At 37.2% G+C, this 144,179-nt stretch overlaps 4 protein-coding genes and 1 non-coding gene across 9 annotated transcripts; 3 read left to right on the top strand and 2 right to left on the bottom strand.

The window, feature by feature from the left end:
• Nucleotides 1-29,445: 29,445 nt before the first annotated feature.
• Nucleotides 29,446-89,706, bottom strand: LOC149785761 (major egg antigen-like). Of its 4 annotated transcripts, none has more exons than XM_089979656.1 (2): nucleotides 89,416-89,706; nucleotides 29,446-35,133 (listed from the first exon to the last, which is right to left on the bottom strand). In XM_089979656.1, the coding sequence occupies exon 2, from the start codon at nucleotides 35,107-35,109 to the stop codon at nucleotides 33,991-33,993; it is 1,119 nt and encodes a 372-aa protein (XP_089835782.1). In that variant the 5' UTR covers nucleotides 35,110-35,133; nucleotides 89,416-89,706; the 3' UTR covers nucleotides 29,446-33,990. The 4 variants fall into 4 exon arrangements, with proteins under 4 accessions (XP_089835782.1, XP_089835781.1, XP_089835780.1 ...); XM_089979655.1 differs by lacking the exon at nucleotides 89,416-89,706 and adding an exon at nucleotides 55,078-55,207; XM_089979654.1 differs by lacking the exon at nucleotides 89,416-89,706 and adding an exon at nucleotides 51,471-51,629.
• Nucleotides 89,707-91,834: 2,128 nt separating this feature from the next.
• LOC149785760 (general transcription factor II-I repeat domain-containing protein 2-like) lies at nucleotides 91,835-92,578 on the bottom strand. Its single transcript, XM_089979929.1, has 2 exons — nucleotides 92,237-92,578; nucleotides 91,835-91,879 (listed from the first exon to the last, which is right to left on the bottom strand). The coding sequence occupies exons 1-2, from the start codon at nucleotides 92,576-92,578 to the stop codon at nucleotides 91,835-91,837; spliced, it is 387 nt and encodes a 128-aa protein (XP_089836055.1).
• Nucleotides 92,579-93,109: 531 nt separating this feature from the next.
• LOC149785758 (retinol dehydrogenase 7-like) lies at nucleotides 93,110-117,277 on the top strand. Of its 2 annotated transcripts, none has more exons than XM_089931238.1 (5): nucleotides 93,110-93,314; nucleotides 106,002-106,338; nucleotides 106,901-107,162; nucleotides 110,737-110,900; nucleotides 116,714-117,277. In XM_089931238.1, exons 1-5 carry the CDS (start codon nucleotides 93,294-93,296, stop codon nucleotides 116,929-116,931), a joined length of 1,002 nt encoding a protein of 333 aa, XP_089787364.1. In that variant the 5' UTR covers nucleotides 93,110-93,293; the 3' UTR covers nucleotides 116,932-117,277. The 2 variants fall into 2 exon arrangements, with proteins under 2 accessions (XP_089787364.1, XP_089787365.1); XM_089931239.1 differs by lacking the exon at nucleotides 93,110-93,314 and adding an exon at nucleotides 102,815-102,911 and having other exon boundaries at nucleotides 116,714-117,275.
• Nucleotides 93,896-93,967, top strand: Trnag-ucc (transfer RNA glycine (anticodon UCC)). Its single transcript has one exon. It is a non-coding gene; the product is annotated as a tRNA-Gly (tRNA).
• Nucleotides 117,278-133,404: 16,127 nt separating the features above from the next.
• Nucleotides 133,405-143,506, top strand: LOC149785757 (retinol dehydrogenase 7-like). The gene is made up of 5 exons (XM_089931237.1): nucleotides 133,405-133,543; nucleotides 135,997-136,330; nucleotides 136,918-137,179; nucleotides 141,801-141,964; nucleotides 143,056-143,506. Exons 2-5 carry the CDS (start codon nucleotides 136,000-136,002, stop codon nucleotides 143,271-143,273), a joined length of 975 nt encoding a protein of 324 aa, XP_089787363.1. The 5' UTR covers nucleotides 133,405-133,543; nucleotides 135,997-135,999; the 3' UTR covers nucleotides 143,274-143,506.
• Nucleotides 143,507-144,179: the final 673 nt, after the last annotated feature.

Below are 144,179 nucleotides of genomic sequence, written 5' to 3'. Positions count from 1 at the left end.
GAGGCAAAACTTTGCACTTGATCAAGCCTTCGTATTGTCGAATGTTTTTCAGGTCGATGTGTTCCGTCAGCAATTGCGGGTGCCCTACAGGAAAGCGACAATATTTGCACACGTAAGGATACAGGGAACACACGTCCAAGTATTTGATTTCTTCTCCTTTCTCTTCGTCGGCTTGGTACAGCAAACAGGTGGCATTGGTCCTTCCTCCGTACAAACTATCCCTCGGGTTCAGCGGGTCCATGAACTGGTAACTTTCCACGAGGCGTTTAAACTCGGGATCGGTTTTCATACGGTGATCGTACTCGTGTTCCCACATTTCCACCACTTGGTATCCTTCCTGTTCTAACTTTAGGCGTCGCTGACAAGTGTCCTGGTACAGGTCTTCCATGGTCCGTTGTAAAAACTGATTTTTAGTGTCACGGTCAGGGTAGCAGACGGGACATCCGTGAAATAAGCAGCCGTTAAACTCGTACACGATCTTGGGGTTTTCTAAGTCCCAGCCATCGACCGAATACGTTCCGATGGTCTTTTCGCCTCCTCCGTTGCGGGCATGCTGAATCCATTTGTCTTCCTTGTCGCACAAGTAATGTAACCAACGTAGGGCTTTGACCGAGTATTGACGTTTGACAAAGTGGGTCGTTTGAGGACTGATGACAGCCACAGTGTTTTCAGGCATGAATCGTTGGCGGTACACTAAGGAACACGCTTTGGCAATGGTGCAAGCTTCTTTCAAAGGATTGACCCCTCCGTGTTCCATGAACAGTTCTCGAAATTTTCCACAGCAACGTCGTAAAATGTCCACGTCGGAACGACAATACTTTAACATTTCTTCCTGAAAGTCGAAGGGGTCCGAGGCGTGAGCCTGGTACCAAGCGTAGAAATCTTCTCGTTGTTCGGTACGCATGTTGTCGGGGTCGTAATAGTGAGCCTCAGGCAAATGGGGTAGAACGGCATGTTGATTGGCTTCCGTATTGAAAAAGTGTGGAAAGTACCCTTTAGCCATTTCTGTCATTCCAAACGTTTTAGGCATTCGGCTGAAAGGCATGGCCAAGTAACTCATCGAATCTTTAAACTGTACTTGTCCCACTTGCATGAAAATAATTTTGGCTCCGTTCAAAGTCACTTTAGGACGTTCGGTGCCTTGTTCCGTATAGTATCTGAGAAGAAACTGTCCATCGTATCCGGAGAAATTGTGAGCCATCACCGTGGCATGACGATGACAATCTCCGTAACGTTCGATGTCCTCTTGGCTCCACGTCTTGTCGATGGGGTCTAAGACCCATTGGGCAAAATCGGCTAACGTGTTTGGTCCCCGAAAGATTTTTTCACGTCCTCCAGGAATCTTGCTGCAGTGAGGGCAATGACTGAAGATAGGTTCTTGAATGCACTTCTCGCACGCTCGATGAGCCACGCAGAAATTAGGAATGTGAATGCCGGTCTCTTGCATGCATTCGAAATCGAAAAAGATGAAATTGCCTTTCTTCTTGTGACCGTCCTCTTTCTCTGGTGGGGGTTGGTATTTTTGCACGTAGCATTGGTGTTCCAAGTCCACGATGTGGTGACAAATGTGACATTTTTTCTTTCCTCGACATACGTGTGCCTTGGCATTATTGGTAAGTATGCCTTGTCCACAGGTAGGGCACAATCTCAGGAGTTGACAAGCACATTTCTTCTGTGAACCTTGTGTTTTCAAATGTTGTTGGTAACAGGTAGGACTGACAAACGTGCGCAAACAAGTCGAACAAGGCACTGGTCCTTCGCTCAGACAGGGTGGACAGGCCAAACATCCTGGGCATTTCATTCCACAATGCTTGTGTTGCTCTCGATTGTTATAACCATAGTCACATTTCTCACAATAATAACCGTATCCCAGGAATCCAGTGATACTGGTAATGGTATCGAAATGATCATCGTGATGATAGACATGAATGTATTTTCCGTCCTTAAAATCTTGGCCTCGAAACAACAGAGTTCCACGCATTTCTTGAGGGTGCACTTTCAAGGTGTAGCGTGGAGCTAGGGCATCTTGCAATTTTTGCATCTCAGGAATGCCACAGGGTGTGTCTTTGGACAGTCCGGCTTGTTGTAACAGGAGTTCTGCTTCATTTCGTTGTTTGGCTCGGTCGGATTGTTGAATAGTTTTCCAGGTTCTTTTCCATTCTACCGTGTCGTTCTTGTTGGCATAGGTTCGTCCCACCACGATGGCACGGGCTAAACACATTTGGTCTTGAGGGTTGTTAATTCGGACGAGACTCTTTTTGGTGTTGCGAAGGTCGTCCACCAATAACATCTTTTTGCGTCCAGTCCCTTGAGGAGGAGAGACGTGGGCCATTTTCAGTGTGGCTTTACCATCGGTGATGTCAAACTGGTCATTAGATTGTTGCACCTGTTGTATCTTGTCCATGACTTTGGAAGGGGTCAGTTCTGCGGGTCTGCTAAACTCGATCCAAACAGGGGATTTCAAACCGTCGTGATCTATGGATAGTGTCAAGCGATCGTCTTCTTTGGGTTGACATTGTCGCTTGAGTGCGGTGAGGAAAGAATCCCACATCTCGGTGATAAACCCTTCTGCTTTCTCCAAGGGTACGTCGGCCTTGAAATCTTTAAACTTCACCGTGTAGGTGTAAGCCGTGGTTCTAAATTTTCTAGAGGAGCGCTTTTCCGTCTCTCGAATGGAATAGTACTTTTCAGGGTTGACTAAGGGTGGTGAACTTGGTTTAGAGGGTTCGGATTCTGGTTCACTCATGTCCTCTTCAAAATCACTGGCATGAATTTGTGCCAAGATTTCAGCCCTGGTACGAGGCGATAGATCACGTTTCTGCCTCTTACTTTCTTCTTCTTCTTCTTTCTTCTCGAATGAATGGGATCGTTTCATCTTGAGTGCAAAACGTCAAATGACTCAAGTTCAAACACCATAGACTAATTTATAGTCATGGCAAACCAGCGTATATAAAAAGGGTGTGTCTTGTCCTTTCACTATTCATTTCACTCTCAAACCGAGGAGAACGATGGAAGAGACTACCCAGATGGAACGTTTCGTCAGAGCTTTGCGAGGGGTCATTAGAAAATTCTCTTCAGACCAGCCGACGGACTACTCTCCTTCCTTTCGAGATAAGAGTCAGGATACTTGCTATATCTGTCAGAAGAAAGGGCATTGGTCTTCAGAGTGTCTAGACCGTCAAAAAAGAAAAAAAAACAGGGGCTAAAAAAGACAAAAGTCAAGATACCTGTTATTATTGTAAAGAAAAAGGACATTGGTCTCCAGATTGCCCAAAAAAGAAACAAGAGGAGTGAGAAGAAAAGAAGGATTCTTCAGAAGAAGAGAGGGATTCTTCGAAAGAAGAGAGGGATTCTTCAGAGGAAGAAGAGGAAGAAAGAAGACAATTCTATTTAAAAGAAGCAAAGAAACAGGAGAAGAAAAGAAGAAGGGAAGAAAATGAGGAAAAAACGGTGAAGAAATTCAAAAAACAGAGAGACTAAACAAGGAGAAAGAAGAAGTCAATGAACTTTTAATTAAAGTGTTCTGTGGTGAATTGTGAATTGGATTGTAAAAAATGGATAAAAGAATACATGAATGATATAAGGTAAGTGTCTTTGAGTTTTGATTTTAAAATAAGAAGCTACACTCACGCACTCATACACAGACACGTACTATAAGGGTAAAATGGGTGGGGTTTATTTTTGAGTTATTGGCAAATTGAAATTGTATTTCTTTTCGAGAAATGTGGGTGGCCCTGAAAAGGGCCTTTTTATTTTGGTGTAGGGGTGAGTTTAACCAATCAACTTTAACTGCCTTAAGCCTTTGCCACGGCCAAGGCCTACTTCTGATGATTGGGTTGAAATCACTAAGGGTGGTACGACAGGCTTAGTCACAGGGTTGGCGTGTTTAGCTCAGGAAGGTCGTATTCTCTTCGGTCGTGATAAAGAAGTCTGATACATTTGTTTCAGACTTCTTAACTCCGCTAAAATGTCCAACAGTACCGTAGCCGTTTGATTTTCACCCTCTTGTTTCTTTGCTGCTACTTCTTCTTGCTGTTATTGCTGTTGTTTTTTTCTTACCTCTTCTTGTTGCTGTTGCTGTTGCTGTAGGAGAAAAGCTTGTTCCGCTTCCTTTTGTCGTTGCATAAATTTCTCCAATTCTTCTTTCTGTCTCTGTCTAAAATTCTCCACTTGTGGTAATGAAGAAGGTAACGAAGGTTCCGGAACAAATTCTTGCGAGGTAAGAAAATCCACAAAATCCCAATGTACCTCTTCTGAAAGTAAGTACGGGTTCCCTTGGGCAGTCTCCCCTGCTGGTGCACCCCAATGGATCGTTTTCTGAGTTTCCGTCATGTTGAATCACTGTCGCATAGATTGACTGCACACAAGCGCTAGCGAATCTATATAGACCAACTGACGTCACAGACTACTCTCTTCGGATTGGATGCGGGCTGACTGAATTTTGTAACGCGTGTTTGGATTGGTGAATGAACTCAATCCGTTTCAATCCTGCCTCTACCTATAAATAAGCGCAGTTCAGTGCATTGATTCACTTGTTCTCGTCGCTTCAAGATGTGGACCGATGTGCAATCTTCTACGCTTGTGTCTTCCATGATGTTCCGGACGGACATACCCATGTATGTCCGATCCAAGTGGACCGTTGTCCACAGGACAAACACCAGCCTGTGGATACGTAGGATCTACGTAGAAAGACAAGGATGCCTGAAAAGAGTGCTGATTTACGGACCAACAGTGAGACGTAGCCTAAGGACAAGAAGAAGACCAATGCGGTACCATTTATGTTAATGAATACATTAACATAAACCCAAAGGCCCTTTTCAGGGCCAGCCATATTTCTCGAAAAGAGATAGCCTTTCCATTGCCTACCCCTTTTTAAAAAAATTTAAAAAAAAAATAATCCCATATTCAATTCCCCTTGACGCTATAAAGTCCCACCCTGTTTAAATTCCTTTGACGCTAAACCGTCCCACGATTTTTCTCCATGTTAATTTCCCTTGTCGCTAATCTGACCCACGATTTTTCTCCATGTTAAATTTCCCTTGACGCTAATCTGTCCCAGGGGTCTCTGTAATGCTAATTCCCATTGACGCTAATGTATCCCACCTTACTACTAACAGACTCGTTAGATTTGAACTAATTGCACAGGTGGTTAACACATTATTGGTACTTTTTATTGTCCATTAGCAAAAACGGGACTTGATTTGAAATAAGTACGGGCTAGCGTTTTGGTGAGTACTTAACATCCATGGCTGGCTTGCTGAGCACCTTTTTCCTCCTTTACCACGCCGCTCGGACAGAAAAATGAGTGTGTGGTGAGACTATTCCCACTCATGTTTAAAGCCTTTCCGTCAGGTTGTTAAGGACTAGTTAGTTCTACACCCGAGTGGCTAAATTTAAAAGTAGTCTGTGAGTACATAAAAGCCTGGGGGATCAGGCTCTCTTTCCTTCCCCAGGAGTAATTAAAAATCACGCGGTGCGTGATTAAACCAGTGATACATGCTCCATTGGAGCGAAAATCACTTTAATTCAAGTAAGCAAGCAAGAAAGTTCGGGTACCGTCTCTAGCACTCTTGATGACACCAACTGTCTGGGTTATTTTCTTTCTTGCAAGCCCCTATGTTCCACTTCTGTTTGTGATAATAACTTGTGATACTTCACATTTTCTAAAGTGGAAATCTTTACAAGCCGTACCAAATACAAAACTTATATGACTTGGGCTTTTGACACTTGCACAGACTCTTCACTTTATAAGTGTCACGAGAAAATTGTATATCCAATTTTTACCATTTTCCAAAACACGCACACACTTGCAGCTTGACCAGAAATATGTACATCTTGTTTTGTGGATAAGTCAAAGACAAGTGCAAACATATATAGGTAGTTATGAACGTTAGGAATATCCCCTCATTTGTTCAGAAATATCAAAGCTTTTATGTGCATTTTCCCTTTTCCACTCTATATCAGTGCTTAGATTTGTTCCAAAACAGAAAAAAGAAACGAAACAATTTTGAAGAAAAAAAACCCCTGAATTTTGAATTCAGATTTCTCTCTGTTTATAATTTTTTCAAGTTGATGGTGCATAACAGATTACATTCGCCTACCTTTCCAAAGTGAGAGACATTTCTTCACATGTCATTGCCTTTGTTAAATTCGGTTTCATTGGTTAGTTATCGTTAATCTTTAATTTTTTGATGCATTTCTTTTTGATAGAAGATTTAAGGCTTTCTAGTGTTGTAACGGTATTTATGTTGTTTAGTCTGTTGATGAAATTATCTATAGCAAAGTGCTTAAGATTTTTCAGGTTTTTTTTATTATTTCAAGCCCTACAAAAGGAGACCAAGTTTGTCTTGAAAGAGGATTGAAACTCTAAATTACACGCGCGTGAAGGTAAACATCGTTGTGTTCATTCTAATCATGCTTGCCGTATCTCTTTGTGTTTTAGAGGTCATATTTCTTCTTAAGTAAATACACGCATCAATAGACAGACAGATTGGGTCATCATCCTTGAGGTTCACTGTACTTTCGGTTCTTTACTTCATACAAACCCCAAATTTATTAGTTTGAAGGAAAAAAAAAGATAACATGCCCCTCAATACTGTAACACGTCTGTTCTGACTCTACCGATGTGAGTGTGAGTGTTTATGTTAAAATGTTTAAGTGAGATATAAAAAAATGGTCAGCTTGAAAACGCGAACCAATACTGTCACACTCAGTATTTTGATGTGGTAAGAAGAAATGGTACAATACACAAAGAGGGCTTGTAAGTTCACATTCCAGTTTGTCTGCACTGTAATGGTAACAACGCAAGAGCGTAGGGATTATTATGCCACACAGTCCTAGAACAAAACAATGCATCACCCGTTGTAAGCCATTTCATTGGCTATACTTATTTTCTTACCGCGTTCACTTCGAATTGACTTGAGTAGCTATTCACACAGTGACGAGAATGACCATGCTTTACTGGGTCTATCCTATAGGCGATTTATATAAAAAAATATTTTAAAAAATGAAACTAATGCACGAACAATCGTACCATGGGCGATCCCATGGAAATTGTGTCCGTCTTATTGCAAAATACATCAAAATTTAATTTAACCGTGCAGATCGCTAGAACAAACCTCTGATAATATACATTTTGAAAAGTGTTGTTTGACACGGATGGCCATTGTCGCTTGGTGTCTGCTTTCTTCTTCGAAAAGAGATCGTTTCGTCTTGACTATAAAAATTTAATTTGACTAAGTTTTACGCACTACTTGAACTCATAAATTTACGTTGTAGTTGTAAGCCGTCGTTCTCAGTTTTCTGGAAGTTCGTTTTTGCGTTTCTCAGATGTTTCATCTTACTGCAAAATTACATTTGACTAGGTTTCATACGCAGCAGGTCCCTGTATATAGGGAGAGTGTCTTAGCATCAGAGTATTCATTCCACTCTCAAACGATCAAGAAGATGGAAGAGTCAGCATAGATCGACCTGCTGGTCAAATATTTGCTAAAAGTCATACGAAAGCATAATTCACAGGCAAAAGTGGCAACAAAACTAACTCTTTTGGTCGTTGATTTGATTAGAGTCATACGAAAGTGTGTAAGTGCTGATGGAGTTTGCTGTATCTGCAAAGGTAAATGGGTATTTGTCTCCAGAATACCTGCTTCGTCTAAGAAAGAGAGACAAAAGTCAAGATGCCTAATATCGTTGTCGGGAGAAAGGACACTGGGATTCAGAGTGCCCTAAGAGAAAAGAGAAGAAACAGAAACAAGACGAAGACATGGAAATGGAAAAATTGACAATGTGAGCCGATGCGTTGGCCCTGATGTGAAATTTCATACTACCTTCTAAAAGAGAATAGACCAAAAGGAAAACGTAAGTGTCTCTTGGTCTTGACATTGTATAATAAGGATGGCGTGTTTTGTTTTTACTCACACTTTATGAAATTGTGCTCTTTCACCTCTCTCTATCCCTCTGGATCATGTTTTTGTTAGAATTGAAATGGAAGGATGTTTTCCTTCACGCACGCTCTTTAGGCATGCAAGTCGGTAAACAATAGTCAGTCTATTCATCCATCATTTTGTGTCTTGATGTTTCCTAAATCACACACTGATGCCATAAAATAACGGATCAAATGGGTTTTGTAGTGTTGGGGGTGGGGGTGGGGTGTAGGTGTTTGGCAGAGTTGGTCATTGCGGTGAGGGCTTAGGTGCTTTCAAAATACTTTTTCTTTTTCACTCTGTGTTGATGGAATATAATGGGTCATTTTCTTCACTCTCTGTTGATAGTATATATAAAGGGTTATTTCTTCCCTCTGTGTGGTTAGTATATTATGGCTTTTTCCTCTTCCCTCTTTGAGGATAGTGTTATTTATTTCTTCTTCCCTCTGCGTGGATTGTAGATATGGGGTTTATTTTTTTACATCTCACCTACGTGTAGATAGTAGGTATGGGATTTGTATTCTTCCTCTTCCATGTGTAGATAGTATATTTGGGGTTTGTATTATCTCCCTTCTGTGTTGATAGTATATTTGGGGTTTGTTTTTTCCTCTTCCCTGTGTGTGTGTGTGTGTGTGTGTGTTTGCTTACGTTGTGTAGATCGTATATTTGGTTGTATTTTTTCTTCTTCCTCCTGAGTGTGGATAGTATATTTGGGGTCTGTACGCGTTAGCGACGTTGTGTGGATAGTATATTTGGGGTTTTTATGCGTTAGCGACGTTGTGTGGATAGTATATTGGGGGTTTGAACGCGTTAGCGACGTTGTGTGGATAGTATATTTGGGGTTTGTATGCGTTAGCGTACGTTTGTATGGATAGTATATTTGAAATTTGTATGTGTTCGCGTACGTTTGTATGGATAATATATTTGGGGTTTGTATTCGTTCGCGTACGTTTGTGTGGATAGTATATTTGGGGTTTGTATGCGTTCGGGTACGCTTGTATGGATAGTATATTTGGTTTTGTTTTCCCTCTCTTCCGTGTGGATAGTATATTTTGGGTTTGTTTTCCTTCCCTTCCGTGTGGATAGTATATTTGGGGTTTGTACGCGTTAGCGTACGTTTGTATGGATAGTATATTTGGAATTTGTATGTGTTCGCGTACGTTTGTTTGGATAATATATTTGGGGTTTGTACGCGTTAGCGACGTTGTGTGGATAGTATATTTGGGGTTTGTATGCGTTCACGTACGTTTGTATGGATAGTATATTTGCGGTTTGTACGCGTTAGCGACGTTGTGTGGATATTATCTTTGGGGCTTGTAAGCGTTAGCGACGTTGTGTGGATAGTATATTTGGGGTTTGTATGCGTTCATGTACGTTTCTATGGATAGTATATTTGGGGTTTGTACGCGTTAGCGACGTTGTGTGGATAGTATATTTGGGGTTTGTTTGCGTTCGCGTACGTTTGTGTGGATAGTATATTTGGGGTTTGTATGCGTTCGCGTACGTTTGTATGGATAGTATATTTGGGGTTTGTACGCGTTAGCGACGTTGTGTGGATAGTATATTTTGGGTTTATAAGCGTTCTCGTACGTTTGTGTGGATAGTATATTTGGGGTTTGTATGCGTTCGTGTACGTTTGTGTGGATAGTATATTTGGGGTTTGTATGCCTTCGCGGACGTTTGTATGGATAGTATATTTGGGGTTTGTACGCGTTAGCGACGTTGTGTGGATAGTATATTTGGGGTTTGTATGCGTTCGTGTACGTTTGTATGGATAATATATTTGGGGTTTGTATGCGTTCGCGTACGTTTGTGTGGATAATATATTTGGGGTTTGCATGCGTTCGCGTACGTTTGTGTGGATAGTATATTTGGGGTGTGTATGCGTTCGCGTACGTTTGTGTGGATAGTATATTTGGGGTTGGTATGCGTTCGCGTACGTTTGTATGGATAGTATATTTGGAATTTGTATGTGTTCGCGTACGTTTGTGTGGATAATATATTTGGGGTTTGTACGCGTTAGCGACGTTGTGTGGATAGTATATTTGGGGTTTGTTTGCGTTCGCGTACGTTTGTGTGGATAGTATATTTGGGGTTTGTATGCGTTCGCGTACGTTTGTATGGATAGTATATTTGGGGTTTGTACGCGTTAGCGACGTTGTGTGGATAGTATATTTTGGGTTTATAAGCGTTCTCGTACGTTTGTGTGGATAGTATATTTGGGGTTTGTATGCGTTCGTGTACGTTTGTGTGGATAGTATATTTGGGGTTTGTATGCCTTCGCGGACGTTTGTATGGATAGTATATTTGGGGTTTGTACGCGTTAGCGACGTTGTGTGGATAGTATATTTGGGGTTTGTATGCGTTCGTGTACGTTTGTATGGATAATATATTTGGGGTTTGTATGCGTTCGCGTACGTTTGTGTGGATAATATATTTGGGGTTTGCATGCGTTCGCGTACGTTTGTGTGGATAGTATATTTGGGGTGTGTATGCGTTCGCGTACGTTTGTGTGGATAGTATATTTGGGGTTTGTATGCGTTCGCGTACGTTTGTATGGATAGTATATTTGGAATTTGTATGTGTTCGCGTACGTTTGTGTGGATAATATATTTGGGGTTTGTACGCGTTAGCGACGTTGTGTGGATAGTATATTTGGGGTTTGTATGCATTCGCGTACGTATGTATGGATAGTATATTTTAATTTTGGTTTTATTCTTCGATCTCTGTGTGTGTGTGTGTGTGTGTGTATTGGTCTCTGTTTGTCCCTATAAAACTCACTTTATCCCTATCAAATACACTCTACCTACCTACCTACAGTAGCGCGTATTCAGATCAGCCACTTCCAACACTGTTGTCATTTATCCCCTAGTGTTCAGTACAGTGACGTCACTGACTCTGGAAATTTTGAGACTATAAATATGGACTTGGGGTTTTCCACAGGTTGTAGCTATACATATGTACTAGAGTTCATAAACAGGATCGTCACTCAAGCTGAGGCTATAAAAAGATAGTGGGGTTTTCCAAAGGAATAACCCACAAGTTGTAGCTATAAATAGATAGTGAGATTTCATAGGAATTTCAGCTGATTATAGATACATGGGTGTTTATCCACGAGCGTCACACAAGTTGATATTGTAAGTAGTTACTAATTTTATCCATTTTAGTCTAAACCATTGTAACTTAATTTTCGGGGATATGTTTTAAATTATGGGACAATTTCGTCATTATAGCCTTACTTTTAGTCAAATCCATTTTGTTGTTGAGCTTTTCCTTGATTATAGCTATTGATAGCATCATTACAATTATGCAAATTTTTGAACACCCCAGCAAAATTTCAGGTCTCAGTAATGCTTTATATATAAATCTCAGGCTTTTACTAGTGTATGTCTGTCTCTGTCTCTGTTGTGTTTGGCCCTCTACCATTATTGTCCCTAGACAGGCCCACCATGTTAAATTCCTGTGTGTGTGTTATCCCTCTCCCCGTTCCCTTTCCATAGACCCATCAGATCAGGTCGGGACCTTATTAAAATAGGGTCCCGACCCTGTTCCATTTTCCCTTGTCGCTCAACAGTCCCAAAATATATTTCCCATGTTAATTTCCCCTTGTCGCTCAACAGTCCCAAAATAAATTTCTCAAGTTAATTTCCCTTGTCGCTATATAGTCCCAGGCGTTTTCGTAATGTTAAATTTCCCATTGTCGCTATATGGTCCCAGGGGGTTTTGTAATGCTAATTCCTATTGTCGCCAAATCGTCCCGATTCACTACTAGCAAATAGCCTACTGACCTTTACGAAACTTTGTCTTTCCTTCGAATCTCCTCTCTAAGTTTTACCGCCAAATTACGATGGGCTCTCTCCGAATAACCCTATATTGCTCATCGATCTTCTTAGGCGAGACTAAATTTCCGCTTGCTAGTTAGAAGCTATTATTCGGATCGATATTGCTTTCACACCTTCCGTCTTAATTCCTACTGGATGTCTCTTTGATTCGATCCAATCAAACTTAGCGGACAATGTCCTTCTCGCGATCTGTCCACGAGGGGGCGGATTTAGAACACGCCCTGTTTCACCCTCTATGTTCCTCTGATATTTGTAACACATGGGTGGGAAGTTGCTCGATCTAACGTCTGTGCCGATCCAAGATGCGGGACTTCTCTCCTGTCACGGTAACCCTGCATAAGAGATTAAATCTGGCCTGCTGCAATGTTTAGACAGCAACCATGGCTTGTACTAATAATTTAGTTTATACAAGACTTACGAACTGGGATGAACAAACGTGACTAAATATTATTATTATTATTATTATTATTATTATTATTATTATTATTATTATTATATATGAATAAATCCTGCGAAGCAATAGTAACATCACCACCGGTGTCAATTTGCATGGCAGATTCCTGTCCTTGAATTAAGACATTTGCTATGCAAGGTTTCGTTCTGGAATCAGTTCCGCCAAGTGATCCATCATATTCAGGATTATTTGGGGTTCTCTACCTACAAAACATTTTACTTGGCTCTGGGCATCGGTGCGAAGTGTGTCATCTTTAAACATGTTGCTTTTATTGCAGGAATTTGTCTCTGCTGTGAGGATTTATCCTACATCTTTCACATCTCCGCATGCCATCAGCATTGTAGCTCAATTTGAAATTCCTCCATAGTTGACTGGAACATGGTCTATTCGAAGCAAAAGTTTTGCTTTTTTTGTGGATTTTGAACTAAACTGGTATGGCACCTTTTCTTTAAATTTTATTCCATCAGCATTCAAACTTGAATTTACGTCTATCCCTCCCTGGATAAGAGGTTACTGTTCTTCCACGGCCTAATCTGTACAGATAAACTGATTGCATTCTCTAAATTAAGTTTGCTATCAAGTCGAAGTTTTTCTGCCAAGTGCGTGTCTCTCAGACCATTAACAAGTCTGTCTCGAATCAAAACAACTTTAAGAACACCAAAATTTTAGTATTGTGGTAGGCAGTGAAATGACGATACAAATGGATCGACGGAATCAACTTCGTCTTGTCGTCGCTTGTCAAATTTAGCTCTTTCGAAGATTATATTTCTTTTCGTGATGAAATGCTCCTCGAATTTCTCTCTTACAATTTCATATTTCTTTTCTTTTTTTTTGTCATCACCACCTGATGAAATTAATGAATCCACTTTGACCAAAGCTCTGAGTTAGAAAATTAAAAAAAAATTCTGGACTTGGAACATGGAATTTGTCTATTACTGGAAACTGTTTAGTAAATTAAATCTAAACTGTAACGTTCCATTTGTGAAAATGATTCGCAGATCGATTATATCCAACTAGCGTTTATAATCCACTACGTCTTAGGCAAATCCCACTTTTAACACCACGTTGTACGAGTGTTTAGGAATAAACACGAGACATCAACGACCCGGGAACGTTTCGTGCGTTCATGAAAGAACTACCTGATGACATCGATAATGTATATAACGAACGAAGTTCGAACACCGATGATGAGCTCTGACGTGTTTTCTCTTATTCACGAAATCAGCGTGTCGTTGCAAACACAGCCATGAGATTTACCTTGATGACCACAATCTCGTCAAAGAACAAGAATTCCACGTGGATTTTTCTACATCAATCACCGCGGATTTATCGCGCATACCCGAAACCGCGTTAGCATCGTTCGCGTCTATTAATTACATTTGGCCGTTTGGGGGCCTTTCCGCGAATAACTCGCTATTATTGTCAGAAGAGGACGGTCGAGAAGGTATCTGTAACGTTATTAGACTTCCCACTGGCGATACAACATTGATTTAGTCAATAAAGAGATCTGATGGAGAATTGTATTGATGACAGCCTAAGATTCTACAAATTTTCACACTCGAACACGAGCATATGCTGATCTCTGCCATCTCGCGCACAATACGCGGGTGATATTGCACAGTAGTCGATTAGCACAGTTCTCGGTTGTCCCGAAGATATATTGAAATTTCAGCAAACAAACCAATCGTATGTGCACTGCCTGGGGGAGGGGGTGCCATATCGTATCTCGCCAGACACTGTAAGGATTATCTCACCAATTCAGGTTAATGTAGCCAGTGATGCCATCATTGGGATTTACAAAAGCGAAGCTTCCAAAAGAGTAACCTGTAAGGTTACAAATTATTTCGGATTGCCTCGGATTATCCTTGGTACTTTGCTTTCGGTTACTCCAACTACTCCCATGTATCTTCCACGCCACAATCTCATTTTTGGCACACCGTCATTTTATCCTTGTGTACCAGGACGGGCACATATTGGACCTGCGCGGAGACACCTTGAAAAAAGCAACTGTCCGTAAAAATTAAACTTGATATAATGACACTCGTACTTAGACGCGTGATAGCCGTGAGTCTTATAAACGTGAGAAAACCCGTTTACGCGATATATCTAGCCGACATATTATGGAAATGTTTTCTGTCATATTGTCAAAGGATTGTTCATGGACCCCTGACTTCACGTGCTGCACCCCTCGCTAAAACAAGTTACAATGCGAGTCGTTTCTGCAAGTCGATTTAAACTTCTGGGATTGCAGATTTCCAGATCGACTACGACGATTAGTGACTCGAGCACCACAAAAAGCAGTAAAACTGTCATCATGCAGTGGGATCGTGCAATTATGAACGGTACGTAAAAGGTATTAGAGCAAACCAATAATGTATAAGCAGCAGGGAGGGCGAATCCGACATTTTGTCCAATCGTCATTTGGTTTAATTGATACTTTCTGCACTCAGCGGATCCGGTGTCGTCAGCGCCTGGTAAAAAAAAAAACGACGCGGTCGTCGGGGGATCGTCCAATCGTCATTTGGTTTAATTAATACCTTCTGCGCGTCGATCCCAGCGTCGTCAGCGTCCGGTAAAAAAGCGCGACGACCGCGTCGATGTCATTGCCCTCCCTGCTGCTAAGAGTTACAATGATCTTATAAACAGAGTGATCACTAACTCCTCCTCTTGTAGATCAATTAGGTTATTTGACTGATCGGTAAGTCTAAAATTAATTCTCGTTAAAAACCGATTATGGCATCGCATATAGACCGGATTAATCGGACTCTCAACGATTAAAAATCCCGGAGGGGCTGTTGGTGAAAATGAATAAAGGATATACCCCTGTTGAGCCTGATTTGATTGCTTGGTATCCACCTGGTAACTCCCTTCGATAACATCACACACTAGATTGATTGCTATCACCGATGCGATATTTACGTTGTATGGAGCAATATGCCTACCACCCTCTCCGTTATCGTGTCTGAGGATAGTTGATGGGGCGAGAAAATCATTAAGAGATTTTTTTAGTTCTGGTGCGTTGTATCCTGGAAACTTGAAATCGGGTAAATTGGCTTCTGTGATATTATACTCGGTTAGGAATTTTTGTTTATTATCATCGCTGTTAGCGGATATTGTTTTAACGATTCGTTCATTGATATATTCCATGTCTGATATAAGTTGGTTTAACACCTCAACGTGTTTTCGTGCTTTCGTTTTCCGTAGCTGTTCTAGTTGTGATTGGTAATTACGATTAATCTCGGCAAACGCACCAGTGATATCATTTAAACCAACTGTGACCACGGCGGACGATTCAGGAGTTTGCTTATACGGAAAATACCATTGCATGGTATTCCTGTTTTGAAATATAAACCTACTGGGTGATAACGCGCTTTTTATAATAGACAAATCATTTTGATAACTGGGATTAATCTCGTGATACGATTGCGCATTCGTGTGCAAGTCCGCGGGGATTTCATGAGGTGGATTCTCGGGCCATCCTAGTATGGTTCTTATTGAACTGTTATAAATATCAACCATATACCCCGGTGTGCTTATTTCAATCGTCGACGATAACGTCGGTTCATGAACCGTAATAGCTATTTTTGATTCCTTTGTGGTAATCGATTTTATCCTGCGTTGAAATTCTTTATTGATTTGTTCTATTTGGTATGACCCAGTTGGTATTGTAACCTCCTTCCAGTCTGGGGTCCCATTGGGTTTATTTGTCCATGCAAAAACCAGCGAGTTATTAGGTTGTTGTCCGTTAAATGCGTCCGCTCGGATATTAGGCCAACTGTGATATACTCGCAATTTTGCCAGCGCTATTTCCTTCACTGGAACCGGTGATGGGAAGTTTACACTGAATTCGGGTTTCGTTGATGTTATCGATATCATACTTGTTTGTACCGGAGTGGTGTTTTCCGCGATCCGTTGAAGTAATTGAAACCCTTCGGGGTTCAGCGACATTATTATTATTCGCTGTTTTTAGTGTTTAATTTCAACACCGAATCTTGTTTTAAGCCCATTGAAGTGGTTTCAGCGACGTGGTTTCCGGCTTCCAGTTGAAAATTTTCGATTTTTGACATCGCGGAGCCATACAACTGGACCATCGTGGAGAATTCAACATCGGATATGAACGAATTATCAATCGACAACGAGATCAACCCGGATAATTTCGAGTACGCGTCGGATACTATTTGATGTTTTACTGTATACTCGTTGAGTTTTTTCTGAGAACACGATGATATCTTTCTAGTGATTGCGTTGGCGACTCCAGCAATTGTTGTCGCCGCGGAGATAGCGATTGGAACGGCGATCGGGGCTATCATGGTCACCGTGGATAAAATGACACCGGTACCGGCTACTATACCGGACACCGAGTACACGGCCACGTCGATGGCGGTTATTTTACGACGGTATTTTTTTATTTTTGCGCGGTATTGTTTGGAAAGCGTTTTTAAGCTCGCGGAGAATTCTTTTGCGGTATCGAATCGATATTGATGTGACGTCGGTGATACCTCTGATTCAATTGCCTTGGTGGTCATTTTTATTTAAAAGAACTAGTGTCTTCAATTACTCACTTAGATCCACTACAAATTCCACATACCATGTAATGTTTGTCCTAAATAGACCGCTATCAACGGCTTTAATTATAAATCGTTCGGTTGCATCCTTGTCAACGATTGTTGATATTGTATTGTTAAACCCGGATGAACTCGACGATGATATACTGAACTGCATCGCTGAAATCAATGTCAATCGATAAATGCCCTTAACAGTTGCGGTGATATTTACTGTATTATTCGTAGGAGTCCAATCGAATGATCCATGCCGAATTGTGTATACTGCGTTGATGGCGTTTTCATGAGGGTTTTTTATTTTTTCGAGTTGCTCCATCATTCTAGGTAGTCTGTCTTTAATCACTGCAACATCAGTTTTGATCGTTCCTATTTCCCGTGTATTCTCGGTCACACTTTTTTTGTTCGCTGCAACATCAAGTTTGATTGTTCCTATTTCATATGTATTCCCGTCTATACTTTTTTTGTTCGCTGCAACATCAGTTTTGATTATTCCTATTCCCCGCCAATACGCATCTACATTTTTTTGTTCGCTTCAACATCAGTTTTGATCGTTTCTATTTCCCCTCCATACGCGTTTATACTTTTTCTGTTCGCTTCAACATCAAGTTTGATCGTTCCTATTTCCTGTGTATGTTCGTCTATATTCCTTTTGCTCGTCATAACATCAATTCTGATCGCTCCTATTTCCTGTGTATGCGCGTTTACCCTTCCTTTGTTCGCTTCAACATCAAGTTTGATTATTCTTATTCCCCCTGCATGCGAGTCTATATTCCTTTTGTTCGCTGCAACATCAGTTTTGATTGTTTTTATTTCCTGTCCATGCGCGTCTATATTTCCTCTGATCGATATAACATTTAATTTTTCCGCTTCAACACCAGTTTTGATTGTTTTAATTTCCCCTCCATACGCGTCTATATTCCTTTTGTTCGCTTCAACATCAGTTTTGATCGTTTCTATTTCCTCTCCATACGCGTCTATATTCCCCTTGTTCGCTGCAACATCAGTTTTGATCGTTCCTATTTCATATGTATTCCCGTCTATACTTTTTTTGTTCGCTGCAACATCACTTTTGATCGTTCCTATTTCCCCTCCATACGCGTCTATACTTTTTTTGTTCGCTGCAACATCAGTTTTGATTGTTTTTATTTCCCCTCCATACGCGTCTATACTTTTTTTGTTCGCTGCAACATCAGTTTTGATCGTTCCTATTTCCTGTCCATTCGCGTCTACATTATTCTTGTTCGCTGCAACATCAGTTTTGATTGTTTTTATTTTCTGTTCATACGCAGTGATATCATTTATAGTTGTTGTAATCTCATCCAGCTTGGTATTTTTTTTACCAAAGAATTTATCAAAGTTGTCATCGATCCTGTTAACATTTTTTCGTAACGTGTAAAATTGGCCCGACAGCGTTGTAAACTCCGAAATAGTATTTTTTATTGTTGCAAGATTCAGTTCGGTTACCGTCGGGGTCCCAAAAAAACTAGCGGTAGTGAGTTGTATATCGGTGACAGATTTTTTCACCTGCGTGTCAAGTTCGGTCACCGATCTATCTAACCTTATAAAACCGTCTTGGACTAATGTTACCCTATCCGTCACCGTCGACAGATGTTCACCCGGTTTGAGTCGTCCGTGGCTGGTATACAACGCGATAGCGTTCTCGGCGGCATCACGCTGTCGTGTTAAAACGTCATCCAGCGACACATTACTGGATTTCAATTTACCCTGGCGGTCTTGTAATACAACTATTTCACCTGGGTCAACACTTGTTAGGTTCAACGTCTCAGCGATTTCATCCTCGATTAGTTTTTTTATGTCATCGGTGGCGGGCGTTTCCGTGGATTTTTTCAGCGCCGAAATAGGTCGTCCCCAAATATCAATCATCGTTATTGTAAAAAAAACGGTGTTTTTAATTAACCCGCCGGGCCTCTACGACCCCACTAGTGTATTCGTTTACAACCACATGAGGTGGTTTCCGCGATGATGAAATCGCCGCGAGTACGTTCAATACCTCACGGCCACATATCGGTGGGTCACTTAATCGCTGTGTTGGCAGCGTGGAATAAAAAACCGGGGCTGAACACGCCCGGATATACCGCATGAACTCGTTCGGCGGGGCTAACCCGTATGAATCAAAATAGACGATCGCACGCGGATCAATCGCGTACGCAACCCAATGAGTTCCCGCTCCGGAGGACCCATCGAGGTTAATTATGCCGGTTTCAATATTCCTTGGTGCCGCCGGTAATTGATCCCTCATAAAAACACCTCTGAAGTTTTTTATCGCTAACGCGTCGGCGGCATCTATTAAATCAAAATTAGACATAGGAGTCATTAAACGGTTCCCGGTAGTCTTAGACCCTTTCCCGAATACCATGAATACGGGGTTCCCGGTAGTCTTAGACCCTTTCCGGCCACGGATCGTTTTTTTTTATAGCCTTTCCCGGTTGCCTTCTTTAATGCCATTCCCGCCGCGGTACCAACGGCTCCTAACGCCGCCGCCTTAGCCACTGCTGGTGCGGCCGCGGCAATCAACGCTGCAATCGCAGCTAACAGCGGAAATATTCCACCGGTCTTTTCCATGTTTTTAATCGCTGCGGCCGAAAAATCTATTTGAACGCCCTTTTTATTCTTCATCGCATCATTGAAATGTTTTATTTGACGCGCCGTCAACGATATCTTATGATTACCACCTACCATCTGCGACGGCTTCAGCGTTATTGTGGTTCCGCATTGTTTAGCCGACTTTGATCGTAATTTCTTGACTTGACCATCAGTTAGTGTAACACCGACAACACTATACGACATTTTATTGTAAACGCGTTTGTGTTTTCAATTACATGTTTTCCACTGGCGCATCAACGATTCTCATTCGTCCACCAACACCTTCTAGCAGCATTGATTTATCGCTGAGAATGACAGCAACCGCTCTATAATCAGCACCGCCCGGGGCTATACGAGCTCGGAAGTGTATATCAACGACGGATTGTCTCGTTAAATCAAGATGTTCCAAAGAAAAATAATAAATCGGATATAGGTTTTTAAAATCAAGTTGTGATATTTGCAAACCAGTGTCGACGTTTTGATCACGACCCATGTATGACAGCAATCGATGATACACACGTGCGATATGGTTGTCGCCGTAATTAAGCTGTATATCCTCGGATGGTTCCTGTTGTCCGTTTATTCTCAGCGAAACATCCCTGACTCCTAATTGATCAAATATCATATGGCTGCGTTCTTGATTACCCAATCGTTCCCTATTCTGTAGCGCTATGAATATATGACGCGGGGCTGAAACACCCTGTTTTGATGCCAAATGCCATGTAAATGTATCGGCGACGTTATCCTCTTTAGCATCAGTTGTTACCGCTAGCCAACTCAACAACGATTTTCCCCCCGTTCCATAAATGATAACAATCGTGCTTCCGTGGTAACTGATGGAGTCAACACCGGCATCCACAATGCTATTTTAGTTAAAACGACTTTACCGTTATCGACGCCAGCAGCCCGCCATATTGCATTGTTATCATCGCCCCTTCGCGTTAGCGCGATTGTATGCTTAGCCCCATAGATAACTTTTCTGACATTTCTACAAAATCCGAATATGTGATGGAGTGGAATCGCGCATGAAAACTGTCGGCGTTGTCCTTGCAACATCCCTACTCGTGCTGCGAATCCCATATTGTAATTATCGTTGATACTTTTTATAACAGTGAAATTAGCGCCTGGTCTTGCCCTGCGGTCTGGATTGGCTGCTTCAGCCTGTGGGTCAACTGCGGTATCTCTTTCCGCCAGCACGTTAATGTACTGAAGATGATCAGCGTTATTAGTGGTATCCTTTGCGAACATCATAGATGGGCCCGCCGATCTTGTATAATCATCCGAGTATCTCGCTAACCCAATTATCGTCGTTGCAACATCAACCTCGCGTTCTATTGATTCAATTTCTCGCCCGTCAATAAGATATCTGGCACTCTCAAATAACGCCATGATACCGTTGTTAACAAAGCCAACTCGAACACGATTGTCATTTGCGTATGGTGTATTAGCGGCAACATTTGTCACGAGTTCTCCCTCAATTTCGATAAACGCTTCACACGGCAAAAAGTATTTACTGGTATCTTGGACTTGAAGTTCAATTCGCGATCGTAGGTCGGCTTGTGGTGGTTGATAGGAATAAAATTGATAATCACGGACAGAATCATCCCTGCGCACTGGGGCATCCATATCAAACGCGGGATCAGCGGTTCGCGCAAACATTTTATTATTTATCATGTTGATGTTTTCAATTGCAATTCATCAACGTCGTTGGCGACTCCGCCATCCGCCGATGCGGCAACCAACGCGCTCATGAACGCGATAGCGGGGATTGGTCTTAAACAGAATTCAAAGAATTTACGACGAAAACGACGTTGATGAATTGCAATTGAAAACATCAACATGATAAATAATAAAATGTTTGCGCGAACCGCTGATCCCGCGTTTGATATGGATGCCCCAGTGCGCAGGGATGATTCTGTCCGTGATTATCAATTTTATTCCTATCAACCACCACAAGCCGACCTACGATCGCGAATTGAACTTCAAGTCCAAGATACCAGTAAATACTTTTTGCCGTGTGAAGCGTTTATCGAAATTGAGGGAGAACTCGTGACAAATGTTGCCGCTAATACACCATACGCAAATGACAATCGTGTTCGAGTTGGCTTTGTTAACAACGGTATCATGGCGTTATTTGAGAGTGCCAGATATCTTATTGACGGGCGAGAAATTGAATCAATAGAACGCGAGGTTGATGTTGCAACGACGATAATTGGGTTAGCGAGATACTCGGATGATTATACAAGATCGGCGGGCCCATCTATGATGTTCGCAAAGGATACCACTAATAACGCTGATCATCTTCAGTACATTAACGTGCTGGCGGAAAGAGATACCGCAGTTGACCCACAGGCTGAAGCAGCCAATCCAGACCGCAGGGCAAGACCAGGCGCTAATTTCACTGTTATAAAAAGTATCAACGATAATTACAATATGGGATTCGCAGCACGAGTAGGGATGTTGCAAGGACAACGCCGACAGTTTTCATGCGCGATTCCACTCCATCACATATTCGGATTTTGTAGAAATGTCAGAAAAGTTATCTATGGGGCTAAGCATACAATCGCGCTAACGCGAAGGGGCGATGATAACAATGCAATATGGCGGGCTGCTGGCGTCGATAACGGTAAAGTCGTTTTAACTAAAATAGCATTGTGGATGCCGGTGTTGACTCCATCAGTTACCACGGAAGCACGATTGTTATCATTTATGGAACGGGGGGAAAATCGTTGTTGAGTTGGCTAGCGGTAACAACTGATGCTAAAGAGGATAACGTCGCCGATACATTTACATGGCATTTGGCATCAAAACAGGGTGTTTCAGCCCCGCGTCATATATTCATAGCGCTACAGAATAGGGAACGATTGGGTAATCAAGAACGCAGCCATATGATATTTGATCAATTAGGAGTCAGGGATGTTTCGCTGAGAATAAACGGACAACAGGAACCATCCGAGGATATACAGCTTAATTACGGCGACAACCATATCGCACGTGTGTATCATCGATTGCTGTCATACATGGGTCGTGATCAAAACGTCGACACTGGTTTGCAAATATCACAACTTGATTTTAAAAACCTATATCCGATTTATTATTTTTCTTTGGAACATCTTGATTTAACGAGACAATCCGTCGTTGATATACACTTCCGAGCTCGTATAGCCCCGGGCGGTGCTGATTATAGAGCGGTTGCTGTCATTCTCAGCGATAAATCAATGCTGCTAGAAGGTGTTGGTGGACGAATGAGAATCGTTGATGCGCCAGTGGAAAACATGTAATTGAAAACACAAACGCGTTTACAATAAAATGTCGTATAGTGTTGTCGGTGTTACACTAACTGATGGTCAAGTCAAGAAATTACGATCAAAGTCGGCTAAACAATGCGGAACCACAATAACGCTGAAGCCGTCGCAGATGGTAGGTGGTAATCATAAGATATCGTTGACGGCGCGTCAAATAAAACATTTCAATGATGCGATGAAGAATAAAAAGGGCGTTCAAATAGATTTTTCGGCCGCAGCGATTAAAAACATGGAAAAGACCGGTGGAATATTTCCGCTGTTAGCTGCGATTGCAGCGTTGATTGCCGCGGCCGCACCAGCAGTGGCTAAGGCGGCGGCGTTAGGAGCCGTTGGTACCGCGGCGGGAATGGCATTGAAGAAGGCAACCGGGAAAGGCTATAAAAAAAAACGATCCGTGGCCGGAAAGGGTCTAAGACTACCGGGAACCCCGTATTCATGGTATTCGGGAAAGGGTCTAAGACTACCGGGAACCGTTTAATGACTCCTATGTCTAATTTTGATTTAATAGATGCCGCCGACGCGTTAGCGATAAAAAACTTCAGAGGTGTTTTTATGAGGGATCAATTACCGGCGGCACCAAGGAATATTGAAACCGGCATAATTAACCTCGATGGGTCCTCCGGAGCGGGAACTCATTGGGTTGCGTACGCGATTGATCCGCGTGCGATCGTCTATTTTGATTCATACGGGTTAGCCCCGCCGAACGAGTTCATGCGGTATATCCGGGCGTGTTCAGCCCCGGTTTTTTATTCCACGCTGCCAACACAGCGATTAAGTGACCCACCGATATGTGGCCGTGAGGTATTGAACGTACTCGCGGCGATTTCATCATCGCGGAAACCACCTCATGTGGTTGTAAACGAATACACTAGTGGGGTCGTAGAGGCCCGGCGGGTTAATTAAAAACACCGTTTTTTTTACAATAACGATGATTGATATTTGGGGACGACCTATTTCGGCGCTGAAAAAATCCACGGAAACGCCCGCCACCGATGACATAAAAAAACTAATCGAGGATGAAATCGCTGAGACGTTGAACCTAACAAGTGTTGACCCAGGTGAAATAGTTGTATTACAAGACCGCCAGGGTAAATTGAAATCCAGTAATGTGTCGCTGGATGACGTTTTAACACGACAGCGTGATGCCGCCGAGAACGCTATCGCGTTGTATACCAGCCACGGACGACTCAAACCGGGTGAACATCTGTCGACGGTGACGGATAGGGTAACATTAGTCCAAGACGGTTTTATAAGGTTAGATAGATCGGTGACCGAACTTGACACGCAGGTGAAAAAATCTGTCACCGATATACAACTCACTACCGCTAGTTTTTTTGGGACCCCGACGGTAACCGAACCGAATCTTGCAACAATAAAAAATACTATTTCGGAGTTTACAACGCTGTCGGGCCAATTTTACACGTTACGAAAAAATGTTAACAGGATCGATGACAACTTTGATAAATTCTTTGGTAAAAAAAATACCAAGCTGGATGAGATTACAACAACTATAAATGATATCACTGCGTATGAACAGAAAATAAAAACAATCAAAACTGATGTTGCAGCGAACAAGAATAATGTAGACGCGAATGGACAGGAAATAGGAACGATCAAAACTGATGTTGCAGCGAACAAAAAAAGTATAGACGCGTATGGAGGGGAAATAAAAACAATCAAAACTGATGTTGCAGCGAACAAAAAAAGTATAGACGCGTATGGAGGGGAAATAGGAACGATCAAAAGTGATGTTGCAGCGAACAAAAAAAGTATAGACGGGAATACATATGAAATAGGAACGATCAAAACTGATGTTGCAGCGAACAAGGGGAATATAGACGCGTATGGAGAGGAAATAGAAACGATCAAAACTGATGTTGAAGCGAACAAAAGGAATATAGACGCGTATGGAGGGGAAATTAAAACAATCAAAACTGGTGCTGAAGCGGAAAAATTAAATGTTATATCGATCAGAGGAAATATAGACGCGCATGGACAGGAAATAAAAACAATCAAAACTGATGTTGCAGCGAACAAAAGGAATATAGACTCGCATGCAGGGGGAATAAGAATAATCAAACTTGATGTTGAAGCGAACAAAGGAAGGGTAAACGCGCATACACAGGAAATAGGAGCGATCAGAATTGATGTTATGACGAGCAAAAGGAATATAGACGAACATACACAGGAAATAGGAACGATCAAACTTGATGTTGAAGCGAACAGAAAAAGTATAAACGCGTATGGAGGGGAAATAGAAACGATCAAAACTGATGTTGAAGCGAACAAAAAAAATGTAGATGCGTATTGGCGGGGAATAGGAATAATCAAAATTGATGTTGCAGCGAACAAAAAAAGTATAGACGGGAATACATATGAAATAGGAACAATCAAACTTGATGTTGCAGCGAACAAAAAAAGTATGACCGAGAATACACGGGAAATAGGAACGATCAAAACTGATGTTGCAGTGATTAAAGACAGACTACCTAGAATGATGGAGCAACTCGAAAAAATAAAAAACCCTCATGAAAACGCCATCAACGCAGTATACACAATTCGGCATGGATCATTCGATTGGACTCCTACGAATAATACAGTAAATATCACCGCAACTGTTAAGGGCATTTATCGATTGACATTGATTTCAGCGATGCAGTTCAGTATATCATCGTCGAGTTCATCCGGGTTTAACAATACAATATCAACAATCGTTGACAAGGATGCAACCGAACGATTTATAATTAAAGCCGTTGATAGCGGTCTATTTAGGACAAACATTACATGGTATGTGGAATTTGTAGTGGATCTAAGTGAGTAATTGAAGACACTAGTTCTTTTAAATAAAAATGACCACCAAGGCAATTGAATCAGAGGTATCACCGACGTCACATCAATATCGATTCGATACCGCAAAAGAATTCTCCGCGAGCTTAAAAACGCTTTCCAAACAATACCGCGCAAAAATAAAAAAATACCGTCGTAAAATAACCGCCATCGACGTGGCCGTGTACTCGGTGTCCGGTATAGTAGCCGGTACCGGTGTCATTTTATCCACGGTGACCATGATAGCCCCGATCGCCGTTCCAATCGCTATCTCCGCGGCGACAACAATTGCTGGAGTCGCCAACGCAATCACTAGAAAGATATCATCGTGTTCTCAGAAAAAACTCAACGAGTATACAGTAAAACATCAAATAGTATCCGACGCGTACTCGAAATTATCCGGGTTGATCTCGTTGTCGATTGATAATTCGTTCATATCCGATGTTGAATTCTCCACGATGGTCCAGTTGTATGGCTCCGCGATGTCAAAAATCGAAAATTTTCAACTGGAAGCCGGAAACCACGTCGCTGAAACCACTTCAATGGGCTTAAAACAAGATTCGGTGTTGAAATTAAACACTAAAAACAGCGAATAATAATAATGTCGCTGAACCCCGAAGGGTTTCAATTACTTCAACGGATCGCGGAAAACACCACTCCGGTACAAACAAGTATGATATCGATAACATCAACGAAACCCGAATTCAGTGTAAACTTCCCATCACCGGTTCCAGTGAAGGAAATAGCGCTGGCAAAATTGCGAGTATATCACAGTTGGCCTAATATCCGAGCGGACGCATTTAACGGACAACAACCTAATAACTCGCTGGTTTTTGCATGGACAAATAAACCCAATGGGACCCCAGACTGGAAGGAGGTTACAATACCAACTGGGTCATACCAAATAGAACAAATCAATAAAGAATTTCAACGCAGGATAAAATCGATTACCACAAAGGAATCAAAAATAGCTATTACGGTTCATGAACCGACGTTATCGTCGACGATTGAAATAAGCACACCGGGGTATGTGGTTGATATTTATAACAGTTCAATAAGAACCATACTAGGATGGCCCGAGAATCCACCTCATGAAATCCCCGCGGACTTGCACACGAATGCGCAATCGTATCACGAGATTAATCCCAGTTATCAAAATGATTTGTCTATTATAAAAAGCGCGTTATCACCCAGTAGGTTTATATTTCAAAACAGGAATACCATGCAATGGTATTTTCCGTATAAGCAAACTCCTGAATCGTCCGCCGTGGTCACAGTTGGTTTAAATGATATCACTGGTGCGTTTGCCGAGATTAATCGTAATTACCAATCACAACTAGAACAGCTACGGAAAACGAAAGCACGAAAACACGTTGAGGTGTTAAACCAACTTATATCAGACATGGAATATATCAATGAACGAATCGTTAAAACAATATCCGCTAACAGCGATGATAATAAACAAAAATTCCTAACCGAGTATAATATCACAGAAGCCAATTTACCCGAGTTCAAGTTTCCGGGATACAACGCACCAGAACTAAAAAAATCTCTTAATGATTTTCTCGCCCCATCAACTATCCTCAGACACGATAACGGAGAGGGTGGTAGGCATATTGCTCCATACAACGTAAATATCGCATCGGTGATAGCAATCAATCTAGTGTGTGATGTTATCGAAGGGAGTTACCAGGTGGATACCAAGCAATCAAATCAGGCTCAACAGGGGTATATCCTTTATTCATTTTCACCAACAGCCCCTCCGGGATTTTTAATCGTTGAGAGTCCGATTAATCCGGTCTATATGCGATGCCATAATCGGTTTTTAACGAGAATTAATTTTAGACTTACCGATCAGTCAAATAACCTAATTGATCTACAAGAGGAGGAGTTAGTGATCACTCTGTTTATAAGATCATTGTAACTCTTAGCAGCAGGGAGGGCAATGACATCGACGCGGTCGTCGCGCTTTTTTACCGGACGCTGACGACGCTGGCATCGACGCGCAGAAGGTATTAATTAAACCAAATGACGATTGGACGATCCCCCGACGACCGCGTCGTTTTTTTTTTTACCAGGCGTTGACGACACCGGATCCGCTGAGTGCAGAAAGTATCAATTAAACCAAATGACGATTGGACAAAATGTCGGATTCGCCCTCCCTGCTGCTGTATAAGTGAAAACAATGGTCCAGTTCAAACTTGCACCCAATAATGCATGAGGCACGGGCTCGCCTGTATTGGAAGATCGCTGCAAGGATGATTTTCGGTATTATTCGTACCCACTAGAGACCTCGAGAGCATTAAAATTAAAATTAAAGGCGCGTCAAGGTTTATATCTTTTCGTGTGATGCCTTCGTGGAAATCGAGTGAAAACGTGTAAAAGGGACCCGCCGCCAATACCAATATTGGATTTGTCAATAACGGTATCATGTATTGTTGCACAGCTTACGTTATTTCATCGGTGGAAAGGAAACTGAAGAAATTCTCGACAGCGTTGACATTACCGCAACGATTCTCAGATTCGCCATTTGTACGACCACGCGTGATCACCTGACCCGGCCTTGATGTTTATTAAAGATATGACTAATCACGAAAATCTGTCCACAACCTCAGTAACGCAGTGAATGTTGCAGATATACAAGCCGTATTCATTAACGCCAAAGTCAATTTTAACCCTGGATTCTCGCAGAATACCGCCAGCAATGCATATTGGCACCCTCTCGGTGTTGATGAAAGCCAATTTGTGTTGTCAAAATTGACATGGTGGATGCTTGCGTTAATTCCTTCGCTGACCACGGAAGACTGTTTGTTTTGGTTTATGTGGTTGGAACCATATCAACGCTGTTTTCAGTCGCGCTCATCACAGGCTCGGTACAAGGGACAGTTTACATGGCGGATAGGCACCAATGATGGTCTCGGCGCATCAAAACAAGTGTTCGTGGTGTTTAAAAGAGATACAAGTTGGGCTGACTATCAAGAGCGCATTCTAGTGCTATTTGGCAACTTAACAGTGTCTTTAGTTTCTTTTTTATGCGCGATTAAACGGTCATCAGGAAACCACACAAAAAATAGTTTTGCCTAACTATACAGACAATCCAATTCGTACGTGCAGATCTCAAGCTATGGTCGTAAATGCACAGTTATCAAAACGTTGACACGGGTCTACAGTTTTCACAGCAAGAATTCTCCACGTTACGTTATACACAATTTATTACTTATCGTTGGAATACCTGGATTTGTTCAGGCGGTCCGTGATCTACGTGTATTTTCAATTATGTATTACTGAATATGTTGGTTCCCCGTGTCCCCTAACACAGATGCATTGCTGTTATCCTCTCCGACAACACTCTATTGTTAAAAGGAGCAAGTGATCGAACGAGGATCATTGATGCCCTTGTGGAAAATTCTAAAATGAACAGCATAATTTGCAAATAATGTCATATCACGAAGTTAAGGTTGGCTTAGCAAAACCCAGCTCGAGTTGTTGCTAGCTGCGGCTCCTGCGGTTAGAAAACCAGATGTATTAGAGGCCGTTGGAACCGCGCTTCCGAGATGGCTTCGATAAATATTATCCAATATGTTGAGGGCGTAATAAATGAATGGCTTAAAAACAAAAATTGCTCGTGTGAAAATTAGGTCACAGTGACCTAGTTCTGCTGTTATAAACTGTAAACAATAGCTCGAAGTTAATGTCACTCTAAAATGTAATGTCTCGAATGTCAACGTCGGTGAACTGATAATTCGAGTACATGCGTTTCAGTCTTTCTTTGTTTTCGAGGGGCAGCTTTAAGATTTTCTATTTTTATGTCATTGATGACAAATTCTGAATATCTGCCTTTGAAACAAATTTATCTGGTTATATGTCGCTAACAAGTAGAAGTGTACTTCTAAGAAAAATAATCCCTAAGAATTATATTCCACAACTACACAATAAATAGCAATTTTATTTATAGGCATGTATCACCGACTTGTACAAAATACAGGCACATGTTCAAATACACGTTTAAGTTTGGACTTCATACAATAATAGTTAAGCATTGAGGCATTTCTGTTTTACATCATGGAGCTGCTATATATATATATATATATATATATATATATATATATATATATATATATATATATATATATATATAGCATACATACATACTTACATACATACATAGACACAGTGATGTATGTTGAAACATTTGTGATAGCATGCTATGGTCTGCCAACGGTCCATTATGATTCGTGCCCCACCAACGATTTTTAAAGTTTTTACCCGAATCAGTTACAATCTAGCTGATGATTATTTAAAACCCTTTAAACGTTTCATATATCAAATGAAACCCATTCCTTCAACGCAAACATTATTTTTTTTTTAATTTGGTAAAATAAAATCTTCAAAGACGAGCGCAGTGTTAAAGAAATGCTATTTTTTGTAGTCCAAGCATGCAACTCTAACTCGTCATTTAATTAGATCAGATTTTAAAAAAAAAAATAATTTGTATATTTTGTGTTGAACCTTCCACAATAATACGCTATGAATAGAAGTGTATTCACCATAAAAATATGCTTAATTCATATTTAGATGACATATATTGCATGCCAGCAATTTTATTAACATTTAAGCAGAATATTTCCTGTATACATTATTATTCATAGTAGTAGTATTGTTCTTGTTGCAAATACATTAAAAATAATTCCTAAATGCAAGTATAAACGTCTGATAAACATCAATTATTATTATTATTAACATTTATTTTAAAATCAGATTGAATATCTTAATACGATATCATAATAAAACATAGCCATTAATTTACAATATTATTTCTATTTTGATTCTGTATTTTAAGCGTAGTTGAACCAGTGATATTTTAAATGATGCTTAATTGTGAATTTTAAACAAATATTATAAAGCCGTCTTTCCTTTAGACATTATTTTGGAATGTGTGGCATGTAATGAAAACAAATGAGAGTCTATATTCTATTTACATAACATTTTATGATTCCGAGAGTTTCCCCACTTGTTTCGGAACGCTTATTATTTATTTATTTTGCTGGTTAAACGGCTTGTATCTTGCCTTTTATTTGTTTTACATGTGCGGGCATCCGCTTCACAAAATCGTGCACCATACGATGTATATTAGGCTATTCCATCTCTAAAAATAGCATTTCTTTAAAATTACACCATTGACAACTTTATTTTTCCAAATTAAAAAACAAAACAAAAACAACCTTTGCGCTGACGAAAAAAGGTCTGCTTTGAAATTGTAACGTTTAACGGGATTAAATGATCCTTACATTGTAGCTGTATCACTGTGCAAGGTAATTACTTTCGAATACCGGAGGTGATGTACGATTCATAATGGACTGGTAGCAGAATAAAGCTTACATTTAAAATAATTTATCAGGCAAATAGACTGTGAACATCGATAAAGCGTTACACCATCCTGCACTGTGGTATAGAATCCTTTTCTCGACACTACATGAGATGAACTTCAAATAATCATAACAATATCTTTCCGAAAAAGTCCTATTTATTTTTCTTTTGCATTCCTTGCCGTATTATTGAATCCAATGAATGCCATGGAGGGCCAGTCGCCATATTTTTTTTGTGTGTCAACCGTGCAAGCAAACGAGCAACTATAACCTACAAGAAAGATGAAAATATTGTTTTCTAAAATGGACCCGAATATCGCACTTCGTTTTATAAAGACTTATGTGCATCTGGCAATTCGTTTAGTTTTATTGCAAGTATCAACTACGACTATGACACACAATCTGTGAAAGCAACAGTGAAACCGAACACTGGAGCCTGGGCATATGTGAATCGTGTGCTCTCTTTGGTTTATGGCATAAACAATCGGTGGCTACATTTGTCATGTCAAGTGTCCGTGCTTGAGATTATTTAAACCCCGGTTCTACATTCAACGTAAACGAGTTATTTTCACATACGAATATAATATATATATAAGGTCCAACGACACATCTGCACAATCCCTGTAATATGGTGTGCGCGTAGAGGATTTTTTTAATATAAAAAAAGATGCATTTCTAAAGCACTGATTACTGAACTCTATATTGGCGATAAACATTTTCGATTGATCCAGTGACCAAGTCAAATTTGCGAACGGTAAGGAACTCGTCCAATATCTCAAGTAAATAATAAATTCCACGAACGATCTCTACATAGCCCGGTTTCCATAACCTCAATTTGACGCATCTCCACATTATCGAGTTTGTAGGAAATTTACTTGGGAAGTTTAGTTATTATGTTTTAAAATAAGCATTTATTTTGACAATAATGTACATGCAATTTTATTTGTACAGACAATTATGCACTTAAGTTCATCAGTCAAACACCTTTTGAAATTAGTTTGTGATACTTCAGTTTGGACCAGTCAACTTCAGCCAATGAATGCCATTACTATCAGGCGGAGTGGTTACAGCGTCCGCCTCGGAAGCGGGAGATCGTGGGTTCGAACCCCGGCCGAGTCATACCAAAGACTTACACAAATGGTACTAACAGCTGCCTCGCTAGGCGCTCAGCATTATGAGGTTAGTGTTAGGACTGGTCGGTCTGGTGTCAGGATAATGTGACTGGGTGGGACATGATGCTACTTGTCTGCGGCATGATGCCCCCGTGCTAGACATCACTTTAAACTGCCACACTGCAGACATCGTAGCGATATGACTGAAAAATTGTTAAAGCTACGTTAAAAATCCTAATCACACACACACACACACACACACACACACACACACACACTATCAGGCGGATGGATGAAGTGTAAGCGAGCGATTGCACGACTTTAAGTACACAAAAACCCAGAGCGGCCGATCAATACTGAAATCTGTAAGGATGATTAGATTTTCTTGGAAGCAAAAAATTTGTTTCACAGCCCCACTGTGCCGGATTACCCATTAAGCACGGTAAGCACGTGCTTAGGGCACCAAGTCAACAGAGGCACTAGAAACAATTCAAATCAATTGATGATAAAATTTCATGAATTATATATGACCATTTCGATCTGCATGTACGAGTATTTTAATTTGGAATGATGGCAACACTGTTATTTTCCCATCTTTTTAGCTTTTAATATACGTTTTGAGTTTCACATTTGGTGGTGGTGGGGCATAATATTTTCAGTGCATATGGCCCTGGAAGGCCTTAATCCGGCACTGCACACCATAATCACAAAGTTGAAGATAGCAAGGGAAACTATTGGTAGACAAAGGATCAGTCTATTACAATATTCATATTTTCATCATGATCTCCTTCCAGTCAACAATATACAATTAAAATGATTGACAACTTTGAACGGCAGGGTGTGAATTCAGATAAAACTACACCTTCAACAAACATGCTTGTTGCAAGGAATAGATGGGTGATTTTGATCAACACAATTCAGCGTTGTTGTTGTTGAAGTAAATCACGAATTTAATAATTTCATTAATGTAACGTCAGTAGCATACAATGCCGTCATGACGCCACTTATTTCAGTCTACTTACGCACATTCTATTTTATTTTCGTGGGCCGGTGTCACTAGCCTGGTATCCTGGCCAACCATTATGCTTCGCACAAGCATCATGGGAGTCCAGGGTACCAGGCTTCGGTGTCACTGCCTTTTCTCATGTACTGAGAAAAATATTTTTTTTTGCTCCAGTCATTCTATATGGCCCATCTTAACTGGTGAAAACGTTCTGTTTTTAACAAGGTAATTAAGTTCACAGCTCGAAGGATAATACCCTTTTACAAATAAAATGGTTGCCTTAGTTAAGAAAAATAGCAGATTCAATTTAAATAAAACTATTTAAAAAAAACAACAACAACACGACTGACAGTTCAAAATTTATCATTGACAGGTGTTAATTCTACTAAAATAAATAAGAATAATGAAAGGAAAAAGCCCCACTGAAACAGTGCAAGAGGCAAGAATGGTACAAGACAGTTCTATCATATATCTTGACTGTCCTACAACAACGCATGCGGCCACTGAATGAGTATTTCACAGCTATCTGTAATCTCACTATTTTTTTTAAACATGGTATATCTCTAACACGGTAATCTCATAAAAATGCAACTCGTGCATGAGAAAGAAATCACTTCTTCTGACACAATCTCAATACAAAATTTAACCAAAATGTTAAACATGCTCTATAAAAAAATAACAATGTCGTTACTTGAAAAAAAAATGAACATTTTAAGCGATATCTATCAAAACCGTTTTTAAAGTACAGCTAAATTCCAAAGAATCTATTTACTTTTTATATACATTCAGTCACATGTTCTGTCGTTCGCGATAACAGCATAAGCGTAAGTATAAAGTGTAGACCATGTGTACAAATGCATCCACAATTTCGTCACAATGCTGAACGTTGTACATTGGTTATTATAATCCAATTCATGACCAAAATTTCTTTTAAAACAGTGAGCCTGGCACATAACCTACCGCAAGCTTATTAAATCGTTAACTCCAAATAAGATTATCGGCCGGTAAGTGGGGATCCACTAAAGTAGTGAGGACTCCCGCTTCCAGACTCAGTGTAATGAGATATGGGCACAGGCCGGACGTACGGGGCCTCCAACAGCAGCTTTCCCGTGTCAGAGAAAAACGCTTTAACGGAGTAAGGATCAACTGCGTCGGGCAAGAGGAATTCTCTGTTAAATTCCTTGGTGGAGGTCCGGTTGCCGATTTGTTCTTCTCTTTTGGCGCTGATGACCAGCTTTCTGTCCACTGTTTTCACTTGCAACTCCTCCGGTTTAAAGTCCTCGATGTCGACTTCGACCTTGAACTTTCGCTCTTTATCTTGGACGGCCGAAGACCCGTCCGATCCGCCATGGGCCTCCGTGGTGGTAGTAGCGTAGGTGGCAGTGCCAGTTGGGACCGACTGTGGCAAAGATTGACTGGGGACCTGCTTGGTTCCCTGGGCTCCAGACAGGAACGTTGTGAATGTGGAGGAGTGGAGTGACTGTGAAGTTTGCGGAGTTTGGGTAGGGGGTGGTGGAGTATTTCTTGCTGAGCTCGAAACCGAAGAAGCTGATGTCTGAACAACCCTTTCTTGCTGTAGCGGGGGTCTGGATCCGTTCTTTATGGTTGGATATCCCGGAGTTGGTAATGGCGCCTCCACACTGAGTACGCCATCTGCTGATATTGTGCACTGGAGGGACATAGGGTCGACATCACGTGGAATATCGACCTCCCGACTGTACTCGCGACTAACGGTCTTGTTACCTCCCTTCTCCTCGTGTTTGGCATGGACAATTATTTTATCCGTGTCCATTTTCACACTAACTTCCTCGGGTTTGTAATCCTGCACATTGAATCGAACACGGAACACGGGCTGGCCAGCTTGGTCCTTTTCTACAACACATCGGCCATCATCTGGGAAGTTTGGTGCCATAGTGAACCTATCGGATAAACTATCTAATTTTCCTCCATCATTGTCAGGTCTAAGCGTAAAAAAGTCTTTGCGCATGCGCTCAATTTCATCCTCCCATTCCTTCCGGCGTCTCTCCATGTCCCTCTCCATATCGGACCAGACTTTGGCTTGTCTCTCTTCGAATGTGAGATCGTCTTTAAATATGGGAAGTCGCTGCGTCATTGTTGATGATTACGTTATTGACACCTGAAAAGATAAATGTTTCTCTCATGATTAGAAATACATTCGCTGCTAACATCTTAAAAAATGTTCCATATCGAGTCTGATACAAGACGAATAATTGGATCTTAGTGACCACGACGACCTTAACCTTGGATATTTTGATCCACTGACCATTTTTAATCAATAGTGAAGTCTGGTAAACCCCATTTAAAACGTTGGACGGAAATTCATACATTAAAATACAAGGTATTTTTAATGCAAGATTTATGTTGGGTCAGCTGACAGACGGAGACTGTTACCTACCACAGCTTAAAACTTTCGCAAAAGGAGAAACAAATAGCAATAGAGAACAGTTCGTGGTTGGTCAAGGAAAGACAACTTCCAAGCTGACACACTGCATGTTCTAGATTAAAGGCAGTATACTCACGTGTTATGGAATGCTGTACCTATACCTTTTTTAAAAACAATTGTTTACAACTGTCAAAACTGAAATACCGTGATGACATTTTAAATACACCCTCACCTTCGACGCATTTGAGGCGATAGTTGTGTATTCGCATTTGCAGTAGACCAAAATCAGTTTCAACGTTTATTTGTTAGATATACTGTCACTGCGAAAATGAAAGGTAGCATATACGGACACCCGGTAAGATGAAGTTTTAATGGCCGTTCTGACTGAATACCAGGATGTATTTTTCTACCATCTTCAAAACGGGGCTCCGGATCCCAAATGGTACTGGGAATTTTTACGCATAAAAAGGTGTAATTGTGATTTGTTTAAATATTCTTTATTCACTGTTAATTCAAAACAATTTACACAGAAGCGTTGTTAAAAAACTGAATATTTCAACGGCCTAAAGGGCGATTCAGATAAAATGTTCGCCATCGAGTCTGTCATGTCGCCTTATGGGCCAATACTGTAGTTCTCTCCTTTGCATTGATTCTACGGCATTTCCCCTGTTGTTTCAGTACAATCTCCCCGCGGGGGGGTGGGGGGTGGGGGTGGGGAGACAAAATTTTAAGTTTCGCCACTGAATACAATGCAATATTATTCAAAGTAAGCGTCTACTTCTGTATCACTTCTTTAAAAGAGAAAAGTAAATAGTCAGAAAAAGAAGTTTTATGTCACGTAGTCAGTTTTGATACTCATAAATGCAAAAAAATTAACTACTATCTACGAAATTTCCGTCGAAAATCCATCCATGCCCCTTGCACACTTAAGAGAAAAGTTATTTCTTTTAGACCATTCAGAAGGGAAGTATATCTCAGTAGACGTATCCATGTCAAACAGTAAAACAGTAATATAATTAATCATTTATCCAACAGTTAGTCATCCTATAAACGTATGAAAGGAGGACTTCTACAATGGAAACAAGTTTTGGGACTGTAACCTATTTTCGACATTGACGTATTTTCGAGATTTGATATATTTTAGAGATTGCCGTTTTGTTGTACACCAAGTGTACTAAAGCAAACAAAAAACATTAATCTTTTTATCAAATTTTAATACTAATTCATCAGTATTTTAATGATGTTACATCATCTGACATGAAATTTCGCAACAACCGAAATGTGTCCAAAATATGAGTCCAGCATGTACCCTGTTAAATATAAGCCAGAGTTTCTTTGATTCTTTAGCTCCTTCCTAAACACAGGTAAATAATTTTTCCCCCAAAGTCAGTATAGGCATGGATTTTTTTTAAAAGTTCTGATTGGGAATTTTATACACTAAAATTGGGGAAAATGGAGATTTGGGAGGTGGCGGCATTCGGAATGGGATCATAGTTCGGCTCCAAAACAGGTTCAGACATCCCTTAAGTAAAGACGGCATTGTCCGAGGTGGCTATAATACTATATTGAATAATGCTGTTGAGAAATGTTTACATGAGACGGATAAATATTTTCCCCAAATAACTTGTTCGCAGGTACTTGGGTAAACCGGTGCCTGAGTGGTCTAAAGCGCTCACCGTTACGGATCACTGCCATCTTACCTCTGTCTGCCTGGGTTCGAGGCTCGGGTTCAGCCAATGTGGGTACATGAGAACGCTTATCACAGCTTCTCATAAGTCGGTGGTTCTTTCCGGGGTTTTCCCGGGTTCTTCCTCCACCAGTTGTGTTGGTCGCATTGGATAGCCTATATTGTGCTGAAAATGGCGTTAAACTCCATAACAATAAAAAAAATAACTCGAGCAAACGAACGGTTTTAGAGAGTATATACTACTTTGTTTATATAACATAAATCCAAAGGCGACAGATGTCAACGGTGAGCCTATTGCCAAATTAGGGGTCTCAAAGAAAAACGTGCGCTTTATGATCTCGTCATCTGTGCTATTTACTTTCAAGCAATCTGAATGATTTTCTTCGAGCAAAGCATCATATAAATAAATAGTGTTCCCTGTATAATGACAATATTAGCAAATGGCTGATCCAACTATTTTATCGACACACCATTTGAATTTACACTTCACATTTTTGCAAGAATTTGTGATCGGAACATTTTATGTCCCATGTAATTGCTCGATAGGTTGATTAGATTATCTTTAAACGACTTTCGGAAAGAAGTCATTGTTAACAGGCTTAAAAAAAAACAACATTATTTTAATTCATTCTCTCTTTCTTTCATAATTTGCAAGACATGTTACCATTTTCATGCCATTCTTTTCCTCCCTCTGTCCTTAATTCATTACATTCTGCCAGCACTCCTGTAAAACAAGTAATTTTTCGCGAAACCTTAAACGCCACGAGTAACGCTAATAAAATTAATAATGTCTGGCGGAGATTTAATGGCGGGAAGGATAACAATAAAAATTGGAGATATTTTAGATAAGTGCAAGAGACCGCGGGGTGTTCCTGCCTTACAGTGATAGCATGATAACCTCGTTCCATTCATTTAACACCGTTTGCTTTGTTATATATTTCTTGCAGGATAAGTAAAATTGATAGTATCGGAACCCGTACGGCTTTGTCATTTTCCATTCAATGTCATTATTACTTACAAAAGCAGAGACCAAGTCCAACAAAATTAAGAGAATTCATGCACACAGGTTTCGATAGTGTGAAATTGCTTCCTTGATATGGAGGAAATAGGTTGCTGCATTTTATATTATGTACAGTAAACTATATTTCATATAAGAATAGGGAAAAACTGCAAAATTGTTAGAAACCATACATTGTAAATATATTTAAATGTTACAATTGTGACACCAAAATGATCAAACCATGAATAATATCATGATTAAAGACACTTCATTTGGAGCAAAAATTACCCGAAAAAAAATAATCTACGAAAACAGCACCACATAACGATAAATAACATACAGTTGTATGAGAGAGAGAGAGAGAGAGAGAGAGAGAGAGAGAGAGAGAGAGAGAGAATAAAAGGTTATAAAACTATTCTAGAGTGAATGCCATTAAGACAAAAATTGATCATATTCTCAAAGTGATGGATGACATCATTAACATGGTTTGAATTTTGATGAAATGCAAACACAACATACCAGTGGTAACCTTTTCCTATAAGAGTTCTGGCTAGTTCGCCAATGTGACAAGTGGATAGCATGGCCTCCACGCCATGTATAGCCTATCGATGTATAGCCTATCTTGTGATCAAAAATGGTGTTAAACCCTACAACAACAACAATAACAAGTTTCACATCCTACATATAAAAGGTTTACCCGTCAAAGGAAATGGATCAACAACGCTGAAACGGTGCGGACAATCACTGCCTCTCTCAGTCATATCTAGGTTCTGGGTCTGGCGCTTTACAGCAAAGCAACACATGAACGTTTTTTGTAGTGCTGAGTCGATTGGAGTAAACCTAATCACCAAGCCACCGCGGCTGCCAGTCATATTATCTACGTGCCTGCAGGCAACCGACATTCGTAAATAAAAATACATCATATTCACCCAGCGCGACAGAAATATCGATGCACGCAATTTTTTTCTCCAACTCGTCTGCTTCTCACTATGTTTATTTTAAATTGGGTATCAATCAAAATACGGCATATATATATATATATATATATATATATATATATATATATATATATATATATATATATATATATATACACCTGCCAAACATCTTGTTGTTCATTTATTTAGCGGAAATGATCATTATCAGACATTACACTGAACGATTTGCAAAAGTCTTTATTTCCCAACAGATCTTTCATGCTAGTTCTCTTGTGAGACTCATGTACATCTACCGTTTTACAATCATCTGCCTGTGTTCGAGTCTCAGGCTCGGCTAACATGGGTATGTGAGAAAGCCTGCCAGTAGCTTCTCGTGGGTCGGTGGTTCTTTCTGGAGTTTTCCAGGGTTCTTCCTCCACCAGTTATACTGGCGGCCATGTATTGCCTATCTTGTGCTGAAAAATGGCGTTAAACCCGACGACAAGAACAATAATCGCCTGTTTGGGAGCGCGCGCCGGTCCGGAAGAGATTAGGTAAGGGCAACATACAGGATCGGCGCTTTCAGAAATTTTAATTGCATACGAAATTTTCGAAGTTTATTTCTTGATTTATATATTAAAAAGAATAACGATTGTACATGTTTATTTATTTTTTTTATCGTATCAACTTTTGCCGAATCCCTCAGCTATGCTGGGCTAGCCAGATGACAAAATATGACGAGTGATGAGAGTGCCGATACTCCCAAAGAACTCGTTTACAACAGTGCTTAATCTAGTTTTTTATCCTGACTCGAACACCAAATATATTCTTACAATAAAAATACCAAAATGAATTTGAAAAATTCAATGCAATCACTAGGTTGTTCAGAAAGACCAGAAAATGACTTGACAAAACTGTCTACTGTAACTAATTTGAAAGTGTGATGATTTTTAAAATAGTGATGCCTGTCTTCTTGGGATCAGTATGAAAGCTAAAATTAGTCTAAACCTATATTATTTCATAAATTTGCAACTGGATATTACAATAGGTATGGTATGGAGGGTTAATGATTACAACAAAAGCAGTGGCAATAATGTTCCTCTTCTAAAATTGAACGTCAGATTGTGGAATGTTGTATAGGCGTTTCCAGAGATCAGTGTATCGATGATTCAATAGATTAATCTGATTCCGTTTCATAAAACGCTATAATTTTAAGAACTAAAAACATCGTCCATCTATAAATTTGGTATTTAAAAACACAATTTAAAATCAGCATGACAATGTTAAAACATCAAGCTTGATGCAAATCTTAATTTTAATGCAAGTATCCTATTGTAGTTTACAAATAAAGTTTGAAAATTTGGAGATGAGTATTAAAAAGGTCGACACGTCTTATGATTAGGTGCCAGGGGATGGCCTCTGTCAAATTTCTTAACTTACGGCTATTGTGTGACTTTTTCAGCTATTATTGTTTACTAATTAAAGATAATGATACATTTGTGAACTAGGTGTTTCGGGCTTGTCTTGTTCTTGAAACTGATGTCAGGCATGGACACCTTCCATATTTACCCTGATGTATGTAGATAGCGTAATACCAATAGTCGGCTAGGAAGAAGAGCTACCGTCCTACAGCAGTAAACATGGCTTCGGGGCCAGCAGAATGTCTCAAAAACGTCTTGGATGACAACTATTTTCAATTACATCAGCCTGTTCAGTACACACTGTTTTGCAGAATTATCATCTAGGAAGAGGGCTCGTGTTTGCCCCGTGAGCATCACATGGTGTCAAAAATTACCTTCGGACGTGAAAAATGCAGGTATAAATTTTGGGTTGGGGTGCATATACTTCTTCTGCTATGAACTGTCATTGACCTCTCTGGTCAAGTGGATAATATTCTTATGCTTTGTTTTAATATAGCTATCCAAAACTATGGACATATTTGACCTCACTTGTGTATTTTATTTTTTGATTTTTTTTAGTACCAGGCCGCTGAATGCGGATTTAAATTTGTGCATAAACAACTGTCACCTGTCCCCTTAGGCAGACAGGTTTTATATTGTACGGGGCTTCATGTAATCTCATGACACAATCTTACGTAAACAGACAAACTGGTGTTGTATTTTAAAGAGCTTTGTGTAATTTCATCTTATACAATCTTATGTAATCCGGGAGACTGGTGTCATCTTGTAAAGGACATTATGTAATTACATCTAAGACAATCTTACGTAAATAGGGACACTGGTAAATCTTGTAAAGGGCTTTATGTTATTTTATCTCATTCAATCTTACGTAAACTGCAACTGTATGGATACATATTTCTCCCTTGAGTCCCGCTACAGACAACTATATAAAAAAATTGAGGGCAAAACAACCCGAACATTGCCTAGAGTAAGTTTTCTTTACAGTTAGAGTCCTGGAAATGCTTAAAAATGCAGGAGCTTTCGGGGGCTTTGCTTCGTACATACTTGTTTAGACCCCCACCCCCAGGGCCGTAGAGTGCCATCACGGTCCCTGGGGTAAGAGACACCCGGGCCTCTCCTAGTTCTTGTTCAAACAAAAATTTTCTTGTCGGCCCTGCCCCCATGATATTTCTGTAGCTGCCACTAATTAACACTGCAGCATAATCAGGCAAAAGATTCACATTTAAACATCCAGCTCTGCAGACAACGTGACGTTCTGTGTCACCGTTATGCAGAAAACAGTGTACGTTACAAAAGAGACGATATGTGTCACCGTTATGCAGAAAACAGTGTACGTTACAAAAGAGATGATCTGTGTCACCGTTATGCAGAAAACAGTGTACGTTACAAAAGTGACGATCTGTGTCACCGTTATGCAGAAAACAGTGTACGTTACAAAAGAGACGATCTGTGTCACCGTTATGCAGAAAACAGTGTACGTTACAAAAGAGACGATCTGTGTCTCCGTTACGCTGAAAACAGTACATTATAAAAGTGACGGTCTGTGTCACCGTTATGCAAGTCATCAGAAAACACAGTACGTTATGAAAGCGACGGTCTGTGTCACCGTTAAATAATTCATTAGAAAAATCGTTACATTACAAAAAAGACGGTTTTTGTAATCGTTATGCAAATTAAACATTTACATTATAAAACAAATACATGTAAGTAACTTTCCTTCGCAAAATATATATATTACTGTTTTTAATATGTTATATTCCTCCTTTTAATGTGGTGCATCTGAAGATAATGAAAATTCAAATGCCGCTCCACACCTCCCAAAAGAACTTTCCAATATGTAAATAACCTTTGTCGAAAAGTTCAAACCACGTGCGGCTATAGATAAACCTACTGCAGCAATATAGTTATACATTTATGTCCAGCAAACAAGTATATTTCATATTTCACTGGTTTACTTCAGAGGTTTTTCTAATCAACAGAAATTGGACGCATACATTGTAACATTATTTCCATCTCTCTCTCTCTCTCTCTCTCCAACTAGTGTAACTACATACATTTACCTGCGATAAATCTGGCAAAATCGATCAGCTCGCGAAGTGATTGATCGAAGTAATCTTTACGTGAATCCTGAACTCAGAACTACTTTTTTAAAATACATTCCCTAGAACAATTGTCCGTTACAAAGACACGGATACCCGGATGGTCCTTTGTGTACTGATGGAATGAGGCACATACAAAGTGAATCACTGTTATATCTGTCATGGGATAAGAGCAGGCTAACTCTTTGAACTGGCTGTCCATTTGTTAGTGTCCAACACGGGGGCTCCGAAAGGGATAATATTTATGAATATTCCAGAAACAACAAATTGAATAAAAAGACAGCTGATAGCATACACCGACAGTGAAATATATATAAAAAAGTAGATTCTGAAATTATCGTAAAATCTGAAGAAAAAAATGGGAAATCACATCAGATGGTTTCAAGCTGCGATAAATATTACCACGATACTGAGCGATATGTTCTCAAAGTGACCGCAACAGATTTGGAGAAGCTGTCTCTACTTTTTGCTATTATTTTAAAAGTATCAATCTTTTTTGGTATATTTCACCTCAAAAGTTACTTTAACGAAGTTTTTGGTGTAAAAACCGCACTGACCGCATTCCGGAACTAGATCAAAATTATGAATTATATCACTTTGATTAAAACTTTAAACAGAACATGACTGGAAAATTTGCGTTAATCCTGCCGACGAAATGTTTTGTCTGTTTCCATTAACGCTAGTCTCTGGTGAGACGGAGTAATCGGCCGAACTATCATTAATTATATAAATAAAGTAAATCAGAAAATCGGGTTTCTCTTCTGTGACACCCATACTCACTGATACTGTTATTCTTCCCAGCATGCACTCTTAAAAACGACGATATCAGTACAGGGGTGAGAACTAAAGTAAACACTTATTTTCTAATCTTATCTACGTTTATCTTAAAACATCCGCACAAGTCAACATTGCAAAATTAGACTGCGAAATCAGCTTCCAGGATCCTAATACAGTTTATCCCCTAATATGTCAACTCCGAGAGTGTCTACAGATTATAAAGCTGGCCAAATCAAGCAGGATATGCACGGGGATATAACTCAACGGCATTGTAACATCTCTCATCACTGTGAACTAACGATATTCCACATCATAAGTACTATAGCACTTCCCTGCTAGGAACAGGAATGGGAAAAAGTGGTCTCAGTTGGGAGGTGGTCTTAACTTGTACAACAAATCTGACTCCGTCTCATAGTAAATGGGATTAAACAAGCGTGGTTGCTGGGGCGGGGGAGTGACCACAACGGAAGATTTGCTATATTTAATCTTATTTAGAACTGAGTTGGAACTGTATGACAGAGTTCAAAATTTTAAGGGACTTTATTTATAATAATTTTTTTTAAGTGTTACCTAATGGGGGCGGGGGGGGGGGGTCGGCAGCTAGGATGGGATTGTCAACATTTACGACATTTAATTGTTGATCGCCTAAATTTAAAACCAAATGTTTCTATGTAGGATTTCTGTCCAATTGCGAGTCCAGATAAAAGACCATTATAGGTTTGTTTTGGGTTTTTGAGGGGCTTTTTTATATAGGTCAGGTCATATTAACGGGTTTTTCTACCCATCCTACTAAGGGACCGACTATTTTTATTCTTGGACGGGATGCAGGAGAGAGGCTTGGAATTTCTTTAGGGCTTATTTTTTTTCTTATACGTGAAAATATTTTTTAAAACTAATATAATGAATATAATGTTATTTTTTCAATCAATCTGAGCAAGCATATTTGGTTCAAGCTATGTGTATGCCGATTTTTTTCCCTTTCTCAAAACTATCATTCACCAAAAATTAAATTGTCGGTCACTAATGGGCTTCTTGTCCAGTGTATGATTCTTAAGTATAATACAAAACTGCCTCCCACTTGAAGCCCCTTCACCATGGTCACTTCCCATCAAAGTGAAAAATGTAGTGATTCTTTCCACTCCTGTTACTTACCAAGGGGCGGACAGCACATGAAACATGATAACTGTTGCTGCTGCCTGTCTAACTGCATACAAGCTTACTACAACCGTATATTTAACTCTGTTGACGCCTATGCTCTATATGAAAACATTTCAGCCTAAAATTTCTATTTTTTTTTTTTAGACAAATGTTCAACTCTTACCCATTAGAAACTCTAGATTGTGCCAGTCCTCGCAAAGAAAGTGGGGCGCACGCACATTTCAATATTTACAGCCACAATCTCACAACACAAGGACGAAATGAAATGACTGGCAAAAGTCACTATTTAAAAAAAAAGTAAAAACGGGCAAGGAAACCAAATCTCTAGACTGGTGGGCAGTACGAACCCAAATTCAAGCAAGCAAGAGTTCGGGCATGGAAATCGTCTCAAATTGCTCCATTCTTGAGGAGGGAGTACGAGCCTAGGCTCAAGCAAGCAAATGGACAACTCGTAAAATATGACAGAACAGAAAAAATAACAACCTCGTCAAAATCTACCTAAAACAATATGAACTTATATTACTTATTTTATTTCAACACAATAACACATATGCAAGAGTGGACAGGAAAAAAGACATAAATAAACATTAATATTTAGAAAACACGAGGGGACATCTCCAAATCTTAAACAGCATATTACTGCTGGGACAGGGCTTATAGTTGCCTACATAAAATTTAAGGTTTATATGTGCCTACATAAAATTAAAAGGTAACAAAACCCCAGTAATAACAGGCTTGTAAAGTAAAATGCGTAGTCTGTGGCATAAACCGATTAAGTACCTTAATGGGATATACCAGTGGTGGTCAACACCATAAAGCTGATATTTGCGATAACTTAGATTCGCACATGGATGGTAGTTGTAGACAAGGAAATAGTATTAGCCCCAGGTCCTGGTAGGATTATCTTCAAATACGACGATTCAACTAAACTCGGTCATCAACCATTGGGTAATCATTTCTGTCAACAAACAACGTGTTTGTGTCAACAAACAATGCGTTAAGTTCAAGTGACGATTTGGATAATTTAAATATCATTTTACAAAAAAGACGAACCTACCAAGCGTATCGAAGAAATTCCTACGCGCTTAAGGCTACACTTCAAAAGAAAAGTCTGAATTATTTTCTAAAGAAAATCGATAATCTATACCGCCATAAGGTGCGAGATTATATCGCATGTTTGCAATAGGAACAGGCATATTTGATTGTATTTATGGAGGATGGCAAAATATATCACCAATGATGTTGTTGTTATTTAAATGTTATTTAACACTATGTTATTTAACACTATTTTCAGCACATGTTAGACTATACATGACGGCTAGTATATAACTGGTGCTGGAAGAACATGGAAAGAACCAACTACCCACAAGAAACTGCTGACAAACTTTCTCACGTCCCCATTGCTAATGACTTTAATGGTGAGTACCGTTTGTACTCGCCTATAAGTCGATTAAAACTGCAAACAACAAACATTCCTGATCTGCCGTAGAATAATGAGCAGGCAGACCAGGGTCTATGCTGTTTGTTCTACTGATTACTCGTAACAAACCACACACACCCAAACCAAATTTTTAAAGGAATTTTTCAAATAAAACGTAAAATCAAAAAACAAAAACAAAACCAGCTCAGAATTATATCTAGAGTTTGATCTGTGTGCTGAAATATTTTCGTGATGTATTACATCGAAAGAAGAGAAAAGCGATGTGAAAAATACATTAACATCTACCGTTCTTACTGTAAATGACTGATTCTATGTGTAATTTTACGGACTTGTATATAAATACTTTTATATTTTTGACTCATCTACATGCGCATGTAAAATAATGATGCAGTGGTTCACCGTGTGTATTGCACGACGTGGGATGGCTGTCAAACAAACAAAATAACCCGACTTAACATCATAGTAAGAAATTAGGTGTGACACGTGCTTTAAGCCTCTTTCTTCTTACAACCACTTAAATTATTTAAAGTTAAAAGCAGCCAGTCACTTTACTGATGGTTTTGATCTAATGCCATCGAAAATGCTTTCATTAATCAAATTCCATCCACTTCCATTAATCTGACGAAAAGTGTTAGCTCTCCACGAAAGTTTACCTAGTCCTGACCTGTGTTTCAGTGGTTACGTGGCACTATGACTGTGCAGTGCCTGCTTTGTAGCGATACGATGAATATCACGATACATGCATAACAATACAATATATACCAAGTTATGAATCATATCAGTTAGCAGGCGATATAAATATATATTGCGATGCAGGATTTTTGTTGTTGTTGTGGGGTTTAACACCATTTTTCAGCACACGAAAAGGCTATACATGGCGGCCAGTATTAATGGTGGAGGAAGAACCCGGGAAAACCCCCAAAAGAACCACCGAGAGAAGCTACTGGCAAGCTTTCTCACATACCCACATTTGCCAAATCCGAGACTCGAACTCACGCAGACAGAGGTGAGATGGCAGTGATCCGTAACGGAGAGCGCTTTAGATCACTCGGCCACTCGGGGCCCCCAATACAGGATTATGTTTGTTTGTTTTGGGTTTTTAACGGCATTTGTCACTAATTACTGGCAATAACATGCCCACTGGAGATGGAAGCTAAGTGCCTTTCACACGAACACAATAAGGCAGCCGACCCAGGATTGCCTGGATAGGTATCGCACCCACGACCCTTGGGTTACGAGTTCGACGGTCTACCGACTGAGCTACCGCAGCTAAAAAACAAACTTTGATATCAAAACTGGGGGTCAAATTAAAAATTTGGGGGTCTCTGAAACGCAGTTGAGGATAAAGGGAAACACTGGATGTAGCTGTTCCAGTGGAGGGAAAATATCCGTGTTTGTACACACGTAACTGTAATGTCGCTCCGCATGAAAATGTACCACAGACAAAATGCGCAATCAAAAGATTAATCACGGACTGACAAGAAGTTAAGATGTTTATGGGAATACAATTTTTGACTCGATTCACAATATGCATTCATCTGAGCTTTCTAACGCCCATATTGAATAAAACATCACACACTTTATCAGCGAACTGTCTGATATATTATTTATAACAAGGAGAGAATGTTGTTATAATGACCGCTCCAGTGGTCTAGTGGTTAGAGCGTCCGCCTCGGAAGCGGGAGGTTGTGGGTTCCAATCCCGGCCGAGTCATACCAAAGACTTACAAAAATGGTACTAACAGCTGCCTCTCTCTGCGCTCAGCATTAAGAGGTTAGTGTTAGGACTGGTCGGCCTGGTGTCAGGATATTGTGACTGGGTGGGACATCATGCTACATGTCTGAGGCTTGATGCCCCAGTGCTAGACATCACTATAAACCGCCACACTGCAGACATCGTAGCGATATGACTGAAATTTTTTCAAGCAACCTTAAAAATCCTAATCACACACACACACACGTTCTTACAAAATCAGATATGTAGGTGACAGGCCTTCGTCTGAGATGCATGACCCAGATTCCTGTTATTACCAAACACCATCATAATAACTGCAACTGACAATTCATATTTCTTGTTGTAGGCCTCAACACATTACTAGAGACCTGTTCCAGTTATCTTTCTATCTGAAGCGTTACCATTATTGGAAGCCTGCGTCCTAATATACATTCTATACATATATAATACAACGTGCTAAAGCCTGAGAATTTAATTTATGTCGCCAAAAATAACTAACGATAAACTTAACAAAACTACTTTCCACAACCAAGCTTCCTTCTTTGCAAACACTATTTTGTAATATTAATGTCTGCTTTTACAGTATTAAATAATGTTTCATCATACAAACTTGGTCCGACATGATATTTACTCTGATTACAATCGAAGTCTACATATAATAAGTGGATTTGACAGGCGCAGCTGAAATTTCTGATTCTAATCAAGGTATACATACACCAAGTGGATCTGACAGGCACCGCTAAAGGTTCTGATTACAATCGAGGTCTACATATAATAAGTAGATCTGACAGGCACTGATAAAGGTTATGATTACAATCGAGGTCAACATATAAATAGTGGATCTGACATATTCCGATAACGGTTCACGTTCTAGGTACACATTTTGTTAGGTCCTAATGACAACCTCATTTTCAATCGACCAATAAGAGGGTAGTGTTCAATTCAGCCTGTTGCGCTTGCATATTAAGCCAGTGCTATGTCAGTGTCTAGTGGACATGGGGCTGGAATTCTTTAAAGGTGGAATAGTAAGTCAACTTTGATGCTGTCCTAAAAAGTCAAATTTCTGAGCTAAACGTTCTTGCTGAAATTAATACGGTACTTTGAGTGAAGTGTAATCTGAGATAAAACAATGGCGGTCCTTGAATGTGTCTCAAGAGAAATGGAAGTCTCGTCGCTTGTGTATATATATGTTGTTGTTTTGGGACGAACGCTATTTCTCAGTACAAGATAACCACCGATCCATATGAAACTACTAGCAGCTCACATACCCATATATATATATATATATATATATATATATATATATATATATATATATATATATATATATATATATATAGTAGCTACTTGTAAGCAACGATACCAGCCCATGTGATTATATAAAACAGTAGTCGGGAAACATTCATCGTGGAAGGAAACTGAGAACACAAGACTAATCAGTCATCTTCGCTAACCCAGGTTTCGATATGATAACCCTTATCAAGAAACCTTGGCTAGCGAAGATAATGACTAGCAGGTAGGTCTTCTGCTGTACACAGTAATTGAGTAGTTTCATGCCGTACACATTAATGGAGTAGCTTCATTCTGTACACAGTAACTGAGTAGTTTCATGCCGTACACAGCAATTGAGTAGTTTCATGCCATACACAGTAATTGAGTAGTTTCATGCTGTACACAGTAATTGAGTAGTTTCATGCCGTACACAGTAATTGAGTAGTTTCATGCCGTACACAGTAACTGAGTAGTTTCATGCCGTACACAGTAATTGAATAGTTTCATGCTGTACTCAGTAATTGAGTAGTTTCATGCCAGATTAAGAAAAGGTAAAGAAATATATTTTTTGTTCAAAAATAATAAAGTCAAAACAAGAGTTCCTTGAAGGGACTGACGCTCAACTAGGCGAAAAAAAAATCCAGGATCAAGATAAGACCACTTCTTCCTTTTAATAGACGAAAGCTGAAACCATCTCTGATATTATTCAGGAGTAAACAAGATTGTCAAAGTAGCTGCTGTGATGCACTTATTCGATGTCAGCTTGGCACCTTTTCCATTTAGAACCAAGTCGATATTATTGTAAGTCTTTTGGTAAAAACCAAATATCATACTGACCTTTCATTCAGAGTGAGTAGTGACAACAAAATTTTTGAAGACAGTCGTTGTGCCAGTCATAATTGATCTACAACTGCCACCATTTTAATTTTTGAACTAACTAGACATCATAAGAAGTCTACTGGTGAAACCCCCGTGTTTAATATACCATACATTTGGGAGGAATATAAATAACAATATTTTTAAGACAGCTAGACCTACTGAACACCCATAAGAATTCTTTTGAGGAAAGCACCATGTCAAAATCACTTTCCATTTGAGATTTAAGAGAAGTAGAGAAAACAAAATTTTCAAGATGGACACATACTGGACATCAGATCACCACTATTTTAATTTAGGATTAGCATAACATTACAATAAGTGTTTTAGTGAAAACCATGCTGACATTAGCATTCAGACTGCAGAAGTAATGAAGACAAACTATTCATACTGGACATCAGATTTGCACCATAGGACTAAACAGACATCATATAAAGTCTTCTGGTGAAAAGCCCATGTCAGCATGACTTTCCATGAAGAAGAAATAGTGATAACAACAGTTTCAAAATGGCCACTGTGACAGCCATATTGGACCTTACATCGACACTATTATTTAATTCCCCATGTCAGTATGATTTTCCATTCAGGAGATGTAGTGTGAATATGATTTTCCATTCAGGAGATGCAGTGTCAACATGATTTTCCAATCTGGAGATACTGGCTTTCAGATCAGTACCTTTTTCATTTAGGGCCAACTGGACATCATACGAAGCTTATCAGTGAAAATTTCATACTGATACGACCACCCATTCAGGAAGAGTAGCGATAATAAGATTGTTAGAATGGACTTTGTTTGGCCTTCATACTGAATATCAGATCAGCACCATTTTGATTTAAGACTAACTAGACCTCATTACAAGTCTGTTGGTAAAAACCCATGTCAATATGTCTTTATGTTGGTAAAAACCCATGTCAATATGACTTTATGTTGGCAAAAACCCATGTCAATATGACTTTATGTTGGTAAAAACCCATGTCAATATGACTTTATGTTGGCAAAAACCCATGTCAATATGACTTTATGTTGGTAAAAACCCATCTCAATATCACTTTATGTTGGCAAAAAACCATGTCAATATGACTTTATGTTGGTAAAAACCCATGTCAATATGACTTTATGTTCAGTGGAGTTGTGATAACACGATTCTGAAGACTACTGCCGTGGGAACCATAATGGGTGTCAGATGGGCAAGATCTGCGTTTAGGACCAACTAGTCTCCATAAAAGGTCTTTTAGTGTAAAGCCCCATGTTTATGCGACCATTCGGAGGTGTATAGACAAGATTTTCAACATGTCAGTAAAAATGGCACTATTTCCATTTGGGACCATGCATATCATGGGATGAATGTGTGTAGAACGTTTTATATCAATCCTGCAAGTAGCGTAGGAGGAACAGAGATAACAATGTTTTGCTAACGGACAGACGACAGGCCATCCCATAACCTCTTCTGGTCTATGACCAAGAAGCCTAATTTTTAAAAATGTACGTGCCGTTAACCTTTTAAGTTTTATCAGTTGTTTAAAAGGAGAATGACCTTGATGGGGTTTATCATGTATTCCAAAGGCAATGCTGACATAGAAAATCAATAGTGTTTCATCATGAATACCATGAAGAATCAATAATTTGAATTAAAACGATTTACAACACAGAACACTTAAACCTTATCATCATATCAATAGATACAAACCAGAGCTGAAGAGATCCGTAACACCACTGCCACCATTCACTGCTTCCACTTAAAATAGTAAAACTGCCTCATCGTAACCACATATGCCGCATAGATTTATAAGCAATAATGTACCGTCTACAGCTGGTGCAACAATATTTCTGAACCGCAGGCCGCCAAGTGCGAACTACACACCAATAGAATCAGCGATAGTCCATACCACTTCCTAATAGTAGTTCCATCCTCAATGTAAGGTCTAATAAAACTAAACTATTTGCCGGCAAAAATGGGAGTCGAAGGTCATTATTATTTTAGTTGTTTACTTCATAAAAGTGCCCGTTAGGCATGCGATACAAAAGTGAGCTGATTTAGCCGTTGAAAAAGCCTAAATGCGGATAAGACGGTAGACTCATTGATGAACAGATACGGCATCTCATTCAGCTATCTTTAGTCCGCTGAAACATGGCTGAGTCATAGGCTTCATCATTGTTAAATTACGCTGAAAATTCCAGTCATTTATTCGACTGAACCCTCTTGCGTAGGATGTCAGATGTTCTCATTTTTCTCAAACGTAAAAAGGTATTAATTAAAGTGAGCTCGGTTGGGTTTCTATGGTGGCTGGAGAGGGCCGACTGGGGGAGGGGGGACAGTTCCGGAAACACCTCCCGCCCTGGGGAGCTAAACAGCCACCGTAGGATTCTGACATGCCCCTCCAAAAACAAGCAACTTCTGTATGCTTGAGTATGTCCTTTACTATGCAAAAAAAGATATTCTGTTTTTTACATCTCCCCCCCCCCACACACATAAAACGCTTGCGATTGCTAGAGATCTTTTCTCTTTCCTTTCCAAAGTAATTATTTCTTACACAAGCACGACGTGAGGTCCAACCTAACAAGATGGGATCAGCGTTCAGGCTACAAGACGGATTTTTTTGGGGGTGGGGTAGGGAATATCCGGCTCCAAAAATAGCTTAAAAATATATTCTGGTTCTATGATTTATAGAGAAAAAAAAAGAACCACATTTATCCATTAAGTGAGTAGATAAAAAATTACATTAGGCTAAAAGAAAAATAATATCCTGGCTGGAAAGAAATTAGCACACACACACCGCGATAAAATGGTCTTTCCCTACAAATCAGGTTTGGATTTAGGTTGAGCAATAAACAAATGTCGTAAACTGAGATAACTACATTCGGCATGATCACCATGTAATAAATAATGGCTGCATGTTTTCAAAAAAATTGCAATTTTTAAGCTTGAACTTGTCACCTTCACTTGTTAAGAAGCCAAAGCTACGTTTTATATTAGAAACCGAATGAAATGTTTAAGAATGGGGGGGGGGGCTAGTCCAGTATAACAATGGCTTCCCAGGTGATATAAAAAGCGACTGTGTGGTTGTTTGAACAATACTGTATTGGATTTGGAGTTCACCGTCAGTCCGTCATAAAAATCAGATTGCTACATTGCGATTATGCCAACTTAGAACCTGCATCTGATGCTAATTCTGCATAAATGGTTTAACCGTACGTGCACATAGCCCCCCCCCCCCCAAGTCAGTGAAAAGGAGGTTATCAAAAGGAAGCTGATCAATGATTTTTTTTTCTCTTAGGAAATAAATGTGAGAAATATACTTTAGGATTTACGATGCAATCAACTTTGTTGGAACCAATGTATGATGGCAGAGATTGAAGGACTGTCTGCAATTGCTACTCAAATAAAAAGCAGTGTTACATTACGTAAATGAAATAATTTTATATTCATATTAGTAATATATATGCATGCACATAAACAATGCATTCTCAGAAGTTCATCAACTAACTGGGATATTAACTGCGAACACATTTTTGTTTTACATAAATCTCGCGCAGGTTTTACAAGCACGAAAATAAAAAAGGTAACGCAGTCACAGTAGAAATGAAATACGAATATGTTTCAACGTTGTATCTCTCTCTCTCTCTCTCTCTCTCTCTCTCTCTCTCTCTCTATATATATATGGTAGCTTTGTGTGTGTATTTTGGTTTGAATACTCTTTATATACGCTTTTTTAATATTGTCAATTTAAGTCATTGAATTCATTTATTGTACAAAACAGCCATAAGAGAAATTGTACATAAAAGTAACAAAAGAATATTACAGATAAAAACGAATTACATCATATGGGGTTTTAATACTATAGCTTGCGTCTAAATAGCTAGAGAGCACAGTTTGAAGCTACATTTTTGATTATTCAAATACACTTTAGCTACAACATTTGTGATCTTTATATCGACCTTCAGGGTCTTTTACAAAAATATAGGAGTGTTGTTTGAATCATTATCTGATTGAAAATCGAAACCTTCAGCCAAAAGCATATCAACACGCGTTTTTTTTAGTTGTTTATTTACAAAGTATGACATCGTTCAGTTTTGTTAAATTCATCTATATCAATTTTGACAATATGGCCGCTGAGGCAAAAAACAAAACTCATATTTTTTCTTCTCACAGCATGCTGGTAACATGCAAAACTAATTTGCATTTTGAGGAGACCAAACGTACTTTTAGATCCAACTGATAGAGTGCAACGTTTAGGGGAACATTATGAAACTTTAGAACCAGAGATTCTTTAAGGGTATTGATGTTCAATGCGTTTATATTTTCAGTATTTTACCACAATGTAAGAAAAAATTACGTAATATTGCAATCTTAAATCAAGCCCAGACCTCACATTGTGAGAGATAACATGTCGCTCATAGACTGTGCGGAGTACGTGTAGACAAGCACGATTAGAAACTCTTTGTGTAATTTTTTATTTTTATAGACATCAGTTTTCCTAGAAAGCGGTCTAGGTTCAGGTTCAAATCCAACAGTACGTGCCCGCTTTTACAGATCCAGTATAGATTTCGCGACTTCGGTGATGGTGTCAGTGCAAATATCTTTATCAAAACTGATAAACAGCTTTTTGATTATTTTTATATTGAAGACTGTACATCCCTAAACTTACGAGCCATACCAGTGTTACCCTTTACCCTCATTTGCGCTTCTGAGACCCCCAAAATTTGAATTTGATCCCCAATTTTGATACCAAAGTTGTTTTTTATACTCATTCTGTCCCCTAGTTTTGACACAAAGGAGATTTTTGACTCACAGTCTTGCATCCTTAGCGGATACCTTGCATACTAACTCATGGGGTTGAATATCACGTGACACGCATAAAACATCAGTTGTAGTAAGATTCAGTTCTGTATTGACCCAAATACATAAAACAATATTTATTCCGACAATTCAGTGCTACCTTCAAAGAACCCGTGCGAGTGAACATCTCACCAAGATATATGTATTGTTCTACGACCAACTCAGTATTATTAATATTGAACAAACAAGACATTATTGCATGGAAATTTTCGATAAAACTGCACATACAAGGTGGATTATTTACTTTAGATGAATCCAGATTTACGACATTTAACTTGAGGTCAAATGCTGGATGAGTAAGAAAAAAAGATGAAATATGAAGAGGGTGAAGACATTACATGCTAAGTTATCGCTATAACTAAGGGCTCATACCAACCATGAGTTTCGCTTCAGGGAAAAAAAAAAAAACTGCAAAAGCTCTCAGTGAAAACGTTAGGTATATGTTGTGTTTACTTACCCATCCTATCGGCCATATTTGAATTCCAACCGTAGCAGACTGTGCTAACACATTCTGACATTAACGTAGGCCTAAGATAGTTACTGAAGTAGATATCGCTGCTGCGTCTGCTTTATATATCTTAGAAAACATTCCATGAGGCTATCAAGGGAAGTTCGTGATTAAAATTAAATTAAAACTCGGATTAAAAATTAATTAAAATGATCCGTTTAAATTTATTGAAGTTAAAAATAAGCATTAGATTCAATTAATTTAATCTCAGGTGCTGAATGATATATATAATAAATGTTTACGTGACAAATGTGTGAAAGCGTATGCATTCAACAATCCCTATTGCGCCTCAAGTCAGAAATATCTGGAAGTGCAAGACCTGGGGTTCCTCTGTCTTACATGTAAGGAAGGCGCTGGGGTAATTAATAAAGATACTGCCATAAGAACTCTCAGCCCAAAGACAAATACAACCAAAGCAGGTGATATCTAGGTCTTCTAACGTTGCCAAGAGTATTAGTCCCTATTACAGTCACTGTATTTTTTTCAATTTGTTATGTCAACTCCGCACCTGTCTTTCATCTTATTTCTGAAGCAACTATGCCAATGCCCCGTAGCATCTAAACGTGGATCACTATGGCTTTCCACTTGTTTATTTAAAATGCCTTCGAAACGGACGTTTAAACAGTATCGTTACTCGCTTATAAGTAGAGTCGAACTGAAAACAACAAACATCTTTATCTGGCCTTACATAATGCGCCTGCAGATCAGGGTCTATGTTGTTTGTTCTACGGATTACCCATAACAAACTGCACAAACCCACATACGCCGGCAGATCTGGGTCTGTGCAGTTCGCAATTGGACTCGTCTTATAAGTGAGTACGCACGGTGTTTCTATCCACAAAACAATGTTGCTTATTTATTTTGAAACTGACTAGGGAAATATATTTCTAGTGACGATTAACTTAATAACCTCTACAGATACTTGATTATTAAATGAAAAATCAACATTTTCAGAAAAACGGCAGTCCCACGTGACTTTCAACGACAATTATCAGCTAATGTTTTTTTCTCCAACGGATCTTTACGCTGTTATTTATAGCCATACATTTTTTAATGATCGTTTGCTTGTTATTTGACACATGTCTGAAAATATCTACGGTAACAGAATAAGACTGCTTTGTGCACTTCACAGAGTAAGTAAATCTATAATTTGGGAGGTCTTTTAAAGCTTTCTTTTGTAAGAACTGCGCAGACAGTTTCATTGCAGACGCAAACTATGGAAAACATGTGCTGACCTGTAGTCCGATGAGACGACGGGTATTGATTGACTCGACACCAGCGCTCACAATCCAAAGACAGTTTCTGTAGGAACAAGGTTAATCGATCTAGGCTGATACTTATTTTCGTTCCTTGTTTTATCTTTAATGAAGCTGATACCAATACATTTTTCCATAGAACATTTTTGTTGTTATTTTGGTCTTAGCGCCATGTTTCAGTACACGGTAGGCTATATATAACGGCTGGTATAATTGGTGGAGGAAGAACCGCCGATCCACGGGAAACTACTTGGCAAGCTTTCTCACATTGGCCCGAGCCCGAGACTCGAACCCGCGAGCAGTTAGGTGAGATAGCATTGGTCGGTAAAGTCGGGCGCTTTGGACCATTTGGCAACCCGGGGCTCCCATAACAGTTTTGATGTGACCACCAAGCCATTGTGAGCAGTGCATGAATCTGATCTCGATGAAACATTAGAAATAAATGAAAATAAAAACTCGGTCTTTACACCCGAAATTCGTTAAAATGAAACTTTGTGACACACTAGGAATAAAGGAAAAAATGACAACGAGTTGAAACACAGTATTGCTAACATTTAGTAATCTTTCAGATTCCTGTCGTTTAATTAAAATTTGATTTTTAATGATACACACATGAATATGACATAACAGCACTAATAAATGACATCGATGATGCTGATGATACCACCCAGTTAAACCTGCTAAAAGAATGTCACCCTCAACTCGCTAATTCAGTCAATGTACTAAATGAACAACGTCACCCTCAACTAACTCACTAATTAAGTCTATGTATTAAAAGAACAACATCAGTCTCAATTAACTCACTTATTAAGCCTGTTTGTAAAATGAAAGTCACCCTCAATTAACTCACTTTTCACCACCGAAACTGACCATATTGAACAAGGCACATTGACGCAGAATCAACTTAAAAATTACAAATATAGGTACTAACAGAAAGTCTGATTTGCGTTCTGTTTGTGTAAGTATTTTTTGTAACAGGATCTTGAGATTCAAAGAATTTATTTCAACTTCCAAACACCATACAAACTCTTTGGTAAATCCGCCAGTATGCAACATATATGGCGGCTGATGACGTCATTCGGGAACAATAAAAATGAAACTTAGATAGCTAAGATTTAAACACATAGATTTCTTTCTAGAAGGGTCCATGTTCAGTTATTTAGATAAAGGGAACACATAGATTTCTTTCTAGAAGGGTCCATGTTCAGTTATTTAGATAAAGGGATCACAGAGATTTATTTCTAGAAGGGTCCATGTTCAATTATTTAGATAAAGGGAACACAGGGATTTCTTTCTAGAAGGGTCCATGTTCAGTTATTTAGATAAAGGGAACACAGGGATCACAACAAAATTATATATAGATGATGATATAGGCTTTGGAACCCAGAAATTACAGCCGCTAGTCGCGACCAGAATTTAATATAGTCAACAACATCTAATAATTACACGAGAAAATGGCACACATGTAGACAGACTTTTCATGGCACATATGTAGACAGAGAGGTATTCCATGGCACATGTAGACAGATAGGCATTTCAATATTGTAGCTCTTTTTTAAAAAAAATTATTGAGTAAACCGCTTTTAATGTGTCAGAACAGTATCTCTCTAGTCTAACGAGAGGAAGGAGTGGATTTACCCTGATGAGCAAACTGGGCCTACAAATCCGTTGAAAGATCTTATATGCACTTTTACAGTGTACATATTTAATAAAAATGGGGACAGGGCAACATTATTTTTTTATTGACGGTGGAGTTTGAGCCGGAATATTTTCTCTTCCTCTATTAGAAGCAGATATTTTCTTCCAAGGTAACAATAAATAAACAATACCCGCCCCTGATAGGATAGGAAAAACTTGTGCCGGATATTGATTTAAACAATGCACTTTCTTCTTTACTGCTAAACAATCTAGAAAGAAAACCTGTCGCGAAAATTCGAGTAAAAGTATAAGAATTCTAGTGGTAATGCATTCTCATATAAATAATGAATGATCAGTACTGATGACGCATACATCTTTGTTATTTAATTGAAGTAAATGGTCCGAATATGTGCAGTCATTGCAGTTTTAAAAATCAAATCATTTCTTTCTTTCTTCCTTTCTTTCTTTCGAATCCCATAGTATGAGCAATGCGACACAAACAAGCAGTTATAAAAAACGGATCGCACTTTTATGACTACAGAGAAAAGCACACTTTGAAAGCATGGCATATCCCTGTTTCCTGTGCTTTAAGGGAATTTGAATATTTTGTCTAATCTTTCTTATTTCAGATCTTAAGAAAGATTAGACAAATTTACGATAATCTGCCATATTGGAATATGTTTAACCACTCTTATTTCGAACCCAACCCCCATATATATCATAATCTTCCCAAACTAAACTTCTTTATGTTGTGCCGCAAGATTAAAAGTGAAGTTGTTGGCACGAGACTAGTATTAACATGCAATTATTGCCAGAAGTTGAACTGTTAGTGAACTGTAACAAGCAAAATCTATAATTACGACACAAAGTTGAATTAAGATTGCTTTTACTGGTAATGTGGTTCTGTGAATTACTTTGAGAATAGTTACGATTTCACAGAAGCTTCGAGCTCAAGCGAACGTTGGCGAATTGTAGAATGCATGACGTAAGGATGTTAGCACTTCACGGAATGTTTTTACTATTAGGTGTGGGAAAGAAACTATTTATAGACTCGTAACGACCCAAACAGCATGCAACATACCATCCTTGTACTCAAAGTTTTTTTTTTCTCCATCAGCCTAAACGTTGTTCAGAAATGAAAGATCATAAGTTGCGGATAAGACTCAAAATATCACAGAACCAAGTAAATCTACAGAAGAAAGCCGGAACAATAAACTTTTAATAGCCCCTAGAGAAGTCCATACATTTTGATAGTCCTAAAAGAATACCATAAAATGCATTCCTCGCTTTAAAATTAAAAAGATGTCTTTATACATACATCATGGAAAAAAGATAAAAATACAGTTTTATTTTCGTCAGTAATAAAATATTCATACTCTTACATTATTAAGTTCTTTGTTACTTTTTTCTTTCATCTACTATGCTACCTCTACATCTGACAAAGGTCAAAGAAACATCACAAATAACATTATTGAAGATCTCATTTGGAAGAGACATTCCAAGTAATTCAGTGAAAACGGGGCCTCCGCTCAAACTCGGTTTCAGTAGTCAAAGATTTCTTAACTATTACTATCCTTCAAATCTTTAAATTTTCATTTCAAAAAGATTTTACTTTATTAACATCTTTGAAAATTTATTTGAATTTTTAACAATATTAATATTTATGCTCGGGACTATATAAAGTTTATTTGTTCACGAAACACACACACACACACACAAATATAACATGCATAAGGCGAGTAGAGGCAAGGACATATTATTCACCCATTCACTCCTGCGCAAGATGTTCGAAGAAAGTATGTACGGTCGTTACCGACGATCCCAAAGTTTAAAGTAATACACTGAACGTGCACAGTTAAACTCAAGCAAGCTGGAACATACAGATGTAAGACACCTGCAAGGGAATGCCTAAGAATATCACTTACAGGAGTTACTTATCATGTCAAATGTTTGAATGTGTCAGTAAAAACGTCATTTATGTCGTGACGTGGAAGATTTGTGCCACCAAAAATGTTGGCGAAGCAACAGGGATTCGACGAATTTGTTGGGGTCGGAAAAAATACGATTTTACTTCATAGAAGCTCGTGCTAGCCATGCGAAACAGTTACAAAACTTGAAGTATTCATAAATAATCCACATATAAGACTATGGATTAAACTTCAGTAAACTAAACACCAGTCGCATTTAAATTCTTGTAGTAACTAAACAAGTGCTCTCACTTTAAAGGGTTAGCCACACGCGAAGTGGACTGAAAAGTTTTCCATTAGCGCCCAGTTTGTTTCTTAACTCCTTCACGTTTATATCATCGCTAGTCAAGGTTCCCGTGTGTTAACCCTTTCTACACCATGGCGGATCGTTCAGATGCTTCGGTGCTTCGGGTCCAATCAAAATCAAGTTGCTCAAATTTGAACAATGTTCCTACAAGATCGATACAAGGGAAGCACACAACTGGAATGGCCTCATAAATAAGTAATTTTCCACTGCCGGTCCGTTTTTGTACAAATACATTCTTTCTCTCAAATCACCTGTAATGGCTTCTCTTTGGTATATAGTCCTATTTTCAATGTTAAACTTTGAAAGTATCCTGAATTGTCTCAGCTATTTTCGTCACGTACAATGCACCGCTGTTAAAATCTATTGGTTAGTTGGCATTACATACTAAGGGAGATAACTCATGAAATACAACAGATGTCGTTAGAACAAAGCTCTGAAACATCTGAACGATCCGCCAAGTTGTAGTTAAGGTTAACACATCTGAACCTTGGTTAGCGAAGATGTCACTTTTATCTCCCATATGCAATGCGAAGGAGATCTATTATATTGTCCCCGACATTGGTGTCGGCGTCTTCGTGAATAAAAACATATGCATATCAACAGGTTAACTGCATCTCGACTACTCTCACTTCCTTTGTTTGGAGGGGGTTCGTAGCACCTAACCCCTGTGGAGGGGTGCTAGTTTGGGTGTATATTCTTGGTTCTATCTTGCGTTTAGCTCGGGTTTTGATGACTACTAAACCCACATCACTAAAGTAGATCACTGTCACTCATAATTCATGCTTCACTGACTTTGAGTCAATTCTGTGTTTTAAGTTTTATTATTCATGCTAGATGATTGCATGCATTTCTGTTAGGATTCATCCATTCAACTAAAGAAGGTGACGGTGACCTACATTTAACATTAACTAGCCTAAATTCAGTTTTTGCATTTAGCTCATGACCAAATACGTTATTTTTGTCTTTGCTTCTGCGTCTTGTATACATATACTGTTATGTCTGCAATCATAACATTGGGTTAGGTTATGCCTCTTGTATACATATGCAGTTATACCTGGAATCATAAAATTGGGTTAGGATATGCCTCTTGTATACATATGCTGTTATGTCTGGAATCATAACATTGGGATAGGTTATGCCTCTTGTATACATATGCAGTTATATCTGGAATCATAACATTGGGTTAGGATATGCCTCTTGTATACATATGCAGTTATATCTGGAATCATAACATTGGGTTAGGATATGCCTCTTGTATAGATATGCTGTTATGTCTGGAATCATAACATTGGGATAGGTTATGCCTCTTGTATACATATGCAGTTATGTCTGGAATCATAACATTGGGTTAGGATATGCCTCTTGTATACATATGCTGTTATGTCTGGAATCATAACATTGGGATAGGTTATGCCTCTTGTATACATATGCAGTTATGTCTGGAATCATAACATTGGGTTAGGATATGCCTCTTGTATACATATGCTGTTATGTCTGGAATCATAACATTGGGATAGGTTATGCCTCTTGTATACATATGCAGTTATGTCTGGAATCATAACATTGGGATAGGTTATGCCTCTTGTATACATATGCAGTTATGTCTGGAATCATAACATTGGGTTAGGATATGCCTCTTGTATACATATGCTGTTATGTCTGGAATCATAACATTGGGATAGGTTATGCCTCTTGTATACATATGCAGTTATGTCTGGAATCATAACATTGGGATAGGTTATGCCTCTTAATGTGCACTAATTCACTGCAGAAGTAGTTCCTTATGGCCCACAGCTTATACTTCAGAGACTAGAGTTAAAGTTTGTATTTGTTAATTTCTGTTCATGATAGACTGACTGTTCGTACAACAACCCACAACAAAAACGTGGTTAAGTTTGTACATTTAACACATTCACACGACTTTTTGGCATCATATTCTACATAGCCTGGGTTACAGAAAGGTCAATTTTCTGAAAGTTTTAGATTGGCGGCCTGGGGTATACGAAAATAAGCGCAGCTCCCTATGCTTTACCCCTCGGAATAAATGGGATAATTTCACGTTCGATAACTCTGATCCAGTTGTCCTTACTTATAAAAAAAATACACCCCGTATATTCATCGCCTCGTTTTGAATTGATTGCCATATCCGTTTCAGCTGTTGCAAATATTAGAAAAAATGTTCCATGTAATTGCTTTTACCTTGGATTTTAATGCAGTGGAAGATCCAGTTTCAACATAAAGGTCCTTGTCCCGTTTTGGGATAAGGTAAAGGTCGTGTGGTAGTTGGCTATTAAGACAAGACAAGACAAAACAAAACTAGACAAGACAAGACAAATTCTTTATTACATTCAGGTTACGATAAGCAACATGCGAGCTAAACTATTAGTATCTCACTTTGTATGAGTGTACATCTGCCATGGATGATTTAATTTTTTATTACAGTAAATGCAATTTAACTCAGATTGACATAATTATTGCATTATTACAGTCTTTACTTCAGTAGAATAAGATCGTGTTGAAACTTAAATACATATATATTTATATGTTTAGGAAGACAGGATATAAATTACTATATTAAAACACAAATTAATCTCTAGCAAACTTAATACTTTCCAATGATGAACCTATGCTAATTTTCTTTTCCTTAAAAAAAGAAAGAACAAGGAACACGTCCAGTAAAGATAATTTGAAATTAGCAAAATTTGGATAAAATAATATCAATCATTTTAGATTTTTTAACACACAAAGTTTCTCAGAAAACAATAATTCTTTAAACTTTGGTACATGTGGTCTCGTATAGAGGTGTTTGGGTAGTTGTTTATTTGTTCTCTGATATAGCTACATTCAAGGAGATAATGAAATACATCACCCATAGTTTTTCATGCAAAGCGTTCACAACCTTTCATATCTATGCACATTTTCCTATCTTCCCTTTTCTATAGGTAAAACAATGATTATTACATATTCGAAATTTTATTATGTTGCCTTATAATTTTTGATAGATCTTTTAACAAATAATGTTTTTATTATAATTCCATGTTAACAAAATTATAAATGTATCAGCTTTTGTCGAGTTAGTAATGGATGATTCCCATGTTGGAAATAGGCTGATCATGAAGTCCTTCCTTGCATCTAGCCTACATTTGTTGGGAATGTTTTGATTGGCCCAAATCAATTGTAATCCAGTTTCAACTGGATGGTTTGAATGCTCACAACCCATCTGCTTCTGCCTTGACCAGTATTGTAATCCTGCAATAGTCTCGGATACATGATATAGGATAGTTTCGTTTGTTTACCACTAATGAGATTTACCCAATAGCCAACCATTATCCTTTTTATTTGTAAGTTTAGCGGGATTCTACCAAGCTCTCCATAAAGCATATACATTTGGGTGTGGATGTTTTAACTTTTAGCACACGTTTTAGAAAATCTATATGAATTCGTTCCATCATATCTAATCTTTAAAAACCTCAGATCTCAGCCGCGTATGTGAAACCTTCGATTATTGTCCCATAAAAAAGTTTAAGCTGACAAACAACAGGCAAGTTCAGATTTGCTATTCTTTTCTTAAGAGGTGCATAGCTTTCCTGGCTTGAATAATTACTCTCTTAACTCCAAACAGTGCTTCAGTGACCTTGTTGACTTTCCTTTAGGGTTCATTTACTTAGTGAAGTTTTGGTGAAAATAATAAAACTTGAGATTCTGATGCAGATCTGATTGTACCTTACCCATTTGAACTAAAAAAAAGGTCGCTGTGACTTACATTTCATGCTACATGAAGATGCTAAGCCTTTGTATGTAGCTCAAGACCACATACATTTTTTGATACTATACAAATCATAGGTACTTTCCGTCAAGTACGTTTGGAAGTAGGAATAAATATGAAACATAATTATCTTTGGCTTTTATCGACTCGTTATAGTATAAGCACTCCTATATCACGGAGAACGTTTTTATTTTATCGATTTATCCGTTTTATGGTTTGTCTTCGGGGCCACAATTTCGTTGTGAAGATCATTTTGGGATGAATGTATTTTCTGTATTATACTTTATGTCTACATTGATTGCTAGAGACTACTAAAAGCTTCGTAGACGCGATGCACGTGATTTAATCTTTGCTTATATACTGATTGGTGCTTGCAACCCTTGAATTTCAAAACTCACTTTTATTTTTAGTTTTGTTAAGTAGACCGCTGAGAACAAGACCAGCAATATGCACATGGCATGAAGAAAATAAAGTTTTATTTGCTCAAAGCGATTAAACAGTTTAGATATATAACTTTTTTTTAGATGATTAACCGCAAGTTTAATTCATCTGAGGATCTTCTTTTTGCGCCTTGTGACGTTGCAACGTTCGAAAATCCACTGAACCATGTATTTTTTCACTGTCCGCAACGGAACTATCTGCCAATGTAAAGTCATCATTGAATGCTCAGTAATTTTAAGAAGTACTTTCAACGACTTCAATTCAAGGGTGAAACGGGTAGAAAGGAGATGTGCTTGAATAAGCTCATACTGTTATCGACCAATCAATGACGAATTGATAGTAAAAGTACACGCGTAATGGACGCCATGAATGGATCAGTGAATTTCTTGTCGCAAGGCAACAAAAGAAGATTTGCAAACGGTGTACACATGAGAACAGTCATTTAAAAGTAATTACTTTTTATTTTTCGTCGTTTCGATTCAATAATGATTGTGTTTTGCGCGTTCCAAAATTCATTCTTAAGTTACAGTGTCCGACTAAACAAATATGACAAATTTGCTAATTTACAGGACACCAGGAACCACAAAATGATGGGTTAAAATATGCACCATTGTGATGCTTACTGGGTCTACTTTTGGACGAGGATAATCCGTTAAAGTGACAGTTGCTGCAATGATCTGAATACGACTGGTGGATAGTTTACCAAAAGGGACGTTCTATTCTCCCTTTTATTTTATGTTACGAATGTATTGGTACATCATATTTCGCCGGGCTAGCACATGCTTATATGATGCAAAATCGTGCGTTCCCTCTGAGCAAAACAACTAACGTTAGGAAAATGAATGAACAACCACAAACGCTAAACCAACAATTACAAACGCCATACCAACAACTATAACAAGCAATAACATAAACAATGTAAATAAAATACAAACTATCCAACTACTACAACTATTAGAAGTAGTATTTTTAGTAGTAGTCCTTTTCAGGTCATTCTCTTGTAACGTATGCACACTCATGCCATCTTTTCTCCTCATTAAAAACGTATTCTGGATTCCAAGACTTGAATCGAAAAACAAGTAAAACTACTGTATATAGATGACACAGACAACCGAACTAGTTTTCATTTATCGTCTACACAGATGTTAGTTCTCTGTTTAGACACGTGCTTTCTTTTGTTATTTTGCTCATTTCCTTAGATTTGACTTTTTCACGTGCGTGTCTGTTGATGTGTAAGTCTCCTTGAATGTTTTTTCTTCTTCTCCATATTCCCCTAAGGGAGATCTTGTTTACTTCGAAACGTACAGAAACTTGTTTCCATTTTTAAATGTATGTATTTAGTTTGAATATGTTCGCCGTGTACTTGTTTTAGTTAAAGCGAAAGTAGGCCATCCTCTACTGCTGTAATAATAATAATAATAATAATGTGGATTTAGTATAGCGATTAATTATTAGAATCTCAAAGCGCTTTACGATATTAGATAACACACACACATATAAAACGACAAGATTATAAAAAAACAAACACCATGAAATTACAAAACAAAAACATGCTGGCAATGATTAAGGAAGTAAACATTAAGTATTTAAGTATTTTCTTGTAGCCGAAATAGGTGAGTTTTGAGAGAATTCTTGAATGAGATGAACGTTTCTTTGTGTCTGAGATCAACCGTTGCTGGCACCTGGGTACGCAAACGAACGTTGTCCATACTACCTCGTTTCAGGAGTGGTTGAAATGATAACAGAGTATCGGAAGAGGAGCGTAAGTATTTAGAAGGGATATACCAATGGGTGAGTTCGGATAGTTACATTGGGCTGGAGCCGGTCAACGAAATGTACCATAGTGAAGAGATTTTGAATTTTGATTCTGGATCGAACGGGCAGCTAGTGAAAAGTTTCAGAGCAGGGGAGGGTGTGTATGCTCAGTTCTTCGTACTCTGAAGATGAATCGAGCAGCCTCGTTTTGAACTTTTTGAAGCTTCTGTTGTAGATACTGAGATGAATCAAATACAAGTGAATTGCAAAGTCCTGTCTTGAAAATACTGAGGAACACACACCATTCATACGGTTTAACACCGCAATAAGGAGATGAAAAACACACAGTGGAGTTTACAAAGTTAGAATTGAAACATTTCCTTGAAATAATATTTTCCGAAATTCATTTGTGTTCCGTATTTATGAAGCTACAATTTTAGTAGACTTTCTCTTTCAGTGTCCTCCGCGAAACGTCCACATTAACATATCTCAGAATTAATTTGCATAGATCCTGAAGGAATAAGAAGCAGAAGTATTACACATTAATTGCGTTTACGAACACATTCCTTAAAGCGACAATTTAAACGTTAGTCACTTCTAATTGATGCATTTATAGCTTCACCCTCTAAACATCTTATTTACAGCGTTGACAAAGCTCTGAATCACGAAGAGTGATGCATTCATTTTGTTCTTACCGTATAAAGGCGCCCAAAGGACAATAGTTTAGTCATAATCTGACTGGTTCACAGCCTGCCGTCGCATTTTGATGCATCATCTGTGACATCTTGTACTGTTTGTAATTCAATGGGCCTTAATATAACGATTTCTGAAATGCTATAGTTTCACATCTAATAACTAGATTCAATTTTACAATTTAAAATTATGTTTAAAGATTTGTTGAAAAATATTAAAATTTAACACTAAAAAATTTCAGATTATGTAATCATCCATCGAGCCATCCGTCCGTATGTCTGTAAGTGGCGTCGTCTATGTACAGTCGAAATGAGAAAATGACATGGAACTGGAAAAAGGTTGGGATTTTTGTAAGTAAAAACAAAGAATTACTACCTATGTCCCTTTAGTTGTAATTTTGTGTACAAAGTACTGTAATTATTTATGTTTAAGAAGGGTCACAAGAATTCAAAGAAAGTGGCTCTTAAGGGTTTCTCTTTTTTGCCTCGCGTGGGAATGTTTCAGGTCAAATTGGGAACATATAAATAACTTTTTGGAATGGGGATTTTTATTAGTCTCCAGACACAACAAAACCCAAGTCTTTGTGTCAGAGCAGGGTTTGAGCTATATGGCTCGATAGTGTAACTTTTTGGTAAAACCAACCAATGGGACTGTTAGTTTTGTGTAGTGGATCGATATTTTAACGTTTTGTTAAAAATTAGCCACTGGGACTGTTTTAATTTTGCGTACCATTCCTTTGCTTGATAACAATTGGACTTGTTGACATATTAATAGTTCGTATTCCGTTCTGTTAGCATTTTGCCCGAGGCCTATAGCAGACATGTGAGCTGTGGGGACGACATTAGATAAGTTTTGTTGGCATGTGTGATCCGTTTACAGGTGAACTGGTCTTATTGATCCAATCTGCTGACGGGAATATTTTCCTAATCGTAGTACGCCTGTTGGCCGTTTCGTGGCAGGCTCATTTGTTACTTTGTTTATGGTTCAAAGCCTGTTCTCTCTCTATGGAGATTAGTGTAATTACTAGAATTGAACTACGGCCATGTTAGAATGTTCTGCCAGATGGTCTAGGGTCATTCGGTTTGTTTATTTATGGAACTTGCGGGTCAGACGAAGCTTTATCAGTTACACAATACTGTTTTCTTTTATAACACTTTAAAGAGAGGTTAGATTATGGTGCTATTTTCGTCCAAAATTAAAATTATTTCGGTTGGGCTCTCATCAAGCCCCTTTGATGGTTTTGCCATATTTTCCCCTCTACAATCGTGGTACACACAGTGAGATGCACATTCACGATTTTCATGAGCGTTACCATTGCCGAGAGGGTAAACTGGGATAAAATAGTTGATTGTAGTGGACAAGCATATTATACGCCTTAAGAAGGGCGGTTCAGTACGTAATACTATTATCCCTGGGGCGCATTTATACGGTAAGAACGTAATGAATGTATCAGTCTTCGTGATTCAGAGCTTTGTCAACGCTGTAAATAAGCTGTTAGATTGTAAAGAGTTAATTGTTGTTTACAAGAATATTCTATGCCTTAATAATACTGGGGGATGGGGCTGGAGACGAACTCAAGACGGGCTATTCGATAATACTGGGCGACAGGAGACGAAATCAAGACTGGCTTTTAAATAATACTGGACGACCGGAGACGAAATCGACAAATTATTAAATAATACTGGGCGACAAGATAGGAGATCAAGAAGGGCTGCTGGGCGACTGGATACGAATTCAATATGATGCTGGATAAGCAAAACATATCGTCTATAAAATGGCTTTATTTTCTTAACGAACTTGTAAAACTGTTCCGTATTTATTTCTTCTAAAAATGATTCCAATACCTTCATGACGTGCCATATCTTCTTTTCTTTTTCAGAAACAGTTATTAAATGACAGAAAAATACAGATGCGGATACGTGAAACTAGTATAATACAAAGGGCAGATTAAGTTGAAATACTGCTAAAATAATAAAATGGGCTTGATTGTTTCATTTGCAACAAATCAATATGCCGGTAGATAATTAGTATGACAGATTTCACAGCTTGGTTTGGACACTGCTTCTGAAATGCAGACAGAGTTCTTGCGAATATATTCTTCTAACGAATCTTTATTTGCCAGCGTTTCGATCCATGATTCTGTCTCTCTTCAAATTTGACAAGGGAGATTGAGAGATTGGAATCTATTTGTGGGGCTGGAGTTGTTGGTGGGGTTGATTGGCGGATTGTAGCTTCTTACAAGGTGTCCGCTTTTATATGGTTATCGTTATCTAGAGGTTGGTCGCCATCGGTGTTGTTGCCCGGATCGAGTAAATATTAATCTAAAGTGTGAAATTATGGATGGAATAAATAGAGATCTGAGTAGATATATAGAACAGAATGACACGATCCCCCGTACATGAAATACAACAATTTAATCAATTACATAAACAACTGTGATAATACCTTACGTTAGGAAATACACTTCTCGTTTGAAATAAATCATTGAGCGAATTTCAAACACAAAAATACTTATATAAATAGCCGATCTGTTTGAAATGATAGAACTGGTTCATCATAGAATTGAGTGAACAATCGAAGTCATTGCCTTGTACAACTTCATAACCTGCTTATTGCCGGTTCACTCCAACTTCACTGTGGCTGTTCTTCTTGGTCCTTTCGATTTTTTTCTTCTCCAAACTCTTTTGTCTCGCCTCTTTCGGCCCTCAAACTTTGTGTGGGTAGGTGGATACGTAAGTACGTATACTTGGATAAGTAGGCACGTGGATATGTCAGTGGAGCTATTTCCCCTTTCAAAATAAACAGACAAGCAACCTAAATCTTCTGTCAGATATCATACTTGGAAAAGATCATTACTCCCCTCTCGTTATGTCAGATATCGTCCTATCGGAATTCGAACATATACAAAAGGATATCTGGTCAAGCAAAACATGGCAGACCATAAATAAACATAGTTTCATAAGATTAATGTACTTCCTAACGGCTATTTCATCACTGACTCACATTAACATCACACGAGAAATAACAGTTCCGTTCTCGTCTCAATTACCAAAATGAATAAATGAAATTCATTAAATGTCTTAACTACGTATTTTCAGCGAATATACACATTCAAGTCTTTAGCATACATGAAATCTCACTTCATGACTTAACAACGTTAATTGCAGTCAATACGCACTCAAGTCTTTATCATACGTGAAATCATCTAAGATCGGAGAATTCACACGGATTCTCGCAACTCGTATCAACTAAAGTAATGAATGAAATTCTTAGAATACCTGATTTCTATAACAATCAAGACGACAAATTCAAACAATTCATCAAACTTATATAAAACTTATATAAAAAAGATCATTGTACGAATTCAGATACATGAACTCAAAAACAGTTATACTCTGTTACGGGGTACAAAAGTTGCAAACAATAACATCCAACACAAAGTATATTCCCAGCCAAAATTTAATGTTCACCCAAGCTAGGGCTCAAGACGACTTCCCTTTACAGAGAACAATTTTTTAGTTTTACACCAGGGCAATAGTTTATCAAAACAACAGTGATGACAAATGCAGACTCCAACTCCTATGAGTCAGAATCTTTATCAGTATCAGATGTGAACTAGATAGAATTTGTTTCTAACATTACCATATCTGACCGCTTAAAATCCGTTAAACTAAAGCTACCATGTGCACCACTGTCTCTTGTCTTAATGATAATCAATATTTATACAATAAATTGGAGGGAAATGTTAAGCATTAATATGACGGCAACATACAAGAAAATTGATCTACGGATTTAAACAAATACATTCATGCAAGTATAAGCAAATAAGTTCAAGCAAATCATTATATTGGTATCAACGAATTACATAATACTGACGCAAATACCTTGTGCTTACAAGCTTTATTCGCTTCTACCGCCATAATTGTGTCCGTCGACTTTCCAGACATCCAGTCTTCGGATAAATATTTACGAGAGAATTTCTTCTAAATTCAATCTTGGAGTCTCCTATATTTTTTTCTCTTGCAGGAAAACGTAGACTGGCTAAATTTTGCGATGGGGCGTATTAAAACCAAGAAATTTAGGGTGGGAAACACGCCTCTTATTTAGCGTAACCAATCAACTGTGGTCAGTCGGACGTCTAGATTTCCGAATAACTGATCCTGGACAATCTCAACTCTGACATTTTCGATACAAAGATCATTTTCCTTCTAGTCTGTCTGACTGTTAAATAAACGAAGGCTTAATTGAGAATCACTTCCTCTCACGACACAGACAATACAAAATCATTTCAGTATAGCGATTTAACACACGCCTGTCCCCATAAATCTAATTAACTGTTCTCAAACGCAAATTAATGTGCTCTTTATAGATCGACATAAATTTGCACCCTTACACTATTCTTCCATTGAAACTTCATTTGCCATCATTTTGATCCATGATTCTGTTCCTGTATAAGACTGACATCCATTCGCTCTTTCGGATAACTGCAAACGAGCTGGGATACATTGATATTGCATGTAGATGGACACTAATTACGATGACGACGATGATGATAATGATGGTGACGACGATGATGACGATTAAGACAACAGTGACGACGACCACAATGATGATGGTAATAACATCAATGGATCACAAACCACATTCAGCAATGAATAACTCCACAGACTGAGGCGACACCAAGGTAAATGTGTTTCATCATGTTCAGTAGAAAATCCGTTTATGATCCATTATTTGAAACAGCAGATAGATTCTTTTTCGTTTCGGATTTTTCTGTCCGGAAATAACAATAACTGCAGCACGAACTACAGCCGTGATAAAAGGCTAAGACAAGAAGCGAATCACTCAGTGGCTGAAGTAACGATATGAACATTGTATGGTGAAATAATAATAATAATAATAATAATAATAATAATAATAATAACAATAATAATAATAATAATAATAATAATAATAATAAAGTAAAAGTTGATCAAATGTTGATATTTTAAAAACGGCAGATCTCAGTCTACATGTGTGAAGGGGAAAATTTCTGGCGATCTATGAAGAATACATTAGTTTGAGACCAGATAACAACTAATTAATTTTTGGGGACAGGCGGCTTGTTAAATCGCTATACTGCGAGAATTTCTAAATATATGGTCGGTGACTGTGGTGATTCCTAATTACACTTGTGTTTATATATCAGCTAGATGGACTATTAAGGACACGGTAAACTTCGATTTCATAAGGAACTGTCAAAATTGGAATTTTCCATGAACAAGTAGTCGCAACGTAGAAGGTCAAATTGGCCACAGATTTGGCGCCTAGTTATATAAAAGGCGGAAAATATATTTAATCCTGATTGGTTACGCTAAATAAGGTGCGTGTTTCCCACACTAAATTTCCTAATTTTAATATCGCCATATCGAAAATTTTAATCAGTCTCAGATTTTCTCCAAGAGAAAACAAGTGTAAGAGGACCCCGATAGTAAATTTGGGAGAAATTCTTTCGTAAAACTGTTGTCCAATGTCGAGGAAATCAGACGAACAAATTTGGCGGTAGAAGCGAGGGACGCTGAAAGCTCAACGGTATCTGTGACAATTCCATGTAATTTGTTGATGCCATATATAATGCTTTGCTGAATTTATTTACTTATATTTGCATAACTTTAATTTTTACATTCGTATATCAACTGGCTTTATGAAGTATAACTGAGTTGAGTTTATGCAAAGGAAGTCGTACATTAATCTTTAGATAAGTTTGACGAATTGTTTGAATTTGTCGTCTTATTTGCATAAGAATTAAGTTCTAAGATTTTCATGCATTATATTAGTTAATATGAGTTACGAGAATCCGTATGAATTCACCGAATTTAGAAGATTTCACATATGATTAAGGTTGAGTGTGTATTCTCCGAATATGACGTAGTAAGCATTAAATGTATTTCATTCATTGACTTGTGTAAACTGAGGCTGGCTTGGAACCGTTATGCCTCGTGTGGTGTTAATATATGGTGTTAATGCGCGATGAATTAGCCATTCGACTAACTAGGGTCGTTATAGGACATGTGGAGCCGACTGATAGCCTTAGCATCTGTTTAGCATCGATAGTAAGATCTGATAACGAGAGGGGGATAATGCAAGCCCCTGTTATCATAAACAACATAAAATTTAGGTTGTCTCTATTTATTTTTAAAAGGGAGAAAATAGCTCCTGTGACGTATTAACTCTGAAACGTATCCTGTGACGTATTAACTCTGAGACGTATCCTGTGACATATTATCTCTGAGACGTATTCTGAGACGTATCCTGAGACGTATAGTGAGATGTATTATCCTGCGATCCAGGAAATCTACGTGCCACACACAGAGTGAGGACCGAAAGAGGCAAGACAGACGGAACAGCTACAGTGGAAGTGGAGTGAACCGGAGGAACAGGTTATACAATTGTACAAGGCATTGACTTTGATTATTCACTCGATCCTATGATGAACTAATTCTATCAGTAAAACAGATCGGCTACTTTATTTAAATATATTTGTGTTTTTTTTGTAATTCGGTGAAAGTTTTATTTCTAGAAGCAGAGGTGGGCTCGTGTTGGTCTGTTCAATATCTGTGCTCAGATCTCTATCTATTCCACCTATAAGTTTCATCACTTATATTTATATTTACTCGAACCGGGCAATAACATCGAGGGTGGTCAACCTCTAGATAACGAGAACCAAATTAAGCGGACACATTGAAAAAAGGTACAATCCGCCAACCCACAAACCTCTTGCAAGAAGAGGGGACTTTGTGTAAATTTTATACAAAGTGGACCGTGGGTCGCTTACAGCATGTATATGGTAAAGCTCTCGATTATGGTTATCGCTCAGGTTTGTCGAAGCTGTTGATTGATTTGGGTAGTAATAGTAACACATTTTATCAAGTAATGTTATGGAATGATGGATACCTTGCCAAAATCGCACTTCATTATTTATTTTTTTGGGAGCTAACTCGGAAAGATCGATACATTTGTTAATCAATTCAGTAACAGCCACTAACCAAACTCTATTTGTTTTTCATCAAGAAGGTACCCACGCTTCTGACAAATGCTGCATCTTCAGGAAAGCTTGCGATGTTCTTGATTGTTTTACTCTGTCAAGGACGTAATTTGAGCGTTAAATGGTACGTTTCTATCGACTCTTACTTCGACTGCTATCTGATTAAAATCAGATCTCCGATGTCCTACGTGAAGACAGAGGAGATCTGATTTTATCCGATTGACTTTGACTGTACCTAGACTTGTTACCAAGTAATCAAGTGGAATAATTTTTTGTCTCAAATATTCATCTTCAAATTCCCTTAACTTCCATCCTTCACTAATGAAGATTACACGGAGGCGTATGTCTAGACACCGCATAAAAGAATCTTAGAAAAATATGTAATTACAATTAAAATAAATGATAGACACAGGTATGACTACCTTTAAAATCTCAGAGCTGAGACCCCAACAGGACTGAATGAACGAGATACAATGCACGCTTATTATCTCCAGAACTGTCCCATCCCGAACCCCTTCCATTTTCTATTGTTCTTTACGATGAGTGTCTGTGACAGAAATGGATTCTGGATATTGTACGAATCATTTCTCTGCATCTAGCCGCTTGCTTACCGAATGTGCTCGTTTATAAGTCGGGTCCAGGTGCATACAACATAAACCTAGGTATGCCGTCGCATAAGGCCCCGGCAGATCGTACTTAAAAGAGAGTATGTAAGGTACGTTGTTTGAATATCTACCCAGTCCACGTGATCACTACATTTTGGACATAAATGAAGAGTTTGAAGTTCGAGTTAATATTACATTTATATTTAAATTTCAAAACATCCTAAATGATTTTCCATGTGTATTCATTCCACGAAAATGCAAAAGAGCCGGTTCTTTAAAAGGTTTCTTTTCTATTCTTCCTATATAATTTTGCAAGGCTGAACACTGAAGAGTTTACAAGTGTTTATCTTTAAAACAGACAAAATAAGATACATGTAGGAGTTTTGAACCATAATCGATATTTATACTGATGCTTGGAGCATGCATGGAACTAAAACTGCCAGTACACTGAAAATGTTATTAGTACGGCTGCAGGTGACTGGTCTACATGTACCAGGTCATGTCAATAGCCAGCAGAGACGGTCATTAGGTCATCTGCAGCTGACTGGTCTACATGTACTAGGTCTTGTCAATAGCCAGCAGAGAAAACCATTAGGACGTCTGCAGTTGACTGTGCCTGGCTGCCTCCATATTGTTTTCGGACAAAGCACCGAGAGATGCTTAGTAACACGTAGTTATTCACGACATACAGGCAACAATAAAGTTGTTTTCATTTGCACTTCCCTCACTATGTAATGTTTTGATATATTCTACTATAATATATGAGTGTGTACAGTAATACTGTTGTACATTTTATTTCTTTGTCATCCTTTTGTATTGCTTTCAAATCTACGTTCAGTAAAGCAATTGTATGTATACATTAAAGGAATATATATATATATATATATATATATATATATATATATATATATATATATATATATATATATATATATATATATATATATATATATATATATATGTGTGTGTGTGTGTGTGTGTGTGTGTGTGTGTGTCCCCCAAATGAATGTGTAGAAACCAGTAATATTCATTTATATCAACTTTGTTTCCTTTTCAGTTAATTTTTGTGTGTAAAATGTGTAACATTGTACGGGTGGCTGTCGTCATTAGGAGCAGCAATTTTTGTATTGCCGTTTCGATCAATACATGTATACAATTATACTTCCAGACAAAATGTAATTGTATATATCTTTTAATTAAGGAAATGCATTATCCACATAGTATAAATATAATCAACCAGTGCTGCTCTTTTCAACATCGTAACTCTAATGAACATAATGCATTCTTTTATATTCTAAACTGTCATTCAAAATTAAGAGTTGTTTGTAAAACAGACATTGAAATAAACATATAAATTTTCTCTCCTTTTTCTTAACTTTGTTACTGATTAACACATCAGAATCAGAAAAGGTAAATAACATTACAAATGCAAAAAAAAAAAAAAATTATGCAATAAATACGCAACATTTTTAGATCCTACATGTATAATATCACATCAGCTATGCAGAGCGTCATTTTATGCGCTAAACAAAATATATTAAATAGTCACTTTCCTACATACATCCCTCTCTATATTGTTATCTATATTTGATTTAATTATATCTGATTTAATATATATTTATTTCAATTTAATTGTTTGTCAGTTTTAAATTTTTATTTTTTATTTTTCATTACATGATACTGTAATGTAAATTTATTCACTAGAGATGGTACTTTTTTCAGAAAATAGTTTGACCTTGACTGTTAGTTTATAAACACCAGATGTTGATCTAAATCCTACATTGTTTCAAAATTTGTATCATCCACCTAAACATGTTCTATTTTATTTTAAAATGATTGATTGTTGTCGAAGTCATGATGGGACTTCGGGTTTAAGATGTAAACTAATTTTGTTTATTATTTTTCTCAGAGTAAAATGATTGGTTTTCGTCAGGGTCACACTGGGTAGACGTGATCTTTAACAAGTATCTAGCTTCTATAAACTTCCAGAAGATGACCACGTGACCCCTTGTTTACGTTTCACAAGACCACATAACCTCTGTTTTGAGAATTATTCTCAGTTGCAGCTGGGCTTTTTCTTACACTAGAAGTTGTATGTTGTGCTGTTTTGGAGTTATTTCAAATTACGTGGATTCAAAAGGATTAATTCTGTTATTTTTCTGGAAAATTCGTGTGCTCATGTGAAATTGTTGAACAAGGAGAGGTTTATTTTTAATAAAGATTTATTCAGCTATCAGAAACCGGAGTGATAATTTTTGTTTCTATAAGGAACTGTAGAATTCAACACTACAGATTTCACCATACGTCATCGTCTTCCATCTTGGATTCTTCGTTGGGATTCGAACTTGAAATCATATGAACATTTTGTTATTAGGACTACTAAAGTTTTATTATTGATTAGTCTTGGATTGTTTTTGGATTTGATTCTATTAAACCGTAAGTTCATATTTTTTTTCATTTTTGCAGAATTTTTTTCAGGGAAATAAATTATTGTATTTTTTAAAGCTTGTTGTTTTCACTCTTTCTTGTATTACTGTTTATTCGAGCCTAAACACGTGACATAAGAATATGTTAAAATATGAATCACATATAACAATACTTTATTGACATTATTTAATGGGGGAGGGGGCTGTCAGTTTCCTTGGAACTTTCATCTCAGACTATTCAGGGTATATCTATCGATGATGAAATGCAAGGAATTTGTGTTGTACTGTTCTAGAAGATTCACCAAATTTGATTATTATGATTTATACAGTCTGCAGGCTTAAGCATCAATGTAACTAAATACTGGAATGCACGTCTATATTCAGATGAACAAATTTAACGCCTGGTACATGGTTTTCATTAAGAACAATAATAAGAATAATAACACTCAAAAGAAGACTGAACGCTATTACGCCAATTCGCCTTGTCCGAATGGCTATTTTTTTTAGAAACTGATATCACTGCGTGTGACGTTTCACAGAGGTAAAATGTACAAACGTCATACCATATTAAGGAAGCACTTCTAAAGTTTAAGTCCTAATAATTGACGGAATATGAAGTCAGAGATAAAATCCTTTGCATGAACAAGCACAGAATACTTGTTTTACAAGCCCCAGTTCGTTTGCACATCTCATGAACCACCATTTTCCAGCATTTTGTATTTTTATTCGAAAAGCTGGAATTTGCCGACACCATTTGATCAAAATATACCTGCATGAAATCGATAGGAATATGATTTATTTTCTCAAAAATCGCGAGCATAGCATTCGTCATGTCTTTAATCTGCAGACAGACGAGACGAAAGTACATCGTTGCTGAAATTTGACCTGGATCTCGCTATTTGCATTCCGAGTCACATGGCTATACAAATCTCGCAAACTACATGTCAATGACATCTGAGGTCATATAGTCACGTGATATCAACATTAAACAAATTTCCAAAGTTGTTATACATAGAATTTGAAAATATTATATAGAATTAACTTAATGTTTGTAAATAAATGCACACTTAATTCTTAACATAAATATTCTAAGAACAACGACCAGAAAACTGTTTTTAAGCAGCAGGATGGAGAAAACCATTTTCAACAAGTACGTATCAGCGATGTTTTTGTTGATATCACGTGACTACCGCATTGGAGTGCGCTGTCTGCTTAGTGAATCTGGTTTTACATCAAGTTGCTTCAGCATTTACAGATTTCCGGTCATTGTTATAAAAAAACTATTTTGAGAAGTTTGTGTTCTTTCATTTTTCTATCAATATTACGTGACTTTCATTAATATGTTCGATTTGTTTTTCTACAGCAACACTAGGAATGGGTTATTATTGATGTCACGTGACTATATGACCGCCGATGTCATTGACATGTAGGTTGCGAGATTTGTATAGTCATGTGACTGCAAATGGCGAGATCCAGGTCAAATTTCAGCAACGATGTCCTTTCGTCTTGTCTGTCAGCGGATCTAACAAACGCTATGCTCGCAATTTCTGAGAAAATAAATCATATTCCTATCGATTTCATGCATGTATATCTCGATGAAAGGTCGTTCAAATTTGCTAGGCCGGCTACTAAGCAGCTACCCAATGCCGACACCAAATGGTGTCGGCCAATTCCAACTTTTCGATAGGCAGTGGACTCTGATCCTACACCCCAACATCAATGTCCAAATATCAAAAATGGGGTGGCAAGGGTCAGAGGAAACTCGGACTAGCATGTGTCTGCATACAACGCTTGTTCGAACGGTATATTGTCTATTGTTACATCTTATCTTGAAATATGTCTTGGACGGACATACAGTATTTAAACAAACACCCCAAAAACGCATTGTGTTGACTGTACTAGGTCTCGTCCGTGACCCATATCTCTCAAGGCATGATGCACCAACAGGTGCTTATACAAATGATTTGAAAAGTGATTCATTTTAAAGCCTCAATTCTGTTTTGTTTATCTGTTGCTGTTGTTGTTGCGTGTGTGTGTGTGTGTCTTATGTTACGAGTTTAGGCTCTAATAAACAGTAACAAAAGAAAGAGTGAAAACAACAAGCTTTGAACATTTTAACAAATAATTTATTTCCCTGAAAAAACACTGTGAAAATGAAAAAGTAAGAACTTACGGTTTTAAGAATCAAATCCCAAAATAATCCACGAATTAAATTTTAGAAGTCTTAATAATGAAATGTTCTAAAGAATTCCAGTTCGAGTCCCGACAAAAAATTCCAAAATGGAAGGCGATGACATTACTGTAGCCTTTATGGTGCCGTAGCGTCTACAGTTCTTTGTTATTTCACAGACAATAATATTCCTGTTTGAATTTACGAAAAAAATTTAAATAAATGTCTTTGTTCAGGAATTCTGTATGAGCACTCAAATATTTCCAGGAAAAATAATTCTCTTTTAGAATCCAAATAATTTGAATAAAAATTAAAATATAACTCCAACTGGTCACAAACTCACACTTTCCAGTGTAAAAGCCCAACTTCCCAATTTCTCAATAAACAAAGGTTATACAGTAACTTGAGACGCAAAACAGATTCCCAGATGAGGGTCACGTGATCACATTCTTGACTGGTTTAGAAGGCATCTACAAGTCTAATGGCACGTAGTCCAGTACAGCATCGATTTCACTATTATCATTCACACATTAAAAATGAATTTTAAAAAGTGTTTTACTTGATTCTCAATCAAGGCCAGTAACTAGGACAGCATAAGATACAAAGTTTGGTGTTTACAACTAGCAATCAGGTAAAACTAATTTTCTTGAAAATATAAAATTCCTAGTTAACACAATTACATATAATGAAATTAAAAATAAAAAGATTTTTAAACTTACAAATAATTAAATCACATATACATAACAGCGTGTGTGTGTGTGTGTGTGTGATAGAATAGTTTATGTGGTGATAAACTGTATTTAAAGGTCAAAGAAACACGCCAAGCCAAGAAGTATTAGATGTGATCATTAAGTTGAGCTTAGGCCTAAAGCTGTTAAATCCGTCATGTCATGTAGATTTTGATAGGTCAAGTGCCATGTAGATTTCTAAAGGTCAAGGACCAGATGTACTTCGTTGCACGCAAATGTAAGCTGCAGGTGAAATTTCAAAACAAATTTTTGTTTTCAATATTAAAGCTGATAATTTCGTGAACAGATCGTAACCTATACGCTTATCAGGCCAACATAAAACTTGATTATATTAAAAAAGCACATGTCAAGAGGTAAAAACCACAAGTTTCTAGTGTATTTAAATGTAATATAAAGAAGCAAAATACGTGATGTAACGAAAAACCAACAGGTTAAAACTAGTGGTTTTCCATGATGAAATGCTTTCGCCAGATAACTGGCTTTTGTCATGAATAATTTGCATTTTTCCTACAAAAAAAAGAAAAAAAGAACAAAAACCCTATTATCCTTCTATCTCCTCGCTTTTTTCACGAAGATCTTTTTATCTAATTATATCCTTAAATATTTGCCGTATTTCTCACAAAATTAGCGTTCCTTGCTGAATATGTCATATTTCTGTTTCTTTTTAAATGAAGAATCTTGTCAGAATTACTCGTCTTTCTTGACGAAAAAGTCAGATATTTTCATAAAGATTGTTCTTTATTTGTCAAAGGAATCAAGTTTTGGATTTTTATCTAGTTATATTTGACTTGTAACAGACAATCTTTGGTGAAGGAGGTTTTATATTTTCGTGAAGGTTACAATTCTGTCTCGAAATAATGGCAATTGTGCAAGTAGTAACTATTCGTGAAAGAATTATATCGGCATCGAAAGATACCTGTTTTCTTCAAGAAAGTGACAACTGTCCTAATTACATTACATTACATTACATTACACTTTTAGTTCACGAATTTTAACTTTATCTTGAAGTTTTTGCAATTTTTCTAACCTTACTCTTGCTATGTAGACAATACTGTAAGTTCCTGTTAAGTTTTCACTTTGTACTTACAAAACTAAATTAGTTGTTGATTTTAATAAACTTGTTAGTTTCGCTTCTTTCTTTTGCTTAGTTTAAGATCATAGAGTCGATACACCTTAAATTCGTATGTATACATACATACATACATACATCTTCAGGAAAAATGTGCATTTTTCACACAAAAAGCGACAATATTTATAAAAACTGACTATGTTTCGTGAAATTCATAAAAATGGCATCATTTTTTTTTACATGTAGTGCATATTTTTCAATTAAAATTATCACAATTTTTTCTTTACGATTTTGGGCAGTAATGGCTAAATTAATCTCCGTGAAAAAGTAATCCTTCACAAATGATTGTACATTTTTGTGAAAAAGACACTTTTGTTCGAGAAAAAGTCACCAATTTCATTGAAAGCATTTCTGCTAGAAAATAAAATACGTTAATGCCATAAACGCCATTCATATAAGACGACACGATGTAATGCATCCCAATTACATTTAGATGGCATTTAGTTTTAGCCATCTTCGCTAGCCAAGGTTCCGATATGATAACCCTATCTACACCTTGGCGGATCGAGCAGCTGTATTGGTACTTTGTCGTAGCGACATCTATTGGATTTCATGTGTTGCCTCCCTTAATATGTAATGACAACTAACCAACAGAGTAGTGCATTTTACATCGGCCAAAAACGGTGGTGGCAATTGACCTAAAAAGGATACTTTATAAGCTTAACATCAAAAGTATGACTATGTACAAGACTGAAGCCATTGCAGGTGTAAAGAGTGAAAGGTATTTGTGCAAACACAGACAGGCACTGTAAAATTACTTTCTTATCAGTCCATTCAAGTTTTGTGCTCCCTTGTCTCGATCACGTAAGAACAGTGTTCAAACTTGAACAACTTAACGTTTTTGTTGGATGCGGTTGCAAGCCACCGCATCCAATTAGATTCACAGACCCGAAGCACAGAAATATCTTCTCGATATGCCATGGTGTAGAGAGGGTTATAGGAACCTTGGCTAGCGAAGATGAGTTTTAGCGAGATCGTGATATAAAACGACACGATATAATGCATGCCAATTACAATTAGCTGGTATGTAGTTTTAGCGAGATCGTGCTGTACAAATGTTATTTGCGAGCACTTTGCCTGACAGGTCTAAGGAAAGTCATTATTATTCCGGAAATCGTCCGGAACAATTCCGCTGATTGTCTTCATTTATTATGGAAAATGCCGGATCATACTGCATACTGTAGATGTGCAATATATTGATCCTAAAAAATATTGATCTAGGCTATAACTACCGTCAGTACTCGCTTATAAGAAAAGTATAGCTACAAACTGCACTGATCCAGATCTGCCGGCACATCATGCGCCGGCAGATCTGGGTCAGTGCAGCTTTTAGGTGTAATAAGAAATAAAGAAACAACATTGACCCTGATCTGCAGGTGCATTATGCTACAGTAGATCAGAATCTTTGTTGTTTGTGGTTTTAATCCACTTATAAGTGAGAATAGACGGTCCTAATTGCGATACTATTATTACCTAGTAGTTGCAAGGCTCATCAGACCAAGGTCGTTGCAGAGTTAATGGTTTGCCAATATCGATGTCACAGAATTTCGCTCTTGAGGGAAAAGATAGCAAGTACAATATATTCATTTAATTAGTAATTTTGCTGTCTATCAAGAAAATATCCACTCCTAACAAAGTAGATGCTTTAAAAATGTATGAACCATATTTACATTTCATCTTTTCCTGTCATGTAGTATTCAATGCTAGTTTTGCTTAGTTGTTTTTGTTTCTTCTTCTAATTTCCTTCCTTGATTGCGCCCGCATTTATCATGCATAATTGGGAAAAATAGAAGAAGCAATACATAATCCCAGATCTTTACAGTTTATTGCGAACTTAGCGGCCCTGAATTTATGTCATTTCCCCAACAAACAACAAGCCGTTGCGTTGTGTAAATCGTGGTAAGCTTTGCTCTATAAATGAATTTCTCTCTTTTTAAATTTAAACACACACACACACACACACACACACACACACACACACACACACTGCAGTAGCTTCTATTAAGCAACCACTGAAAAGATAGAAAAAGTGTGGGAAGTTAATGGAGGCTGGTGTTGATGAGAGATCAAATATACATATGAAATGTTAAGAAATGAGCATCTGACGTTTTTGCTTAAGGGGGGTGACAGTTAAAGGGGGTTGTACTGTGTATAACAACGGTCTTTAACATGGCAACAAAGAAATGTAACTGATCTTTCATCTAATTCATATCAGCATCAATTATTAAAAATTACTTTCTCAAGACTCGTTTTATTTCAAATTTCTAGGAACCACGATAGTCTAACAAGAGTAGTGTTCATTTCTATCACTGGTCTTCCAAAAATTAAATATTTTTCAAGCCGACATGTTCAAATTTCCATCAACTTTCAGAGATCAAAGCTGACGTACCATTTCAACTGTTTTGCGTTACAAATAACGTTTAATGCACACTAAGCTGGGAAGATCTGCAACTCGGATATATTATATATCCAATATATTATATATCCACGAATGTAATTTTCTGCTGGTTCTGAAGGCATTACGCTAATGGATGAAATTGTTAGTGTTGTCTTGGGGTTTTACGCCGTTTCCCAGCGCAAGATAGGTTATATATGGCGGTCAGTATAACTGGTGGATGAAGAGACGGGGAAAACCCTATCAAGAACCACAGATCCACGAGACGCAACTGGCATCTTTTTCAAGTAGCCATTTAGCCAAGCCTGAGACTCGAACCAACGCGGACAGAGGTGTTATGGTATTGATCGGTAAATTCGAGCGCTTTAGACCACTCGGCCACCCAATGGACGAAATAATTTCATTATTTCCGGATGGTACTAAAGGACAAAATAATTTCATTTCCGATGGAATTGAGGGACGAATGTATCTCATTTCCTGGTGGTACTGAAGGACGAACTTATCTCATTTCCTAATGGAACTGAGGGACGAACTTATCTCATTTCCTGATGGAACTGAGAGACGAACTTATTTCATTTCCTGGTTGTACTGAGGGACAAACTTATCTCATTTCCTAATGGTACTGAGGGTCGAACTTGCCTCATTTCCTGCCGGTACTGAGGGACAAAATAATTTAATTTCCTGATAGAACTGATGGAAGAACTTATTTCATTTCCTGGTGGTACTGAGGGACGAACTTATCTCATTTCCTAATGGCACTGAGGGACGAACTTATCTCATTTCCTAACGGAACTGAGGGACGAACTTATCTCATTTCTTGGTGGTACTGAGGGACGAACTTATCTCATTTCCTGATGCAAATGAGAGACGAAATAATCTAATTTATGAGATGTGTGCAATTCTACGGAACGGAGAGCACACTATGAATCATTGTTTTAAACAGGCCACACTCGAAGATTTGGTTTCAGAAACTGTAAAAATGTCAGTTTGTGGAGAGTCCTAATAAGAGAAAAAGAGAAGGCTCATTAAACTGTCCAAAAAGCTGCACGTGTTTTTCTGTTTCATCGACAGTATCGGCTAATGAGTAGTCATGCAGAACAACAGCTTATGTTAACATCAAGAACGGTAACCTGAAGTGACAGGAAACTACATTTTGAATTACCTGAATCATCCGGAAGCATACACAAATCCTAAAAACTATGAGGCGCCGTAGCGGACAAAAGCTGGTCCAATCAGAACGTTGTTATTGAAATTTTAATGTCATATGTCCAGAATTCCAATTTCACGTGTTATATCAAAAATACTTGTCGTTAGAATTCCATTTTCTCGGTCGAGATTTTAGATTGCATCTGTTGAATTAAACAGTAGTGGTTGAAAGTTACATTTTCTAGGTCGAGGTTTCAGATTGTGTCGTTTGAATTACACGGCGGTGGTTGAAATTTCAATGTCATATGTCGAGAATTCCTAATTTACGTATTGGTTCAAAGAGTTTATGTTGAACGTTCCATTTCATATGTTGAGTATTTAGATTTCGTCTGCTGAATTACACAGCACTGGTTGAAAATTCGATGTCCAATATCGAGTATTTAGATTGTATCTTCTGAATTACACAGCGGTTGTAGAAATTTTAATATCATATGTTGAGAGTTTCAATATAACATGTTGAATCATATTGATTGTGTTAAAAGTACTATTTCGTATGTTGAGTTTTTAGACTATATCTGTTGAATTACACAGCGGTGGTTGGACATTTTATTGTGCTTGTCAGAATTGTTATTTTTATATGGTGAAATGCTGTGTTGGTGTTAAAAGTAACATTACACAATGTCCACTTTAATAATAAAAAATAATATCGAGTATTAAGATACATCATTGGTGTATTCAATTATGAGGCGCTGTTACATTTCATGCATTTACAGTTTGAAAGTTACCATTCACAGGTCGAGAATTACTATGAAGTTCTTCGCTAGAGGTCGCTCTAGTGAAAGGACTGCGTTATTTTTAAACAAGGAGGCTGCGTCTCGTTGCTGTGAAATTAAAGAGATGAAAAATAAATACTTGCCATATGAAATGGAACTTTCATCACAAACAGTTACATACAACGTGTGAATTAGGGATTCTCGACATATGATATTGAAATTTCAACCACCGCTGTGTACTTCAAAATATACACTGTAAAAAAAAAGACGACGTAGGAAATTAAACAATAAACCACCACCGTGTAATTCAACATATAAAGTATAACATCTCGATCTTGAAAATAGAACTTTAAGGACATGCAATTTGGTTCAACACCTGATACTGGATTTCTCGACATACGACATCGAAATTTCAACTGCAACTCAAACATCAACAAATAACCAGCGTCACGAGACGAGAATTGAACATAGCACTTAAAACAGTATTCGCGTAGTGCAGGAAATCATTTCGGAAGGGCGGTTTCAATGTCCCTGCCTGAAATACTTATATTTGTTACGCTATCTTCTGTTTCTCACCTTGCTTTTTGTGCGTACTTTTGAAGCAGTATTTGTTTCTCTGGCACTGTAGTGTGTATTGTATATCTGACTTTACAAATGCTGTCTACATGAAACATTGACTTAAATATACTGTCTACATGAAACATTGACTTAAAAATACTGTCAACATGAAACATTGACTTAAAAATACTGTCAACATGAAATGCTGAGTTAAATATAATGTCCTCATGAAATATGGACCTAAAAATTACTTTCTTCTACAAATATTGTCAACACGAAACTTTGACATAAAAACACTGTCCACATGAAACATCGACTTGAAAATACTGTCCACATGAAACATTTGTATACATTTCTTTGAGTTGATTTACAAGTTATTGCTACGCTGAAAATTGATCGCAGAACTCTGTCATAGCCATCATTAGGCAATAACTGTTAAGTCCTTTATTCAACATTGTGATGATCAGGTAAGTTAATATGAACTTGCCCAATTCTTAAAATAAATGCATTTTGCATGTTCGATTCTGATTATCTGCTTATTTAGAACTAAATGGCTTTTTGGAGTATTTACCGTACACACACACACACACACACACACACGACTCATTCAAATGCAGCATAATTCATAAAATAATAATCTTAATAATCTTAATAATAATAATAATAATAATAATAATAATAATAATAATAACCTTGAATCTTATTGTAAAGAAGAAAGTTAATTCATTCATTTGATCAAATACGAAAAACAAAAAAGCTTGTTCAGAAGTGAAAGTGTAAAAATGTGAATAACGCTATGGAATGATGGCATACAACAATTAGGGCCGCTGCACTATTGGGTCTAATTTAAATTACGGTTGGCATGTGCAAAGCAGCCGAGTGTTCATTGTGAGCTTTAAATTAGAAAATAAATGACGAACGCTTATTTTTATTATTATTTCCCATTGCAGTGTTATTTACGAAAATTAATGCCAACCAGCCAACGCAGGAAACAAATTGCATAAATTTAAAGTGGTAAGAGAGGATCACGTATTTTATATGCCATTTTACCCTTCCTGATAACAACATAAAACATGGAAATAGTCAAGGGTAACCTTAACAAAGCAAATGCAATTTAAGAAAGTTACAGAAGGAACGGTACAACTATCCAGGGCTTTAGAGTTTCACAAGATAAAGCAGACGACACATTACCAATACCAAACTGCGAAACTGTAAATAGACTCCTAAATAGAATATCCCCAAACTTCTAATGATGACTGCATGCAATATTTCTGTAATGTTCCTTTCTTCTTCTGACTTCGTTCAATATTCCTGTTGCTTGATAAAAATATTGTCATACTTTATATAAAAAATAATTCGCGAAATTCAATTACTGTATATACTAACTTATAAATCGAGTCAAAGTGCAAGCAACAAAGATCATGATCTGCCGTCGCATACCGCACCTGCAGATCAAAGTCTATGTTGTTTGTTCTACTGATTATTCTTAACAAACTGCGCAAACTCAGATCTGTCTGCGCATTATGCGACGGTTGGTAGATCTGGGTCTGTGCAGTTTACAGTTGGACTCGTCTTATAAGCGGGTACATAGGGTATATACTTGTACATACAAACAAATGATAGCAACCTCAGAAAATAACAATTACAAGTCAGTATTGATAGCATAAAGTTAATTTGAAACTACTGTACCAAAATTACACATGGCATTTCTTTAGTCATAAACTCCAGATGTAGAGAGATTTAACATAATGCGGTAGTAGTACATTCCATAAAACGGGAGTGCTATTAATGTTTTCAGTAAAATAAAAACAATTGGACGAGTCAGCAAAGAATATTATAAAACAATTTGATTTATCAGTGACTAAGATAATATCCGTCATTCTGACATACGATAGCGTAGCACGTATATGAATGTACAATAGATGCATACACATTCCCCTTAACACCATCAGCATCATTCACATCTGGAAGAAGGAGAACAAGATCGCATAAAACACATTTATCATTGTCAGGAAAGAGTATCACAGCCTAATAATGATAGTACATGCTCTGCAATGCCTGCTCCTTAATGTGTTCACGTCCACGAAATGAATTTAGTTTGGTGTTTGGTGATTTACAACACAATACATGCTTTACAATACCTGCTACCTAGTATGCTCTCGAAATGACATTGATTTATTTTTGTTGCCGTAAAGCAACACAAGTATATTATTTTATACCGCTCCGGTGGCCTAGTGGTCAGAGCGCTCGCCTCGGATGCGGGAGGTCGTGGGTTTGATACCCGGCCGAGTCTTACCAAAGACTTACAAAAACGGTACTAACAGCTGCATCGCTTGGCGCTCAGCATTAAGAGGTTAGTGTTAGGACTGGTCGGCTTGGTGTCAGGATAATGTGACTGGGTGGGACATCATGCTTCATGTCTGCGGCATGATGCCCCAGTGCTAGACATCACTATAAACTATCACCATGCAGACATCGTAGCGATATGACTGAAAAATTGTTAAAGCTACGTTAAAAATCCAAATCACACACACACACACACACACACGTTATTTTATTGGCACAACGTGTATTACCGAAGGACACACTACGGTTACCGATCCGGTCTGATCGGATAATCGGATTCGAATCCGTATCATTTTGGTTGCCAGCCTGGCAAACTAACCAATGAGCCACCGTGGCTTCCGTCGAAATGGAGGTTAGGAACGATCAAAATTCAGATCCTTGCGGTCCACATTAACTAAGCGTGAGAAAATCTCTATCGATATAAAGTGTTCCCATAAGTCAATATTTTTGTTCTCTCTCTCTCTCTCTCTCTGTGTGTGTGTGTGTGTGTGTGTGTGTGTGTGTGTGTTAGGCATGATCTACATATTTTGATTATGAAGAATTCAGGGGGCGTCAGGAAACTTGATTCAAAATGAAAACATGGCAGACTGTGTATGTAGTTGAACATCATTAGGAAACATGTGCAGAAAAAATATGAAAAGTTTCCAGTTTTGACAAATGGTAAACAACGTCATTTCAGGTTGTTACGTTGGGGCTATGCTGCAATTTTTAACCATATGTCGAAGCAATTAGGTTTAATTGCGTTCGATGCCCACAATATATCCAGCACCAAACTAAAAAAGTAAAACAAATAAAAGGCTGTGGACTTTACGCGGTCGAGCTGGTCTACTGCATTTTAAATATCTTAATCAATACTTGGATATGTTTGTTAAACGTATGCATAGAACATATGATCTAAGCATAGCAACGCCAATTTATTATTTACAGAATCGAATAAATATGAATAATGCGTGTTAGTAAGATTAACACCAAGATAACGGTGAAACGCCTCTTATCAGTGCCTTGAGATTCTCTTAAATCGTTAATATCACCAAATTATCCTGATATTGAGGGTATTATCGTAACATCTTGCCAATTTGCTAGCGAAATCAAATACTCAGATTAAGAATTTCAGTTTCCTTGAGATAAATGATGCAAACTTACCTGGAATGATTTCGTGGTACAACCAAACGTGTTTTGATGTATCCTTTGATTTATAATCCTAATTATCTGCGTTATCACTGATTTCACACCGAACACTGAACTTGACACAAGACTTCCACAGCCAAAACGAGATTATGGAGAGATTCTAGAACTATCCACGGAACGCTCTTGTGCTGTTGCTTGTTGGCAGAGGCAGAATGAGTAATTCGCAGCAACCATAGATTTAAGCTCCTTTTTCAGTGGTTGCAGGATTATAGAATCTAATCTGTTAGCCCAGTATATCACACACTAAAGTACCAAACAGACGACTCATAGACGATAATGCCTGCAGATTTACAGAGAAATCATTGCGCGAAGGAAAAATAACACAACACTAGATTCCCATCACCAGGAAATATTGATTTTGTGTGGACGCAGTGAAGTGCAAAACGTAGTAGGAAATGCTCTCTCAGGACTTTGACGATAAAGATGTCCAAGGTTTTCATTCCTTGATCACATTCGAAGGATATAGTTGGGCCACAAAGGGAGGGTGGGTATTTTGTGTTCTACAGAATGTGAAGTTATGAAACTTGCCAGGACTCTATTCCGCATAATTGTCGTCTTCAAGCCTCTGTCGTCTTCAAGCGTCCGTACCCAGTGCCGGATTACCCATGAAGCACACTGAACACATGCTTAGGGTACCAGTCCAACAGGAGCACCAGAAAAAAATTCAAATTAATTGTCGATCTGCACTTACAAGTATTTTGATTTGGAATGATGGCAACACTGGCATTTTCCCACCTTTTGATCTTTTGATATTTTTTGTTTGAGCTGCACATTGGTGGTGGTGGTGGGGGGCACGATAATATTTTCAGTGCATGGGGCCTTAATCCGGCACTGTCAGTAACAAATTATATAAAATTCTAAACAAGGCCTGACTTAATTCATCTTCACTAGCCAAGAGTTATCGAACCACTTCGGATAACATCAACCCTTGGCATACGTAGTTAGCCGAAGCGGTAATTTGAAACAACCTCGGCTGTTTCTGCGATATGAAAATATTCCTCGGATGTAGGTCGGCGTAGTAATTATATCGTACATTTCGTTCGCTGAAAATTTCTCCGTAAAGAAAAGAAACCCAATCTATTAGGACTAGCTCGGCTATTTCCACGATTGGAGGTGACTGTAGAATTGAAGAAAAAATTAACAGTTCGATGGTTCGTAACTTCTCGATTATGTCAATCAAATATAATTCAAGTTAACGGCGAGTTGAAATAAACCAGTACCTATTAATGACCTGTGCTTCGTAACAATTTACCTAATCGGTCGGTCATTTAACATCAATGTACTATTTTATTGAGGGGCAAAGGAAAAATTCAAGATGTGAACGGTTTTGATAAAAAAAAAATTATAGGACTTTTGTCTTTTCTCTACGAAGTGTGGTAGAAAGAGTGTAAAAATTATATTTGACAATATAACCGACTAATCGGATTAGGCGTGAACTTGTTAGAACTTACGTTATAGCATGTAAATTCACAAGAATTAGTCTGTATAGACATCATTCTGATATATAAATAAATATTTGACAAGTCGATTGAGGTATAGAATACCTTGGCAAGTTTCCTACCTTCACATTCATTACAACACACTTACAGTCAGTCATGGCCCATCCATACAACATATAGACCCAGACTTCCAGTCATGGCCCATCCATACAACACATTGACCCCCACTTTCAGTCAGTCATGGCCCATCCACACAACATACAGACCCGACTTCCAGTCAGTCGTGGCCCAAAACATAGACACCCACTTTCAGTCATGGCCCATCCATACAACATATAGACCCCCCTTCCAGTCAGTCATGGCCAATCCACACAACATATAGACCCGACTTCCAGTCTTGGCTCCATACATAGACGCTCAATTCCAGTCGTGGCCCATCCATACAACATATAGACCCCTGCCACTTTCCATTCAGTCGTGGCCCAGCCATACAACTCATAGACCCCCCCCCCTTTCCAGTTAGTTATTGCCCATACATACAACATATAGACCCGACCCTCCTTCCAGTTAGTCATGGCTCATCCATACGACACATAGATTCACACTTTCAGTCATTGATAGCCCATCCATACAACATATAGACCCCTGCCACTTTCCATTCAGTCGTGGCCCAGCCATACAACTCATAGACCCCCCCCCCCTTCCAGTTAGTTATTGCCCATACATACAACATATAGACCCGACCCTCCTTCCAGTTAGTCATGGCTCATCCATACAACACATAGACTCACACTTTCAGTCATTAATAGCCCATCCATACAACACATAGACCCCCACTTTCAGTTAGTCGTGGTCCATCCATACAATACATGGACACCTACTTTCAGTCAGTCGTTACCCTTCCAAATAACAAACACATAGACCTTCACTTTCAGTCAGTCATGGCCAATATCCCCGTGACTTGGGTGTACAGGACTGATCTAAAAATAGAATTTTGACAAATTATCTTACTAATTTTATTTTTGATGGTATTAACTATTAAAGTGTATGTCAAAGTTGTCATGTAGGCGCATTTACAAATCTTAAATTAAATATTAATGTTTTTCTAAAATACAATACTAATTTTGTATAACCAAAGTCTATTCAGTCCTGTTTGTTGAATGTTCTACACCAGGGGTGTCAAACTCAATCGCTCAGCGGGCCAAAACTCAAATCACACGTAAGGTTGCGGGCCGAACAGGATAAACATTCAATAAGCGGAAAATTAAACCTTTTTTAAACATTAATATAAATTAAAACAGAAAAAAAGTTTTAATAATAAAAAATCATTGGCATACCCATTTTCGCTCTAATGCCAATTTGCCAGAGCTGGATGTTTGGCATCTTTTCTTGGCTACAAGTTCGTTTATGTTGGGAGTAATGTTCTGTGTCATTGAGATTCTCATGATGGAATTCAAGTGTTCATCAGTGAGACGAATCCTGTGTGATGTTTTGTTAATCTTCATCACAGAAAACAGCTGCTCACACAGAGATGTGCTACCAAACGTGCTCAAGGTTCGAGCCGCATGTAGACGAAGCTGGGGCATCTCTTCAGGAATGAAACGAGTGAACTGTGCAGGCCCCACAGTGTCGTACTTTGCCTTTAGTGTCCCATTACACTGCAGCTCTATTAGCTCCATCTGCAAATTTACAGGTGCAGTTTCCACGTCTATGGCAAATGGGTTACGAAACAGCTCGAAATTACTTTTCTGTGCTTCAAAGTCACTAAAGCGCCGTGCGAACTCGGCGCGAAGTAAGCTAAGTTTTTCAGCAAAGTGTGCATTGGGAAACACGATAGCCTAAAATTCTCTCTCGGGCCGGATATAATTGTACGCCGGGCCTGATGTGGCCCGCGGGCCTTGAGTTTGACACATATGTTCTACACCATAACTGTCATCGAGAAACTTCTAGACAAAATTTTTTGATCGCTATGGACATTTTCATTGGTGACCAGGTACTAGACTGGGTCAAGAAAAGAGCACGTCGGGTCTAATAGTCACTAATATAGGGTAGTATGATTTTTAACCCACCCACCCCACGCGTCGCTTTTATTGTGACATCAAAGCGCTTGGCATTCAGTCGGGTTTGTAAACGATCACACCTTTAGGTAGACCGATAAATCAGCCCCTCACCCGTGATGATGTTTATTTTCTGGTTAGGGGCCTGATATCACCTATTCATTGAAAGCTGCAATTATTCGCAGCCACATATAGTCCATCAGTATCAACACAGATTAGGTGTGTGTGTTTGATTTATCGGACTAACCTTTAGGTTGACCGTGTCCAAAGATGTCCACGTACTATAACTATTTGTCATTTGTTTGTCGGGATGTGTAAATAGCTACCATCCAATACAATGAATAATCGCCATCTAAAGGTAAGTGTAACACACTTTTAAACTACGACACCATTACTCATATAGTTGGTATTAAACGCATACATTACCTGCATGACTTTTACTATACAGAATGTAACACAGATTTTGTTTGGAGTCGGAATTGCATTACCTAATAAGAAACATTATCTCATTGGAGCTGTTTTAGTGACTGTATATAATAATACGAACATTTTCTTCAACAACACACGTTTTTAATTTTTAATAATAATAATAATAATAATATATATATATTATATATATATATATATATATATATATATATATATATATATATATATATATATATATACACAATTGTTACATTTTCTTTATGAATGTTTAAGCGATAATATGTCTGTATATTGTTCTCCCTTCAAGTCAACTCACTCAAGCAGTCGATGGTGTTCCACTTAGATTGACTTTGAAGCACAGGCACTTGATTATGTAGAAACTAATGTGTACACTCACCATATAACATATAAGGTGAGTGTACACATTAGTTTCCAAAGAATCAAGTGCCTGTGCTTTGAAGTGTGGAGGGATGCTTCCATCTACTGTTGCATCGCAATGTATTTATATAAGCGTCGGTGGTGTAAAGGTTAGCATGGTTGCCTTCCAAGCAGCCGATCCGGGTTCGATTCCCGGCTGACGCATATTTTTCTTTTCTTTTTTTTTAAATTTTATTTTCGTTGATATTTTAAAATATATAATATAATCTCATATGTAGTTAAGAATTTATATTGACAATGTTTCAATCACTTGTATTCCTTCAGAGGAACTGGGCTTTCATAATCGCTTTAAGGAAAGTTGTTGGAAATATTTAACTTGTTTCAAAATTTATACTTTTATAGGTAAGGGTCCAAATAATCCAAAATCACTTTACATTTTTTAGGCTGACGTAGGTTTGCTTGCGCAACTCTTACTTGAGTATATATCCCCAGGTACTGGTCATTACATAGATGGAAACAAAATATTTTGAAAAGTACATTGTGACAAATTGTCCATACAATAATGGATTACTGATTTTTCAAAATTTATAAAAGTTGCACAGACTCAACATGAGAAAAGAAAAAAGTATATGGTGCAGATTATGATACGATTATGAAGATCGCCTTGGTTTGTATACTTTGGGTTGACTCTGTTATTTTCGCCCACAGCACAGATCACCTCATTTGTATACTTTGGGTTGACTATCATTTTCGCCCACATGACAGATCACCTCGGTTTGAGGAATAATCCGGTGGCCTAAGTGGTTAGAGCGTCTGCCACGGATGCGGGAGACCGCGAATTCGAACTCCGGCCAAGTCATACTAAAAACTTACAAAAATGGTTCCTAGCAGCTGTCTCGCTTGGCGCTCAGCATTAAGAGATTAGTGTTAGGACTGGTCGGCTTGGTGTCAGGAATGCGACTGGGTTGGACATGATGCTACATGTCTGCGGAATGATATCCCAGTGCTAGACATCACTATAAACTACCACACTGTATACCATCAAGAGATATGACTAGAATCTCAAAAAAATGTATGATAGGAGCAGAATAAAAGTAAAAATTTAATTACGTAATATATAGGTAACTGTTGCCCACGTTGCCTAGTAAGTGCTTTCATACTATCTAAGAAACATATAGTGATGAAATAAAGTTGAATGGAAGTACTTAACATATGTACATAAGCATAAATAATATAGGAGGCGAAGATGAAATTTAAGGCTCTCAGTTAATTATGAAGAAATATGACAGGAGACTAGGAAATGTTGGTTCTGATACAACATTCACAACTGTAGCATATTTCAATACTATTTAATTTAGGCTGTTTGGTTTACACCTCATTTATTGCCATAGTTACAACCCACGTGATCAAGCTACACGTTCTCAGTTAAGGATATGAAATGTTAAAATAGACCCAGATGTTCGCACTGTTCTTTTATCAATGACAATACGCAGAGGCGTAGCTATGATATTTTGCGCCCGGGGACGAACTATAAAATTGGCGCCCCAGCCCCCTCCCCGTTTAATCACATTTTTTAATATTACCCTTGTTTACTTATTATAATGTAACGTTGTAAGCCTCATTTTGGCGCCCCTGTACCTTGGCGCCCGGGGACATATGTACCCCCCTGCCCCCCCCCCCCCAGCTACGCCTCTGACAATACGTATTTCTGTTGCAGTAACGTGAAAGAAACAATTGACCTTACGCCATAAGGTAGATCGCTCCGCCTACCGAACACGTGACTTGACAACGTCTTAACCTCCGACAAATATTCTGTGAAAACGGCGTGCGTGATAACGTTAAAAGATATCCCAGACGATATTGGTGAGCAATATTTGCCATATGAAACAACACTGAGACAGAGACAGAAAGCGAGAGCATTAATCCATCGCTTGCACTTCTCTAAGTTACGTCGGTATGCGGAGAACTCGCCCCCACGTATCTGGAGAAGTCGCCCCAGAGTGGTTGGAGAAGTCGCCCCAATTGGTTGGAGAAGTCATCCCAAAACTTGTCACCCAAATAACCTTTTTATAACACAATTAAGTCATCTTTTACGTGAGTCATATATATATATATATATATATATATATATATATATATATATATATATATATATATATATATATATATATATATATATATATATATATATATATATATATATATATATATATATATATATACACACGATCACAAAAGAGATATTAACTAAATTAAAGCAATATCAAAGTAATATTTACACGGACGAAATTAAGTCTGTATATAATCTAATGAATGACGACAGTATAGTGATTAAAGAGGATGATAAGTCAAACACTATTATTATCGTGAATCAGGATGATTATGTTAAAGAAGTTGAACGTCAATTAGAAATTAAATAAAAAAATTCAACATGCATTATTGAGATCGCTAAAAATAATAATTCCGTATGTGAGGAATTTGATACTTTCCCTCTTAACATACATACACCTCAAAAATAATAATTCCGTATATGAGGAATTAGATTCTATCCCTCTTAACATACGTACACCTCAATTCTACATATTACCCAAAACTCCTAAAAATCCTGACCATAATTTACCTTTAAATTTTCCAGGACGACTACACTGGCTATCCATTCGATCCAGAATCAAACACAAAATTTGTTCTCTGTGCTACGTTTCACTGTCGGACTCTAGTCCAACATACCTATCCGACCTCACCCATGTGTACACACCAGCAAGATACTTACGCTCCTCTTCTGACAATCGTATACTCATTATTCCAAGTATGAAAACAAAGTCATATGGACAGCATTCTTTTGCATACCAGGGCCCAGCAACGTGGAATGAATTGCCCACTGAACTTAGACACAAAGACACAGTGATCTCATTCAAGAGTGCCCTCAAAACTCACTTATTTCGACTGCAAGAACAAACTTAAAGACCTTATAATGTTTCCTACCTTAAATATTCTCAGCATGTTCTTTTATGTTTTCCAATTTCATGGTGTTTGTTTTTGTAATCATATCATTATATGTTTTTCTTATCTTATTGGTTTTGTCTAATGTTGTAAAGCGCTTAGAGCTTCTAAAGATTAGGCGCTATACAAAGTCCTCATTATTATTTCTGTTCAGGAATTTCCAAACGTATTTTCTAGAACGTCTTGAGTATTTCCAAACGTATTTTCTAGAATGGTTTGGGACGCTATAAAAGGCAGCCATAATTATTCGTGGTCCTTTCAGCAAGTGTATTCGTGAAGTAAATAGGTAAGTTAAACATTCGTTTGTTATGTCTATACTAATACAATTGTTGTGCAGTCCTCAGGACTAAGATTGTATCTAATACTGTAAATATGCTAATATGTGTTATGTAATAATTTTTTATTTTAAATGTGTAGTTATAATTTAATGAACTATAAAAATATTAATGCTATTTTTTCTGCAATTAAAAAATTAAGACATGACAGTATAAAAATATGTGATGAATTAAAACCTGAAAAAATTATTTGCGATTTTGAATCATATCCTTACCACAACGAAAATTTGATGATAGATATACACTACCAGCAGAGTATAGATTCATTAAACTCATTTAACAAGCTATGTTCCAATCCTTGGCGACAGTGAAATATACAGAAGCTGAAAAAAATTCGTCTCTTTTTCATGCGCAATTGAACAAATCAGATCAGAATTAGCTAACGAATAGGAAACAAAAATAATTATTAACACATGTTAATTCCCAAAACAAATTCACTATTACTTCGATGAATCATTAATGATATATCAATATTATAAGCATATATTTTATGCATACATGAATTCATTGGTAAAATCATGTCTAACCCGTTACTGAAGCCATTGTAATTTTTATTTTCGCTTTGTTACTTTCAATATTTGTCCAAAAAAGTGTCTTTACCTGTGATTACCTTTGATCTTTTTCGTTGCGGTAAATGTATACCTTTGACAAAAACTGCAAACAACAAGTTAATTAATGCTAAAATAAATCAAATCAGCTGATCAGCCAAAGAAGAAATATGTGTCAAGCTGATTTCAGAATTCACCTTGTTACAGAGCCAATGTAATTCATGCATCAAGGTTACTTCAAACATTGTCTGAATAAATAAAAAAAAATTAAAAACAAGAAACCAAAAAGATAGAAAGCTAAAACTTGGGGTTATATATTATTTACAATACACACATAAGCAAAAGGCAGTGATGACACAGATAACAATCACCCAAAAATGTCGACAAATTAATGCACCGTCGGTACCAATCCTGTTTACCTTTTCCTTTCAATCAATCAATCAATCAATCAGTCAATCAGTCAGTTAGTCAGTCTGTCTGTCTGTCTGTCTACCTACCTACCTACCTATCAATCTATCTATCTATCTATCTATCTATCTATCTATCTATCTATCTATCTATCTATCTATCTATCGTGCATTACACGTACTGTTCATACATGTATATATCTATTTATCTTCTTCATTCTTCACTCACACCATCAATCCATAATCTTTCCGTAAGTATGGGACAGACATGTATCATATTAAATCAAAAGCCTTTTGTTAAAAATACATTATTTAAATTAAAATGTTCCCATTTGTTATGGACATAGCAGAGAGAGAGAGAGAGAGAGAGAAGAATAAAGAACTTGATCTTTTTGAAATGATGAACATCAAGTATTTCATTTAAAATTCTACATCTATAAATACGTTGCTTCAATGGCAAAATAAACAAATTCATATCGTCTGAGTTTTTCAGTTTTTCATCGACGATTCCAAATAAAAACTTTTTCTTTCGTAAGGGCAAAATTACAACGATGATAATACCCATTTTAAATCCAAGAAAAAGCATAGTGTAGAAAAATGCTTTTTTTTTAGTACAATCCCCAAAACTGATTGACAGTGTCGACTGCATTTCTTAAAGACAAATACAGATTACTTTTACCTTTCCTATCTTATTTAAAAATTATTTATGATCAAAATTCTATGTAAAAAAAGAAAGATGGAACCATTTAAATTTTAGGTATTTTGTGACCCGAAATGGAGACTTTGAAAACGTAACCAACTCAACTCCAGTTGAAAACATGATTTATTTGGCCTTAGAAATTAGACTTACAAGTATTTAATCTTTTGTTTCTAATGTATCTTACGACTCTTTTTAGGTCTCCTATTATTAAAACAAAAAGACATTTGGATGCAAAACAGGTTGCTCTATCAATGATTCTAATAAGTTTATATTTGTAAGATTTATTCGAATTGAATACGTAGTGAAACAATGCAAACATTTTTTAGATGGAAGTTTTTTCTTTAGATTTAAGCTCAATGACCATCTTCATTTAAAAAAAGTATTCAGCTTCAAAATTCCAGTCTCAATTCAATGTCAATAAAATATATTATTTTTTTGACATTTCCAGGGCCTAATCCAGAAATATTGTTGAAGCGGGGATGGGTTGCGTAAACAAGTAGGAAAACTGTCTGTGTGACGGAACGCTTATTGGAATTTGTAACTAAAACATGCATCTTCTCGTTAACAACAATGTGCCGTTAATTATTTTTCATAATATAACCTGATCTGTATAATGCATGTCAACTAGTCTTATAAATGATATCCATGCAGTAGTACATTATTCTGTTTATATTTATATATCTATTTGCATACTATTGATATGTCATATTACATACAAAATAAAAAGCATACTGAAATCCACTTTGTATAAAGACTAACTGATTCGGTCCGCGATGAAAGAAAATATTCAAAAACAGAAACACTATAAGAACTTGCCACACAGAATGCACATGATCAAACTAAACAAAATATAAATAATTGAAAATATAACTGATGTTAGGGCACACAGTCGTGCATATTAAACCGGGTTCATAATTCACATCCAGCCTGCTAAAGATGCAACTATCAATAAAAAGAAAAAATTATCATTTTCCATTCCTACGAAGTGATAATACATCACATCTTGTCTGTCCAATGATAATCAAGGATATATCATTCATACAGCTAGCATTGTTCTCTGGATCTCTTTCTGTCCCTTTTCCTCCTCTAGACTTGGCCATAGGATTAGTTGGCTCATAGCGCAACCAATAATGCGTATACACTTACTGGAAATTACAGGAGATAATCTGTGCTTTCAGCATGGATGTCACGGCCTGTCCTTAGCCCCTTTGGACCCTGCCTTCGAAGTCACATCTTGGAAACCATTGGGATCCACACACAGGGGAGCTTTCGTGAAGGTGTTGACCATGTGACCAGAAGTTTGCGTGTTCGATTCCCATAATCTGACTGGCTTGCTCTGCTACATAATATCTCATAATTTTTTTTTTAAATCTTGGGTTTCTTTGCTCTAAGTAATTAAATTTTGAATTGGTTAAGGAGGAAAGTGTATTGGGTAATACTTTTTAAATTAAGAATAGTCTTATTTGTCATATTGCAATTATATAATTTTTAATTAACAAATCTGTTACACAAAACGTGAGTTATTTTTTTTACTTTTGACATTGTGTTCCCAAATAATATTACAATGGGAATTCTCTGATTGACACCAAACAGTGATTGCAAATAGTCGTCTTCATAGATTATTTCCCTTGCATTGCAACACTTGCTGGCAAGTAATTCTTTGCACCATACTAAGTGTATATATATGGTTTCAACACGAAATTATTGGAACTGAATTTCCTAAGGGTATACACGTGCTTTATACAATTATCTAACATACCAAATCTGACAAAGAGATATGATCATAAATAAGTCCTCTAAATTATTGAGAAGCTCAGCCAATCAGATGCATTATCACATTATAATGCCCGGATGTTGCTCACTTTTCGTATTCATCTGTATTTTTCGATGTGTAAATTTTTACCTAATCACTCACAAAGTCAATAAAGTCCGAATAAACTTTGTCAGTGATTAGGTAAAATTTACACTTCGATAAATTCCCAACCATGCTCACCAGTTTCTGTGGGATCAATTTACGTTTCTTGTCTTTAATTAATAAATTAATGGATAAATGCCCATAAAACATCACCTGTTTATACAACGTTACTCGACTTTGTCTCGTCTACCACAGTCAGCATGCTTGCTCAAAAGTTATGGTCAAAACAAGGATTTTAATTGTTTCACCTGTATAAGTGAGACTTGAAATATGACTAAAGCTATTTTTATAAAACATTACACATGCACATTACGACTTGATGACATGTCGCAAAAATAGCTCCCTATTGATAGATCATAACAAGGGAAATGCAACTCTGTCATCTGTCACTGTGGCACAAATTTATATGTCTATTTTTTAAGGAAACGCCCGGGCTATACTGAAATACAGGTACTTCGGTCATCTTCCTAGCTTTGATGCCATGCCCTTACCCCACTCTGTGACTTGTTTCCGTATCTTTCTACTTTTGAACTTCTGGAAACTGTTGAAGGAACCTGACTTTATCCAGATATGCATCATGACTAGACAGGCTGTCACATACACAACAACGTCCTTGGTTCCTGGGGTCAGTGAAATGGAAATGTCATTCAATCAATTTATGTGTCTGATCTGCAACGTTTGAACTACTTGCGATATTGTGATGAAACTTTACCCATGACTATTTGATGACTAAAGGGCTTGCCCTCAGTCAGTATCAGATCACTAACTGAAAAGTTAAAGACATAATTGAAAAGTCCCAAGTAAAATTTATAAAGTACCGCTTGCGGTCAGGGACATCATTTCAACATTTTTCGGGGCGGGGTGGGGGGTGGGGCAAAATTTGTGGTGGGGGGAGGGGCAAAACTTTACGGGTTTGTTAATTTTCGTTTATAGGCTACAGCAATTTTACAGCACATGCCAATTGGTGGTGGGGGGGAGTGCCCCCCCCCCCCCCGTCCCTGCTTGCGGTCTATTTTGAGTCAATGTCAGTATTTTTGAAAATATTCGGATAAATAGATAAAATGAAATGCGTATAACACAGGTACTGGTAATGTATGCTAGCTTTTCAAATTAAAAGGTATTCAATTTGCAAAACCCAAATTTTAAATAATGAGTATAGGTTACTTTTGCTTTCTTGTTGTTGTTTATGATTGTTTTGTTTGTTGCTGTTTTTTTTTAAACAAAACTTTAGTAGTGACAGATCGTTCTGGCAATATATTTCCAGATGAAAGCCCTGTTTCCTTCTTTTTATGGCTCGAGACAAAGAGCACGAAGACATTATTGGTAAAATTAAGGTGTAACAGGATTCATGGATTGAAAAATTCAATGGAGCTGTATAATTACCGTTTATCAAACAGCAAATAAGCTAATTGGTAACGAAACCTCTTTAAAAAAACAACATACAATTGCTGTAATTTTCATATATTTATCACAATGTCCATAAGTGTATTTTGTCGCCAAAAACAAAGATGCAAATAAAAGAGAGAGAGAGAGAGAGAGAGAGAGAGAGAGGGGAGGGAGGGAGGGAGGAAGAGAGAGAGTGTGTGTGTGTGTGAGAGAGAGAGAGAGAGAGATCTGGATTTTTAACCTAGCTTTAACAATTTTTCAGTCATATCGCTACGATGTCTGCAGTGTGACAGTTTATAGTGATGTCTAGCACTGAGGCATCATGCCGCAGACATGTAGCATGACGTCCCACCCAGTCGCATTATTCTGACACAAGGAGGACCAGTCCTAACACTAACCTCTTAATGCTGAGCGCCAATTGAGGCAGCTGTTAGTATCATTTGTGTAAGTCTTTGGTATGACTCGGCCGGGAATCAAACATTCGACCTACCGCATCCGAGGCGGACGCTCTAACCACTAGGCCACCGGAGCGGTCGAGAGAGAGAGAGAGAGAGAGAGAGAGAGAGAGAGAGATATATATGCAAAGCATCCGTTACTTAATCAGATAACTTCTTCAGTCCTTGTTTATGACTTTGTTGGCATAAACATTACCCTCGTTATCTCTTGGCATTTGTTTGCTGTCTGAAGATAACTGACATATGCCATATCAGTAGTAACATCGTATTAAAGTTCTCATGATAAAATAACGGATAAATAAACGCATATTATAGGCTACAAAATCATATTTTGCTGACGATACCGGTTGTGGTCTTTCCTTCCAAATTTGCAGCCCGCTGCTTCCCCTATTGTACTTAGAGGTAAGATTTGGATCACCCATTCAAGGTTCCATCTCCAATCCCTAACCTATTCTCCATTCAGACTGCTAAAACAATGTAGTACACTGTGCACGTCTGTAAGCCATTTCTAATTATGTCATAAGGTTTCTATCATCGTTTAAAAGTTTAAACGATTTCAGGGAAGATTCTGAACATGACGTCATCTGTTAAATTAGTTATTAGTCATAAAAGATATTTGGTTACTGTTAGCCTTTTATCGTCTGTGGTGTATACGTCCGTCAGAATTACAAATTGCTGAATCATTCGTGTGTGTTTCTGTCTTGACTGTGAAACATACATGTGAAATTGGCAATACGTTTCCAAAAGTGTTGTTGTTGTCGTTTGCGTCGTTTGAGTAAGTGTCAATGACAGTTTGTTATTTTATTGTTTTAAGAAGCAAAACATCACTAAAACTCAAAGCTAAAATAATGTCGAGTTTGATTAACTTCATTTATGAAATGAATGTTACCGTTTCTTGATAAAATAGAGTCCGATATAAGTCAAAGTGGTGCCAATAGGTACGTGGGCTTTGCTATATGTCAAAGTGATATCAATACACAAGTGAGCAATGATATATGTCAAGGTGGGGCTAATACAAACGTGAGCTGTGCCATATGTCAGTATGATACCAATACACAAGTGAACTATCATATATGTTAAAGCTGTGCCAATACGAACGTGGGCTATGCTATATGTCAGAATGATGACAACACACACGTGAATTATGATATAAGTCAGGGTGTGGACAATACACGCTTGGCTATGATATATGTCAAGGTGGGGCCAAGATACACGTGAGCTATGATATATGTCAAGGTGATACCAATACACACGTGAGCAATGATATATGTCACGGTGTGGCCAAGACACACGTGAGCTATGAAATATGTCAAGTTGTGTACAAGACACACGTGAGCTTTGCTATATGTCAAAGTGATACCAATACACACATGAGCAATGATATATGTCAAGGTGGGGCCAATACAAACGTGAGCTGTGCTATATGTAAAGGCTTGGCGAATACACATTGAGCAATGATATATAGGTCAAGGTGGTGCCAATACGCACGCGGGCTTTGCTATATGTCGATGTGATGCCAATACACAAGTGAACTATCATATATGTTAAAGTTGTGCCAATACGAACGTGGGCTATGTTATATGTCAGAATGATGCCAACACACACGTGAATTATGATATAAGTCAGGGTGAGGACAATACACGCTTGGCTATGATATATGTCAAGGTGGGGGCAAGACACACGTGAGCTATGACATATGTCAAGGTGTGGCCAACACACAAGTGAACTATGATATATGTAAAGTGGTGCCATTACGCACGTGGGTTATGATTTATATGTCAGAATGATGACAATACATACGTGAATTATGATATATGTCAAAGTGGGTCCAATACACACGTGGGCTATGATAGATGCATGGGACGAAATGTTGCAAAGAATGAAACTAGTATTAATTGTGGGATAGGAATTGAAGAATAATTTCGTTTTAAGTGAATTTTTGGCATAAAAATGCCTCCCCCAAGCGATATATTAGTTCATGCATCCGGGCAGTATAATCTCGAAACCATGTCAAGGACAACGAGCAGTTGCAGAAAATGACACATATGAACTAAGCGTAAGTTGCAGAATTTAGCCACAGTTTAAAGTGATGGAGGGCAATGCGAGATATAAAATGTCCGAAAACTCTGCATGAGGATTGGTTAGTTGACTAAAAAAGGAGATTATGCAAATAATCATGCTGGATTGGACTGATAGCTATCTGAAAATAAAGATGGATGATCCGGGGACATACTGTGCAATAATTTGGTTCCTAAATGGAGTTTAGCCTTTGACCATAAAAGCTGGATAATTTAATTTTTCTCAGTACTTGATTTTTATGTGCATCAACGTCTGCCGTTATGGAAATGGACAGTAATAGCCAAATTTTAAAACGATTTACAAGACATAGGACATTCTCCTGGTGTGTCTTAGCTTCCAATCTGACAACAATTGTCCTTGCTTCTCAAGAACCGAACTCTAGTATGATAATGTCCGTCTTGCTTGCATGTATTCGTTAGCACATGCGTGCATGGGTGCATGTACAATGTCGCAGCATTCCTAAGTGATCGATAGGGATGATTCGAATGTCTGTCATACTTTCGAGGGATGCGATGTAAAAACAATGAGCGTAATAGAACAGAGTAAAGGTGAAACTCTTAGCACTTATGTTTCCTATCATGTCTTGTTTCCTTTTTAACAAAAAATTATGTGCATAATTATTTATATAACCTTACGTCATAAGTCACGGATGTCTTTCTTGGCGAGTAACACTTAACTATGCCATGTAATAACACTATTTATCCACTGCAATGCAATGTCTTCGATCCGATAAATAGTACTCTTTTATACATAAAATACATTAATCTGGTTAAACTAGTATCACGATCTTCTCAACAATGCGAACATATGCACTTTAATTTAACTGATATATTGCATTTGGGAATCATGCTAAGATCTGTCCCATCAAAACTTCTTGAATACATGAAAGATTTAGGTCTTAGAAAAAGTGTACATAAAATTAGATCGTTTACAACATTTATTGTACTTGGAAAATATTTAATAATATACCGTCTTTACTCATGGAATATGGTTAAAAGTATATCGTATTTACACATGGAAAATGCCTTTTAATATACCGTATTTACTTCTCTCAGCAGAGATTCATACTCTGTATATGTCCTTACTCCCCTTTCGAAGCATCCCTTATTATGGGAATTTTCATGGTTGAGAAATCAGTTCTTAATCAATGTAAAATATACTTCATGAAATCATACATTTTGTTGGTTTAGGTACAAGAAGCACTGTGTCTATTTTCTGTTTAAATTTGAGTCTCTTATGTTACTAGTGTTAGAAACAAAAGATAATTGTTTAGTGTGTGATTTGCATGCGGAGTAATGTCTCTAGGTACTAATGGACACGTGATGAGCATGTGGTTTGTGAATCCAGGAAAGGCTGATATATCTCCCTTTTTTTTCTTTACACTTGTAGTGATTGTACTGTTCCATTTTACAGAAGATGCTCTGGCTGTTGGGATTGATCACGATTTTTGTGTCTCTATTCATTTGGTATCAACTGTATCAAGCACTTTCCAGTAAGAAAATGGTTGACGATATTGCTTCCCGGTATGTCGTCATAACCGGATGTGATACCGGATTTGGAAACCTTTTGTCCAAGAGGTTAGATAGTATGGGAGTGAATGTCATTTCTGGTTGTCTGACCGACGATGGAGCCAAGAAATTGAAGGATGAATGTTCAAGTCGACTTAAAACTATCATACTAGACGTAACTGATGAAATATCGGTGCAGAAGGCCGCTGCCATTGTAAGAAGAGAATTACCGCAGAACACAGGTATACAATTTGCATAATACACACATAATTTGAAAGATGACAAGTGGACAGTGCTTGAAATGAAGACGATATCGGTATTTATAGTATTTATTCAGTTCTTTTCGTGATATTCTCTATTTTCAAAATATCGTCAAGGATTGCTTACATTTTAATTATCCGGCTACCTGTCCTCTCCCCTTCTACGAAATATTAATCATCGCAGTATATTCAGAGACTTGTTTCAGTGATGTACGTAGAATGCAACTGATATATCAGTTGTTTTTTTTAACTCAGTGCGTGAAACTTCTTGCCTATAGATACATAATTACAATAAAGGGTAGGTTAAATCTACCTCACTGACCATCCTCGAAATGATGCCAATCCAAACAGCTACATCTTTTTCGTTAATCGTAAAAATTTAACAGAAAGCAACGATACAGCGTTCGGAGTTTGATCAAATTTAATTACAGACTACTTGTTCTCATTACGATAAATGGTTTTCAAAGGTTTACTTGCGCCTGTTCTGCAGACATTGAATTCACAAGTCTTTTCCTAATAATTGATTTTTTTCACAAATTATTAGGATTATGGGGGCTGGTGAACAATGCTGGAGTGATGCCGAATTTTGCACCGATGGAGATGTTAACAGTGGACGATTTCAAGGCAGCTTGCAAGGTCAACCTCTTTGGATCAATATCAATGACCTTGAACTTCCTGCCTCTCATTCGACAAGCGAGGGGACGAGTGGTAAACGTTTGTAGCATTGTCGCAACGTCGGCTTATCCAGGGCTCTCTAATTATTGCATTTCCAAGACGGGACTGAAAACATTCTCAACTTGTATTAGGTAGGACTAATTAATTATTGTTTTAGAAATAAATTTTTTCTTTGGTGAGTTCAAATAATTTAATGAAAACTAATTCCTTGCAAGAATGAATTTTGAAAATATACTCGAGAAATAGAACATACTTTTGCTAAAGGATATTTGAGATAAAGACTTTAAGAAAATGCCGATATAATATTTTGTTTGAAAAGGTTCATAACTATCATCTTTATATGTTAACTCAAAGAGAGTAGAACTACTTGTCTTAAACGATTTAAATCCCCGTAGAGCACAGTCATCTGCAATTCCCCTCCATTGTATTCTCCTCTGAACATCCTTTTCTATTTCTAACCAGTTACGTCCAATTAGGATTACTTCAGCATCCACCGATCTTTTCCAGGTATTCATGGTTCTTTCTGTTTTGGTGTTGTCTCCGGCGATCTGATTCAATTTGTCCCGGGTTTTTTAAGTGTATATCTAATTCAGCCCCACTGCCTTCAATTTATCCTGATTTGCTCTTCTTCATAAGGCTTCATTACTGATAGTTTCAGGCCACCACATTTTCAAAACTGACACTTGCGAACAAAAAGCTTGGATTTTTCTCCTTTATGGTCTTTGTTGTTCCCCGTGTTTCGGCCTTAGATAAAAATACAGATTTCACAGTTGTGTTAAGAATTCTGAGTTTGGTCTTTTCGGATATTTCACCGGAGATCAATACTCGTTTTAATGCGGGAAGTACTGTTAGTGCTTTTCCAGTTCGAGTTTGTACATCCTAGTATAAACCCCCTGTCTTTTCGTATGATACTTTTTAGGTGAATAAACGTGTCAGTATTTTCATGGACTCTACTGTCTGACACTATTATCTTTCACATTATTGTTTACGCGAGTTTCTTTGGAATTGGGATTGCTGATGTTAAGCCCTACTTTGGCTGCTGTTTTCTTAGTTCACTGATTGTGCACTAGATTTGGTGTGTTGGTTGTGATAGAGAAGGGCGATGTTATCTGCAAAGTCAACATCATTCAATGGTTTGCCGCATGACCCAGTTTATTACGAGGAGACAGTAGATAACCTTGTCTGACTCCTGTCTCTTCATGAACAGTTATGTGAGTGCCCACTTATGTACCACTTGCATGAGACGTTTTGGTATGTGTTATTTATAATGTTGACGAATTTCTGTGGTAAAGCAAATGTCCAATAAGTTTCCATACGACATTACGAAATACATTATCACAAATAATTTTGTTTTCTTCTTTTCTCAAGTCGATAAACGTGATGTAGAGGAGAAATTTCATTCAAGAGGTCGTTGCACGACGATTCGCAAAGTGGTTATATAATCAGTGTTCACGAAAATCGGCTTGTCTCAAAGTTCGTATATTTAAAACCATCTTTTTCTTTTCTAAGAATATTATATTATCATTTTCGTGATGCGCGTAACAAAATTATTCCTCTTTAGTTCCTGGGTCCCCAGATATATCCTTATTTTGGGTAAATTAATGATATATCCCACCTTCCAAATAACAGATACGTTGCCCTCCACCGAGCTCAATCTTTAAACAATAAAATTTCATGTCTGTTGATGTTTTTAGTGTCTACTTCAAACACTCATAGGGGTGTGGCCTCAGAAACTGGTGCTTTACATTCTTTTGTTTCTTTGCGGCCTTGACGATTTCTTTCCAGCTTGGTTGGCTGATCTTCCAGTGTAAGAGTGTATTCATAGCTTAGTCCTCTGGGGTATCCAATGGTATGTGTCTTATAGGCACTTTCTTGAGCTGCACAACCTATTTTTGAGCTGATCCTCGTTCTTTGTAAGTGTATTTCCATTTTGTCTTTCACTGAAAGCTGCTTTTTGACGTCATACACTTATTGTTTGCTTCTTTCTCCAGCGTCCTCCTCTGGCAGTTTGGCTTGAGTTTCTTTGTACATCTTCTTGTCCTTGTTGTTCTTTGCACTTCTTTGAGAGCTTCAGCATATTGTTGCTTTGAGTGTGCTGTTGCATTTCTGCGTCCCGTTTTTACACTTTAATTGAGGATTGTTACATACATACATGCATACATACATACATACATACATACATACATACATACATACATACATACATACATACATACATACATACATACATATGGAGTGCTAACTAAAGGTAAAGCACGGAAAATATAAAAATGAATTGCACACAACAGTACGACAAGATAACATATTTTATATGCAAATATGTTAGAAGTCAGTAAAATGAATATAAAATATGAGATAAAGTTGACATATGCAAAAATCACGAAAAACTGATTAAAATGTGTTCGTTTCTACCGCATTCCCTTTAAAAGCCATTTAGTTTCTCGGCCATTATGTCCTCGTACATTCACGTCAAAATAATTTTTCACAGTGTGGACTTCTGTACGCACATACAACAGTTGCATATTTTGCAAATAACTATGTATGCTTTTCGAAATGCAAATCAGTTAAAAAATAAATCTTCAAACAAACATGCTTAATTTTCTATTTATTGTTTATTGTCGAACATCAAGTTTAGCACAAATAAGAATTAGTCATGTACATGACTTAACAAATCCAGCATATGTGAGAAGAAGCAAAATTATTTTAGTGCGTGATTATTAGAGTTTGAAACAGCAAGCAAACATGTTTGGGTGTATATTTATGCAGGTGTTTCACAGACTGAGAGTGTGTATATACGCGTGCTTGTTAAGGAGGAAGCTTTATCATTCCGACAAAAACAAATCTTACTGCATTGATGTGTAAAGCCACCAGGTTTCCTTCATATAAATTTGTTTCATGAAAAATGTATAAATTATAATCGCCTTACCCTATCCCTAGAGCTGCAGAAAGTCCCCCCCCCCCACTATGTAACTTGAATTAGTCCAAAGTACGTTGACGTCAGAAAAAATAGGGAAATGAATTTTGCCAGTTTTGACAATACTAACTTCTGAAAGTATACAGAAGGAATATAAACTATATAAAAATAAACAACAACCAACAGAAACAAAACAAAATTATCTGATAATTTATTTATCTTTTAACTCCCAAGTTCAGGAATTGGGGCTCCTTCCTCCTCGTACCTTGAGTACAGTGCTATGTTGTAATTTGGAAGACGTTTCTGACCAGAATGTGTCCATTTTTACCCAGCTTAATCCCATGAGAGCGAAGTCGTTTTTCTTCGTCTCTGTAGCACCCTCGGGCAACCTTGCAATCATCATACAGGGTCCCGATGTTCCGAATAATGAGTTTTGGGTTAATTTTCTTTTCGCAGGGGTATATTTTCTTTCCTTAGTCAAGTGGTTGGTGAGTTGTTAGATATGTTTCGGTAATACCTCTAATCCACTGACCGGTTGACCGGCTTATCCATCTTCACCGAGCCCCTTTTCACCGTTGTGTTTTGGGATAGATCTAAACTGACCTTCATGGTTCAGACGGGTCGATTTTTGCACAAAGTACTTTTCTATTTTTGTAAAGTTAGAAGATTGTGAACTATTTTTTTTGAAGGAGTTGAAGTATGTTTATCTGATCGTATACTTGTTCAAATACAATATATTTAAACACGTAAATAAATTCACTGGAAGTTCATGCGTCACTGTATTTTTGTAGACGTGAGTTAAACCAGAGCGGTGTCACAGTTCATACCATCAACCCTGGCGGATTTAAAACAAACATCACAAACCAGAAACGATTGGAAAGTATATTCCGAGAGTCATTTGACAAATGTAGTGAAGATTTGAAAAGTTTTTACGGCGGCAGAATAGCAAAGAAAAGTAATCTCTCTCTCTCTCTCTCTCTCTCTCTCTCAAATGACACAAAGCCCTTCTGGATATTGTTTCTCTATACACTCTCCTGCAGCAAGAAACTTACTTGACTTTACAATCACTCCCCCACCCCACCCCCAAAAAACGAACAAAACAACAAGCATGCCAACAAATAAAGCAGCGAGCACGCACGCGAATAAACACACAGACAAAGAAAGGCAAATACGTATTTATATACACACACACACTGGTTCCATAAATTGTCTCTGCGTGTGTTACGATGAGAATGAATTTAACATCAGACAAGGGATATACTTGTTCGCTCCAAGCCACAATAGGTTGGTCCCCTAGACGTAATACACACGTATTAGTGATTTTTTTTTTTGTAAGGAAGGCGTGCAAACCCGCGGCCTATGGGCTGTATACGGAAAATTTCAGGTCTCACTGTACAGTTTATCTGGTGAATTTTCATCCGACAATGACCTATTGCAGAAAAATGAAAATAATTTTACACTAAAGATACAAAATAAACACAAACTAATGATTTTTGCTGACAGCATGCATGTGAGATTTTGACTGCGGCAATCAGGTTAATTCCTTATACAACTGGTGGCTTTTATACTGAACCAACACTGCCACCAACCCTCTTTTTTACATTCTTTTTTGACAGCAAAGAGCTATTTCTAATATTTTCCTGTGACAAGGCAGCTACAAGAATCAGTATGCATGAATAATGTTCACTAGTACTATAACAAATCAGCATACTTTTCATCACCCCTCAACCATCTCGATTTTTATATATTTACCTCTGTAGCAGACATACGTAAATACGTAAGCCAAGTGGGCTGTTCATTTGCAGCCCAAGTTACGCATTTGATCTCCAGTGCTAGTGTAACTCTGACAGGCAGTCACCAAACAAGTCAACCCATTTTCAAGCCTAACTCAAAGTAAATCTAAACCACATTACAGATTTAGCTTCTGTGTGAATTTATAAATGCTAGGCTTATCATAATTGGTTCATGCCTTCTATCTTAAAAATTAAAGAGGTTTCAAAATACGAAACTATACAGCGAGACCTCAGCACATTGTGCTAATGGCGGCAATATTGGCAATCCTTTTAAAACTATGCGTGTTCATTAATATGCATAAGTAGTAATACATGATTGTTCTTGCTCATGCTGCCCGTGACCTTAAGCATTTTATCTGTTATGTCCCCCAGCCAAAATATGTTGGACGGCCCTGACGTAAGGTATACGTCGACACTGAATTTTGAGCAATGTACTAACAAGTTAGATAATTCTAAATCTTTTCACTTTCCCGTTGCAAAACTTGGATAAGTAGGTTTTCTCCCTTTGTATTTCTGAAAATCACGCTTGTGAATACTTTTACTGAGTGCATGTTAGAATTTGTTTTCTAGAGTCATTTTATCACTTGTGAAAATAGTGATACGGAATGAAAGCATTGTTTTTTTGCAATACTGACAGAAAATATGCTTAAGTAAAGCCACAAAACGCAAAAATTCTCTGACGTAGACGCCGTTCTCTCGTGCTTAAATATGCAGTCAGCAATTTCCTACGTCAAACGTCCTTTCGGAATGTATCTTGACTGAAAGGTGTCGATTTCTTTATCACTATTAATACATAAGGCAGTTTAGGGTCATGCCATATTGATAACGCAAAAGAGTATTAAAAATCTCATGATCCAATGTTACAACCATGCGGAATATGTAGTGGTGTTTGGCAGAAACTTTCTGCGTCTGTTGAACGTAACATCTGCTAAAAGAGATTAAAATAAAAAGAGTATGTTGTTGTTGTTGTAGGGTTTAACGCCATTTTTCAGCACTCGATAGGCTATACATGGCGGCCAGTATTAATGGTGGAGGAAGAAACCGGGAAAACACCGGAAAGAACCACCGACCCTCGAGAAGCTACTGGCAAGCTTTCTCACATACCCACATTGGCTGAATCCGAGACTCGAACCTACGCAGACAGAGGTGAGAAGGCAGTGATCCATAACGGAGAGCGCTTTAGACCACTCGGCCACTCGGGGCCCCCATAAAAAGAGTAAATAGCATAAGCAAGAAAACAGCCACAAAAATAAATAAATAGGTTAAACTTCAGGGACTCGGACTATTCAAAAACAGGGACCAATTGTTTGAGTTGGTGGAGATTTCAGTCTAATACATAAATAAACAAAGTGATCACAATGATTGTTGGGTAGAATTTGTTATATTCCACTAACCTGAGTAGAGACAGCGCATTGGACTTAAATATCAAGTAGACGGGATCGTTCTTTCGAAAAAGATTGTGTTCTACAAGATATCAAAGTCATGACTGGCGAGGTCAGAAGTCACGAGGAGCAGAAGAGGAGTATATTTAGATAGTGTAGGTATGAGTGGATTTTGCCTGCTTTGAGATTTCAGGTAGAATATATATATATATATATATATATATATATATATATATATATATATATATATATATATATATATATATATATATATATATATATATATATATATATATATATATATATATATATATATATCCGGAGGGATGTGTGTGGCACAAGCTTCCTAGTTGCAGGATTCCCAACAGGGTGTATTATTCCTTAGTTTTTAGTGGGCTTAGTGCAGTGTTAGTAGGGTTTATTATTAAATCTTTCCAAGACACGTTGATATGAAGTAACAATTGGAAACATGATGAAATAATATTCTTTGTTTAAGTAATTAAAACAGTGTCGACGAAATGGTTAATGGAACAACAAAGGATGATCCAATAAGTTGTGATGCATTTACGTTATTAGTTGTTGTTGTTGATTCGAATTGGTCGGTAACCACGGCATCGCTAATTGGTTTGGTTTCTCTTAGTACGTGATTGGCAGATCAGGACAATTTGCGCTCTGAACTGTGTGTGGCACACTGGGCATGAGAGGCCCCTTGGGGTTTTGTGATCAAAGAGGACGCGATGACGTTCTGAGATTTACGTTATTCACGCTTCTGCACTGCATTTGCAATTCTTCTCAGTTCAAAGTCTGTAGCTCCAGTATGGATGAGACTCCGCCAGGTGGAGCGATCCCGTGCGGGGTATTTCCAAGACTCAGTGTCAATGTTTAAATATTTTAATACTGTCTTGAGGGAATCTTTAAGAGTTTATTTTGACCACCCTGATGTTATTGCTGTCTCCTTCAGCACGTCGTGGAAGGTGACGCGGACTGTTCATCTCATCTCTGATTTCACCAGCAGAGTGGGGGATGCTTGGATTGCCTGCCTGTTTCCTCAGGTGGCCCATGTGAAAATGGTTCGGATTCATGGCATGGTGTATGTACACCGTCCAGGTTTCGCAAGAATGCATTAGGGTGGGAAGCATAATGTATTTGGTGGACCTTGAACTTTTGTTGCAGACTGATGCGTCTGGGTTCCCACACATTTGCTTTTAGGCTGACAAAGGCCACACTTGCTTTAGCCATTCTTGCATTGGATTTGTCATTGATGTGGACTGCACCTGACAATGCACTGCCGAGACAAGTGATCTTGTGCAATGCCATTAAGGTTTGGCCATTTGCTGTGATGGTTGGCTCTACGTCAGGCTTTCCTGGTGCAGTTGGGTGCATGATCTTGTCTTCTAGATATTGATTGTGAGACCGAAACTGACACATGCTGATGAGAAATAGACCATACTCTGTTGCATTTCATACTTAGATTTGACTTTCAGAAAACAGTCAGCAGGAAATAGGAGACATTGAATAGTTATTTCTTGTAACTTCTTCCTTACTCACTGTCTCTTCCGACTTAAGAACTTGCCATCAGTCCTGTATCTGATGTCAATACCAGGGTCATAGTCACAGACGGCAAACTGACAATAGATGCATCCTTGTGCTCCTGGATATCAAGATCTTTCTTTTCAACTATTTTCGTATTACAGACTCACGACACGTTAAGTTTGCTCAGATCTCTTTATAATAACTCAAACCACACCAAATTTGAACTTTCCAAATGTTCTGTTGGAGTTTACAACATAACTTCAGTCTTCAAAGTTCCTTTATCGGCATTGAATCATTGAAAGCAAAAATCAGAATATCTACTAGTACTTATAAATCGAGGATTATAAAATGATGTAAACTGTCTAATTGTACAGAAATGATAGATGTTTGGTCTGTTATTATGACATCAAGATCAATTGCAAGAGATAGAAAATTCATTTCATCTATTTATCTAGTTTAATTAATTATATACTATATTCGTTTATGATCTTTAGAATTTCATCCTTTGACTGATCCTCACCTGTAGATCCTGTTCTATTGTCTCTGTTTATTCCTTAATCCAAACCATCACTTATCATATATTAAAGGTGATATTCCAAATTGTCTGCATATTTATAACTTGCTTCGAAGGTCCAATATTAGAGGAGCCGAAATCTAAATTCCGTATACATTTCTTCTATACAATGAAGACCTTCGGCAAAATGTAAATTATGAACGTTCCTTTGGTGGTTATGAAATAAATTAATGATCCCAATATTTGTTCATTTTATGATCATACTAAAGTGATACAAATTAATTTTGTTATTTTAGTTAAATCATCTAACCCTAAAACCTGTTGGTAGGCATTTAATTGATTCATTTTAACGCATATGCCTATGTTAAAATCATATATGTCAACGTAAGGATTACTTCTTTTCGGATCCATATTAAATTTACCGAGTCGTAAAACAATGCTCTCCAGTCCTAAGTTAATACAATACACATGATTCACAATTTTAAAGTATATCATAAAACCATATTTTTATATTTTAATAAGCATTCATTCAAATTCCATCCATAGACTACCATTAGCATACGCACGATACGAAACAATAATAAAACAAATAGCAAACCTATATCGACAACTGAAATTGCAGATTTTCTAAACAAGGAAATAATTGATTTTCTTTGCATAATTTGTATATAATAATATGTTTAGGTTGTAAAAAATGCGTCTGGAAAAAATTATACTTTTCATATCTCAACTAAATCATAAACTTTGCCTGTTTGCTTTTCTCACGATCATTTGGGTAAAATTATTTTTTTATGATGGTAGGTCTCAGTAGTCAAAATTATTAATATTAAGTTCAAGTTTACTCGAGCGTAGTATTAAACATACTTTTTCACCCAGATTTTTGTGCAATAGTGGCGTTGATATTTTGTGCCATCCCTTGGAGAAGATTCGAAAATCACTTAGATGAATATAATGCTATAGGGATCTATAGCCAGGGAATTATAGCAAATTATGTTTGATTATGGTGGGATTGCTGGAAACGTTTTGGAAAATTGTTTTTAAATGGAGGGGTAAGGTGTTGGTTGCAAGAATGTTTTGATAGGGGAAGTATAATAATTTGACCTGATATGCATCCACATGTAGTCCTGAAGGCGAATATTGAGATGCAAGAAAAGTGGAAACGAGCAAGACTTATTGTTATTTTTGTAAGTGTAGTCATGCATTTTCATGCGTCAGCTAATAACAGAGATCCATCAATGCACATGATATCCATCTAAACTATTTAACTTTTAATGTTTTATGAGTTTTTGCCACTATGTGCAAAAAAGAGTTGCGTTCAATTCGACTAAAGTAATTAAAAATGAGGTCATTGAAATGAACATGTAAGATAATTACTGATGATGCTTATAATATTTTTGTTTTAAAATTCAAAATCATCATGTTAACACATTCTGCTTGAAAACAACATAATTTTGAAACCTTGCCTAGGATCCTATTTATGCTCTATACCGTCTTCTAAAAAAATCTGTTGTATGTATTTGCGTTTTTTTCTTCTTCTCACTTTCAGTCATTTCTAACATCGGTGTTGTTGACACACAAGTCTCATTTAAACCACATCTTGTCTCTGATGCTATGGTACACGCTTTATTGTCTCAGAATCCTCAACTTGACTACATCGTTGGATATGATGCACGTTTCTTCTTTCGGCCGATTTCTATCCTTCCAGATATAATTAGCGATTTTTTGTTTTCGTGGCCAGCACCTTATGGAGAACGGGTCATGTAAACTGGCGTCCATCGAGCAATCAGTTTGGCTGATGATTATTTCTATTAAGTGTGCTTTAGAAGACAATCTAATGTGCATACAACTGAACAGCATATACAACATAAATCTTATGGAGTAAATCTCTTTTAATTCAATTTAATATATTCACTTAATTTATTTATATAAGGTAAATTTATAAAGTACAATAAAATACATTATGCAATTATTATTCGTTCCATGACTTCTTTTCCTAAAGCTTAAGCAATACCATCTAATTATCGTCTAACCCTTAAACTACAAAACACAATCCATAATTTTGCGACGAAGTGTGACCCCTATTGCATGTTGAAGGTACCGATGAGTCATTTTCAAAAGCGCTTTCTATTATACTCTATTTTTATTTTTAATTGAGAAAATCCATTTTATTTAGTATTTACAAAACCTCCTCAATGCAAGATCTGTTATGGAATAAAACATTTTAATTGATCTGTTGACCGCATGTTTCCATTTTCTGTTAATTGTACTCTTTACATATTAGAACTTGTTTTCTTATAAGCCATACTTTCTCATGGATAGTTATTTTTTTTACATTAGTACTGTGATAACAGCCATACTTTCTCATGGATATATTTTTTAAAAAATATTTTACATTAGTAATGTGATAACAATTTCTGTGTCGTTATGGTATCAAACACTTTGATTCACTACTACTGAAATACCCTTGACATGGCTTTGCTCTTTCTGTGATTACACAAGAGTTCAGATAAAAGGAAACTACTCTTTATGGATTATAATCTGGTTTTGAAAGCCACATTTGCTGATGAAAACTTTTATTGTCTAAACTAATAGGGTCATACCAGCTAGGAACGTTCTCTAAGCAACTGAAAATAGCAAGTAAATTGTTTGTATATGTAAAATATATGTGTTAATTCGAGATTTCCAAAATTAGTTAAACTGTATTTGCATTCATTCAGTGTCTGTATTTGCCTTCATTCAGTGCCAGTCTTCGTTTAAGAAACATACAAATGGACAAATATCGGAGCAAATCTTGTTGCTCACCACCGAAACGAAGGTTAAAAATAAGCATCTGGGATGGGAACACGGTTACATTACAATTTTGAGTTGTGACCCTTTCCTTTAACTTCCCTAAATGATTTATAAGGAATTGGACTCTTGTGAAACTGTCGCCTTGGGGTGGTGGTGGTGTGTGTGTTATACAATCGTATGATATAATAGGCGACAACTAGTAAAATTTAAAAATAGAAGGAATCACCAAACCAAAGGTTAAAACTGACAGTGATTCGTTCTGACAAAATATTTTACACATTACATAAAGCATCACCATAGGACTTAAAAGTCATGTTTAAAAATACCATATGATATCGTTCACAAATATTAATTTTGCTAAGCAAGCGCTAAGTGAATGAAACAAAGAGTTAGAATGACTCGAGATACACAATGCATGAGAGGGATAAATTGTCAAAGTTAAAACGAAAAACAAAATGATATCAAGAACATATTATCATCGATTCAAAGTTCTATATGTCGACTCTTTCGATTTTGAAATTTAAAGTAATTGATTATTGTATAGCCTTAAATCATAAGTTATAATGATGCTCCATATAAAAACAACTGAATCCAGGACAACGAAAACAACTGAATCCAGGACAATGGAAACAACTGCATCCATGACAATGAAAACAACTGCATCCATGACAATGAAAACAACTGCATACAGGACAATGAAAACAACTGAATCCAGGACAATGAAAACAACTGAATCCAGGACAATGAAAACAACTGAATCCAGGACAATGGAAACAACTGAATCCATGACAATGAAAACAACTGCATACAGGACAATGAAAACAACCGCATACAGGACAATGAAAACAACTGCATCCAGGACAATGAAAACAACTGCATCCAGGACAATGAAAACAGCTCAGCATCAGGTTTCTCTGCATATGTCAATTCAATCCACAAATGCTGCAGGACTAATAGTTTGTGGAGGAATTGATTGCTTACATGTATTTTATAGCTGGCTATGTAGGATAGCGAAACTATTCTTCAACAAACTAAATATAGCAGAATCTATGTTATTCACAGTTGAAGCTGAACAGCATTTTAACTCATATTTGTACGATATTGCTATCACACCTGAAGTTGTACGATATTGATATCACACCTGAAGTTGAACACAAGGTGCATTCATTCACAATATGACTCTAAATTTCAATTTTAAGTAGAACAAAATGACAGTTTGTTTCGAAAGTGATGTCGACCGCGCGACTAATTTCAAATTTAGCTGGGAAGAGTTATGGGCACATTAATATTGTTTATTTAGATACTGATGAATATGTGCTTATGTATTTAGTTTAGAATACAACATAAATTCGGTTACTTTCTTTCTTATAGTGTATTTTTGTCTATATAATTAAGCCTTAGGAAGAATAAGAAAATGAGCATATAATAAAAAGGTTACCGCATTTTTTAAAATATGAACTGGTTTTATCAGATGGATATACTGCACTCTCAAGGTTGTGCAGTACATCTATCCGAAACAACTCGTTCATATTTTTCGAGACAAATGCAATAACCTATAACTATTACACTGTACCTGCTCAGTGCATGACGCCAGTTAAAAGATAACAGGTGCAGAATCTGAGCTTATATGACACACAGTACTAATGATCTGGAAAAATGGGAAGCAGCCTGGAAAAGGGTGAACATAAAATAGAGTATATATGGGTTTGGATGACCAGGATTGGTTAATAATGTAAGATATGTTTTAGGAAAAAGAATCTTTTGAGAGCTTATCCTAGTTGCACGTGAAAAAAAAAATAGAGACATTGTTTTATTGATGGAATTTCAATCCTTTAACATTCTTGAGTTTGGAACACTCATTACTAAAATCAGCACTTGACTCTTTGGTGCCGTATTGAAAGCACATGTTTCAAACACATGCAGACCCAGAAAATGTCGCGGCTCATATCCTTTCCTCTGCACAGAAGCTGACATCCAGGTTTCATCTATACTGATAAATATAAGTTTGATCATGAGCTGATTTTTTTTAATATCATGGTGTTTGCATAGGTTACTATGGGAACTGAATAAGTCCTTTACAGACTGTTACATGCTTTTGATAATTGAGAGTGGGATTATAGATATTAATAACATCGTTCTACACAAACACGACAATGCAAAAATTAAATATTATGCTATTGATAATGGAGCCATAACTGTAATGGTGACTTAGAAAGGTCAAGGTCATATATCATGCATCCTGATATACCTATTTTACATGGCTGCATAATGAGACAAGACATGTTATATGGATGAGTGATGGACAAATTAGATGGTTACAGATAAATTGTGTAACATTCCTAATGTCAAGGAGATACGGTGGATTTCTGATAGTTGATTGGAAGATATAAACCATTTACATAACCATTTAAAGACTACCCCACTGCTACAGGGACGCTTGTACCAGATGAAAACGAATTATTCCCCTTTAAAAAATAAATGATTGTAAGGTTACTAGACCAAATGTACCAAAACACCGCATGCACTGAAAAAACAACAACACAAGAAATAGTTTATATATCAGAGAAACCCAAAGCTTTACATAAAGCTGAGTATGGCAGCATTCAAATATATATATACATGTTTGAATAGCAAATTTGACTAAAGACAAACCAAGCGAAGAACAACTTGCAATGAGTTTAAAGAAAGATTTTTTTTCTTCATCAAATTGACGATGATTCAGCTGTGCGATAAGAGAATGACAAATGTCCAGAAGATCATTCCAAAGACATATACCGTTTCCTAGGAAGCTGATGGTTGGTGCTTTCCAATATTAAATTTAAAAGAAAAAACTAACTGAACCTGCCTCAAGCGAACAAAAATGTACCAGGAACTTCAAGGAAAAGCATCTCTACCAATTAGAGTGTTTTGTGAGTTAAACGAAAACCATATTCGTACATGAATGACAACGGTGAAAGGAAAGTGTACAAAGGAATATCAATATGCATTAAAAAGAGAATTTAAATTTAGAGATGTGCAAAAATCGCTTATTTAATCACAAAGACAATTACCAGCTGATTCATTTAATCAAGTCATTATATGTATAGCATCACGATGAACACAGCAGCTTTGTAAAGGGATTATGATAAGAAACTTTTGGGTTGAACTTATTTCAGTAGGGTAACATAAATGCTTTAAACTGAAATGTGAAATCAGCCCACTTAAAAAATTTTTTTTCGCTATTCAGTATCACAGTATCTCCAGTCTCTGATTTCATTCCATTCCGTTCTCCTCCGTGCTATAAATAACACTTGCAATATCTCTGCAATCTTTGATCAAAGGGTTTTACACCTATAATGTCACGACTCTATGGTCTTAAACGAAATCACAGTAAAAACGAAAACTAACACGTTTTCTCAAATTCAACAATTAATTTATTTCACTACAATAGAAAGTGAAAATTTAAAAATTCCTTACATTATTGTCAGCTAAATCTCAAATAGTCCTAACAGGTCCATCGCATGTCCAGAAATATAGAGTGTTCTGAATAATTTCCAGTGGTTTTTGAATGAACTCAAATATTGAATGCGCCGATGTACCAGTAACCTTGAATATGCCAACGTATCAACAGTTTTGATGTATCACAATATATCACAATGAAATAAACCAGAAAGTCATTGAATGTAATCGCAATATTTCCAAAATAGTGATTTAGTCCTAAAAGTTAATAAGCTTTTTATAATTCCAACTAACAACGTAAATAAATAAATTGTCTCAGATTATAATTGAACACAACTAAAAGAATGAATCCACCAGACAGAATTAAAGTAGGAATAAATAATTATAATAATTATGATGTAAACAAACTTATGTACCTCGCAGCCTGACCTATGTCACAAAAAACATTTTATGAAAAGTGCAAATTCTGCCTATTGCTTGACACTAGTAAGTAATTTGATGCACTGTGATCGCTGTAAAATAAACACACTTTATTCTTATTTTCTTATTCTCTCCAACTCATCCTCGACATTCTTTTTAATGAACCATGTCTAATAATTTTCACTTCAATTTTGGTCCTTAAATAAAACTTGTAGGATCGCTCCCTAGTCACGTTATATTTAAGGTTGTCAATGCACATTACTCGGGGCTTAACGATAAAAATGTCTCTCATTATAACCATATAATGTCTTTCAGGCAAATCTAGCATTCAGTATGTTTCTGTAATGGCATGTTACGCTAAATGTTATGTTCTATCTTTAATCAGCATGAAATAAATACTTGACTCGTTATTCAGTGCTGAAGTTAGTCTCATAGCAGTATCATAGTCAAAACAATTACCTCTTTAATAATAAACCAGTTTCTGACATTCTCTGAAAATCGTGCAAATTAGATTGTTGTATACCAACAAAATATTTGTTCTATACTAACGTTCATCCTTGATTGATCCTGTTCATCGATAACATTGCTTACGTCACTATTACGCAAAAGACTACAACTTCTTAGCTTTTCTTGTACAATATAGGTTGATGCCATTCATGCTAATCGATTTTCTATCGAAGTGATCAAATAGAACATGACACAGAAAAACGTCATATTGCTGTAGTAATTCAAAAGAATTGAATGATTTTTCTATTATAAATATTACCAATGTGTAAGATATACTTATTTAAATCAATAGAAACGAAGGCATTGATTCCACTAAAATAATGGCTCTTTATGTTCGTTTCAATGTTGCACACTAGAAACTTATTTTTAAGAGAAAACCTTGCATGCTCTACAGGAATATAGTTTTACGAAAGTTACTCTAAATTGTGATTGCAAATCACTTGATTCCTGGAAATACACATTTCTAGCAGAAGAAAAAATATTGGCTTTCCCTTTATGTACCGTTTAAAAGGTAAACGTTTACTTATAGACAAAAATATTTATTTTTGGACTGAATACATTAAATCCTCTTTCAGCGATACATTATCGGTAATCGGTATTCCGTTGAAGTACAACAAATATTTGCTTTCAGCGTACCAAAAATAGAGACAAGATCAGAATAAAGGACCAATCAGATGTTAATTTATTTTGAAAATCAATTATATGCTCCCAAATCTTGTTTAAAATGCTGATATTGATAAAAAAGTAATGAAATAGAAAGAAAAACGAAAAGCATTAAAAACATTTGTGAAGAATTAGCAATGTAATTATATTTCTCGCTTTCTAGAGCAAACTTTATTATATATTTTGCTTTGTTTCTTATGTATGATTAGTTTTTAATCTTCACAACCTACTTTTTGAAATCCCCCAAAATACAGGAAAAATATATCGTCCAATACTCGTAGGAAATATCATATATCGTCAATTACTCTTAGGATATATACATGCCTTTGTCTGTACAAATAATCCACTCAGATATGCATTGTTTTGCATAGAGCCTGATGGAGTTAAGATCCTGTTCAACAATACCCATATAATAGTTTGCTACCCTTATATTCATTCCATTCGTAAATTGCTCAGTGGAACGAGGCAGAAGTGGGAAACAAACAAAAACCTCAGGGTACCAGACTAGTTTTTTTTCTTCCCACACTGGTTGTTGCATCGTGCGAAAAGTTTTCATGAATGAAAATGTGAATGTTCTTTTAATCAATTAATCAATCGAAAAGTTCATACACACAATAAATGTTGACATTCTTGCTTTTGGTCTTTTTATTAACGATTCCAAAGGCTTAAACACAATTCTAACACGGACAAGAAACATCATTTACCAAGAATACATACATGATTAAGGTTTAAAAAATTCGTTTCTCCCTGTCTTATATAACGAAACACGAGTTAGGTAAGTTCGTATTTTTAAAGATTCTCAACTTGCTACACTTCATTGTCAGATTTGTGAATATATTACAGCATATACTCGTAGATCTGAAAATGATTGAAGATAAGGAGGGAGTGGATCCCACTCATCCTCCAAATCATTCTTTCATTTTCCATCTTACCAAGTCAGAATAGTATTAGCTATTCAGTGATAACACTAAAATGAAACTATTAACATTCACCGTATGATTATGCTTTATTTTGGTCTTGATCAGAGACTAGTGTTATGGTTTGCAAATAATTCAATTCTTTGATGATGAGTCAAGAAGACAAGTGGAAAGAGTAACTGGGAGAAGCATGAGCACCTATCCAAGAAGAGAGGATGCTGTCATAGTGGTATAAAGACTTGAGTGGCAGTTCTCCACCTACATTGACTTCTTTGGAAATGAAACGCATCGAATCACTCTTACAGCAGAGTATGACACTTCCTCTTCATGAACTGACTTGACACATATTTTTTTAAAGGAAAAGGAAAGTGTTAGCTCATTGCTTAGTAACGACCATAACATGGAATAATTTGATTCATATTGATTACCTCATCTGAAAGACGATATAATATATTTCACAGGAAGAAATGCTCCGTCCACTCAGTTCAGAACTGTCAGATTGCAGTAGTATGAACAATATTTTGTTTTTTTCTTCATCAATGAAACCGCGAACTCCCATTAGAACATTTACTTGTTTTGAAAGTGATATTTCTACGAATGATGCAGATATATTTTGTGAACATTATGAATATCTATTTTGCTTAGCTCAAGCGCTTACTGTCCGTCGATGACAACATGACACTGTACTACACCATTGATGTCTAGTCTTACACCGCAACGTTGCCAAACTTGAAGAAACGTTGTTATGTATAGCTATATTGTGTGCTTAACTTTTATCCATGGCTTTGGTTGTAAATGTCCCTGGTTCTAGATTGTATTTTAAGATAATGGGTTGTAAACATGTTGACCGGCCTTTTGACTTAAGACTGTTCTGGAAGAGAGGCTACGTCTCATATCCTGGTTGTCTTATTGTGCCTTAGGTGTTTATGTAAGGAAGAGACAAACATATATTATTCATTCCTATTTTAAGATCAATATGTGGAGCTATTTACTGTGGTGTTCAGATATATTTCTGCAGGACTTATTTAAATTATTCATTGGAATTACAATGTACTCATTGACGTTTGGACTAAAATACTATTTTGGGATTACATTGTATTGGAAATTTATTCAAAAACATTCTGGATTATATTATTGTGATACATATTGGTTGTTGCTACATCGGCACATTCAAGAATATAATTTTTTCTAAACACTCCATAATTATGAACTTGTCATAAAATATATATTTTTTTGGTCATTTAATTCGAAGTACTGTAAGTTCCTCTAACATTTTCACTTTTTAACTTAGAGAATTAAATTATTTGTTGATTTTACTAAACATTTTGTTTTCGATACTTTCTGTTACCTGTTATCTATTTTAAGAATATAGAGTGAGTGATGAAATGTTTGTGTGAAAAATTGTTTTAAAATAATCTTTACTCTATCACCCTCTCTCTAAATTTTTTAATTTTAATAAGGGTGTCCTGTGTTCTGCTTTCTCTAAATGCTTCACCTAGGGATGTTGTCCTTTACGTCCGCATCTTCACTTTTGATGGATATATTTATTCACATCTGCGCTTTCACAATTAAAAATTACCCCCATGGATATTTGTGGGTATATTGTGTAGAAGCATTCATACTCATGTGTGTGATAGTGTGTAGGTATGTTTGAGGATATAATGTGTGAGTTTAACCTTTCTCTGTATTCTACCTTTTGCCGGTCAGTAAGTTACATTTACCTTTGTTCCAGGACAGTTCAATCATGTTAAATCTATGGACTAATTTTAAATACACATTGTCCATGGTGCGTCAGTTTTGTCCTCAAAACCAACCCATTTCTGGGGACAATGGGAATGTTAAGAACTCATTTTAAATTTACCCCATGTCCTCAAATTGTCATACTAGTGTCAAATATGTAGTCATTGTAACAATGAGTTCCACTATGGATTAATCACAGGTGCATAAAAAGTGTTCGCGGAATTTTCTTAACTCGCTGCACCAATCGCTAAACATGGGGCCTCGAGTGGCCGAGTGGTCTAAAGCGCTCTCCTTTACGGATCACTCCATCTCACGTCTGTCTGCATGGGTTCGAGTCTCGGATTTGGCCAATGTGGGTATGTGGAAAAGCTTGCCAGTAGCTTCTCGTGCGTCAGTGGTTCTTTCCGCCATGTATAGCCATGTATAGCCTATCGAGTGCTGAAAACGGCGTTAAACCCCACAACAACAACAACAATAACCAATAGCTAAACAAGTTGCAATGCGATTCACTGATAATAGCAGAAACGTTGTTGCGGACCGGGAAAAATATGAGATTGCAAGCTTTTCAATCAAATCGACGTCAGTTATGGCAGTTAGTGACTCGACAGACAAAGACGGTTTGAGTTATATTACCATCTACAGCTACAATGCCAGCTCCGGTTAGTAAAATCATTAATGAAGCTGCTCATAAACGACTGTCAGATTCAACGATTGCAAATCTGGCATTGTGGAGTGGATTTGGACGCGAGTGGCAAAGTCACCAGAGCCCTCGCGCAAAACGATTGCGCAAATGACTTCGCTCAAAAGGAATTAGACAAAATAAATAATGTAGATACGATTTCGCCAAGGCTCAGTTTAAAGATATATCAGATCACGCATTTGACGTGGGTGCAGCTGTGTTGGTGGATCGAAGCAAAAGAGAAATTCAATAATATTCGTATGGACCCCCTTCAGTTAAAAATAGAATTGCAAGTGCAAAGCACGTCTAGGCTTTTCTTCCATGTGATACATTCTTGGAAACTGAGGGGAAACTAGCTCAGAATGACGTTGGAAGTACAGATTATCCTGCCAGTACCCCAACTGGATTTGTTAACAATGGTATCTTGAGGTTGTTTAACAGTGCTCGTTATTGAATCAATGGAAAATAAATCGAATATAGTTTTGACAACGTCAATGTTACCACGACGATTTCCGGGCTCGCCAGATAAAGCGATAATCACGCGAGATCAGCTGCTCCAACTATGATGTTTATCAAGGATACATATGTTAATGCAGATGTTCAACCGTGTTCAATTAGACGAACTCGAAACTTTGCAGGCAAAGCTGATGTATAAGTACAACCTATAGTTGTAGACCCTAACGGCTCTTTTAACAATGATTCGCACAACACCAAGGACAACTTCATTACAGTTTTCGTGTGCAATTCCCCTCAGTCACATATTTGAGTTTTGTAGCGATATTCGCAAGGTTATTTTCGGAGCCAAACATACAGTTACATTAATCCATAAGAGCAAAGCCATTGTTACAGTTTGGCGTGGTGTAGGTGCCGCCGATGGTAGAGTTGTATGAGAAACATTTATATTGTGGATGCCTGCGTTAATCCCTTCAATAACAACATAATCAATTTTTTTTATATCGCTTATGCAATATGAAAGCGCTTCAACGTTGTCGTTTCTCGCACATACCACAGACTTGCTCCCACCGAGTACTATTGTGGGACATTGCAAATAAGTACCAAACACGGTCTTACCACACCAGCACATGTGTTTGTGGCGTTTCAGCTTGAAACTCGAGACAATGTCCAAACTGGATGTAAGATGATTTTGAGAAGTTAGACGTGACTGAGATTTCTTTGCAGTTAAATGGTCGTCAGGATCCCTCTGAAGAAATAGCATGACAAGACGCGCAATCATATTGCATGCGTGTATCCCAATCTGAGGTCGTATATGGACCGACACCAGAACATCGCCATTGGTTTGCAGATTTCCCAACATGATTTTATCACAATGAGTTGTTCAGACAACCCGGTGTTGACATGTAACGGGTAGGTTACAATGGTGGTGGTCGTCAATACTATGCCGTGAATCTTTCTGACATGTCTATCGTTGGAGAGCGCCGGTGGTCGAATCCTTGATCCGCCTGTGGAAAATTCATAATTTAAATCGTTACCTATTTAAATAATAATGTTCTATCAAGAACTGAAGGCAGGCTTGAGTAAAAATCAGCTGTGAAAAATGAAGAATAAAATGCAAAGAAAAAACAATTATGAGGTCACATTAAAACTTTTTCCAACAAAATTAGTTGGAAACGTTCCAGTGTGGTTGACCCAACAACAACTTGGACAGTTTAACACAGCCAAGCATAAAAACATCCAAAAATATGCTAAAATTATCCAAATTTGAGGTAATGCAATTACAAAAGACTGGTGGAATATTTATATTCCTTGCAGCCATTCCAGTATTGTTATCAGCAGTGGCTCCAGCGGTGGCAAAGGCGGCCACCTGTCGGAACTGGATTAGGAATGGTGCTGGAAACGGCGGTTGGCGATAGCACACGAATAACTAATGATAAGGCCTTAGATTGCCAGGAACAAGTCATCGAATACCATCGGGAAGAGGTCTTCGATTACCCGGTACAACACACAGAATACCATGCCGTTGAGCAGTCTTGATTTACTCGTGGTATTAAAATCAATGAAGTATTTTCATGATGTCTTTATTCGAAATGAACTTGCGTCGATGGCGACACGTTGACGTAGAACCGGGATTGTCAACCTGGATTTGACAACAGGTCCCGGTACTCTCTGAGTTGCATACTTGGTAACACCTCGAAATCGTTTGTATTTTGACCTTTATGACCTTAGACCACCAGATGAAGTTGTTGATTATTTAACCAGACGTGGACAAAGCCGTGCATTATTGTTTTATTCGACTATACCGATGAAAACTGTTGGATAGGCCAATATGTGGTCATCTTGTTGCTAAAGCATTGCATGCAATGGCGGGAAGCAAGGCTTCCTCAAGCCCAACCCGCAAGTACTTATTGATTTCACATTGAATACGTTTAATATTATAAAAAATGTCTATTAATATGGTGCTGATTTGGATAAAAACCGGTTTTCCACCAAAGCGGATTTGACTGAGTTTATTTGTCGTGTTGTTGTTGTTGATCCCGGTGAGCTTGTGATTTGTGAAGATCAATATGGTAAACGTAAAACATCTAACGCTGACATTCAAATTTTTTTCTCAGGTTTAGAGGCGCTGTCGCAAAGAATTTAGCCATGCTTAGTGAAGACGGAGGAATCAAAGTTTCTAGCGTGTTTAGCATGTCTGTTACGTTTATCAAAGATCATGTTGATGATTATAATTTTACAACAATAAAAAATGAACAAATCGCTGAAGTGCCCGTCCCACCATACCTACAACTGTTGATTAATGAAGGCTACTTAACCGTCTTCGGCATTTTTGTGTCAGATGAGAGTGATCATTATATATAAGTAATGGATTCTGACCGAGGTGGTGAGGTTGCGGAATTTACCGACGTGGTGGTAGACCGATTGACAGCGGATCGTTATATTGATGGTGATTTTTTTCGCACTTGTCGACAAATATTTCCGTTAGAGTGGTGTTACCAGACACTTGTATACGCTTAAATATAATATTGCTAAGAGTCAAATAGAAACTGATAGATGGAATCACCCTATTGTTCCAGTACCAATTCGAGATCATCTTGGTGTAATAGCATTAGCACGTGAAAACACGCAATCGTTGGTGACATCAACAGGTTTAAAAACACTCAGGGATTGTTTCTACAATGACGAAGCGGGATTAACCGCTGAAATCACCCCGGTTACCTTTTCCAAAGAATATGTAAAATCAGCACTAACTCAACATAGATAAAAAAGATCTCGACTGTTATTCAGCAAAGTTACTCTTGTCATTGTAACAATTATTGGGTCAAGAAGAGAACGATAGTTTAATACGCTGGTCACGGTTGTAACCAGTATATTTTTAATGTCCTTAATGCTAGGCCCCAAGACCGTGAAATTGTTGAAAGCTTTAATACTTTTCAGACAGAGATTTTCTATAATTGTATGACAGGTGTGTTAGAAAGCAAGAATAATTGGTAAGAGGTGTATATTACACCTGGACAAGGATGAATCTGGCCAGGGTCTGCCGGTCGTGCAATTATACTTACTACGCAAATGTATACTAATAGAAGAAATATAAAAGACCCTCAGTGTTATCAACTTGAGACAATAATCGAAGCAGAACAACAGTCGCAAGATAACCGCGTTGATTGTAAAATACCGCGTTGTAAAGAGAACCGCATTGGTTGTAGATGCTTTTTGAGGCCTTGCTGCGGCAACAACTACTGGTCTTGGTGTGACAGGAATCGCAACCATCATAGGCGCACCAATCGGAATTATTGTCGGGGCAATATCGATAGTAACCGGTGTCTCTCGTGGTGTTACAAATTAAATTTGATACGATTACATTCACGACTATGTATCTATTCAGAACTGCTAGTCTCAACACGATTAGTAAACTGTATTGAGGATAAATCAATTAGCGCGACCGAATTCGAGACCGTCTTGGCGGAAATGGAAAATCACCGACAAGATTGAGTACAAATAAGAAACCTTGCCGTTGCGAATTCACAGGCAACAAAAGTATAGTTTTATCTATGTTTTTGAGTTTTTGGCACGCTATAGATATATTATCCATCTTAGAATCACGAAACGTAGTTAGGAGATACATTTTGATAATTACTATATTCTTCTTTTGCAAAACAAGACCTGTGACCTATATTTCAATACTTCATTGACTAAAATTTTGTTTTTAAGTTCACTCATTGGGAGTTGTTCACGTTTGAGTCTTGAAGCTTGCTATTTTTATGTTTTTTAGTACTTCACTTTTACAATCAAAGTGGTCGTCGTGACCTACCTTTTATGCTTCGGTAATATTGTGTTTAGATCTTGAACATAAATTCTATCATCCTATTGACATCTAAATCTACACAGAATGCCCTCTCTGACCAGTACTGTTGCATTTTGGAATACGTATGTTTATCCAGTGCTAAACATTCCATATTGTTGACTTTACATTTTATATTCTGATAGGTTAGGTCAACAGTTTAACTGTGTGTTGTACTTTTGTATGAGTATAGGAAACACACGAGCGAACGGCATGCTCTTCATAAGACGTATCAACTTTTGTTACTTATCAAGTTACATACTTAAGCATGAATTATCCTTTTAGTACTTACTGACACTTCAAGGTAACTCATTGCCTTTGAGTTTTACCCATTAAAATATGGTTTCCTGGGACGGGAAATGAGACAGATTTTAAGAATCATTAAGCAAAAGTAGATCAAAATTAATCGCAGGTTTTGATGAACTCTTTATGGCGTGTCAACTTTGATAATATTGTAAAGATTTTTTTTTTTACATGTGTTTGTGTTATGTCTTTAATCACAGTATGCATGCATGGTTCAGTGCCATATCGCTTCATTAGTAGCTAATTAAGTTCTAAAAAGGTTTAGACAAAAATTGCAATAAGGAAACAAAAAAAACCCCATAAATATGTTACTTAAAAATTGGTCAGTGCTTCCTTGTCAAGGTTGCTTTAGTTTAAAATTGTTTTCTGTATAAAATTATTTTTTTAAATGGCTGCTAAAGACTGCTTAAATCTGCGTTGAAAATGGCTATGTAATACTTGACTGTATTGTGGCTTTATAATACTGTCCTTGAGAAATTTGCTTTTTGGAGGCGAGGACCACCCAAGTGAGTGGCAATTGCTTGTTATATTTGCGTTGTTATAATTGCGTGTGAAGTTAAAGGAAACAGAAAAAAGCTCTCTTGATAAGTCAATAAGTATATTGTATCAGTGATTTAAGGAAGGAAAAACAAAAATGAAACATTACGAATGCTAAGAATCCTAGGCCGAAATTAAAGTTTGACGTTTTCCTTCTTTATATAAGCTGATGGAGTCTTGTGTACCCAGACAAAACCTGTACGAAGAAGCTTTTGACAACCGGACATAACAATAAACGACAAGTGTAAATAATAAATAGAGGTTTAAAAGTAGGTCACATTAACCTGCATATCGTGTGTGGCATAATACCATACAGAATGCAAGCAAAAGTAAATTTTCTTGATTGTACAACCAGCAATATTATTATGTCAAACAGCAAAGAACCTAAAAGGTAAAGAATAATCCTTGAAAAAACGTTTGTCACAGAATTTTGTATTCAAAGAATCTTATTTGTAATCTTATACACAATTGCTGAAATTTACATATATTTATCACTAGAGGTGAGCCGTATTACTGGTATACCGGTTTAACGGTTTGTTGCGGTAGTTTTTTGGGTGGCGTGTGTACCATTTCACTGTATCGATATGTCGGTAGCTTCCGTTGTATGGAATGTATGGAAATTCTCGAGGAATCTTGTTACAACTTGAATGATATTAACAGCTTGTTTTCATTATTCGTAGCATAATTCAGAAGAGTTAAATTTTTGAGTTCTAAACGACTGTATCTGTCACAATGATGCATATTACAAATATAATTATCTATAAGCTCCTTTAATCACAAATTTGACACGTGTGACATATGCCAAAGCGGTGGCAAAATGGGATCTTGTGAAACAATTTAAAGCCAAATCCGACTTTTGCGTAAATTTCGGATAACCCTCCTCGGAAAAAGTTATGTTTTACTAATTTACTATATATGTGTTATGCATTTGTATTCCTTTGTAAGACTTTTAATCATCTTATGATTTTCAGGAACGCAATTGTTTTCTGTCTGACGTTATGTAATTTCTCAAGTCTACTAGATATTTTCTGATTTGTTGGGTAAGTGTGTTTGATGTTTACTGGCCCTTTCTGATAAATATCTTGCTCGGGTGTTGGCATCCCACTCAAAGTTTCCATACCAATTACATCAAAATCGTGGCAAGAAAACTGCCGAATACAGTATCAACATGTTCAATTTTTAAAAACAGGCCCTCAAATATCATCTCAATGTATTTCACAGTATAACCTACAGTATAAGCTTAATTTTACAATGCAAGAATTAGCATACACATATTAGATTCATCTCTTAAATTACTTGCCATTCAATTTTCGGGGTGAGGGGTAGGGTTGTGATTTTCTTTTGAGCTGAAATATTTTCTTTCCTTTTACCTCAAGCTAGTTAATATTTTTTCCAAATAATATCATGGATATTATTATATGGTGCTAGTTTGCTATCTATCAATCCAAGATATTTTTTCTCCAGTAGCTGACAGACGGAAATTAACCACAAAAGTAACAGGCCCATGCCACAGAAATGGAACTAATGGCCCCTAATTTAATTGAATTGCGGAATACCGTGGTACGTATCACGGTACATTCAGAAATACGGCAGTACAAAATATTTCGTTGTAGCCAGCTCGATTTATCACAATGTCCATAAATGTATTTTGTCACTAGAAAACGAAGCTAACAACAAATAAGAACAAACAAGGCATCTTTACAGATTTGAGGAGTAGCATGTACTTTCTTTTCTTTAAATTTAACCTATATTTGAAGACATTGTCTCAGAAAGAGAGAGAGAGAGAGAGAGAGAGAGAGAGAGAGAGATGCTAAGTAGCCGTTACTTCGTCAAATAACTCTTTCAGTCCTTGTTTATGACTTTGTTGGCATAAACATTACCCTCATTATCTCTTGGCATTTGTTTGCTGTCTGAAGATAACTAACATACACCATATCAGTAGTAACATCGTACTAAAGGTCTCATGATAAAATAACGGATAAATAAACGCATATTATAGGCTACAAAATCATATTTTGCTGACGATACCGGTTGTGGTCTTTTCTTCCAAATTTGCCGCCCGCAGCTTCCCTATCGTACTTAGAGGTAAGATTTAGATCAGCCGTTCGAGTTTTCATCTCCAATCCCTACCTCCATAGACTACTAAAAAAATGTCAAGACCGCGTTTCACGTCTGTAAGCTACTTCTAATTATGTCGCAATGTTTCTATGGTCATTTCAAAGTTTAAACGATGTCGGGGAAGATTCGGAACATGACGTCATCTATTAAATTAGGTATTAGTTTTAAACGATATTTGGTTACTGTTAACCTTTTATCGTTTGTGGTTTTGACGTCTGTCATAAATACAAGTTGTTGAATCAGTCATGTGTGCTTTCTGTCTTGACAACGAATTATAAATGAGAAATTGGTATTACTTTGTTGTTGTTTCTGTTGTCGTTTGCGTGGTGTCAATACACCGTGGGTTATGATATATGTCAAAGTGGATCCAATACACACTTGGGCTATGATAGATGCAATTGACGAGGTGGTGCAAAGAACGAAACTTAAATTAATTGCGGAACAGGATTTGTGGAAGGACTTCGTTTTCAGTAAAGTTTTAATATGAAAATGGACACGCTACCTCTCCCTCCCTCCGAATATATTGATGTACCGACAGCATAATCTCGAAACGAGGTCAATGACAACAATAAGAATTTGCCAAAAAGCATGCTAGATTGGAAAGATAGGTATCTAAAAATAAAGATGGATGATCTAGTGATATAGTATTTATATGTTGCTTCCTAAATGGGGATGACCCCATGAACCATATATGTTGACTAATTTCTATTTTCTCAGCACATGATTAATGTGGTATCAGGGTCTTTCGTTCTAGGAATGGACAGTAATAACCAAATCTTAAAACAATTTGCAAGACATTGGACATTCTCCTGGTATTTCGTAGCTTCCAGTCTGATGAGAATTGTCCTTGATTCTCACAAACCGAACTCTAGTATGATCCTGTCCGCCTCGTGTGCATGCATGGGTGCGTGTACAATGTCGCAGAACTCCTAGGTATATGATGGGGATTGGTTCGAATGTCTGTCATACTTTCGAAAGATGCAATGTAAAAAAAGGAGCGAAGTAGAACAGAGTAATTGTGAAGCTCTTAGGCTTCTGCTTCCTATTATTTTTTTTTAAATTATCACATGGTGTGTTACGGATAATTGTATAATCCTTTTTGTTTATAATATAGTTTTTATTTCAGTCATTTGGGTTGATGACGTTCGTATTTTGCTTCTTTAAATCAGTTATGCATATCGGATTATGTGATTGTATTCAAGGACTTGACTATTTAAATAATTCTATCGGATTATGTGAAACTTTCAAGGACGTCAGTGATATTCTACGTTCACGGGGCTACATTGTAAAACATTTGGATATAGAACTGTGATGCTTCAGTGGTGATAGTACGGTAGCACATAAACACATTAGAACCTCCATTCAGAATACTTTGGGCAGTTTCCGGATTAGTGAGAGGTTGATACTACAATTTAGGAGCTTCTAGGAATTCATACTATGTGAATTATTGTTAATTCTGTCAGTCTGTTTGATTTTATATTTTATTTGAATAAAATATAGTTTGGAAAGTTGAAGAGATGCTTGTTTGGTTTACCTTGTCTTGTTATTTAAGTTTAAGCCATTGGATGTAACAGTGTACATAGTTATTTATATAACCTTACGGCAGTCGTATATATCTTCGCTACTTAATACTTAGCTACGCCATGTAGCAACGCTGCTTATCCATTGCAATGTCAAAGACCTGACAAATCGAAATCTTCTACGCGCAAAATTCATTTAACTGGTAAAATAATAAAACATACTGTTATCTGGCTTGGTTTAATTTCATATTATATTTACACTAGTATGACGTTCATCTGAACCATATTTCAAAGAACTTCAGGATATGTGCCTTAATTTAATTGATATATTGCATTTGGGAATCATGCTAAGGTCTGTTGCAAGAAAACCTCTTGAATTTGTATTCCCCATTACATGAACCAATGGTATCTTAGAAATAGTGTACAAAGAATTAGATCGTTTGCAAAATTTATTGTGCTTGGAAAAATGTTTAATAATATACTGTAGCTACTCATCTCACGGAAAATGTTTAATAAGGTACTCCTCTTAGCAGATATTCATTTTCTGCATATGTGCTTACTTTCCTTTTTGAAGCTCCCGTTATTATGGGAATTTTCATCACTAAGAAACCACAAATCTAAGGCGATGTAAAAATATAATTCATAAAGTCATCAATTTTGTTATTTTATGTATAAGAATTACTACTACCATTGTGCCTATTCTTTCTATTTAAATTTGAGTTTCGTATGTTATCCGGGGAAGAATTGAGAGATAATTGTTTAGTGCGTGATTGGTATGCGGAATAATGTCTCTGGGCACTCATGGACACGTGATGTGCATGTGGTTTGTGAATCCCTGAAAGGTTAATATATCTTATTTTTTCTTTACACTTGTAGTGATTGTACTGTTCCATTTTACAGAAGATGCTCTGGCTGTGGGGACTGACGATTTTTGTGTCACTGTTCATTTTGTATCAATTGTACCAAGCAATTTCCAGTAAGAAAATGGTAGACAATATTGCTTCCCGGTATGTCGTCATAACCGGATGTGATACCGGATTTGGAAACCTTTTGTCCAAGAGGTTAGATAGTATGGGAATGAACGTCATTTCTGGTTGTCTGACCGACGATGGCGCCAATAAATTGAAGGGTGAATGTTCAAGTCGACTTAAAACTATCATACTAGACGTAACTGATGAAATATCGGTGCAGAAGGCCGCTGCCATTGTAAGAAGAGAATTACCGCAGAACACAGGTATACAATTTGCATAATACACACATAATTTGGAAGATCACAAGTGGACAGTGCATGAAACAATGACGATATCATTATTTATAGTATTTATTCTGATCTTTTCGTGATATTTTTTTTTCTTCAAAATATTGTCATGGATTACTTAAACTTTAATTATCCGACTACTTTGATGCCTCTCCCCTTCTACGATATATTAATACATTTTTGCAAGAGCTGATCACATTATATTCAAAGACTTACTTCGGTGATGTACGTAAAACGCAACCTGATATATAAGTTTTTTCAACTCCGTGCGCGAAACGTTCTTGATTTTTCATGCATAATTACAACAAAAAGTAGGTTAAATGCACCTCACCGTCTTTCTTCGAAATGAGACCAGTCAAAGAAAAGCCCCAAACATTATTTTGCTTAATCATAAAAATGTAACCAAAAAAAGAACATGCTTATCGTTCTAAGTTTGATCAAATTTAATTTGACTTCTTGTCCTCGTTGCTATTATTAGTTTTCAAATGTCCACTTGTGTCTGTTCTGCAGACTTTGAATTCACAAGTCTTTTACTAATAATTGATATCTTCACCTATTATTAGGCTTATGGGGTTTAGTGAACAATGCTGGGGTGATGCCGAATTTTGCACCGATGGAGATGTTAACAGTGGACGATTTCAAGGCAGCTTGCAATGTCAACCTCTTTGGACCAATATCAATGACCTTGAACTTCCTACCTCTCATTCGACAAGCGAGGGGACGAGTGGTTAACGTATGCAGCATTGTCGCAACGTCGGCTTATCCAGGGCTCTCTAATTATTGCATTTCCAAGACGGGGCTGGAAACATTCTCAACTTGTATTAGGTAGGTCTAATTAATTATTGTTTTAGAGATTAAATTTGTGCTTTGATGAGTTGAAGCGGAGTTCCGTGAAAACTAATTCCTAGCAAGAATGAGTTTTGAAAATATCCTTCAAGAAAAATGGCAGTGATTTGCTTAAAGATATTGAGACAAAGACTTTGGGAAAATGCCGACGAAATCTTTTGTTTGAAAAGATTCATGAATATCATATAGAGTCTGATAAGAGTTCAAATTGTTATTCCTACTATGTCATAGCACGTTCCATTCATAACGTCATGTGGCGAAATGTTAGTGGAACGATCAAGAACACATTTTAGCCTGAAGTATATCCTATTGGACGATATTTGACATATAGCGCATACATCGCCCACCGCGATATTATGTAAAGTGGAATTAAAGTCTAATCATGACAACGTCAAAGAACTAAGCTGGGCTGTAAATGCATGTTAAAAATAAAGAAATTTATTCTTCGCTGTTCTTTAGAAGATAAACCAATGACCAGAAATAAACAGAAATTTCCATTTCTAATTTAAAATTGAAATACTTTGGGCATTCAGTCATAATTAGATTAATAAATTGTTATGTATATTTCATTTAATTGTTTGCTTTTAGTTTTAATTTCTTAAATGAGTTCATTTCTGCTTGATCTGATTTTGTTTTTTAATTTCATTTATGTAAACAACTAATAATAGCTTCATTATTCTCCGTGTGTATGAACTTATTATCAGGATTATTATTCAGGTAAACAAAAAGATTTAAATATGTTGATCAGGGTCAGGGTTTTGGAGATTCCTAAGTGAATTTTATAGGCTATTATGTTGTAAATAAACAAGGCTCATTAGATCATTCTAAAATGCTATTTTCCATTAGGTAATGGTTGTTTTTAGAAAATGCTAATTGTGACCTGAGGCCAAGCAGAGAACTATATTATCTTATGACTGTGAGGATTTTACCAGTTGTTCTTTTAAAATCTAGCACTTTAAGTTGTATTATGTTGTGACCAGTTTGAGCTCAATTTTATGTTCTTAAAATTATTGAATTCAGGTGATTATTTTCTCTGGCAATACAAAAGTGCTCTTACAAATTCTTGAATAAAGACATTCATTGGAATTTATACTGAATTCAAACCTGGAATAATATGTATGTGATTCAACAAGAGACTGTTGACACATCTGTACTTCGTAGGCTATAACAGACACGTCATCGCCTTCAATTTTGGATCTCTTCGGGACTGAGATTTATTCAGGACTTTTTATTACTAGGACTTGCGTCTTTAATTCTTGGAGTTCTTTGTTCTCATTTTCACTTTGTATTCTAGGGAAATAAATTATTGTTAAATTTTACAAAACTTGTTACCTATACTCTTTTCTGTTACTTATTTCAAGAGCATAGACTAGTAACAAAATATTAACAACCTAAGTCTACGTGTTTTACGCCATTTCATTCACACGCTACGTCAACGGAAATTTACGAAGTTTCAATCAAACTTTCAAGAATAATTTTTATTAATTTATATGTAAAGATTGATTCTGTTAAATAAATACAGAAGTAAATTAATATTATTCACGTTGAAGTAATTCCGATCCTTACTAGAAACGCTGACGTTGCCACCGCTTCGCTCAGATACGCTATATCTTCGTCTCCTGTAATCAAAGTAAACTTCAAATATATCTTCTACATATAGGTAAATAATCTTTGCAAACCATTTTCTAAAATCAAATCAAAATTATGTGAATGTGTTGGCTTGTGAACTTGATGAAAAAATATTGCGAAATTCCTGTATTGATTTAAATACATTAATTCTGTAAGGGGGGGGGGTATTTTATCGAAAGAAATGAACTATACTCGACTCCAGTGCACTGAATACGTGTCTATTGTATACAGTGGAGTAAAAACGGAAGTAAATAACTGAATCGAAGAGGTACAAATAAGCCGCTGATACTTTTGCGCAGTACTCTCGTTACTGCTTGGCTGTGATCGTGGGAGTTTTCCCGTTCTCTGTCTATTGGAACCACTTTATTTGTATAACACTATCAAGACTAAGATGGCCATTTTTGCACTATCACAAAAACGCTCAGTAGTAATTCATATCAGAATATGTCCCATTTACCCAATCTGATTAAAATCATATCTCCGGTACCAGGATCAAAACTCCAGTCGACAGTTATTTGGGTTTTTTTCCGATTGAGAAAAAGATTAACAGTGTATTTAAACATGTAAGATTGTATAATATTTGGTTTGGGTAGGGAACGGTACGGTAAGATTGTATAATATTTGGTTTGGTTAGGGAACGGTACGGTAAGATTGTATAATATTTGGTTTGGTTAGGGAACGGTACGGTAAGATTGTATAATATTTGGTTTGGTTAGGGAACGGTACGGTAAGATTGTATAATATTTGGTTTGGTTAGGGAACGGTACGGTAAGACTGTATAATATTTGGTTTGGGTAGGGAACGGTACGGTAAAATTGTATAATATTTGGTTTGGTTAGGGAACGGTCAATTCAACTGTATATCGACGTGTGTCTCTACCAATCTAAACAACCGGCTGTTCGACAGCTCTAGGCGTCGTCAATCATATTTGTTCCAAATAACCGATGTATTAAAATAGTTAGAAAACACAAAAGTTTGCATTCATATCTGCGTCCCGTTCTTACACTTTAATGAAGGATGGTGAAACTATTATTCCGAGGAAGGAAATTAAAATAAGAAGCTCCGTGTTATTTAAAAAGAAGAGTATTATTCGTTAAAATGCACGTACCTGCGTAACTACATACATACATACATACATACATACATACATACATACATACATACATACATACATGCATGCATGCATGCATGCATATATACATACATGGTTATGAAGTGCCGACTAAAGGTAAAGCGCGGAAAATGTAAAAATGAATTGCACACGAGTAAACATTAAGTATGACAAGATAACATATTTTATATGCCAATTTGTTAGAAGTCAGTAAAATGAATATAAAATATCAGGTAAAGACGAGTATGTACAATCACCAAAATGTGATTAAAATTTGATGTTTCTACCGCATTCACTTTAAAAGCCCAAAAGTTTCTCCGGTGGTACGTCCTGGTACTTTCACCTCAAAATATTTCTGGATCACAGTGTGGACTACCGTACGTACAACATCTGCATATTTTGCAAATAGTTTTGTATGCTTTTTGAAATGCATAGCGTTTTTAAAAAATAAAACTTCAAACAAACTTGCTTAATGTTATGATGAAAATTTCCGATTTGGTCGAGCATGCAAGTTCCGCACAAAAAAGAAACAGCAATTAGCCTTGTATACGGTCGAAGAAGTCTAATGTATGTTCGAAGAAGCAAACTTTTTTTAGTGCATGAATTTTCAAACAGCAGATGTAAACATGATTGGGTGAATATTTGTGTGCACATATGTGTGCTTTTTAAGAAGGAAGCTTTATTGCTCCGACGAAAACAAATCTTACTGCCATTATGCGTAAAGCGAGCAGGTTTCCTTCCTATGATACATTTTCATGAAATATGTATCAATTATAATCACCTTACCCTATCCTTGGAATTCATTTTTTGTGTGGAAAAATTATGCTAAAGAAGCTGTTTACCCAATTCCACCCACCCACCTCTCTCTCTCTCTCTCTCTCTCTCTCTCTCTCTCTTGGGTAATGTGAACTAGTCTAAAGTACGCTGACTTTAGCAGTTATTGAAAAATGGGGAAAATGAATTTGCCAGAGTAGACAATTCTAACTTTTAATAGTATAATGCAGTGCTGTCCAACCCGCGGCCCACGGGCTGATTTTAAATGGCCCGCCAGAGCTCGAGCATCTATATAGTCGTTGCTTTTCAGTTTTCTGCTGCGGCCCTCTGCTTCAAGAAAAACATTTTTTCAGTGGCCCATGGTGTCCAAATGGTTGGACAGCACTGGTATAATGAATGAATTATAAAATATAAAGAATACAGCAAACGAAAACTAAACTAAAATCATATGCTAGTTTATTTTAAATTTACTTCCAAAGTTCATTATGTGAGCAACCTTCCTCCTCGTACCCCGAGTACATTATTATGTTTTCATTTTGAAGACGTTTCTGACATTCTGTGTCCATTTTTACTTAGCTTAACCCGATGAGAGCGAAGTCGTTTTTATTCATCTCTGTAGCACCCTCGGACAACCTTGCCAGCATCATATAGGGTCCTGATGTTCCGAATAATGAGCTTTGGGTGTACACAGGGATTTTAGCTGTACATCTAACATTTGGCTTTCACCACACTGCGTTAATTTTGTTCTTGCATGGGTATGTTTTCCTTCCTTAGCCAAGTGGCTGGTGAGTTGTTAGAAATGTTTCTGTAATCGCTGTAATCAACTGAACGTGTGACCGGCCAATCCAGCTTCACAGCGCCGCCATTTGTTTTGGGACATATCTCAGTAGGTTTTCATGGTTGAGACCAGTGTAGATTTCTGCGCTAAGTTCTTTTCAATTCTTTTAAAGTTAGAAGATTTTGAATTATAATTTTTGAAGTGATTTAAGTATAATTGCTTATTCAATCGTATACTTGTTCAAATGCGACGCATTTAAACAATTAAACCAAGTCATTGTAAGTTTATGCGCCACTGTATTTTTGTAGACGGGAGTTATACCGGAGCGGTGTCACAGTTCATACCATCAACCCTGGCGGATTTAAAACAAACATCACAAACCAAAAACGATTGGAAAGTATATTCCGAGAGTCATTTAACAAATGTAGTGAGGATTTGAAAAGTTTTTACGGTGGCAGAATAGCAAAGAGAAGTAATCTCTCTCTCTCTCTCTCTCTCTCTCGCTCTCTCCATAATGCCATGTAGGGTGTCAGCATCCAATTGAATGTCGTTCTCTATATATTTTCCTGCAGCAAGAAAAAAGACGAACGAAAGAAAACAAATAAAACAAGCAAAAATAACAAATCAAGCAAACAAATAAAGCAGCGAACAAGTGAATAAGCAAACAAATAAAAATAGGAAAATAAGCAAGCACCTATGTATATCATATTAGTCAATGAACATATTTGTCCCACGGTTACTGCTCCAATATTATAGTGAGATTTCAGGGCTTTTATTTTTAAACAATAACAAATCTTTTCAGAAATTATATATATATTGGACCTCAAGCAAACCGAGATAGTAATAAAATAGAAAATTGCAGTTTTCGAAACAAGGAAGAAAATTGATTTTCATTGCCTAATTTTTATATAAGATACAATGTTTACGCTGTATAATTGAATGGAAACATTTTAACATTTTTATGTCTCAACTAAATCATTAAAAACTCTGCCTGCATCCAGAGAATTATGTTAAGTTTTATTTGATTGTGGTGGAATTGCTGGGTAATATTGTTTTTGGGTGGAATACAGGCCATGGCTGTAAGATATTTTTGGTAACGGAAGTATAATGTTTTGACCTGATATGCATGTAAAAATAGTATTGCAGGCGGATATTTAAAAGTGGACACGAGCAAGACATGTTGTTGTTTTTGTCACTTTAGTCATGTATTTCACGCGTCAGCTAATTCTAGAAATCTCTAAACGCCGCACATGATACCCATCTCAACTGTCAATTTGCTATCATAAAATTTTTATTACAAAAGATACAAAAAAAAAATACTAGAATTTTGCTACTTTCGACTGAAGTGGTTGAAAATTAGGTCACTTGAAATGAATGTGCGAGTTAATTACCGAGGAGAATTATAAGAATGTTTTCTTTTTCAAATTCAAAATCATCATGTTCATACATTCTGCTTGAAAGTAATATAATTTTGAAACTTTGCCGAGGATCTTTTTAAACTATGTACAGTCTGGTGACCAAATGTGTTGCAAGTAATTGTGTTTTTTCTCTCTTCACTTTCAGTCAGTTATGGCATCGGTGTTGTGGACACACAAGTCTCCTTTAAACCACATCTTGTTTCTGATGCTATGGTACACGCTTTATTGTCTCAGAATCCACAACGTGACTACATCGTTGGATATGATGCACGTTTCTTCTTTAGGCCGATTTCTATCCTTCCAGATATAATTAGCGATTTGTTGTTTTCGTGGCCAGCACCTTATGGTGAGAGGGTCATGTAACTGGCGTACATTGAGCAATCAATTTGACTGATGGGTATTTCCATTATATTAGCCTTTGAAGATAATCTAATATGCATACAGCAAATACAGCAGATAATCTGGAGTCAATCTAATTTGCTTCATAATGAAATATACTCACTAATGTATTTATGATAAATTAAAAACGGCAATAAAATGTATTATGGAATATTTCCTCGTTTCATAACACCCTTTCCTTAAGCTTAAGCAATATAACGTAAGCAAAGTAACGTAACTTCCATGATCCTCGATTTCCTTCTGCTATTTCCGTCTTTAAAGGCACACGACCATACTATATGGCTTGTTTTACTCCTGAAATATTTTTCTATTCATCAAGTCATGTTAACTTTTCTGCGCTGTACCAAACTGAAGTTACGGGCTCCGAAACGTGGCATTCTCGCGAATTTTATCTTTCTGGACAAGTGCGTGCACATGTGAAAACCGGTGAAGAGAGCTACATGTACCATGTTTGCCACTCTATGATGCATCCCTTCTTGAATTACAGAACAGTGGTCGATGCAAAAGTAAGTTTTTACTTACCATTAACTCAATTCAACTTTAGGAATCCTGTTCCATGCAAGAATTAGACATTGTCTTCTTCACTGCACATACATCGTATACATGCGTCTCTATTTTCAAAATAGGCAAACTATGCGGCACACACGTCAACTCCTAAACATGATTTGCTCAGAAGGTTATACTTATTATCATAGGAGCTCGGACATGTCTCAGCAGACATGTAGCATGATGTCCCACCCAGTCACATTATCCTGACACCAGGCCAACCAGTCATAACACCAACCTCTTAATGTTGAGCGCCAAGCGAGGCAGCTGTTAGTACCATTTTTGTTAGTCTTTGGTATGACTCGGCCGGGGATCGAACCCACG

This window comes from Sinohyriopsis cumingii, chromosome 13, assembly GCF_028554795.1.
Source record: "Sinohyriopsis cumingii isolate HCF-2022 chromosome 13, ASM2855479v2, whole genome shotgun sequence".
Taxonomy (NCBI): Eukaryota; Metazoa; Mollusca; class Bivalvia; order Unionida; family Unionidae; genus Sinohyriopsis; species Sinohyriopsis cumingii.
Note: the sequence above shows the minus strand (reverse complement) of the source record. Positions and strands in the feature narration are given on the sequence as shown.

Coding starts and splice junctions, on each gene's coding strand:
- LOC149785761 (XM_089979656.1), bottom strand. CDS start 35,109: ATGACGCAGCGACTTCCCATATTTAAAGACGATCTCACATTCGAAGAG.
- LOC149785760 (XM_089979929.1), bottom strand. CDS start 92,578: ATGGAGCTAATAGAGCTGCAGTGTAATGGGACACTAAAGGCAAAGTAC. Junction 91,880..92,236: donor TGGCATTAGAGCGAAAATGG/GTATGCCAATGA, acceptor TTCTATTTTTAG/ATCAGTCCTGTACACCCAAG.
- LOC149785758 (XM_089931238.1), top strand. CDS start 93,294: ATGAATAATCGCCATCTAAAG. Junction 106,339..106,900: donor AGAATTACCGCAGAACACAG/GTATACAATTTG, acceptor ACAAATTATTAG/GATTATGGGGGCTGGTGAAC. Junction 107,163..110,736: donor ACATTCTCAACTTGTATTAG/GTAGGACTAATT, acceptor GTATTTTTGTAG/ACGTGAGTTAAACCAGAGCG.
- LOC149785757 (XM_089931237.1), top strand. CDS start 136,000: ATGCTCTGGCTGTGGGGACTGACGATTTTTGTGTCACTGTTCATTTTG. Junction 136,331..136,917: donor AGAATTACCGCAGAACACAG/GTATACAATTTG, acceptor ACCTATTATTAG/GCTTATGGGGTTTAGTGAAC. Junction 137,180..141,800: donor ACATTCTCAACTTGTATTAG/GTAGGTCTAATT, acceptor GTATTTTTGTAG/ACGGGAGTTATACCGGAGCG.